The 144,179-nt window shown below is 40.0% G+C and overlaps 10 protein-coding genes, 1 long non-coding RNA gene and 1 pseudogene across 16 annotated transcripts; 5 read left to right on the top strand and 7 right to left on the bottom strand.

Annotated features, from left to right (window-relative positions):
* Positions 1 to 25,796: 25,796 nt before the first annotated feature.
* Positions 25,797 to 26,597, bottom strand: LOC121779097. Its single transcript, XM_042176439.1, has one exon. It carries the CDS (start codon positions 26,595 to 26,597, stop codon positions 25,797 to 25,799), a length of 801 nt encoding a protein of 266 aa, XP_042032373.1.
* Positions 26,598 to 33,956: 7,359 nt separating this feature from the next.
* On the top strand, positions 33,957 to 37,581 carry LOC121780385 (riboflavin biosynthesis protein PYRR, chloroplastic-like). Its single transcript, XM_042177978.1, has 9 exons — positions 33,957 to 34,472; positions 34,957 to 35,091; positions 35,242 to 35,341; positions 35,460 to 35,585; positions 35,668 to 35,981; positions 36,286 to 36,405; positions 36,487 to 36,732; positions 36,804 to 36,929; positions 37,090 to 37,581. The coding sequence occupies exons 1-9, from the start codon at positions 34,092 to 34,094 to the stop codon at positions 37,354 to 37,356; spliced, it is 1,815 nt and encodes a 604-aa protein (XP_042033912.1). The 5' UTR covers positions 33,957 to 34,091; the 3' UTR covers positions 37,357 to 37,581.
* Positions 37,582 to 38,417: 836 nt separating this feature from the next.
* Positions 38,418 to 42,375, top strand: LOC121778269 (probable protein phosphatase 2C 33). The gene is made up of 5 exons (XM_042175587.1): positions 38,418 to 39,571; positions 39,924 to 40,310; positions 40,384 to 40,501; positions 41,225 to 41,448; positions 41,528 to 42,375. The coding sequence occupies exons 1-5, from the start codon at positions 39,329 to 39,331 to the stop codon at positions 41,978 to 41,980; spliced, it is 1,425 nt and encodes a 474-aa protein (XP_042031521.1). The 5' UTR covers positions 38,418 to 39,328; the 3' UTR covers positions 41,981 to 42,375.
* Positions 42,376 to 42,640: 265 nt separating this feature from the next.
* Positions 42,641 to 46,260, bottom strand: LOC121778270 (basic leucine zipper and W2 domain-containing protein 2-like). Of its 3 annotated transcripts, none has more exons than XM_042175588.1 (8): positions 46,079 to 46,260; positions 45,634 to 45,687; positions 45,274 to 45,379; positions 44,991 to 45,059; positions 43,940 to 44,433; positions 43,469 to 43,730; positions 43,016 to 43,224; positions 42,641 to 42,904 (listed from the first exon to the last, which is right to left on the bottom strand). In XM_042175588.1, the coding sequence occupies exons 1-8, from the start codon at positions 46,081 to 46,083 to the stop codon at positions 42,838 to 42,840; spliced, it is 1,266 nt and encodes a 421-aa protein (XP_042031522.1). In that variant the 5' UTR covers positions 46,084 to 46,260; the 3' UTR covers positions 42,641 to 42,837. The 3 variants fall into 3 exon arrangements, with proteins under 3 accessions (XP_042031522.1, XP_042031523.1, XP_042031524.1); XM_042175589.1 differs by having other exon boundaries at positions 45,664 to 45,687; positions 46,079 to 46,258; XM_042175590.1 differs by lacking the exon at positions 45,634 to 45,687 and having other exon boundaries at positions 46,079 to 46,258.
* Positions 46,261 to 48,260: 2,000 nt separating this feature from the next.
* On the bottom strand, positions 48,261 to 60,340 carry LOC121779474 (peroxidase 5-like). The gene is made up of 3 exons (XM_042176804.1): positions 60,218 to 60,340; positions 49,314 to 49,382; positions 48,261 to 49,001 (listed from the first exon to the last, which is right to left on the bottom strand). The coding sequence occupies exons 1-3, from the start codon at positions 60,338 to 60,340 to the stop codon at positions 48,261 to 48,263; spliced, it is 933 nt and encodes a 310-aa protein (XP_042032738.1).
* Positions 60,341 to 61,157: 817 nt separating this feature from the next.
* LOC121779697 (coatomer subunit beta-1-like) lies at positions 61,158 to 66,687 on the bottom strand. Of its 2 annotated transcripts, none has more exons than XM_042177069.1 (6): positions 66,552 to 66,687; positions 63,936 to 65,997; positions 63,015 to 63,524; positions 62,490 to 62,575; positions 61,742 to 61,948; positions 61,158 to 61,490 (listed from the first exon to the last, which is right to left on the bottom strand). In XM_042177069.1, the coding sequence occupies exons 2-5, from the start codon at positions 65,979 to 65,981 to the stop codon at positions 61,744 to 61,746; spliced, it is 2,847 nt and encodes a 948-aa protein (XP_042033003.1). In that variant the 5' UTR covers positions 65,982 to 65,997; positions 66,552 to 66,687; the 3' UTR covers positions 61,158 to 61,490; positions 61,742 to 61,743. The 2 variants fall into 2 exon arrangements, with proteins under 2 accessions (XP_042033003.1, XP_042033002.1); XM_042177068.1 differs by having other exon boundaries at positions 63,936 to 65,993; positions 66,552 to 66,649.
* A 1,936-nt stretch (positions 66,688 to 68,623) lies between these two features.
* On the top strand, positions 68,624 to 69,956 carry LOC121779387 (seipin-1-like). The gene has a single exon (XM_042176727.1). It carries the CDS (start codon positions 68,830 to 68,832, stop codon positions 69,820 to 69,822), a length of 993 nt encoding a protein of 330 aa, XP_042032661.1. The 5' UTR covers positions 68,624 to 68,829; the 3' UTR covers positions 69,823 to 69,956.
* A 1,700-nt stretch (positions 69,957 to 71,656) lies between these two features.
* LOC121779388 (protein METHYLENE BLUE SENSITIVITY 1-like) lies at positions 71,657 to 72,284 on the bottom strand. The gene has a single exon (XM_042176728.1). The coding sequence runs from the start codon at positions 72,202 to 72,204 to the stop codon at positions 71,890 to 71,892; it is 315 nt and encodes a 104-aa protein (XP_042032662.1). The 5' UTR covers positions 72,205 to 72,284; the 3' UTR covers positions 71,657 to 71,889.
* Positions 72,285 to 81,934: 9,650 nt separating this feature from the next.
* On the top strand, positions 81,935 to 83,066 carry LOC121778272 (annotated as a pseudogene).
* A 123-nt stretch (positions 83,067 to 83,189) lies between these two features.
* On the bottom strand, positions 83,190 to 84,298 carry LOC121778271 (CRIB domain-containing protein RIC4-like). The gene is made up of 3 exons (XM_042175591.1): positions 84,139 to 84,298; positions 83,917 to 84,048; positions 83,190 to 83,650 (listed from the first exon to the last, which is right to left on the bottom strand). Exons 1-3 carry the CDS (start codon positions 84,296 to 84,298, stop codon positions 83,391 to 83,393), a joined length of 552 nt encoding a protein of 183 aa, XP_042031525.1. The 3' UTR covers positions 83,190 to 83,390.
* Positions 83,468 to 84,395, top strand: LOC121778273. Its single transcript, XR_006045647.1, has 2 exons — positions 83,468 to 83,602; positions 84,157 to 84,395. It is a non-coding gene; the product is annotated as an uncharacterized LOC121778273 (long non-coding RNA).
* A 1,161-nt stretch (positions 84,396 to 85,556) lies between these two features.
* Positions 85,557 to 88,487, bottom strand: LOC121779923 (GDT1-like protein 4). 3 transcript variants are annotated; one of them, XM_042177396.1, is made up of 9 exons: positions 88,154 to 88,487; positions 88,033 to 88,089; positions 87,826 to 87,957; positions 87,475 to 87,573; positions 87,294 to 87,366; positions 86,963 to 87,048; positions 86,393 to 86,476; positions 86,198 to 86,257; positions 85,557 to 85,907 (listed from the first exon to the last, which is right to left on the bottom strand). In XM_042177396.1, the coding sequence occupies exons 1-9, from the start codon at positions 88,250 to 88,252 to the stop codon at positions 85,719 to 85,721; spliced, it is 879 nt and encodes a 292-aa protein (XP_042033330.1). In that variant the 5' UTR covers positions 88,253 to 88,487; the 3' UTR covers positions 85,557 to 85,718. The 3 variants fall into 3 exon arrangements, with proteins under 3 accessions (XP_042033330.1, XP_042033331.1, XP_042033329.1); XM_042177397.1 differs by having other exon boundaries at positions 88,038 to 88,089; XM_042177395.1 differs by having other exon boundaries at positions 88,038 to 88,487.
* Positions 88,488 to 144,179: the final 55,692 nt, after the last annotated feature.

Here is a 144,179-nt window from a genome sequence, read left to right as displayed (position 1 = left end):
TTTATACTTCGATAGAACGAGTCACATAAGTTTTTCCCATGCGGCACAAGTATAGATTACTAACACTAAGGTTGTCAATCCTAGGTCCGTAACTCCCAAAAGCTCCTAAGATCCTTATAAAGTCCTCACTCTCAATTAACAAAGTCGTTTTAAGGGAAGCTAATTGTAGTGCCTACTAAGTGGATCTAACTCGCCAACCTCCTCTCACGATTATGTTGCAAGTTATATTAAATCATCACCGAATATGTTACTCAAACGTGATGTCTTATCGAACAACTTAGGGAAGAAACGAAGTAAAAACAAAACAGATATTAAATAGAAAACGGAATTGTATAACCAAAGTCGTTACTAACACATCCCTAGAATCCTATGAATTTAGTTACACATAATTAAATAAGCTAAAAATATAGATTGTAGGGAAAATAAAGTGAACATAAGAACTAAAGTAATAAAACCCAAAGATTGAATCCTTGTAGCCTTGATCTTCTCTTGATTCCTTCTTCAACCTCTTGCACAATGAAGAACTCTCAAATTTATGCTCTAGAATTAAATGGCAAAAAGATGATCCTTAATGAAGAGGTTTGAGGGGGGTATTTATAGTGGAAAAATTGAGCAGCAACAAATAAGGTAAAAGGTGGCTAAGTTTGGTAAATGGTGGGGAGAGAGTAGGTCAATTCTGTGCGCAGCGTTTTTCCAGCGGGCCGCTGCACCTTGGCCAGCGATCGCTGCATGTTGATCTGTAGCCTCTGCCTTTTGGACATTCTGAAACACCGACGAAAAAGCTCAGGCGTAAAACGAGGGTTTTTCGACAAAGTAATCATCTATCAGCCGCTGGTTAGCCCCGACATGGTCTCATCGGATAGTCCGCTGATGCTGGATCAGACGAGGGACCGCTGCCCGCTCCGCCTCGTCCTGTACTTCCTGCGCCATCTCTTCAACCATCGTGTCATACGCTGCATCCCATGCGCGTTGATACTCGTCGTCATCTATTTTCTGGGAGTGGATTTGATAAAAATTTGAGATTGGAGATTGGAATGGAAAGGAAAAAATGAATTGGGAATACGTTGTACTTATAGAAACAAATTAAGGAAAAAAATTCAGAAATATGTGGCCGCGGCCGAGCACAATAGGCTGCCGCTCCGCCACGTCCCCCGTCGCGTATCCAGCTGTTCCTCCATCGCCGCAGCAGTTTGCGCCGCGGCTCACCCACTATGGACACTCTTAAGCTTATTCTTTGTAAACCAAAATAATGGGAAAAATTCCTTGGGTTAGTATAGTATTTTCTTTTATTTTATGAAGAATTGGAGAGATAAGGGAGAAATAATGAAAAGTGAAAAAAGTAGTGTGCTTAAAATGTAAAAGTGCATGTTGTGAAATAGCGAATTTCAAAGTATGCTTGACCTAGAAAGGATGTCTATATATATATATATATATATATATATATATATATAGGATTGTATTCAATGTCGAACTAATTTTAAAGACCGAACTAGAGACTAAATCTCAGCCATCCAATTTGATAATCTTGTGGATATAATAAATCATCTAAATCTTGTTATTTTAATTCCAAAAATCATATGAAGGGTTGAATTGGAATACAAATACTGCAGCGGTTAGTTTTTATCCTTAAATCATGCGACACAAATTTGGAATTTATCTTCAGAATCAATCATCTTAACCATTGCTTCACACCATCGGTCACACCTTCAATTACATCTCCATCGCCAATTCACGCTGTAAATTACATCTCCATCACCAATTCACGCGTGCAAGTAGATGAACACGTTTCCATTCTGCGGCTGCAATTAACGCACACCATGTCTTTATTTCAGCGCTTGCAATTACATCTCCATCGACTGCAATTCAATATATGCAATTCAGTACCAGCAATTACATTCACCATCTGCAATTTAATCTCCACTGATTTCACGCCTGCAATTACATCTCCATCGTCAATTCATGCTCACGCTCAGTACGCCTGCAAGAAGATGTAATAGATGTGAACGTGATTCGAAATTCATTAAATTGTCTATGGAATTTGTTGAAGTAGTTGTTTTGTAATTTGAGTAACAGTGGATATTTGTAGTACGCCGCTTAAAAAATGAACTGAGTCTAATATTATTATGAACTGTTAGCAATGAATATTGTGGATTGATATGTGTTTGTTACGAATTTCGACCATGAATAGTAATTATTTTTGTTCCTACAATTTTTATTTGTAATGAACTGTTTTCTGGAAATAGATGAATTGTTTTCTGCAATTAGATGAATTGTTTTTTATATAAGTTCAACTTTATATGGTTGCGAGTTCTAATATTACTTGTTGTTATATCAGTGAAACTAGGGCTGGGAAAAAATATCAAAAAAATGATATATCGCTCGTATCGTATTGAAAAATATCGAGAAATTATCGAATTTTCGATATATCATAATTTTCGATACGATACGATACGATACTGTATCGTAAGTTTTTTATATGATAACGATATGAATTTCCTTATATCGCGATATATAATTTTATATCGAATATACGATATATATCGATATTTTCGATATATCGTTTTATATTGAATATACGATATATATCTTATATATCGAAACATATTGAAATTCAATACATAATAAAATTTAAAATTATAAAAATATATAAATCCATTTAATTGTACTTGGTTGTGTTGTATTTTGATTATGGAGATAAGAACACTATTAATTTTATTGTGTTGAAGTTTTATTAATTTTTGTGTGAATTTTAAGTTTTGAAATTATAATTTTCGATATACAGGTATTAGATACGATATCGATATTTCGATATATCGTACCGAAATTCGATATATCGATATATCGAATTTCAGTACGATATATCGAAATATCGATACGATAACGATATTGATATTATCCATATCGAAAATTCGATATATCGAAATTCGATATATCGAAACTTTCTATACGATAACGATATGAAATTCTTTTATATCCATATTTTCGATACGATATACGATACAACGTTTTCGATACGATATATCGTATCGACCCACCCCTAAGTGAAACACACCAAATTATTGTCTAATTTCATGCTAAAATATCCATAATATGATTATGGAAAATCAGATCTTCCAAATCATGAATCAAATTTGAAAAGATTTATTATTTCCTAATTTCATGCTAAAATATCTATATTACAAGTATGGAAAATCAAAACCTCAAATTGTGTCTCATTGTACAAATTTCACCTCGATTGTCTGAAATCCATCAAAGCTAAATTAATCATCTAAAAATCGACAAACATCAATGAAAATTTTTGTTTATTCTTGAAGAGTAACACATTTTTTCAAATGTGTAGTATATGAACTAAATAATGAACTCAATGAACATTAGAAATAAACTGAATGAATGGTAGTAATGAACCAGTAATAACCTTTTAAAGTATACAGTAATGATAGCAACAAGGTTAACTATCATTGTACCTATCATGAACTAAATAAACGATGGAATGAACTATATTCAAGAAACAATGAACTAAATATTAATATACTCCATATTGAAATACAATAGTAACAATATTTTCTAATATAATATAATAATGTACAACGTATATCATTATAATGAATCAAATACACATTTTCCGAAGAATAGTTTTAAAAAGTGCCTAAGTGGTTGGAAGGACCACGATAGGGGCGCAAATTCGGACCAAGTTGTATTGAAGATAACTGAACCGATTGGATCAGTTAGCAAATATCGTTGCCACTTGATCGATGCAAACTCGCTCTCGCTCGTTTCCTACCAAAGTAATTTGTAAACTCCCAATTTTGCACTACTTTAACAGTAAAGCGGCAAGTTTGGGGTCGATCCCACAGAGAAGTTAGTGTGTCGAGTGTGTGACTAGTGAACAGGGGGTTGGCTGCTGCCATGCTTTAACTTGGGAGTTTTTAACTACTGATTTTACTCTAGGCAGAATTAAACTTGTTGACTTGATCAAGGTAAATTTAACTACTGGGTCAAGTGAATTGCAGACAAAAACGTAACAGTAAATGCGAGGATGAAAACGAAATAACTTTGATTAAACTAAAACTGAGAACAGTACAGCGAGAAGTTTAAACTAAGCTAACACTTTGGGAAACTACGAAAGCAAGTAAAACCGAGAAGAATCTCGGCGGGAAACTTCAGAATACGCTGACAGATAACAAGTATTCTATAGCGTTTCTTCAATCGCCCTTTCTAACTAAGCAGCACTTTATCTAAGCTAGGCTAAGCTATCATAATCGCAAAAATCCAAATGGAAAGTAAAGGGTCGGATCTTTTTTTTGTGATGGCACATCCTCTATTTATAAGCTCTACTCGCCCTTCAGCTGGATAACGATCTTGACAGCTCTACTCGCCCTCCAGATGGCACATACGTGTTTTTCCTTCTAGAATGTCAACGCTTTTGAGTAACAGATTCATGACTCAGCTCCGTCCTTGCATCTCATATGCTAGCACGTGTCCCCTTCTAGAACGTTGTCCTTGATAACAGAATGGTGCGCCACATCCAGCTCATTTCCTCACGTTCCCTTCTTCTGGAAGCCAGTGGTCCCTGCCTAACTGCTTGATTACTCCCCTTGATCAACTCCTCTGATTTATTGGCCTTTTCCGCCGATTGTACTTGCTTGATCAGTTTGGCTTCGTTGACTTGGTCAAGCGGCATTTCTGCACAATTAACACTTTTTTTGCGTGATAAACGTAGTGCACATTTTGCCCATAAACCGATGCATGAAATAGGCCTTATCAAACTGCTCACACTTAAAACATACTTGTCCTCAAGTGTAAAGAAAAAGAAAAGATAAGATAAGGCAAATTTCAGGCATGGTTTGCTCATTTCAAAAAAAGAAAGAAGACAAAAAAGAAAAACAAGACTCAAAACCAAAAAACACATATTTACATGTATGCATTAGACCGAATAAATTTCCAAAAATCACACCCAAGGTCGAGGTCAATCCATTTGCCAGTAGCTTATGTTTCTTCTCTTTCGCGTTTGCTTGATCAAGGTGTCAGCTTGTCAAGATTGCTCAATTTAAACCACTGTTGGATTCACTCAGTCGCTCATTTCCCACCCGAGATGTTAGGACTGTTCACTCGGTATTGCCACAAATTTAATACCTTGAATCGGACTGCACAAGATAGTTCCTTAAGGTCTTTGTGTTGGGTCGTAACGGGGTTCAAGGGTAGTAACATATTAGGGTAGGGTTCTAGGGGTTCTAAGTTTAAGATAAAAATTTAACTGTAAAAAGAAAAAAGCATGAGTCATAAGACCAAAGATTTGACTAAACTTGCTGGATCAGAGTGGGATATTAATTCTTTTCTATTGGATACTTGGTCAAATTTCGACCTTTAGCCTTTAACCTTCGGCTTATTTCCTAACTTTTGATTTTCTGGGTCAGGTTACAACTTTTTCCTGCCCTTTCTTTTTCTCAACATTTTTTTTAACTTGATCAACCCGATTGTCTAACTTGATCAACCCGGCTACCTTTTATTCCGACTACTCTATTGCTATCCCTTTTTGTCCTTTTTTTTTGAAAAATTTCATCTCTTTGACCCCTTTCCTCATGTGATATGAAACTTGAATTTTGGTTTTAAGGTTTCAAAGAACGGGTAAGAGTGTATAGGCTCAAAGTGGTTAACTAAGGGGTGCCTTGATTAACGAGGCGGGTTCGTGGAATGAAGGAAGGGAAACGGCACAAATGGCTAAGACCTAGTGCCTTTAGTCCTTACTACTTGTGCAATTTTCATCTCAATATTAAAAGTCGGCCTCTCGTAAAATTTTCTTCTGTAAAAATAGTAGAAATTGTTCTACTTTTGGCTTATAATCACATATAGAGAGGCTTCACAGTTGGTTTAAAATTGAGCGTTTCCATCATACTTGCGTCGTTCAAACTGATCAAGTTTTTGCAATCAAGTTTTTACATGTAAGCATACTGAATCCTTTTTCTAACTCTTCCAAAAAGTAGTAACCCTAAACCCTTTCATGCATATTGCCTATTTATTACTACTAACTGTATTCTTTTGAAAATTTTTGTGCATGAATGATCCTACTGTAACTAACCCGTCCCCCCTCCCCACTGCATATGAACTCGTCCTCGAGGGGCTTGATGCAGTGGAAATAAGGGTTAGGCACAGGCAACGGCACAATAAGACCAGACACTGGGCTAAGTGTGAGACAGTGCCAACGATCAAAACATGCTGATTAAAACCAGAGAAACAATAACCAAACAGATAGGCAAAAACGGGCAATCATCTTCCATAAACTTCTCACACTTAGTCCATACACAGGGCTAAGTGTGAGAACGGAATCAGAAAAACAAAATTTACAAAAAGAAACTAAGTTAATGGTGATTAGGGGATGTTGCACGCCTTCTTTATTGCCTCCATTTCACAGGCCTTCCTTGTTGCCTGCAGGGCGGTTGCGTTCATCGGAGCTTCTCCTCCTTGGTATCATTTCCCTTATCCCCTTCGCGTGGAGGGGCATGTTGGGCAGCATTGGTAAGCCCCATACCTTGACTGATATGGTGGCCCTTATTAGGGGGAGGAAGGACACTTTCTTCCCCTTTCCTCTTGCTTCCTTCTTCTGCTCGTACCAAGCTGTCCTCCACAGCCTTGCTTGCTTCTACTCTTGCCCTGGTCCCTTGGGCCGCTTGCCTCTTCTCATCTACCTGGATAGGGTCCTCTTTTACTGGCGAAAAAAGGTTAAATTCTGCTTCCCTTCGCCGTAGTAGGAAATCACTGGGGAGAGGCAGAGAATCAATCCTTTCATCCCCATCATCAATATGTACAACCTTAACCGACTGTGGTAGCCCCTTGGGGGAGTATGTAAGGTTCCCGCTACCAGGTGGTGTCGGGGTGTCTTTAATGGGCGTAACCTCTATTGGTGGTGGCGAAAGGGGGTCTTTAGACTGAGACATTCCTAGGTGAGCTTTAAGGGAGATGTAAACCTCCGCGGGGTCAGTACTGGTGGGAAAACTTCTGAGTACGGAGTCCACACTCCTTATGTAAGCATAGTCCACATATTGGAGTGGACCGATGAATCTAGGAGACGATAATGGGGTTCTGGTGGTCGGTGGGGAAAGGTTAGGGTTTTCTGGGCTGGGTGGCGACAAAGATCTCCAACTACCACTGTTGCTACCGGCTTCTGAAGAAGAAAAGGAAATGTTGAGTTGAGTGCTGTGCATTGGTGTTGATTGCAGGTGATTCCTTGGAGGTATTTTGAACTTTGGAGAGAATTAGGTGAGGATAGCACAAATATTCTGAAGGCTGTTGATGAAAAGTGGGATCAGGGAGACCCTTTTTATACTGAAATCCCGACTGTTGAGATCCCTGACTGTTGAGATCTCTGCGACTCTTCACGCATAGGCGCGCCTTTTCAGAATGCCAGGTGGCAAAGCTTCTCCGATACGCTTCTTTTTTCTCTTCAAGACGTCTTTTCATTGCGAAAGTTAGCGCCGCCTGACATCTTTCTGCACACGTCATATCATCACCTGCTCTTATCAACTCAATCACTGTACCACCACTTAAATTCAAATTGCACTGACCAAGTGGACAATCAAATCCAGATGAAAATCTCATAATTCCACTTGATCAGCTTCCTTCCTCTACTTCTGACTTTTAATTTTCTAAGAAATAAATAAAAGAGAATACGAAAAACTATTTACACTAACAAGGACTTGACCGGGTCCCCTTGGAATGTCACTTGATCAGTCGAATAGATTTAAGATTTGTTATTTGATCACGTAGATTACCCATGGGTACCCAATCACTCCTTTTACCTGTTTACTGTTGCGAGTCGGGCATGAGTAGTGGAATGTCGTCCAATACAAATGCCTTCATTCTATCCTTTCCGGGCAACTCGCTTGCCACCAAGTAGTCGGCCATGTCTGCAAACCATGGCTCTTTACGCGTGTGTTGTCCTTCGCTTCCTTGCTCGGCTTGATCAATGTGCTCGGCTTGGTTGATCCACTGACGGTCAAATGTTAACTTGATCAGGTTTAGATGACCTTCAGGGAAGGAGTCTGGAATGGCTTCATCGTTATTTTCTTGCAAAATTTGGCTCAGGTGATTCGCCCCTCTGTTCTCACATCTTTTCTTATCCACTGCTTCCCACTCAAACTCCTGTAGACGGAGTACCCATCTGATCAAACGCAGGTTTGATTCCTTCTTAGCCAATAGGTACTTGATTGCATCATGGTCAGTATAGACCATCACTTTGGATCCAAGCAGGTATGGTCTGAACTTCTCAAATGCGAAGACTACCGATAGCATTTCTTTTTTGGTCACATTATAGTTCCTTTGCGTCTGATTCAATGGTTTTGACGCGTAGAGGACAACGTAACTCTTCCCTTGGATTTTTTGACTTAGTATTGTCCCCACAGCGTAGTGGCTAGCATCGCACGTCACCTCAAATGGGTGATTCCAATTGGGGGCGCGTATTATTGCAAAACTTATCAATCGGTCTTTTAGAAACGGGAACGCGGCCTTGTAGGCATCCGAGAATTTAAACTCCCCTTGATCAACTCCCCTGATTTATTGGCCTTTTCCGCCGATTGTACTTGCTTGATCAGTTTGGCTTCGTTGCCTTGGTCAAGCGGCATTTCTGCACAATTAAAACTTGTTTTGCGCGATGAACCGATCAAGTAGTACTCATTTTACCCATAAATCGATGCATGAAATAGGCCTTATCAGTGGTTCATTCAGTTTGAATGTTGAAAGCATCGTGCGTTGTTGATTCAATGCAGGTATCTCGTTAGTGGGAACTGATTTGTTTACATAAAGAACAGTTACGGCGTTAGTGCTGAACCAAATGCAAGAAATACTACGCAATGAAAGAAAGCAATGCATATTATAAAGTATTAACTTCATCGTATAATGTTATAACTTCATCATGTAACGTTGTAACTACATCCAAATAAATGAACCAAATTTGAACCCTCCAAAAAAAAGAACCAAATTTGGAATGACTCGAATTTGAAGGAAAGCATTACATCTTATATTGTAACAATTTCATCTATTATTTCTATTACTTCATCTTATAATGAAATAACTTCATATACAACATAGCAGCAGATACAATAGAAGCATTGTTGACTACAGATGTTCACAAATTCTGATAGAATCTGTTCAAAAATTCTGTTAAAGCACAATCATCTTTGACTCTTAAATGAAAATAAGAGTATCTAATCAACTTTTTTATTGTTGAAAACATCATACAAGTTAAGTTACAGCAGACCACAAACAGAATTAAGTTACAACAAACCACAAACAAACAGAATCCAAAGCATCATAGAGTCAAAAAAATACTTCAGCTAATGTTGAACATACTTCATCTTATAACTTGATAAATTCAGTGACATCAGTCGAAAATACTACATTCACTAAATTCACCCAAGATTGAATGAAAAACAAAAACTTTAATCAACTAAATCAAACAAAAAACTGTGTACAAAATTAAAATTCCAGAATTGGGGATAGCTCACCCGAACGATTTGGTTCCATCGGGTTTGAGGTGGACCTCGGTTTGGTTTTAGGAGGATGTCCCCATTCAATAAATTCACCCAAGATTTACACCAAAAACAATTTTACCCTATTTCACTCATATACAAAATGACTAAGCTACCCCTTGGCTGAACTAATTAATTCACAGGATGAAGTACAGAATTAAGATGTACAAGCTTTAATCTCATCCATTAAATTTCAATCAATTAGCCAATATTTAGTCTCTAGTTCTACACTAAGGAGGTGTTGTGCATATAAGGGGACCCTATATATATATATATATATATATATATATGGGAGCATTAATCTCCTATTCTTCCCTTAGATTTAAGTTTCTTCTTAATTTGGAGCGTTAGATTAGATGGATGGAGGGACAAGATGGAATCATTTTTTTAATCACGTGTTGCATTATAGGGAGGATTCTGTACATTATAAGGGTAAACAAGTAAAATAACCTAATTGAAAACCGCCCAAAACGGCAGGAGCGAAATTTAAGCGGGATATTGATACAACCTTCCATCTACTCACTCTCTCTCACTCCAAACGTCAATCCCTCTCTCCGCGCCTCTGCAATTCGTCTCCTCATATTCCACCAATCGTACCCTAGCTGCCACTGATTTTCGTCGGTTATCTCCAGAAACTAATCGTTTTCATCGGTTTCACTCTCCAACTCGCACTCCGGTAGCGCGCGAATATATTTCTGTACCCGTCGACAAGGTAGGGTTGCAAAAATGTTTTTTTAGTAATAGCACACGGTAGACGACGGTAGACACCGTGTACTAGTCGATTTCCGTATTTTTCATCCAAAAATCAATGTTTTTAACCTCGATTTGGTCGCGATTTTGTGTAATCACAAATGGGTTGGCGTTTTGGTTAGGGTTTTGTGTTATTCTGCATATGTAATGATTTACTCGTTTAAACTTGTGTATTCGGCGATTTGATTTGTTGTTCGTATGATAGAGTTTAAATGACGAAAAGAGGTCAACCGTCGAGATCTCAACCTACACAGGCTACAGGTAACCAATCAATCGAATTGAATGTAGAATTACTTAAGTAGTTGAACATCAATTAGGCTTCTGTTGTGCATTCATCGACAGATCTGGTAAATGGCTGGGTGGGTAATTGTAAAACTCGTTTGTTCATTATTTGATTGTTGTGGTACATGATTAAATCTCGGGTTACACATTATGTATCATGTATTATTACTTTTTTAAAGTGCTTGTGTACATGGGAGATTATCTCAGTAAAGTATTAATTTGCGCATTAGTTGATTGAAAATGTACATTATTTATGTACCGGTATACATTACTTGTCAAGTATTTGGTATTATTTGTTTGCTTGCTGAGTGATGTGGGTAAAATGCTGAATGGAATATGCATATGTGCATTATTTGTTTGAATTTGTAAATTATGTATCTAGTAGTTTTCATTATGTACCATGTATGAGGCATTATGGGAATCATTGTGTACATGGGTGAAATGGTGAATACCACAACTTACAAGTGTGTTTGTACATTATCTGAGTGAAACTGTACATTATTTATTCGGTAGTATACATTATTTGTCAATTATTATGCATTTTTGGTCTGCTTACTGAGTGATGTGGGTGAAATTATGAATGCAATATACCTATTCCTTTGTGCATTATTTGATTGCTTATGTACATAGGTGAATGGGTGAATGTCATATTCCTTTGTGCATTATTTGATTGCTTGTGTACATTATTTATCTATTTTTATACATTATTTATCAAGTATTATGCATTATTTGACTGCTTGTGTATATGAACCCAATGGGTGCAATGTAATATTCTGTTGTGCATTATCTGATTGCTTCTGTACATTATTTAGCAAGTATTATCCATTCATTGACTGCTTGTGTACATGGGTGAATGGTGCATTATCTAATGTAAATGCGACACAATATTGATAGCTTCCGTTATAATCATGTTCTGATGTTGTATGTTGGACAACAGCGAAGCAGCTTAGATTTGACATCGACGAAGCGGACGATGATGTAATTCCAGTTGCGATTGCCCAGAAATTTCGAGAGAGATTGGCCGAGACAAGTACAACTCAGGAAGAGGCTGAGCATGGGAAACCGAGGCTGATGATTGCACAATTATGGGCTGGAGTGATTGTTTGAACTCTCGGATTTTTTCGATAACTCATGTTGGAAGGGGAAATAGCCGACTTGTGGCTTGGTCTGTTTTGCACAATATGTAGTGTGCTTCTTGCAAACAGAAACATTTTTTGGTATTAGTGTATGATGACATTAACTCAAAACATGTAATTGATGTATAATACAGAATAATGAAATGTCACTCCCTAATAATGGAAAATAGGAAAAAAAATAGTGTAGAACAAGTTAACTGTATTTTAATAATAATGTACAACAAACTGCATATAATGGATATAATTAACCGAATAATGAATGTAATGTGCTTATTAATTAACTGTACTAGAATATTAACGTACAAACCATTAAGTGATTGTGAATAAAAATGTACAACTTCATGAATAATAATGTACATTAAAAATTTCGTAATGCAATGTGTACTGTGCAGAATGTGTCTAATAATGAACTGTACTCGAAACATTGTGTGCAGTAAGTTAAGTGCTTGTAACTAATAATGTACAACTTCAGTAATGATAATGTACGTTAACAGATTAATAATGCAATAATATTATGTATAAAATGTTGACAATGGTAATTCTAATAAGACTAAGACAACGATGTAAATCACAAGGCTAATCGAAAAACAAAACCAAAAATGTTGTGAGGTGCAAAATACAACAACTTTTCCTCTTACCCTTCCGCAGCTCATTCTCCATTGCCATCTCTTTAAGCATTGGACAATTTCTAGAGTCGTGATGGCCCATCTCATTGCACGCCTTACACCGTCTAAGAGGCCTAGTAGCCTCCTTTACAGCCTTTTCTCTCTTGGAAATCAGACGGCTCGCTGAGCTGCTAACGTGGCCCTTGGTCTTGACAACATCTGGAGGATGGACCTCAACTACTTCAGGCCTTACCATACCATAAAACTCTTCAATCATTCGCCTCTTTTCAGAGGCGGACATTGTAGGAGTTCCAACTTGAAGAGAATTACCAAGTATAACCACCACCACTGTATAAAATCGCAAAAAAAAACGGCTCAGCAAACATTTACATTACAAATCATAAATCGTTCATTACTGAAAATAAATAAAAAAAACCATTACAGAGTAATATATGTGCATTATGTGTATAAGTAAAAACTACTCCTTAGCCGAGATGATATCTAAACCCTAGGTGAATGACTGAAACTCGTGGACTTTGGCGACGGTTTTGTTACTTAATACATACTATACCCTAGCCCCAGGGATTGCTAAACCCTTGGGGAATACATGAAACGTGCGCCGAACAATCAAACACGGTCAATCTTAAACTAAACTGCTCAGCAAACATTTACATTACAACTCATAAATCGTCCATTACTGAAAATAAAAAAACCATTACAGAGTAATATATGTACATTATGTGTATCAGTAAAAACCACTACCTAGCCAATATTATGTCTAAACCCTAGATGAATGACTGAAGCTCGTGTACTTAGACTACGGTTTTAAGAATTAGTACATACTACACCCTAGCCCCAATGGTTGCTAAACCCTTTGGTTAAACAAGAACTGTGCGCCGAACAAGCAAACACGGCCAAACTTGAATTAAGCTGGTCAGTAAAAATGTACAATATAGATCACAAATCCTGCATTAGAGAACCTAAAACAACCATTATAAAATATAATATGTACATTATGTGTATCAGTTAAAAAATACTACCTAGTCGTCATGCTTACTAAACCCTCGTTGAATGACTGAAACTCGTAGACTTTGACGATGGTTAATTTGTACACAAAAAACCCTTCCCCCAATGATTGCTAAACCATTGAGGGAAACAAGTAAGGTGCGTCGAACAGTGAAACTCGACCAATAATATATTACTCATGACTTTGGATAACAAAACAAAACATCACATACGGTCGACTACTCCACCAAATCTGAATTTCGGTTCACAATTACAAGTACAAATACATGTAGACAAAAAAATAAGTACCTTCTTCCATTGTTCAGTAAAACAAAATCAACGACCGAGCCCTCCACCAAATCGGCATTGTTAGCAAAAAATAAAAAGCTGGAACGCGTCGACAAACAACAGACGCACGAGAATTTCAGACCTTAATGTGTTCTATGCAGTATAGACGCTTAACTTTTACGGAGAGAAGACAGATTGAACGAAAATAACATTGAGAATAACCGATGAGATTTTGGAAGAGAAAATCAAGGAAGTTACCGTAACAAACACATTTGTGTATACCAAATTTAGCCTTTTCAAATTTTTTAATGATTTAATTTAAATTCATGTGGCATTATTTTGGGCCATTAGATCTTGAAATTGAATGGACGAGAATAAAAAGAACAATAGAACAAAAGATGGAAAAAGGATATGAATACATCCCTATATATATATATATATATATATATTTATATATATATATATAGGGTTTTGATCCATGCAAAACCATTTTTAATACAAAAATGCAGAACCAAGCATACAAAAGTCATTTTTAGGTCATTGTAAGCTTATTTTTACGTCATTATAGTAAGGATGACATGAAATGATCTTAACATGACCTCAAACCTAAAGTTTATAATATGACATAAAACTGCTTTACAATGACCCTCCGTGTTTTTGTTTAATTATTGACCATTGGATTGTCAAATCTCATGGTCAGGATTTGGTCTGGATTTTGTATAGAGATCAAGTTTTGTATTGATCATTTTCCTATATATATATATATATATATATAGTTGCGTTAGTGTGCTAACTAATTTACAATAATAACTAATAACTTTCAATTCTGGGTATTAAAATTATCAACTCAAAGACATAATTATATCAATACAACATGTAAATTTAAATATCAATACAAAGACATAATTTATCAACACAAGAAAGATTGATAAATTTATGTCTTTGTGTTGATATTTTTAACATACAAAATTGATATGTAGCTATTAGTTATTACTGTAAAAATTTAGTATTTGATCACACACCTATATATATATATATATATATATATGGATGTATTCATTTCCTTTTTGTATCTTTTGTTCTATATTCTTTTTAATCTCAGCCCCACGATTTTGTCATCCGACGGTTAGATTGGTGCCATGTGTCATTTAATAATGCAGATTTTCATTTGAATAATGTACACCGACTAATAATGCACCATTATAGTGTAATAATGCAGATTTTCAGTTGAATAATGCACACCGACTAATAATGCACCATTATAGTGTAATAATGCAGATAATCTGGACCGTTGATGAATGAGATCTAACGGCCCATATTAAGAAGAATAAAGAATTTAAGGGATGAATAGGAGAATAACGCTCCCCTATATATATATATGTGTGTGTGTGTGTGTGTGGATGTATTCATATCCTTTTTCTAATTATTATTCTACCTTCTCCCTAAATCTCAGCCCCACGATTTTGTGATCTGATGGCTGAGATACATGCTCCTTTTATTAATAAAATTATTATTTTAATTCAAAAAGGGCAGATTTGGTATGAGAAATTAAGTTAGTTTCCTTCCATGATTTACGTTATATATTGTTCCTAAATTCAAGGCTTCCATGATTTGATTTCCTTAATTAATTATCTTAATCTAAACTACATCTTTCTACAATTAAATTTTTGTAGCATATTATAATTAAATAGCACCTAAATTGTTGAAATTGAAAGCGTAGCAAATAATAATTTTTGAGATATACTACATACTTTGTTTAATTTAGCAATCCATCATCAAAATTCGTTTTTGAATTTTTATAATTAAGTTTGCTGGTGAACAATTTAAGAATGATTTTATTATTATTATTATTATTATTATTGACAAATTAAGTTTGTCGGTGAACAATTTGAGAACGATATTATTAATACTATTAATAAAATTATTATTTTGATTAATAATAATAATAATATTACATTCGTATATGTCTTTTAATAAGTGCTGTAAATTTTTATTTGTTCACTAAGGGTCGGAAGCTAAACCCATTCTCCAAGAGTTTAGCAGTCCATGGGGTTAGGGTGTAATACCAACTCAGTAACACAACGTTCTCTAAGGGAAGGGAGTTAGAGCCATTCCTTAGGGTTAAATTATCCATTGGACTAGGGTATAGTACTCCCAACTTCTCGTATGGGACCCCAATTTCCCGAACTTAGTTCCAATCCCCTAGGGTTAAGCTATCCATGGGGCTAGGGCATAGTACCAACCCAAACATCAAAGTTTGTATTTGACTTAGTGTTCGCTGAATTCATACTGATTATAGTGTACAAATATAGAGATTTAATGTATATGTCTCTTACATTATTTTATGTGTTGTCTACATTATAATATTAACGCGTGATATTGTTAGGATTCTACATCAGTAACCTTATGAAGCCGGTAATGTAAGTAAAAAAGTGTATTAATGTAACACAATATTATATAACACACAATAATGTAGCACATCCGTAGCGAATAATGTAAAATTTTGAGTAAATAATGTACTGAAAAAATAATAAAAAAATGTAATCGATCATACCATAACACAAAATAATGTAGCACATCAGTATAAAGTAATGTAAATATTGGGTTAAATAATGTGCATATGCCGTTTGAAAGAAGATACGGATAGCCATATAGAACAGAAAATGTAACTCAAAAAATCTACAAATGTAACAGATCATACCATAACACAAAATAATGTAGTAACAAAACATTAGATTACCTATGTTTTGGCTCTTGGCTCTCATCACCATTTTTTAGCATTCCCCTCCTCTTTATTTTAGTACAGTAATGATGTATGAATTTGTAAATTGATTCTCAATTTCATAGAAACACACAACTATTCACAGCAAATGACCACATTAACTGTATCAAGATTCAATTTTGATAAAATTGGATTCAATTTTGACAAAATTGGATCTCAATAACAACCCATTCAATTAAAATCAAAACTAAATGGATTCATCAAAAAATTACTAAAACCTAAACCAAAATCAAAAAATTTCCCCACAACTAGCCAACAAAAATCAGTTTCCTCAATGTTGAATCGACTACAAGTTGACCAAAAATTAATTTATTACTGACCAAGGAGTAAGCGATTGTAAGATGATGTATGGTCGATTGTCAACACGCATTGAGATGAAGAAAATCAGTATGTGAACTACTGAGAGTCGTCATCGGGGATTGAATCAGCGTTGATTGGAGTTTTTTCGGAGGAGAAGCGAGGGTGAAGCGGAATAAGGAGAATGAGATTGATTTAATTTTCATATAATGGGGAAGGTGTATCATGGCTGAAATAAATCCCCCTAAAATCATGGACATGCAGTTTTAAAATTGATTGACATTTGTGTGTGATTCCAATTCTACCCCTACAATGTACCAAATCGACCTAGTAATGTAACACGGACTATCACATCTCCTACAAATCTAATCCGTCCAAAATCTTAATCTAATTGTTAATATTATGCTGGAACTTAACACTATACAGGCAATAGGAGCTTAATGCTCTCCCATATATATATATATATATATATATATATATATATATATATATATATATATATATATATATATATATATATATATATATATATATATATATATAGGGTCTTAATCTATCAAAAGAAGCCCTTAAGTATAGAAATACAGACCAATTATGGACCGTAAGATCTGGATTTGTCAACAATTTCTGTGGGTCATAATAGGATTGATCTATGTCATGAAAGGGTAATTTAGGTATAGAAAATATAAACAACCGCCCTTCCGTTAATTAAGACCGGATCAATTGGGATCATTACTCCACACGTTTTCTAAGTTGATTTTTCGGTTCCCGCGTCATTCAATGCATCTCTCTCACCAAAATCTCAACCCCATCCCCACAAACCCTAGAATCTAAACGACAAAACACCCAAATCTCAACCCCATCACCAAAATCTCTACCCAATCGCCCAAACCATACAAATCTGTAAACATTAGTCGTCTCCCCCACTATTTCAACCTCGTCTGCACGAAAAATCAAGTTTTCCATAAAAACCGATTCCTCTACCACAAAATCTTTGCTGAATTCAAAACTCGACGAAGAAGGATAACAAAAAAACTACTACAACCATGGTAAACACTAGAGCCTCTGGATCCGCACCTCATGACGGAAAAAGTTAGTACGATGTTGTAACCCATGACATAAAGTTGACAAAATCAGGCCGATTTGTAATTTAAATCTGTTGTTCAAGTAGTGTATGAGAGAATATCCGCGAAGACAAAGCTACAAAAGATCCCAAAGGCTCCAAGAGGTAATACGATACCAAAGGCTCCTTAGGGTTCAATTATCCATTGGACTAGGGTATAGTACTCCCAACTTCTCGTATGGGACCCCAATTTCCCGAACTTAGTTCCAATCCCCTAGGGTTAAGCTATCCATGGGGCTAGGGCATAGTACCAACTCAAACATCAAAGTTTGTATTTGACTTAGTGTTCGGTGAATTCATACTGATTATAATGTACAAATATAGAGATTTAATGTATATGTCTCTTACATTATTTTATGTGTTGTCTACATTATAATATTAACGCGTGATATTGTTAGGATTCTACATTACTGATTACTAAAGATTTACATTACTTTGAAGTATATTTACATTATCAAAATATTGGGGCACCAACATATGTATGTTCAATAATAATGTATATGATTTACATCAAGTAATGTAATGTTGGGATCCTCTCTGTCCATATTATTAGATCGTAAATGTACATTATTTGATAGATAAATGTTACACTATTTTAATGTAAAATGTACGTCACAACTCTTTTGCATCCCCAAAATCTAAGTTTAATAATTTCAAAAGCATTATTTGTTTTCTATCATATTACAACAAACCCAAACAAAGGAAATCTATTACAAGCGGATTCCTCACTGTCATCGAATTCGACTCGGGACCTCTTTGTACCAATTCATAAACAGATACATTGATTAGCCAAAATGTTACATTACTGGTTAATATAAATTAACATTACTACCAATAACAAATACTAATAATGTAACACATCAGTGCAAAATAATGTAAATATTTGATCAAACAATGTGTAAAGGCCTAATGTATGCATATTTACAGTAACCTTATGAAGCCGGTAATGTAAGTAAAAAAGTGTATTAATGTAACACAATATTATATAACACACAATAATGTAGCACATCCGTAGCGAATAATGTAAAATTTTGAGTAAATAATGTACTGAAAAAATAATTAAAAAATGTAATCGATCATACCATAACACAAAATAATGTAGCACATCAGTATAATTGGGTTAAATAATGTGCATATGCCGTTTGAAAGAAGATACGGATAGCCATATAGAGCAGAAAATGTAACTCAAAAAATCTACAAATGTAACAGATCATACCATAACACAAAATAATGTAGTAACAAAATATTAGATTACCTGTGTTTTGGCTCTTGGCTCTCATCACCATTTTTTAGCATTCCCTTCCTCTTTATTTTATTACAGTAATGATGTATGAATTTGTAAATTGATTCTCAATTTCATAGAAACACACAACTATTCACAGAAAATGACCACATTAACTGTATCAAGATTCAATTTTGATAAAATTGGATTCAATTTTGACAAAATTGGATCTCAATAACAACCCATTCAATTAAAATCAAAACTAAATGGATTCATCAAAAAATTACTAAAACCTAAACCAAAATCAAAAAATTTCCCCGCAACTAGCCAACAAAAATCAGTTTCCTCAATGTTGAATCGACTACAAGTTGACCAAAAATTAATTTATTACTGACCAAGGAGTAAGCGATTGTAAGATGATGTATGGTCGATCGTCAACACGCATTGAGATGAAGAAAATCAGTATGCGAACTACTGAGAGTCGTCATCGGGGATTGAATCAGCGTTGATTGGAGTTTTTTCGGAGGAGAAGCGAGGGTGAAGCGGAATAAGGAGAATGAGATTGATTTAATTTTCATATAATGGGGAAGGTGTATCATGGCTGAAATAATGTACCAAATCGACCTAGTAATGTAACACGGACTATCACAACTCCTACAAATCTAATCCGTCCAAAATCTTAATCTAATTGTTAATATTATGCTGGAACTTAACACTATATAGGTAATAGGAGCTTAATGCTCTCCCATATATATATATATATATATATATATATATATATATATATATATATATATATATATATATATATATATATATATATATATATATATATATATATATAGGGGAGCGTTATTCTCCTTTTCACATCTTAGATCATTTTTCCTTCTTAATATTACGCGTTAGATCTAAGGCATCAACGGATCAGATTGATTCTATAAAACTGGTTCCGTGTTGCATTATAGAAGGTGGTTGTATGCATTACAGGGTTATTATTGACATTTGACGGAAAAGTAACTGCCACATTTGGTATCTGCGAATAATGCACCACATGGTCACGAGTAATGCATATAATTGACTATATAATGCACAATATGTGAACTGCAATGCATACGAATAAGATGTACCATGTTATGATGTTTGGACACACGTTTCTTGTTTCCCCTAAGGGTTTAATAAGCTTAGGGGCTAGGGTATAGTACGTAGACACGTATGTAATCTTCACATGGTAACGAGTAATGGATATAATTGACTATATAATGCACAATTTGTGAACTGCAATGCATACGAACAAGATGTGTTGTGTTATGATGTTTGACACACGTTTCTTGTTTCCCCTAAGGGTTTAATAAGCTTAGGGGCTAGGGTATAGTACGTAAGCATTAATAACAAATTATAAAACAATACGAATAATTAACCAAATTGTCACGAGTAATGGATGTTATTAACTATATAATGCACAATATGTGAACTGCAATGCATACGAATAAGATGTACCATGTTATGATGTTTGACACACGTTCTTGTTTCCCCTAAGGGTTTAATAAGCTTAGGGGCTAGGGTATAGTACGTAGACATTACTAACAAATTGTTGTTATTGGAATATACGTATGTGCATTATTTGGTTTAGGTAGTGCATTATGTAGCTGTTAATTGTCATTATCTCAGTATATTATGCATTATTAGAGGTATTGTGTATATGGGTTAATCAACGGATTGAAGATTACATACGTACATTTAGTAATGTCTACGTACTATACCCTAGCCCCTAAGCTTATTAAACCCTTAGGGTAAACAAGAAACGTGTGTCAAACATCATAACATGGTACATCTTATTCGTATGCATTGCAGTTCACATATTGTGCATTATATAGTTAATAACATCCATTACTCGTGACAATTTGGTGAATTATTCGTATCGTTTTATAATTTGTTATTAATGCGTATGTACTATACCCTAGCCCCTAAGCTTATTAAACCCTTAGGGGAAACAAGAAACGTGTGTCAAACATCATAACACAGCACATCTTGTTCGTATGCATTGCAGTTCACAAATTGTGCATTATATAGTCAATTATATCCATTACTCGTTACCATGTGAAGATTACATACGTGTCTACGTACTATACCCTAGCCTCTAAGCTTATTAAACCCTTAGGGGAAACAAGAAACGTGTGTCCAAACATCATAACATGGTACATCTTATTCGTATGCATTGCAGTTCACATATTGTGCATTATATAGTCAATTTATATGCATTACTCGTGACCATGTGGTGCATTATTCGTAGCGGTTTCCAGCCATTATTAGATTACTATTGTACCCTCATAATGCACAAAATAGGACAAATAATGCAACACGTGATTAATTACCCAATGTTGATCTTGACCGTCCATTTCTCTAATCTAATGGCTGATATTAAGAAGGAAAAAGGAGGAAATATAGGAAAAGGAAATGAATACATCCCTATATATATATATATATAGGGTCTTAATCTATCAAAAGAAGCCCTTAAGTATAGAAATACAGACCAATTATGGACCGTAAGATCTGGAAATGAATGGCCACGATCTGGATTTGTCAACAATTTCTGTGGGTCATAATAGGATTGATCTATGTCATGAAAGGGTAATTTAGGTATAGAAAATATAAACAACCTCCCTTCCGTTAATTAAGACCGGATTAATTGGGATCATTACTCCACACGTTTCTAAGTTGATTTTTCGGTTCCCGCGCCATTCAATGCATCTCTCTCACCAAAATCTCAACCCCATCCCCACAAACCCTAGAATCTAAACGACAAAACACTCAAATATCAACCCCATCACCAAAATCTCTACCCAATCGCCCAAACCATACAAATCTGTAAACATTAGTTGTCTCCCCCACTATTTCAACCTCGTCTGCACGAAAAATCAAGTTTTCCATAAAAACCGATTCCTCTACCACAAAACCTTGGCAGAATTCAAAACTCGACGAAGAAGGATAACAAAAAAACTACTACAACCATGGTAAACACTAGAGCCTCTGGATCCGTACCTCATGACGGAAAAAGTTAGTACGATGTTGTAACCCATGACTTAAAGTTGACAAAATCAGGCCGATTTGTAATTTAAATCTGTTGTTCACGTAGTGTATGAGAGAACATCCACGAAGACAAAGCTACAAAAGATCCCAAAGGCTCCGAGAGGTAATACAATACCAAATTCTGGAATTTTGATGCATGTAATTTTGATTCTATTTTGGAATTTTGTATTTAATTGTGGATTTTTGTTTAATAAGCAAAAGTCCAAAATTCAACAGAAGCATCAGATGAAGCCACTCCTGATATCCATGACATAAATCCAAGTTAAAGTTATATATTTTTTTACCATATTGAATTTCTGCTATCCAGGTTAAAGTTATATATTTTTTACCATATTGAATCTCTGCTCTTTAATAATTGATAAATAAGTATGCCATATATGTGAAAAGAGTTATGGAAGAAAGGAATATTTATATGCTTTGTTTGTTGTAATGTCATTTACCCTCAAGTGTTTCAGTTATGGAACCACATAGCAAAAACATTCCACAAATTGAAAATTAATATGTAGGATAAGGAACTCGATGTGGAAGCCATTGTACAGTCTGCAGTGGAAGCGTACATGGAGTGTGATGAGGTTGACAAGGATTTTGTCACACCTTTCGCTAATAAGTCAGAACCAAAACTAGGCAAAGAATTGGTCGTCTATACAAACGAACAAGTAAGATTTGTTGTAATTATCTATTTAGTTGTACGTAGTAGAGCGTGTACTGCCTACACTAAACATAAAGTATATTTATACATCATATACAACTGACCTATACCGTCTACTTGTAGCTACATGACAACCATAAAAAATTGACGATGAACGTTCGCCCTAAAGCAGACCTGAGATGTTCTAATGCATTGCGTTCACCATTTCTTGAGAGAGCAATAAAAGTGTCATGCAAGCTTACTCCAGATGAACGAGTTATGTATTACTGGTTGATGACCACTTACCACGGAAATGAGTAAGTGTTATGATATCTACGAACAGGTTGTATCTTTGACCTAATAACAAAGTAATATTTGTTTAATATTTGTTTGAATGCCAGAGAACATATTATATACAATGACTGAGTTGTTGAAGTCATGCTTTTGGAATTCTGTTCTTTACTGTCGTATCATGAGGTTTCTAGTGGAATAATTAGCGCCTTCTGCTCTGTACTTAACCATATGAAAGCTTTGAAATCGGCCACTTCTCCAAAAAGGCTATTTTTCACAACCTACCCTGCAGTGAGTTAACCTAAACCATGATTTTGTAAGATGAATTTATGAACTAACTCTTGTGATGTTAACATGTGTAGCTTTACACTGTTGTGGAGACTAATGGAAAAGTTGATGATGAGGACAAACTAGATGAATTTGCCTCAAACATTGACAAAGAAGTCAGCGAAATACCACACTTCAAATGGGGGGACATAGATATGGTATGTTGCTGTTGCATCCATGATACAACTGTAATTTAATTTGAGAAAAACCTCCACTAATATTTTCAACATTATCATCCATACTATGAAAAATATAGGTTTTCTTTGCATTCTGCGTTTCAAAAAGGTACTACACTGTGTGCTTCTGTTTCCAACGAAAAGCAGTGGTGATTATAGATGCTTGTAAATATGGAGAAGACCAAGACTTGCAATTCACCTACGGCTGCATTCCAGAGGCATTGGTATGGATGACACATTATACGTCACAGTACTACTTAATTGTTGTTGATACTTACACATTGCATGTTTTACAGAGAACGTTCTTTTGTAAGTATTTAGCAATGATTGGTTGTCACAATCAATGCAAATCAGTGATTAACGTACCTATTCAAAGATTGAAGATGAGTTGGAGAACGGGTAAACAATGTTGATGACAACGGCGTTTATTTGCTTAGACACCTTGAAGTCTACATGGGTGAAAGAGAGGGTCAATGGAATTGTGGACTATCGACTAAAAACAAAGGTGTGCTTCAGTATTTACGAGCAAAATACAACCGTGTGTTGATGTTGGCAGGAAATAATCACAACGCGTTACTGAATAAAGAGGCGGCATCTAAACATTATGCAAAGGAGAACAAGAAAAAAAAAAGATCAACGTAGAAAATATGATAGCAAACTATGGATCTCTCCAAATGGTTATGTCGTAACTTAAATTAGTGGATCAAATTGTTCATTTTTTTCAAGATAGAATTTCTCTTGTTTTTGAGATGTCATTGGTACTACATACTGTTTCATCTCTAAGCAGAGAAAATTTTCCATTAAAATAACCATTAGATGATTTCCTATTGTTCATTGTAATATATACTAAACACATATGTGTGTCATAGAATTGTTAGGTAGATCTGTGTCATCATAGACGAACAGAAGAGGCATGGAATAAAACTACTAAATACCAGATTGCAAAAACACGATTATACTCTAGTTTTTAACATATTAGTAAAGCTAGTACAATTGAATCTTTCAAAAACAATTATTAAAAAAATAGATATGCTTTTGGGTCATACTAAACAATTATATATGTCATATCAGAATATGAGTATATTGGGTCCTATTAAGGCAACATTAGAGTTATCATATAAATCAAGTGTTTTATATACAAAAAACATAATCTACTATCTTGGGTCATAGTAGATGAATATAAGGGTCATGCAACGCTAATGGTAAATTGGGTAATAATTATCCTAATTTCAAGACATGACAAAAAACTATTGACAAACAGAATATAAAATACAATTACGAATGAACTCAGTAATTTCTAACAGCGTAACATTGTAAACAAATTGGTCTCCAAAAAAAACTTAAACTGACGTTAATTAAAAAATGGAATACATTGTATCAAACATCAGGATTTCTTCTCGACCGTATTTACGAGCAAAATACAACCGTGTGTTGATGTTGGCAGGAAATAATCACAGCGCGTTACTGAATAAAGAGGCTGCATCTAAACATTATGCAAAGGAGAACAAGAAAAAAAAAGATCGACGTAGAAAACATGATATCAAACTATGGATCTCGCCAAATGGTTATGTCGTAACTTAAATTAGTGGATCAAATTGTTCATTTCTTTCAAGATAGAATTTCTCTTGTTTTTTAATCATGTTTTATTCAGTGGCTGGATGTCATTGGTACTACGTACTGTTTCATCTCTAAGCAGAGAAAATTTTCCATTAAAATGACCATTAGATGATTTCCTATTGTTCATTGTAATATATATTAAACACATGTGTGTCATAGAATTGTTAGGTAGATCTGTGTCATCATAGACGAACAGAAGAGGCATGGCATAAAACTACTACATACCAGATTGCAAAAACACGATTATACTCAAGTTTTTAATATATTAATAAAGCTAGTACGATTGAATCATGCAAAATCAATTATTAAAAAAATAGATATGCTTTTGGGTCATACTAAACAATTATATATGTCATATCAGAATATGAGTATATTGGGGCCTATTAAGGCAACATTAGAGTCATCATATGAAACAAGTGTTTTATATACAAAAAACGTAATCTACTATCTTGGGTCATAGTAGATGAATATAAGGGTCATGCAACGCTAATGGTAAATTGGGTCATAATTATCCTAATTTGAAGACATGACAAAAAACTATTGACAAACAAAATGTAAAATACAATTACGAATGAACTCAGTAACACGTAACATTGTAAACAAATTGGTCTCCAAAAAAACTTAAACTGACGTTAATTAAAAAAACGGAATACATTGTATCAAACATCAGAATTTCTTCTAGACCGCATCTTTTCTTTCTCTTTGAATTTGTCGCAATTCCTTGAATCGTGGTGACCCCACTCCTGACATTTCTTACATTGACGCAAAGGCTTGATCTTAAGCTTCAAAGCCTTCTCCACTCTTGAGGGTAGTCTACTACCACCTCCCTTCGTGCTGACGACTTCAAGAGGTTGTACTTCTACTTCCTGGGGTGCCTCAGCACCATAAAATTCCTCCATTAGTTTCTTCTTCTGGGCTGTAGACGTTACTACGCCATCGGCAAAAATCTGTTGTCTTGCTTCACGAACTATAGATGTTAGCTCATGAACTTGATCAATATCGACAGAAACAGCCTGGTATAGACCCAACATCTCTCCCAACAAAATTGTTTGTGCCTTCTTCTTCTCATCAACATAAACATGTGTTGCTACATTTTGGCATTGGATGGCATGAACAGCCTTAAGCAGAGGAGATTTCAACCATCGACCTCCAATCAGATTCTCAGGAATCAAGCGCATCTTTTTGTTCTTCAACACAAGGAAGATGTGGCAGCATACAAGACCAGTCCTAGAAAACATCTTACAACCACATTGACACACAGAATCCTCCACGGAGAATGAGACAGACCATGTGTTTGATAAATGATCTAAAACCTTGTAAACCTCTGGACTTGAATCATTTGATATTGATACAAGGCTGCAATGGTTATAAGCCTCCAGTATCTGTTCTTGAATTTCCTTGAATGCACCATCTGTGAATATTGTAGATGCATGTTTCTCAAGAGACCACTCTGTTTTCATCTTTGCGGTAGTATTATAATCCATATAATCCAGCTTTGCGGAGTAGTTTCGTTGGGCATCAACAACATTATTGAAATTCATTAAAAACACAACAAGGTTAGCCCTGGACTGAGTATACCTCTTGAAAAAACTATTCTAAGATTCCGAAACAGAAGTCGTCTTTATCAATGGACTGTTAGGGAAGTCCCTAAAGTATGCAGGAACCCAAAACCTTTTTGATTCGAACATAGAAATGAACCAATCAGCGCCTTCAAGATCATATGTCTCCATCACAGTCTTCCACTTCTCTTCAAACTCTGTGGGTTCAATCAACTCAGACCAAACGCATGAATTCAAATCCTTTTTAAAATCAGGATTACCGAGAAGTGACTTCGGCACCTTTTCAGCTACTTTTGCCATGATGTGCCACATACACCATCTGTGACGTGTATTCACAAGAACTTTTTCAATAGCAACTTTCATGCCCAAGTCTTGATCAGTAATTATCAACTTGGGAGCTATGCCCATGCACTTGACAAACTGCTTGAACAGAAAGAGTATGTGCTCTCACTACAAAGCAAACCAGCTCCAAATGACACTGCGCGCCCATGGTTGTCCTTCCCAGAGAACGGAGCGAAAATCATTGAGTACCTTCAAAGAAACATACAAAAGGTTTACAACAATTACAAATGGATATTTATATATAAACTAATAGGTCATAATACACTCAAATGATAGCATAAAAGAAAAATGCACCAATTTTAAGTGGACAACATTTACCTATTAGTTGAGTACTTAATGTCAAATGAGACAATGTCACCAAATTGCATGAAATTCATCTTAGCAATAGGATCATACCAGAATAAATGCAGCAGTCGACTACGAGAATCAACTTCATACTCGTACGTGAAGGCGTCATAATTTTCTTTCTTCTTCTTCATCTCGTCTATTATCATTTGGGCGTCATATCCTTCAGCATATCTTCTGATGTCCCGTGTGTAGTTACGGATGTCCAACACAGTACACCCAACAGACTCATATCCGCCCATCAATTAAGTCAACAACTTAAAAGTGAGAGATGGACCAATATTAGCACCAGCAGAATCCGAAATAAATTTTTGATGAACAGGTTCAAGTTGACGATTTAATCTCATGAACTTCTGGTGTTGTATCTCAACCATGGGGTGGTTGTGTTCTTTGTTCAAATGTTGAATGACGTAACCACGATCAAAATCAAATTTGAATGCAACACCAGCATTACATCCACATTTTTTCGATTTACGTCGTCGTTTGGGTTGTTGATCGCTAAATTTCTATTCACCTTCTCTATTACACACCATGTAAAACCATATGGTGATATCATCAACCTTCTTTGAACCGTTCTTCCTTGTATCAAAACCAACACGTCGCCCATAGTTCTCGTAAAATTCAATTGCATTGTCCAATGTGGGGAAGCTACGACCAACGAATGGTTTAAGTTCTATAGGGCATTCTGGTGTATTTAAATCTGTAATAATTCAAAATCAGAAAACACCAAAAAAATAACTATTAATTAAATACAAGATTCAATCTACTGGAATTAGAATGATAATAGGTCATAATAGGATGCAATAGCGTCATACAACTCATACAACTATCCTATACGAAAATGGGTCATACTATACACAAATAGAAGCATAGCGGAAAAAAAGTTCATACTTAGTGCATATAAACTGTCGTACAATAACATATCATAGCAACACCACAACTAAGTCAAACTTACATCATTACTAATATTGATACAGAATCAAGAATAAAAATAATTGATTATAAAGATATGTCATCAAATGATGATTTAAATCATAACCTGTTTTCTCAACAATGTCATCGAAGGATGATTGATTATCTACATGCGAAGTAGATGGCGTTTCAGAATCCATTTCCAGAAATCTATATCATAACATAAACCAACAAATCATGATATCAAAACATTAAACACTATCAATGAAAGTTCAGATACTTAAATTCGTATATCTAAAAAAATGCCCACTGACAAGAAAAATGAGATGAATAACTGAAGTATATTGTATTAACTTACAGTAAATATTAGATCGAGAAACAAGAAACACAAAATCAAAAAAATGATGCAGGACGGAATGTTAAACTGAAATAGGTAGTTTCGAGATTGTGGAATGCAAACTCAAAGGTTGGCTGGGAATAATACTATACCGCCCCAACTAATCGATAAAGGCTTTTACCAAACCTTTAAATGTGAAAACTTAGTAGAAGGGAAAATGAATGGAATATCGTATGAATTTTCATGGAAGATATGAAGGAGATGATATCCCATGGATTGATAACATACATAACTTACGCTGATGATTAGTTACTAGAGAGATGAAGGAGCAAAATTATAGGAACTTCTATAACCAACGACATTATGCAATTGACATAATTAACCTTTTATGAATATTAGTGAATAAATTAATAATATCTAACAAATTAATCTAGCCGTTAGATAATCTAATCTTAAGATGAGATTGGCTAATCCTATGGACAAAAAACCGTCTGTATTTCTTGATTTAAGGCAATACTTGTTTTAATCAGAAACCTATATATATATATATATATATAGGGGAGCGTTATTCTCCTTTTCACATCTTAGATCCTTTTTCCTTCTTAATATTACGCATTAGATCTAAGGCATCAACGGATCAGATTGATTCTATAAAACTGGTTCCGTGTTGCATTATAGAAGGTGGTTGTATGCATTACAGGGTTATTATTGACATTTGACGGAAAAGTAACTGCCACATTTTGGTATCTGCGAATAATGCACCACATGGTCACGAGTAATGCATATAATTGACTATATAATGCACAATATGTGAACTGCAATGCATACGAATAAGATGTACCATGTTATGATGTTTGGACACACGTTTCTTGTTTCCCCTAAGGGTTTAATAAGCTTAGGGGCTAGGGAATAGTACGTAGACACGTATGTAATCTTCACATGGTAACGAGTAATGGATATAATTGACTATATAATGCACAATTTGTGAACTGCAATGCATACGAACAAGATGTGCTGTGTTATGATGTTTGACACACGTTTCTTGTTTCCCCTAAGGGTTTAATAAGCTTAGGGGCTAGGGTATAGTACGTACGCATTAATAACAAATTATAAAACGATACGAATAATTCACCAAATTGTCACGAGTAATGGATGTTATTAACTATATAATGCACAATATGTGAACTGCAATGCATACGAATAAGATGTACCATGTTATGATGTTTGACACACGTTTCTTGTTTCCCCTAAGGGTTTAATAAGCTTAGGGGCTAGGGTATAGTACGTAGACATTACTAACAAATTGTTGTTATTGGAATATACGTATGTGCATTATTTGGTTTAGGTAGTGCATTATGTAGCTGTTAATTGTCATTATCTCAGTATATTATGCATTATTAGAGGTATTGTGTATATGGGTTAATCAACGGATTGAAGATTACATACGTGCATTTAGTAATGTCTACGTACTATACCCTAGCCCCTAAGCTTATTAAACCCTTAGGGGAAACAAGAAACGTGTGTCAAACATCATAACATGGTATATCTTATTCGTATGCATTGCAGTTCACATATTGTGCATTATATAGTTAATAACATCCATTACTCGTGACAATTTGATGAATTATTCGTATCGTTTTATAATTTGTTATTAATGCGTACGTACTATACCCTAGCCCCTAAGCTTATTAAACCCTTAGGGGAAACAAGAAACGTGTGTCAAACATCATAACACAGCACATCTTGTTCGTATGCATTGCAGTTCACAAATTGTGCATTATATAGTCAAATATATCCATTACTCGTTACCATGTGAAGATTACGTACATGTCTACGTACTATACCCTAGCCCCTAAGCTTATTAAACCCTTAGGGGAAACAAGAAACGTGTGTCAAACATCATAACACAACACATCTTGTTCGTATGCATTGCAGTTCACATATTGTGCATTATATAGGCAACTATATGCATTACTCGTGACCATGTGGTGCATTATGCGTAGCGGTTTCCAGCCATTATTAGATTACTATTGTACCCTCATAATGCACAAAATAGGACAAATAATGCAACACGGGATTAATTACCCAATGTTGATCTTGACCGTCCATTTCTCTAATCTAATGGCTGATATTAAGAAGGAAAAAGGAGGAAATATAGGAAAAGGAAATGAATACATCCCTATATATATATATATATATATATAGGGATGTATTCATTTCATTTTTGTATCTTTTGTTCTATTGTTCTTAATCTCAGCCCCACGATTTTGTCATCCGACAGTTAGATTGATGCCTCGTGTCATTTAATAATGCAAATTTTCAGTTGAATAATGCACACCGACTAAAAGTATCATTATATGCATGCTGAAAAAATATCATTTTATAGTGTATAAATATCATTTTTAGTACAAATGATATTTTTGACCCATAAAATGATAGGTTATTAGGTTATCACCATAAATATGGTTATCATTTTAACGCACCTATATATATATATATGTGTGTGCGTGTGTGCGCGCGAGCGCGCGCGCGTGTGTGTGATCAAATACTAACTTTTTACAGTAATAACTAATAACTAAATATCAATTTTGTATGTTAAAAATATCAATACAAAGACATAAATTTATCAATCTTTCTTGTGTTGATAAATATGTCTTTGTATTGATATTTAAGTTTACATATTGTATTGATATAATTATGTCTTTGTGTTGATAATTTTAATACACAAAATTGAAAGTTATTAGCTATTACTGTAAATTAGTTAGTACAATAACACAACCGTATATATATATAGAGAGAGAGAGAGAGAGAGTTGTGATCAATGTCAAACTAATTTTAAGGACCGAACTAGAGACCAAATCTTGTCCATCCATTTTTATAATCTGATCTTGACTGATATAATCTTGTGGTCATAAATAATTTACCATAATTTCATTATTTTATTCACAAAATAGTTGTCGGGGGGTATTAATGGAAACTAGCATGCATGATCACTTATTTCCCCACACCTTAAACGTCCAATCCCGCTCAGTACCGCAAAAACCCATCACCACCACCTTCTCCACCTCCATCGCCGCCGCAGGGCACTTCACCGGCCTCCGATGCGCGTCTAGCACCACCAAGCATTCATGGAAGCAACTCTCCTCCTCCCTCCGCCAGATCCTAATCGTCATATCCTCAGATCCGCTGAATATCAGCTTCTCAAATGCCGCCAAATGCAGCACCGTGAATCTGTGCCCCTGCAGAAATCCACCAAGGTTGAATCGCCCAGAGGTCCTCTCCTTCTCTCAGAAATTGATCACGCCGTCGGAGCTGCCGGAGTAGAGGAACCACGATGTGTTCCTTCAATTCCTTTAATTCACGATCTACCTCAATCGCGTTCTGCCTCAATTTTGCAATCTGCTTCAATTTCGCAATATTCTCACTCTCATGGAGAATCTCGATGGATTAGGATCTACATCGACAAATTTTGCGATTGAAAATGGATCTACATCGACCAATGATGGATCGGTTATGAATGATCTTAGAAATTCAGATTGAAGATTCAGAGCCAGAATAAGAAAATAACGCAGTTGAAGGTTCATAACGCATTTACTTCATTCAACAAGTATACCACTTCATCACAATAGGATTTTACTTCATCACAAAGAATAAATACTTCATTTTGAAAACACTTCACACAGTCTATTCGCTTTAAATTTTGTAAAAAGGTTAAAAAATTCTCATTCAAAGTGGAATGAAGTAATAATCTACTGGAATGAAGTAATTAACTATTAGAATGAAGTAATAAATCTACTAGATGAAGTAATAAACTATAAATGTAATTTTACAAAAATACCCTCGGTTGAAGTAATTTGGCTACCTAATGAAGGCGAAAATTTTCACTACATTATCTCATCTCATTCATTAAAAACTAGATCTAAAGAGCCCTAATTTGGTCTCTAGTTCGGTCTTTAAGACTATATTTGTGAATAATGGGACTATATATATATATATATATATATATATAAAGAGAGAGAAAATAAAAAGAAGGGAAAAAAAGGAAGGTTGTATAGAAAAAGAAAGAAAATCAAAGGAATGATGGGAAAGTGAGTTGAAGTTACAAATTGTTAAAAGTGTCTTGGGTTTGAAAGAAAAGTGAAGTCTTTTTAGTCACTTTTTAGGCAAATACTCCTCACCTACCAAAGAGCCCACATTACAACAAAAAATAAAGACTTTTCGAATTTTTGATGCTTAATCACAACTAGTAGATGAGAGATTTGACTTGAGCAAGCCTATGGTAAACTTTACATGATGTATGATTTTAGTGCTTATATTCATCACCTTATACATTTCGGGAGTGAGACACAAACACACTTCTCATCTTTCGAAGTTTGCCCCCTTGTGAGTGCATGATTCCAAAGTGATATACGAGTTAGTAATGGAAGTACACTAATTAGTCTTGCATAATTTGATAGCATTATTTCATGCTTAATCTATCTTTCTTGCGTCTATTTAAGTTTGGGGCAGTAGATGCGCTCGGATTTTACACTATTTTAAGTGTAAGAGTTGCATTACATGTTTATACATTTTGGGGCAATAGATGTACTATTTTATTTGGTCCATTTTGAGTGTAAGAGTTGCATTACATGTCCATTATTTATACATTTTGTCTATTTTGTTATTTTGACGTGTTTTGTGAGAAATGTGCAAAATAGAGTCTAAAAAGATAGCAAAAGTCAAAGTATGAAGTCTGAAGCATTCTAGTCATCCAGCGGTCCGCTGGACCTTAGATGCTGGCGCCCATCGACTGCTGGAGCTACAACGGTCTATCTCGATAATCATGCCTGAAAAGAGGAACACATACAACGACCGTTGGACTGTTCACTGCGACTGCCGAAAGTTGCAACGAAGCGATCCACTGGAATTAGGTGTCACAGAATTTTACCTAATTTCTCTCCAAGACTCACCTAACTAACTGGGTTAGAAGATTTACCATATCATATTTTTTGCACGATTTGAAGGTTATAAATACCCTCAAAACATCATCAAATGAACCTTTTGTTGCATTCTACACCAGAGATAAAATATTTAGAGTTTTATAATTTTTGGCCATCAACTAAAATTAGATCAAGTTTAAATATAAAAAAAATTAACTAATTATACACCACTGATAATGTGGATCCCACAATCTGTTAACACAATACCTCACTACCTTTTTCCCTTATCTCTTTTATTTTTTCTTATATCTCTTTTACTTTATCCATTGCAAATTAAAATCCGTGTTTATTTAATTGGCGATTTTGTCATTTAATTTTTACTAAAGTTTTGAGATTTATCAAAGCAATTGTTTTCGGTCTCGGAAATCTCGTGTCGCATTTTGGTAGTGTTGTCCAAACCCAAATTCCCATTTTCTTGAAACTTCATTACTTTTCCGGCATCATAATTCCGGCAATTAGAAGCGCAAGCCTTCGCCGGCGATGATGGCATTCTCATTTGCACCCGTGAGAATCCCATCCCGTCTCACCTGCAGAGTAGCTCTCGCAACTTCATCCTCATCGCCGTCGCCGTCGCAGCTCGCCTTCGACGCCGCCTACATCAAACGCGCCGCCGATTTAGCCGACAAATCCGCTGGCTTCACGGCGCCGCACCCCAACTATGGCTGCGTCATTGCCACCAGCTCTGGTGATGGAGAAAAGGCTGTGGTCGGAGAAGGGTATTTCTATGCCCAGGGCACCTCCCCCGCAGAGCTCGAGGCGGTAGAGGCCGCCGGAGAACTCTGCCGTGGCGCCACCGCTTATCTCAACATGGAGCCCAATCATTGCCTCGGCGATCAAGCCGCTGTCTCAGCCCTGCTTCAGGTGCCTTAAATTTCATTATTGCATCTTCAAATTAGATGTTAATTTGTAGGGAAAGAATTTATTTTTAAGTTCAATGATGTCGTTTTTGGGTGTAATGCTAATGTACATTGTGCTGGTTTTTTATTTGAGTGATGAATTTGGATTTTTGATTGGAAAAAGTTTCATTCTTTGTCTCCTAAATATGACCAATTGCAGTTAATTGCTTAATGTGGCGATTGTAAAGCTATAACCCTTATCGTAGAAATATGATTTGGACAGTATTATCGCGATTTTTGAGGTAACCGAAGGGTTAATGGAGGCATCCGGAAGCTATAGTTGGTTCTCAAACAGTCAAAACACCCTATTTTCAATATGTATATGAGCTTCATACGTCTTCAGTGGCTGTAATTTTCTTGCTGTGGATAATAGTACCGAATGACTAAAAGTGATTACGTTGATACTTTCACATTGATTTCTCTCTTAAAGTTCCCTATTACGCATTTAGGCAGGAATTACTAGAGTTGTCATTGGAATCAGACATCCTTTGCAACATCTTCGGGGCAAGGCAATTCGTGCTTTAAGAAGTGAAGGAGTGCTGGTTGATGTTCTTGGTGAGGATCTCCAGTGTAAAGCAATGGAGGTAATGCGTCCAAAACATGCACTTTGTACGATCTCTTGCAGAAAGAAAACTTGTATTTGCACAAGTGATGTAGCTGTGATGATCTTAGCTCTGAGAACTTAATTAAAACTTCTTGATTTATCATCTCTATTGTATAAATTTTATTTGTAGGAAAGTTTGAAGTCATGTCTTCTTGTCAATGCTCCTCTACTGTATAGAGCTGCTTGTCAAGTTCCATTCTCTGTTCTCAAATATGCAATGACCCTTGATGGTCAGTACACGGTAGTTATTTTGGCTTTGTCTATTCATAATCTGACTAACTAGTGTACTCCGAAAAAAATGTGATTTGGTATTGATGCTGTTATTAAAATTTGTGCATATTTATATAGGAAAAATTGCTGCAAGTAGTGGGCATGCATCATGGATAAGCAGCAAAAAGTCAAGAACCCGAGTTTTTGAAATGCGGGGCAGGAGTGATGCTGTTATCGTTGGAGGAAACACTGTGCGCCGAGATAGTATGAGATGTTGATTTTTCATGGAGTAGACTAGATATATACACTAGTCTTATTCTATTCTAATTGCACGTTTGAAATGTAGATCCACAACTTACAGCAAGACATGGAGGTGGACATTTACCTCAACGGATTGTAATGTCGAAATCTCTTGATCTTCCTGAGGTGGCAAACTTGTGGGACGTTACTAAGGTTTCCACCATGGTTATGACACAGAGAGGTGCAAAACGAAGCTTCCAGAAATTCCTTGCGTCAAAAGGCATTGAAGTGGTTGAGTTTGAAATTTTGAACCCTAAAGTTGTAATGGATTACTTGTATGATCGTGGATGTCTTTCAGTTTTGTGGGAGTGTGGAGGTACATTAGCCGCATCTGCTATTTCTTCTGGTATCATACACAAGGTATATGTCTGTGTAGATCGTATATACAACCATTATTATTCTAATTTTCAACTTCACTGTGTGTTGTGTTTAGTAGATGTCCATTGTCCATTTATGCTTATTCATCTCTTGCTCTTGTTGGATTTGTTCACAGCAGTGTTTCTACTTCTTGTTTTTGAAACCTTAGCTTTTTTTTTCATTGCCATGGCTGATTGATATTTATAACATACAAAATGTCTAGTTTACGTTATTAGAATGTCTTAAAATCTAGTGTAATACATTTTTCTCTTCTCATTGTGAATCTGTACATCCTATGTTGCTTCAGGTACATGCATTTGTTGCCCCTAAAATTATTGGCGGGAAAAATGCACCGTCTCCTGTAGGGGAGCTTGGGATGGTGGAGATGTCTCAAGCTCTGGAATTAATTGATGTGAACTATGAGCAGGTTAAAAATAATGCTGCTATAGTAATTTTTGTAGCTTACTGAAAATCGACAATATATGACACTTATAGCATCGAAACGCAGGTTGGTCCTGATATGCTTGTGAGTGGATTTCTTCAGCCGGTTCCTGACTTGACACCGGTGATCCCATCAATTGACGAAACTTATGCAATTGATCCTACCGTCTCACCATATGAATCAAGCATCATTTTCTTTTACAAGACATGGGATCCTTATGGTGCATTTTCAAACTTCTCCATGCATCCAATTCGAATGCCTGACGAAACTGGGGAGTATTACAACTGGCCAAGTGTGGAGCACTATTACCAGGTTCTTTCATGCTCTGCCGCCCTAGATTTCGTTCAAGTATTTCTTTTACCCTAACTTCCTTCATCTTGTAGGCTAATAAGTTTGTAGGTATAGAAGACCCTGTTGCGAAAACGTGTTTGGAGGAGATAAAAACTGCAAGAAGCCCCGAGGAAGCAGCTCGTATAGGAAGGCGAACACAAAGGCAGCGTCCGGATTTGGTATCTCTTCTGGATTACTTCTACTCAACTCCGTTTGAATCCCCTTTTTTCTAGATGAGCAAGTGCCTTGAACTTCAAATATGCTGTTCTAATTCGTATTTTTTTTTCGTTTAGTAGAATGTGGAGCTATTTTTGAAATTGTTGTTTTGGTGAGGAGCAGGTTAGGGCAGATTGGGAGAGTGTGAAGATCGATGTAATGTATAAAGCGTTGAAGTGTAAGTTCACGACGTATCCTTATTTGAGGTCCATGCTGCTCTCAAGCGCTGGGTCTGTTCTCGTTGAAGCTTCACCGCACGATCTGTTCTGGGGGGGTGGACGGGACGGGGAAGGGCTGAACTATCTCGGGAGGCTGCTGATGCAGCTGAGATCCGAGTTGCTGGCTATGAATTCTGCAGACAACAGAAAAGAGGAAAACCAAGTTCAATGAAAACTGTCACTGCCACTATTGTAGAAAATAGTATAGTTTCCAATTATTAAGATTGCAATGAAATGAAAGCGTGAATCGCGTGGTGTTTTTTATTGGATAATATAACACGTCTACTACAAATATTACTAATATCTAAAGTGTGAACATGACAGGTGAACCATTGCTAGCTACAAAAAACAATTAGTTCGTGTATTAAATTAGATGAAATAAAATCATCTATGTTTAGATTCGAGCCTCACATAGTCACATGGGATTTACAGTGTTTATATTTTTCTTTGATGTTGACTTTCTGAACAAAAAAGAAGGTACTATAATAATCATGAAAAGTAAAAAGTTGAAAATAAAAATGTACTCCACATAAGGTGATTTCATGGAACCTAACTCCCACACGTTTATTTTATTATCTTCCTAAACTTATTGTTATGTTATGGTAATTAAGTTAATCAACTTATTGAAATATTTTATTGAAAAATCAACTAAAGACAACAATAAGTAAGAAAAGTATATACTCAAATCGGTTTTCTAATAATAGGAATTTTTAAAATGACATTAGTTTTAATACAAAATTGATAAAATAAAAAAAATAGACAGAAAAAAGTATTAATAGAAAATAAGTTTCATCGGAAAGAATTTTCAATGGAAAATTTTTATTTTTAGAAAATGGACTAAATAAAAAGAATTATTAAGAAATGGAATGAGTATAATAAAGATTTCAAAAGATATCGAAATAAAGGAATATAGGGCTTGAGGTGACATAAATGAGCGGAAATCAATTGATACATTATATGCATAGAGAAATAGAATTAGTGCATATCAAGAAATTTAGTTAAAAAAACAAACGTGAATAAAAATGACAGTTACCGTTCATCGTGATAATTGCTGCTCTTATTTTAATCATAACAATAATCAAATTATTTAATGATTAATGGGAAAACACTGTTACCTAATTTGAGATTTCTGGCATTTTCTGCAATCCACCACGGAAATCATTTATTTATAAAATATTCCAATAAATACAAATATATACATATAGACTGAAGAAAAATGTGTATATAGGATAGGAGTGTTTTCTACGACGGTAATGGTTTGAAAATTCCCACACACACACACACACTCACTCACCTCGAGCCCCATCTCTCTCTTCTCTCTGTGTGAGCGTGAGCTACAATAGTCTTGATACTTAAACTCGCTGCGTGCCTATTTTGCGATCCCTGTTTTTTCACCACCTCAGTTTGTTATCACGTCTCCCTCTCAAATTAAATTTCTCTCATTCTTTGTCCGTGTCAAAGGCCTCGCCTTTTGTTTCTTTATGTTGATTTCGACCTAGTTTTCTGGATAAAAAAACGCGATTGATGCGATCATGACAAACTTAGTTTGACCAATTTTGATCCTTTCTTCGTATTGTTTGCTTAATTTGATTTAGGTTTTTTTTGTACGCAATCAAGTCAAGTGTGTATCCTTTGTGAATTGTGGAAAAGGGCTTAGTTTTCTTAGATCTGCTCTTTTTCTCGGTGGTGTGTACCCTTTTGCTCATTGTTGTCACTACTATATAAAGGCATCTGTGCTGTGTGCTTTCTTGTTTCCGATTTTATTGTATCTAGAAAATTAGAGGGCCCCTGTTGAGGATAAGGGTAGTCGAAAGCTCGTTTTTTTAATATATTGGGATGCTTATTCTTATTTCACTTGTTTGAAGAGAAGAGAAGAGTGGATTTTCAAGTTAACTTTTGGATAGGATATCTCTTTGCTGGATTCAGAAGAGCTGTTGATATACCGTTTTAGGAAATTCAACTAATTTTTGTTGCTGGGGATTCCATACATTGTTGGAAAAGTGGATTCTAGGGAGTCTCAGAGGATTGGAAAATCTTCGAAGGATTTCTTGTCGGATTTCGTGACGGATCCAATTACGGAAAATAGGGGGTGTGACTGTGTTACTGGTCTGGAGTGCTTTCTAAATGTAATTAGGGCCCTGAGAATGGGTTCCTGCTTGTCTGGTGAGAGCGGGAACCCACAGTCCGATTCTCCAGTGCAGCTTACAATGAGGAGGAACTCAAAGCGGAGGTTTGGGTCTCGAAGTTCCTCCTTTGACTATAGGAGGGAAGCGCAGCTGCATAGGACCCCGGGCCGGATGTTCTTGAATGGTTCAAGTGACATTGCTTGTATTTTTAGCCAGCAGGGCAGGAAAGGGACCAATCAGGATGCCATGATTGTTTGGGAGGTTAGCTCCTTCTCTCCTTCCTGATGTAGTGATTTATCCAATTCGATAATCTAAAGGCAGAACTGTTTTATATGAATACAACTACTATGCATACTAGATGCATGATGTCTGTAATTTTTATCTGTTCATAACATATTATTATTTGTGTCATAATATTTCTGAAAATAACCTTCATTTGTTGTCTTCAATTGTAAAATATGCACAATACAAATATTTGATGCATCATCCAGCATTGTGTTCAGCTGAAAAGTTGGGCAGGCGATGCTAAAATTCCAGTAACCATAGGGCTAAACTAGTTTCCTTGCATGAACATAAGATCTTTTATTGATTCTTTACCCAATTGAATATTCAGAACTTTGGTCCAAGAGCAGACACAGTGTTCTGTGGGGTATTTGACGGCCATGGTCCTTATGGTCATTTGGTTGCAAAGAGAGTTAGAGACTCTCTACCTCAGAAGCTGAGTGCACACTGGGAGGTCAATATAAAGGGTGATGATGTTCTAAGGGAAGTCAGTTTAAATACAAGTAGTATGTGCTCAGAAGATACTTCCTTCTTGTCTGCTGAAGAGGAAAGTAGAACCTCCATTGACATCGAAGAAATTGGAAAGCAGCCAGAGATCTTCCAGACATTAAAGGAATGTTTCCTCAAGGCCTATAAGGTTATGGACAGGGAGTTGAGAATGCATACAAATATCGATTGCTTCTGCAGTGGAACAACAGCTGTAACCCTTGTGAAACAGGTAAGTTTAGTAAGTTACAAATCATGATTTGTGATATTCCCGATATATTTGAACATTTCTTGATCTTCTACAGGGTCAAGATCTTGTGATTGGAAATGTTGGGGACTCTAGAGCCATATTGGCTACTAGAGATGCAAATAACTCGCTTGCTGCAGTCCAGTTGACGGTGGATCTCAAACCTAATCTTCCAGGTACAGCTCTGCTCTTGCATACATAGCAGAAAGAACATGCATTATTAAAGTTTTATATTTTTACATATTGTTCCATGTCTGCTCACCTTGTTGCCATTTTGGTCATGAGCTAGTTTCCTGGTGATTTTCTTAAATCTTCTTTGCATATTTATACTGTCCTGGTGATATTGGACATATATAACTTTGCTACTTGTTGGGTTATCTGCATTTGGTGTTGATAATCATGCTAGTGGTCAATGTAATCAAATACTCCCTCCGTCGGTAATATGTGTCCCACTTTGACTCGGAACAAGTTTTAAGAAATGTGAAGGAAGTATCTTCCGAGCAAATACTATTCGTATTATGTAACTGTTTATGACTTTGTGTTTTAACTGTCGTTCTAAGATTTGAGATATTATGTTTTTATTGTTTTCCAAATTATTGAATTTTATATTTCATATTTTTTAAATATTTTTATTTATTTATCGACTGCCATATCCCACCATGTGTGCCATAACCCTTGTGGCAGTTTTTTCGGTCGACCGCGCATAACATTGCTAGTGGTTGGGCACTACTTAAGTAGGTTTTGGAAGTCGTTAGTGTGAGACGAGTACTTTTGTCTCAAATTATGCTTTGCACATGCTTTCCTTCATTCAAGTCTACATTACCTTGCTCTGAAGGAAACTCTTCATTTTTGTTTCTGTTATAATCCACTTTCTTAATCAACGTACACTTATCTTGCAGCTGAAGCAGCTAGGATTCGTAAATGTAGAGGACGTGTTTTCGCTCTTCAGGATGAACCCGAAGTCCCAAGGGTGTGGCTACCAAACAACAACTCTCCTGGCCTTGCTATGGCACGAGCATTTGGTGATTTCTGTCTCAAGGACTTCGGTCTTATTTCTGTTCCTGAGGTTTCTTATAGGCACATTACTGATAAGGATGAGTTCATTGTCCTCGCCACAGATGGGGTATGTGTCTTCCTTTGTTACTATTTCTGGTTTTTGTCAAACTCTTGCATAATATAGAAAATTTATATACACATGGCAGATTTGGGATGTACTCTCAAACAAGGAAGTGGTTGAAATAGTGAATTCCTGCTCCACACGTTCAACTGCTGCTCGAACCCTAGTGGAGACAGCAGTACGGTCTTGGAAATCCAAGTATCCGACTTCTAAAATAGACGATTGTGCTGTTGTTTGCCTTTTCCTCGACTCAAACGATTACTCTGCTTCATGTAAAGAGAACATCCCCACAGCTGAAGAGGAAGATGGTCCTAGTCCAACTGGGCTGAACCGGTCTGGCACAGTCATACACGTGATGGATGAAAATGGAGAAGACTCGGAAGCTAATGAGGACGAGGCAGATGAGGAACATGCAGTTGAGCACGATTGGTCTGCTCTGGAAGGAGTGTCGCGTGTGAACACACTCATAACGTTGCCAAGGTTCATACCAGGGGAAGATGACATCAAAGCTGCAGAGGAGAGGAAGGGTAGGAAATAAACGATATGGGGTTTGCATTTACTATACTCGTGGCTCTGATATTTCATTCTAAAAAACTGTTTTTGATTATTTTTGCGGGAAAGGGGGGTTGTTTTCGTTAGATGGTAGTGACGTTTGCGTTTGGTGGTGGATGGGAAGTCGGCCCAGCTAATATTAGAGCGGTCTGGGAGTCATCCTCGGGCTTTGAATGCCGCGGATGGGAATGGGACAGCATCCACCTTCCCTACATATTTGTTTCAATTCTTTTTCCAGTTTTTTTTTTGGTCCCTCGAGAAAATGTGACTTGTATCACCGTATGGTCATATAAGAATCTGGCATTTTCTTTGTTCTGTTCTATGTTTAAAGGCAATACTGTAGTTTATTGATTGAAGAATACATATTGTTGATCGCTTCAAGATTCTATAATGCAATTCAAAGAGCAAATATAGGAAGATGAATGAAAGAGTTGGACTGATTTATATTCTTCAAATTTATGATTTTGGCTCATTACTAATGTATTGCTCCTATTTGACATGCAAAAGATTTTTGACTAGTAATTGTGAAATTTGATGTTTAGGCTACAAACCAAGTGATGTATTGATTTAGCTTTCAATAGGTCATAAATTAAGTTTTCAACGTTGTACTATCTTCCATGAACTAAACAATAGCAAAATTCAAAAATAAAAAAGTAACAACATGCAATTAGATTATAACGAGTCTTCGAATCCAGAAACATTACGAAAAAACGCCACCAATATCAAATCTCACATTAACAGCTCTCTTCAGCCAGAACACAATACTAGCGTTCAAGGTAGCCGATAACAATAAAACATGAATACGAACAGCTACCATACAGATAGGATGACTGCGTCGCCAAGTTACTCTTCTTCCTCAGCTTCCTCTAGCCATTTCACAAATGGCTCCAATGACTTCACAAATGTTTGCCTATAACACACCAAGAAACAACAATATCGAATGAGAAAGTTCACGTTTCAAGCAAAATGCAGTAGAGCCATGGAGTTGGTTCCTTTACAAAACAATAAAAACACAGCCAACCTGCCCTTAGGGTTGGTTCCTTTGCGGAACCAGTGAAGAATGGTATCTTCTGCAAGAACATCCTGATCATAAAGCGATCTTATTATTTCAGGAAACAGCTTCATCAGTTTAGCATCTTCGTAGCACTGGACCTGAACTTTGTAGACAAGTTCAAGCTCAAGCTTTCCTGTGGTGCAGAAGGCATTCAGCAGAGCAGCCCATGTTTTCACCTGAAAACACAAGAAAAAAACATCCTTTATAATTAGTGATTTTGTTGGGCAGTCAACTAGATGAAGTATACATGCCTAAAAACAAGTGATCATAGGGATTAAAAGAGCCTTTGTGTAATTTGGCTCTGTAATATGACCAAGTGTTGCAAGTTACCACACTAAAATTGAAATGTACAAGGATTTTACAGAAAACATTATGCCTAAAACACAACAAACAACTGCATACAGGACATTCGGACCGTACCTGACGTAGAGCAGAATTAGCATTTTGCTGTTGGTTTTTCCCAGACCATTGCACTGCATCCATGAGGACATCCCAGAGAATCCGCACAACCTCAATGTCTGGAAATTTAGCATCTTTCACATGTTGTTTAACTGTTTCTATGACTTCAGCTACATCAGCAGCTTCACTTATCTGGTTTGTTATCGCAGTTTTCATTTCCTTAAGCTTCACCTCAAAAAGTTTCTTCTCATTGTACTCTACCAATAACAGAAGCCCTTCCTTGCTGAGATACGAAGAAATCAAAGATAAGTTAGAATCATTTAAGATAGCTGAAAATATCAAATCAATGTCCAAGAAATTTCTGTTTGATGTTTGATGGTATCATAGATTGATATCTGCATTTGTTATCAAACTGATGTTAATACAGTACATGTGGCCGCAATTCAGTAAAACCTTTCTTTTGTTAAGGAAGGGCAGAAGGAGGTAACTTACGTAAAATGTTCAGAGAGAGCTTCAGGTTTCCGCTTTGCAGATGGGAAAAAGTCAATAAGGCTGTCCTCAATCTTAGCCCGCTTGAGAATTGCAATGAGGTCATCAAGGCTATTGTCAACCAGATATTCCTTGAAGAAATCAGTGATGAATGAGAGAACTAGCCCTTTTTCAATGAGGTTATCCTTGAGCAACGGCTGGAAGACAGTCTCAGGGGGGAGACCAGATAACTTCTGGGAAAAAGCAAGTGCAGTGAAAATAGCGAGCTTCTTCCTCTCATCCTGCTCGAACAGTTCCAAAGATTGTAAGAACTTTTGCATGACATTTTCAAGACTCTTTATGAGGAAAGGCCTTCTCCTCAAAAGCTTTTGAATATATATCACAGATGGCAAAATCACTTCACGACTAGGTTCACAGTCAAATATAGAGTATGGATGACGCTCCCCCTCATCAAGCTTTATAGTGCCAGGTTGTGTACGGGTGCCCCTGAATACAACCTATATTCACAAAATAATTAGTGCACCCTTAAAACCAATAAACCAAAGAAATTGCAAACTCGTCAATTCCTCGTCCCACAACATTAGCCATCAATTTTAGTAAATTCAAAATAACCTCAGATTCAACAAGTTTGTAGTAAATGGTTTATGAAATTCAATTAGTAGGGAATGTGCCGATGAATGAGTGAAAAACACAAAACAATCTTATGTATTTAAAATAAAAAATTGAGCACTAACATACATCTGAAGGATGAATATAAAAATTGAAAACAGTTCCTTAAGCAAAAGAGAAGTTATGGCAAAATGATTTTAAAAACTGCATAATGTATATGATATTCCAAAAAATGACTAATCAACCACAGAAATTGGGTGTATCTACTATCTGGCCATAAGTTCTGAAAATTGAATTACTATTTGTTAACACGCATGACAAGATAATTTGCTTAACATTCACTGACACATTCTATTCAGAGGAAAAGGTGCATCATTATTCAATCCCTAAACCCTTAAAATTAGAAAAACAACGTATGAAGAAGACAAAAGCTTAAGAAATCAACCTCAAAAAAGGTGTCGCCGTATCTTGAGAAGTTAAGGTCTGAAGATTCAATGCACTTTGCAATAAGTTCCTGCACCCACAACAGACATTTCCATTGATTAACACTTAAAACGTCATGTGTCCAACCTGCTCAATTAGGACAATTGGTGATACATGCATCACAGAAAAGGCAATCAAGGATTCAGCTGTAAGAGAATAAACGACAGTAAAGATATATATATATATATATATATATATATATAAATTAGGGGTTATCATATGATCACAACCCTATATATATATACCAGATCACCAGCATTATCCAAATAAATCTGGACCACTGCATCCGAGAATGCTGCAGGGTCAAGTGGCGCAGCAATATTCCGTTTGCGGGTCTTAATCCGCGTGCCACTGTAATAAATAATTCAACACCACCACTCATCAAAACATAATATGCAGGCAAAGTTGTTCAGTAATGAGCTCAACTAAGAAAGAGGGTATAGTTTTGCAGAAAAGAGACGGCTAAAAGTCATTACAAAGTTAGAAAAAAAGCACAAAAAGCAAAGATTATCAGCTCCTTAAATGCTCAGAGGTAGAGACTTTGCCAGTATCCTTAAATATTTTGGAAAAAGAAATAACTGAAAAGTGAAAAGAATCTGCTTAACACGCAAAAAACTGGATGTTCAAAGACTTGCCCGAGAGTGGGTTTCTCCTTCGAGCTGTATGTCAAGAAAAAGACAAAAAGTTAGCAACTTTGGCATAATAGAATTGAAATTACGATGAGAAACTAAAAACCTAGAAAGATCTAACCATCCAGATCATTAATTAGCTCTACGATAAAGCTACTTAGAATTTTAAATATATAAAAAATTAAATTTTTTAAAGATCATAGGGAAACCCTACAGCTAAATAAATCCCCTAAGCCTAAATCGAAATATAAAAACTCCACAAAATTGAAGAACAGTCTACCACAAAACCCAATCGAACATAACAAACCCTAGCTACAACTAAAAATATTACCGATTACAAATCCCAAAAATGGCAGATCTGGAATAAAAGCACACAGCCACAAGAAGGTGATAAAATTAGGATCTTTGACAGAATCATTACCTCATAAACCGATCTTAAGAGAATCAAATAGAGGGCAGAGTCTGAAGAGACTCTCGCGAGGCAAAGAGAGATGGGAGGAGATAGATGCAAATCCCAAACGTTGAATGGGGAAGCGAAGCGGGCAAGATGAAAATAAATATATATACTGGAAAAGAAAATGAAAATGGTGGGAAAAGAAAGAAAAGTACAACATGTGAAGCACACGGCACAAGTGATGGAGTTTGATTCACTTTATGCTCACCTCTCGTGGGCTCCACATGGAAAAAGATTAAAAGAGCTCTTTGTGATTTGTGAGATATTTGTGATTTATCTATGAATTCTATCTTTCTGCATATAATTTCATCCGTTAGAAATTATATAGGGCTAGCCCATGAAGTTGTACTCGGTTTTGTTGGTTAATAAGATTAGTTAAAATCTTAAAACACTTGAAAAGTTCTAAGTTTAAGATGTAGAATCAGCAGTCGATCAATCTCCAGCATATGCTTAAAGTTCTAAGTTTAAGATGTAGAATCAATAGTCGATCGATCTCCAGCATATGCTTTGGTGTTTTGTAATTCTTGATAGGAGTATATAGGAGTCTTAGTATATTTATGATAAGTTCTCAATTAAGGTAGGTGGGAAATGGCATTGACTCTTTAATGTAAGCATCAATATATATAAAGCTCAAAGAAATTAATAGTAGTAAATGATTATTACAATTGTTTAAGGTGGGACGGTTTAGCTAAATTAAGAAGTCAAATGAGTCGGACCGGCCAAGCTTAGACTCAAGTTAGATCTCAATTTGACCAGATAGTTCGAGTACAATCACCCTAGATTGCACTTTTCTAAAAAATCTGACCCAACACAGGTCGATTTCATTCGATAAGTGGGTCAGGCTAAACCATGTTTGGTCTTAAATAACATCACCAGCAAGCTAATTTTGATTCTGAATAGCGCAACTTTCGAAAAATGAAGCTTCAATCCGTATCCCTCATGGGCATTGTTTCCGTTGACGACAGCACAAATATCCCATAACCATTACCATTAATTTGCCCCCCGCATTAAAAATCTAGTTTCGCCACTGGTTGTAGACGCATGGCACATGATAGTGAATCACATGAGCGTGCGTAAACACGGATGAATTTCATAATTTGGCAAATGACAATGTTGTCTTGGTGATCATTGTGATATATTGTGAAATAATGTAGATCAATCCAAGGGTGAATTTCATATTGGGCAGATGGTTTTGAGTTGACGAGCAAGATTGCAAAAACGTCGATCAAATCCAAACATGCATATTATATATACATACATCGTTATTAATCGTGTGGGAGACTTCTTATCAAATCATTAATGCTTTGTTAGAAAAGTCACATTTCTCATACTTAGCGCGGTGTGTTCAAAATATTATACCATTAATTATGCATCATTAGAATTTAGAAATGATATTCGCTTTACATATTTTCTAATCAATCTCTCATTTAGTCTCCTTCTAAGAAAAACAAAAAGGTCACTAAAATATCATCTCTATCTGTTTCCCTCTAAGTGATACATTTTTGTTTTTGGATTATCTCACTATAAATGACACATTTCTAAATATAGAAACATTTCTTTTTTCTTTTCTTCGGTTTGTTGTACTTTATTCTCTCTGTTTTACTTACAAAACAAAACTACATAAAATCTTGTGTCGAATAAGAAATATTTCACTTAGAGTGGGACGAAGGGAGTATAGTGTTAAGGAAAGTGATTATCCAAAGGAAAAAATGGATCTGCGTACTTAATTTCCAAATAGTAGCATATAATTAAACTTCATCCGTCCCTTAAAAATAGAAACTATTTCCTTCTTAGTTCGTCTCCTAAAAGTATAAACTTTCTATTTTAAAATTTTCTTTCTCCCTAGTGAGGTGGAACTCATTTTTCACTAACACGCTTTTCTTTCTATCTCTCTTACTTAATCAATTTTGCATTAAAACTCGTGTCATTTCAAAAGTTCCTATTTTCAGGGGCGGAAAAGTATATTTTGATGCATGGCAAAAGGCATGAATATTTGAATAAAGCATAACATCATAAGTAACACATGCAAAATACATCAATTTTAATCAGCAGATGTTCCACTGATCTTACATGAATACTCACAAATAACAAATGAAAAGAATTTCCCAAAAATGAAAAAACCAAACACAAAAAAAACGAAAACAATCAATCAGTTGACAAAACGGCATTTCTTCCTGATCTCACCCTTCTTCCCCGTGAGTACCTCAATCCCTCCCATCTTCACCATCGCCGCCGCAAACTTCTTCCCCCACGCCCCATTACTCCTCGCATTCTCCGCCACCAGCCCCGCCGTCAAGGGGCTGCTCTGCAGCACCTGATCCGTCGTCAAAACCCCCCTATTCGCCCTCAATCCGACGTAGAACTTGTTGTCCAAACAATCCGGCGTGATCGAATCGAGATTGACGGTGCGATCTACCGTGGAGTTTGCCGGGCACTTCCTCTTCAGTAGAGCCGCGAATTTGGGGTCGAGCGTGGGGTCGGTGGTCGGGTAGAGGCGGCTGGTGAAGGAGCTGCAGTGGGAGATTCCGATGGAGTGGGCGCCGGAGAGGGTCACCATCTCGTCGAGGGAGAGTCCCTTCGCGGCGAAGTTGTCCCGGAGGGAGGTGGCGTTGAAGAAGGGGGGCGGCAGGTTGAGGAGGGGCTCGGTTACGGAGGAGACTCGGCCGTCGCGGCGGCCAGAGGGGACGGGGTAGCTGATTTTGCCTAGCTTGGCGGCGCTGTCGCGGGCGGCGAAGGCGAGGACGTCGGCGCACGAGACGGTTCGAGGGCAGAGGCGCTCGAGCTCGGCTTTGGTGGCGTCGATCACTTCGAAGCCTCGGAGACTTCCCTTGTTTGGGATGCTTTCCTTCTCTGAGGCGTGCCCGTCCAACAACACTGATGCGTCGCATCCCTGTGTTGTTGGCAAATGAAAGAAAAAAATAAATATAACAAAATGAACAATATCCCAGTGGAAAAAGAACTGATATCATTATATAAGTGTAACAGGCCGCTCGTGATGGAGGGATGTAATCAAATGCCATCTCTATATATTGTACAAACTGACGTTCTGTTCATTTTCTATTGACGTTACTTATCATATGTTGACATTAAATGATCTTGATCATAGATTGGAGTTTGTAGGAAAGATGTAGTTTGCATTTCTATCAAATGTAATAATTTATCATAAGGAAATATAAATAAGAAAAAAATTTATGGCATGTACCCTAACGAAGCAGTCGTGGAAATGGAGGCGGATGAGGCAAGCTGCGAGGCCGGGGTTGCGGGAGACAAACTTGTTGACGTGTGATGAATCCGCGAATTATTGATGATGATGAATGCTCGTAAAAATAAATTACGACACGGTGAATTTACGTGGTTCGATTTACTGAAGTAAATCTACGTCCACGGGAAGAAGGGAGGGCAAGATTGTATTGCTTGATCTGGGATTACAGCTTACAACACAGACTTGCTATATGATTTTATCTCTAGAGAGCTTAACCCTTTTCTATCTGATCTAAGTTCTATTTATACATTGAACTAAGGTCGTGGTTTGCAGCCCCACTAACAAGATCGTGGGTGAGCAATAACTGCTCAATAACTGCTTCGTACCACTAAATAGATCGTGGGTATAGCGGAGGTCGTGGAGGCCTTTCATGAGTCCACTAACTCCTAGTTCGGTCGAATGCTGAGACCGAACTGCTGGACTTTACCGATCAGCTCTTGCCGATCTGAGAGGAGAGCTTGACTGGTCGGCTTTTACCGAGCTGTAGGCTGAGTCCGAACTCTTTGGTCGTGCCGAACTCTTTGGTGCCGAACAGATACTCTTTCTTGGGCTCTGGGCTGATGGGCCGTCACTGTTATTGGGCTTGCCATTAGGGTTTAGTTCGTACCCCATCACTACCCCCCCCGAAAAGCGAAGTGAATCACTTCGGCGAGGTGAGTCACTTCGGCATTCTGGATAATGGTAAGGGGGAGGCTGACGTCAGGGGACGTGCCTTGCGCGTGCCTGCATTAAATGCGACAGAAAAATCCGGCCGTTGAATCCTGAAAAGGTGGGATTCGAAACGGCGCAACGATCTCGAAATCTTTCCCGAATCTGATAAATATGCTCTTTCTTCCTCATTTGAACACTTTTGCTGTTGCGTCTTCTATACTCTCTCTTTTTCGAGAAATTTTCTTCCGCTTTCAAGAGCTTCTTCAGACTTTCTTCATCTTCAAAAAGTAAGAAAAATGTCTTCTTCTTCGGAGTCGGGTAGCGGTAGGAAAGGGGATAAGGGGTCTTCTAGCCGGAAAGAGTCCGGGGAGAAGACCGTAGAGTATTTCCATAGTATTTTGAGTAAGGATACTGTGATATCCCTACCCGAAAAATACTTTTTTCCTGGGGGGAAGGCGGTGGTACCTGACGGTGATCATAGGGCTGACTCCCCGCCGGAGGGGTACGCCACCGTGTATGAGGCCTGCTTAGAATGCGGGCTTCGTTTCCCCCTCCCTTCTGCCTTTATAGATTTACTAGATTTTTTTCAGCTTCCTTTAGGCCAAGTGACTCCGAACTCTTGGAGGCACTTGTCGGCCTTCGCTGCCGAACTCCGTAGGTTAGGAAGGGATTTGTCTTTGAAGGCGATCCTTAAATTCTTTCAATTTAAGAGGAAGGGGTCTTGGTTTTACTTGATCCCTTTACAGCCCTTTAGGGCCTTTTGTAAAACGAAGTGGCCGAAGTGGCAAAATCGCTTCTTCTACTATGATAGGACCGCGGCTCCTAGTTTTCCCTGGAGAGGGCCGGAGTCCGTTATCCGTCATCCTCGGCCTGAACCGTTGGACGAGCTCGATGGCGAGCTCAACAAGATTCCCATAGTTAGGAAACAATACACGGAGTCTGAGCTCGTCAAGGGCGACGTCGTGTTCGACATCTCGTCTTCGGACGAAGAGGCCGAGGGTGAGGATTTCTCTTTATCTTTATGCTCTACTGCTTTAACGAAGAAAATCTGACTTTGCTTTCTTGCTTTTTGGCAGTGTACATGCTGAGTAAGGCTAGCCGCAAATCTTCGGAGTCCAAGGAGCCGGAGAGGCCGAAAACCACCAGCTCGGCGTCTGATGCCGAGAGGACTCCGAAAAGGCAAAAAACCTCTTCGGATCCGAAGAAGCCGGAGTCGACTTCGGCAAAGGGGAGGGGGAAGGCCCAGAAGCCCCCGAGAGCGCCAGAGAAAGACGTGGTCTTGGCGCCTCCTTCGGAACATATCTGTGAGCCGTTTTTATGGCCCACGGACTTCGCCGAGGTGAATTCTCTTCTTGATTTTCTGGCCTTGCCTTTTTTCCTGTATTTTTTGTGGCCCCTTTGTTGACTTTTTTCTTTATCCATTTTCAGAGGAACGATATGCTCTCCAAGCTCGTCGCCGTCGAACTCTCCAAAGCGTCCAATGACTATGCTGAGATGCAGAGGAAGTTGGCGGCTGCTTGTCATCGGGCCGAACAGGCTGAGGCTAACTTTGAGAAAGCCAGAGCTGCTAGGATTTCGGCCCAGGATGAAGCTCAGTTTGCCAAAAACCAGCTCGTCATCCAGCGAGAGCAGACGAAACGGAGGGATGCTGCCGCCGTGGCTGCCCAGGGGGAGGCTCTCCGTGTTTACACGGAGAAACTCTTTTTGAGCAGCCAGTTCTCGGCCTTTGTCGGTAGTCTGGTAAGGCTAATTGCCGATAAGGGCGAGCAGGGGGCCGACGTCGTGCTGCCTCTGTACAGCCGAGAAATAGCAGCTCGGCTTCAGAATCTGCCGCTCCTTGAGGAGCTCGCTTCATCTTCGGTCCTGCTTTCTGCAGACCGAGTCCGGAGTTGCCGAGCTGATCGGGACGAGAACCTGGAGGCTATCTTTGCCTCCGTGGGACCCGTTTCACCCGCTTCGACTTACAACGGAGAGGGTGAGGCCGAGCCGCCGGAGCTGGAGGCCGAAGTCGAGCGGGCCGGGCATCCGGAGAAGGAGGCCGATCAGGAGGCGGAGGCGAGGCCGGCAGGAGGCGAGGCCGAGGCTGAGGTAGTTCGGGAGAAAGAAGCTGAACCAGACCAAGGAGCCGGAGACGAAGCTGGCGGAGTATGATTTCGTCTCCCTTCTCTTAGTCTAGTTTCTTCCTTGTAAAATGGCCTTGAAGCCCTCCTAGTGTAAAAAATTTTCCCTGTGAATGAAAAATTCTCTACACTTGTCTTCGTATAGCTTTTCGTACTCGCCTTTATTCCTGTTGTATTTTACTATCTGCTCGGTACAGCTGCCGAACTAATATAGCTGCTTTGTACTCAAGGAGATGGAGATACTTCACTGGAAACGGCTGTACTCTTCGGCTTTAGACGAAGCTGAGAAAAGAGCTATAGCCGATCAGACGAGGAATGACGAGCTTCTGGCTCGTTTAGTGAAGCTGGAGGCCGATAATAAGGACTTAGAGTCCGATAAGAAGGATCTGGAGGCCGAGCTGAATACGACCGTTGCTGAGAGGACTGCGTACGAGGATTACATCCGTGTGCGCGGGGGATTGACCATATCAGATGTTCAGAGTCGAGTTGACGAACTGTGGGAGGAATATCATGTACTCCGGAGGAACAATGCGCTGGAGAGCTCGGCTTGCCAACAAGTTGTGAAATCATTACGGCGCTGGGCTTCTCGGTACGACATTGTTCTTTCTCGGCGCCCCTCCATAGAAAGATTCCTTCGGCATGTCGTGCCAACAGATGCTCGCACTCCAGATCAAGCCTCTGGTTCCCTTGTTCAAAATCCTACTTCCAGTCAACAACGAACTCCGGAACAGCCGGAAACGTCAAGACGAGAACGGGCTCAGGAGCAACCGGAATCGTCAAGACAGGGACGGACTGAAATTCGCCGAGGAGTTGTGACTATGAGCGAGCAAGATCAGCAGATGATTATTGCAGAGACTCTTCATCGCCGAGGTGTTAGGACTTCTCGGGCTCGGGGAAGAGGCGTTGGGTCGAGGATAGCATCTCGTCGACCTGCCTATTCTTCATCTGCTCGGAACAACCGAACTCGGCTTCCAGAGGATTTTGCAGATAGGTGGCTTAACTTCAGCAACCCTGGACAGTAGAATAGTCCTTTGTAATAGCGTAACGCCATTTTGTAGGGTAGCTGAGTTGTATGCCGAACAAGATTTGAAAAATGAAATTTTGTTTTCGCTTCTAACACTGTATTTACAGCTTAGCGAAAAAATTTCATCGTACTTGTCCTCGGTCTTATGAAGTAAACTTCTTTGACCGGACTTGGTCCTTGGTCTTATGAAGTAAACTTCTTTGACCGGACTCGTCTTTGGTCTGATGAAATAAACATCTTTGACCGGACTCGTCTTTGGTCTGATGAAATAAACATCTTTGACCGGACTCGTCTTTGGTCTGATGAAATAAACATCTTTGACCGGACTCGTCTTTGGTCTGATGAAATAAACATCTTTGACCGGACTTGGTTTGTGTTCTAATTTGGCGATTTTTGTCGCCGGGATCGAACTTTCCCTTGTCCTAATTCGGCGAGTTTTATCGCGTGGATCGGACTTTCCCAGTTAACCGAAGTGGTCTTATGCAGTAAACCTCTTTGACCAGACATGGTCGTCCCCGGTCTTATGAGGTAAACTTCTTTGACCGAACTTGGTCGTCCTAATTCGGCGAGGTTTATCGCGTGGATCGGACTTTCCCTTATTGCAGTTCGTTTCAGACGAAGTGCTTGTTAAGCTGAATTGCGGTCTTGTATCCTCCTTGGAAGCTTGGACTCACAATCGTTGGCTTATTGCAGTTCGTTTCAGACGGACTGCTTGTTAAGCTGACTTGTGGTCTTATATCCTCCTTAGAAGCTTGGACTCACAATAGTCTTTAATAATCGATCTAAAAAGGGGATCAGTCTTTAAAGAACGATATACCTTGGTACCATTTGTAAGAGACGACAAGCACATAGAGACAAAACACATAGGGAAAAAATGAAAAAGACGAAAGAAAAAAACTTTAAACTTTTTATAAAACGACAAGTAAAAGGTACAAGTAAAAAACAAACAAATAAAAACATGTACCCCTATGACCGAACTAGACACAAGACAGACTGACCGGACCTTGTCTCTTACAAGTGGAACTTCTTGAGGTTGGAGACGTGCCATGTTCGGGGTACTTGTTCTCCTGACATGTGAGTCAATTTATAAGACCCTTTGCCGAGGACTTCTGACACCCGATACGGACCCTCCCATGTGGGTTCGAGTTTGCCCAGCTTTTCTGCTCGGCTTACTTCGTTGTTTCTCAAGACGAGATCTCCCACTTGAAATTGAAGCTTTTTCACCCTTTGGTTATAATACCGGGCTACTTGCTCCTTATACTTGGCTGCTTTTATGCACGCCAATTCTCTTCTTTCTTCGGCGAGATCTAGTTCTGCTCTCAGTCCGTCGTCATTCATTTCTGAGGAGAAATTTAGAGTTCGGGGACTGGGTACGCCGATCTCCACCGGAATTACGGCTTCAGTGCCGTACACCAGACTATACGGAGTTTCACCGTTGGAGGTTTTGGGTGTAGTTCGGTAGGACCATAGGACTTGAGGGAGATTTTCTACCCATTGTCCTTTGGCTTGTTCTAACCGAGCTTTTAACCCTTTCACCAGAATCCGGTTCGTTACTTCCGTTTGTCCATTTGCTTGGGGATGGGAGACCGAAGTGAACCGCTGTTGAATGTTCAGCTCTTGGCACCAATTCTTGAACGTCTTGTCGGTGAACTGAGTCCCATTATCCGAGATGAGGATGTGGGGTATGCCAAATCGGCACACTATGTTCTTCCAGACGAAGTCCAATGCCTTTGAGCTCGTTATCGTAGCTAATGGTTCAGCCTCCACCCACTTCGTGAAGTAGTCCACGGCAACGATAAGGAATTTCATTTGCCGAGGAGCTTGAGGAAGTGGTCCCACTATGTCTATGCCCCATTGCATGAAAGGCCAAGGGCTTTGCATAGTGTATAGATCGGTCTGCGGCATCCTTGGGACATTTGCATGAATTTGGCACTTCGTACACTTCTTGACGAGCTGCACTGCCTCTTGCACCATGGTTGGCCAATAATATCCCCATCTCAGAACTTTTTTAGCTAAAGCTCTGGCTCCGATGTGGCTACCGCACGATCCTTCATGAACTTCTCTGAGGATGTAGTCCGTCTCTTCTGGTCCTACGCACCGCAATAACGGCTGGAGGTAAGACTTTCTAAAGAGGACTCCTTCATGAAGTTCGTACCGAAGTGCTCGGCATGTGATCTTCCGAGCTTCTCTCTTATCCTCGGGCAATTGTCCTTGATCCAGATACTGCAAGATCGGCGTCATCCAGTTCGGCGAGCTGGATACTGAATGTACCTCGGCTTCATCAATGCTTCGATGCATTAATTCTTCCGCCTTTGAGTTCGGATCTGAGGCCAACTTACTTAAGGTATCTGCTCGGCTATTTTCCGCTCTGGGAATGCGGATTATCCGAAAATAGGAGAAACTTCGGCTGATGCTTTGCGCTTTGTCCAAATACTTCTTCATTCTCTCGTCACGAGCTTCACTTGTACCCAACATGTGATTTACTATGACTTGTGAATCACAATGGACTTTGAGAGATTTGACGAGCAGACTTTGCGCTAACTGGAGTCCGGCTAGGAGGGCTTCGTACTCGGCTTCATTATTAGTAGTGGGGAATAGGAACCGAAGTGAGTAGGTTACCTCGTGTCCGTCGGGAGCGACAAGTAAAATACCAGCTCCACTTCCCATCTTGTTTGAAGCTCCATCTACGAATCCGCTCCAGCAGTCCGGCGGCTCTACTTCGGATTCCAAGGGCTGTGCCAGTTCGGCACTGGCAGAATTCTTCTGTTCGGCAATAACAGGAATTGCTTGATCGAACTTTGCTTCTGCAAGAAAATCTGCCAAGGCTTGTCCCTTGATGGCTTTCCGAGGTAGATATTCAATTGTGTGCTCTCCCAACTCTATAGCCCACTTAGCGATTCTGCCTGATGCTTCTGGTTTGGTCAACACTTGCCGAAGTGGCAGATCAGTTAAGACGCATACCTTGTGAGCATAGAAGTATGGCCGCAGTCTCCTTGCTGCATTTACTAATGCCAGAGCAATCTTTTCCAGAGGTTGATACCTGGTTTCTGGACCTCTTAATGCTCGGCTTGTAAAGTAGATGGGAAGCTGCTTTAGGCCTTCTTCTCGTACAAGCACCGCGCTGATGGTTTGATCCGATGCCGCTAAGTATAAGAATATTACTTCGGCTTCGGTTGGAGCAGAGAGAGTAGGAAGCTCGGCTAGATAACTTTTGAGCTCGTCAAAGGCCTTTTTCTGCTCGGCTCCCCACTCGAACTTTGGTGCCTTTTTCAACACCTTGAAGAACGGCAGTTGCTTTTCGGCTGCTTGGGAAAGGAATCGATTCAGTGCGGCTAGACATCCGGTTAGCCTTTGCACGTCATGTATGGACTTCGGCATTGCCATGTTCTGAACGACTTGAACTTTTGAGGGGTTTGCCTTGAGTCCGTCCTTTGAAACCCAACAACCCAGAAACTTTCCCGAATCTACCAAAAAGGTACACTTTTGGGGATTAAGTTTGAGGTTGGCTTTCTTGAGCACGTCGAGAGTGGACTTGAGGTTGTGCTCGTACTCCGAAGTGCTTTTGCTTTTGACGACTATATCGTCAACATACACTTCGACCTCCTTTCCAATCAGGTGCCGAAAAAGCTTGTCTACCATCCTTTGATAAGTGGCTCCGGCATTCTTTAAACCGAATGGCATCTTTTTATAAGCGAAAATGCCGAAATCAGTAATGAAGGCCGTTTTTGAAGCGTCAATCTCATCCATTAAAACTTGATGGTATCCTTTGTACAGATCAAGAAAACAAAAAATTTCAAAGCCTATCAAAGCTTCTACTTTTTTATCTATGTTCGGAAGGGGATAGCAATCTTTGGGACAGTGCTTATTTAGATCGGTGAAATCTATGCACATCCGCCATCCTCCTTCCTTTTTCTTGATCATGACAGGATTGGCCACCCACGAAGGATACTTCACTTCGAATAACACATCCGCCTTCAATAATTGACGGACTTCGTCATGGATGACTTGACTTCGTTCTGCCGCAAAGAGCCTTTGCTTCTGTTTTATCGGCCGGACTGAAGGATCAATATTTAACCGATGAGTGATTACCTCGGGGGGCACTCCGGTCATGTCCAACGGAGACCATGCAAAGACGTCTTTATACTCCTTGAGGAGCTGGATGGTTTTTTCCCGAAGTAGGGGCGTTCCCGCGAAGCCGATCTTAACCGTTCTGGATGGATCGTCTTCGTACAGCTGAACTGTCATCGAGTTCGGCTCCGGTATGACTTCGGTCATCGCCTCTGACTCCGGCTGCTGTGATTGCTATGCTTGGTGGTGCCGATCTGACTGCTCGGCACTTCTAAGCGCAATTTGCAGACATTCCTTTGCTCTCTTTTGGTCACCTCGGATGACCGCTATCCCTCCTTTAGTAGGGATCTTGATGGTGAGGTGATAGGTGGAGCAAACGGCCCGAACTGTGTTGAGCCAGTCTCTTCCCAGGATGACGTTGTACGGGGACCGAGCTTTCACCACGAAAAACTCAATCATCGTACTGGAGCTAGTAGGCGCTTTCCCCACCGTGATCGGAAGGCTGATAATACCTTCAGGGCGGGTGTCCTCCTGGGTGAAGCTCTTCAGGGGAAGCGGAGCCGGACTGAGCCGAGCTGGGTCCACTTCTAGTTTGTCGAAGCACTCTTTAAAAAGAATGCTAACCGACGCTCCTGTATCCACAAACACCCTGTGGATCAGTTTGTTTGCCACTCCGGCTTGGATGACAATGGCGTCTTGGTGAGGAGAAATGGCCGGGACGGGATCAGCAGCCGAGAACGTAATCACTTCGTCCTGCTTCAGCCTTTTATGCGTTGGCTCCTCTCGATTGGAGCCTCTGCGTTCTGACTTTAGGGACGACTTGGTCTTCCCGGCAGGGAGCGCGTCAATAGTCTGGATTACTCCATCATATTGCGGCTCGTCATCGTCTTCGGGATCCGGCTGCCTTTTCGGATCCTGAGGAGCGCAGTTCGCACCACTCTGCTTTTTATTCTTCTTTGGCTGCTTACTTCGGTATTTTTTCAATGTCCCTGCCTTCACAAGAACATCGATACCTGCAGCCAAGTTTCTGCACTCCTCAGTATCGTGACCGTGGTCTTGATGGTAGGAGCAGTAGTTATCCTGTGGTCGGCGCGCGGCTGATTTCGTCATCCGCTTTGGCTTTTCGAATAGGTCAGAGTGCAGTTCGAAAATTTCCGCTCTCGGCTTGTTCAGCGGTACGAACTGAGCGGGCGGCTTCTCGGGATTGAGACGAGGTCCCAATCTGTCTTGCACCGGAGCCCTTTGAATTCTTTCAAATGGAGTCCGGCGAGGATGCCCCTGATCGCTATGATCGGGCTTCCTTCTGTCTCCTCGGGACGATGAGCTGTCTAACGACCGTTTGCGACGGTCTGCCTCATCGGCCCGGGAGTACTGGTCCGCAATGTCCCACATTTCCTGAGCTGTCTGCGGACCGCACTCAACGAGCTTCCTGTAGAGAGCTCCGGGCAGGATTCCATTTTGGAATGCCGAAATGACAAGCAGATCGTTGAGATCGTCTACTTGCAGGCATTCCTTGTGGAATCTTGTCATAAAGTCGCTGATTTTTTCGTCGCGACCTTGACGAATGGAAAGCAGCTGAGCCGAAGTGATTCGGGCTTCCGCTTTCTGAAAGAACCTCCTGTGGAAGGCATCCATTAGATCTCGGTAAGATCTGATGCTGCCCTGGGGGAGGCTATCGAACCACCTTCTCGCGTTCCCGATGAGCAGCTCGGGAAACAGCTTGCACATGTGGACCTCGTTGAGACCCTGGTTCGCCATGTTATATTGATAGCGCCCCAAGAAATCGTGAGGATCCACGAGCCCGTCGTAAGTCATCGACGGAGTTCGGTAGTTCTGTGGTAGGGGAGTTCGGGTGATGTCGTCCGAGAACGGAGTCTTCAGTGCTCCGTACACGGCGAATCCGATATCTCGTCGGTATGGAGGAGATTGAGTTCTCCTGTGATTCCGGTACCGAGGAGGAGCTGGACCATGTGGGGGACGGGGATTCTTTCTCCTGGGAGATGCGACACTACTGCGGTAGTGACTTTCTTGTGCTGAGGGAGACGGAGAATCCGCCGTTTTCGTCTCCGGCTGCTTTTGGCTTTTTCGCAGGAAGGTTAAGAATTCCTCCTGCTTCGCCTCCAAAAACTGCTTGACAGCCTCATTCAAATCGGGCTGCTGGGAAGACTCAGTGGGACGATTTTTGGAGCGGCTTGTTCCTTCGCCATGAGAACTGGTGGTGGATTTATCCCTAGGCTGTTTTCCAGACCTATGGGATGGATTGGCTTCCTCCTGGTTCTCACGGGCAGGAATACGGGTACTCTGTGATCTGGTATGCATTTTTTGGGTGGAAAAAATGGATCAAAAATTCGCTTTATCACAAATTTTGTTCTCTGTTTCCCACAGACGGCGCCAGTGATGAATCCGCGAATTATTGATGATGATGAATGCTCGTAAAAATAAATTACGACACGGTGAATTTACGTGGTTCGATTTACTGAAGTAAATCTACGTCCACGGGAAGAAGGGAGGGCAAGATTGTATTGCTTGATCTGGGATTACAGCTTACAACACAGACTTGCTATATGATTTTATCTCTAGAGAGCTTAACCCTTTTCTATCTGATCTAAGTTCTATTTATACATTGAACTAAGGTCGTGGTTTGCAGCCCCACTAACAAGATCGTGGGTGAGCAATAACTGCTCAATAACTGCTTCGTACCACTAAATAGATCGTGGGTATAGCGGAGGTCGTGGAGGCCTTTCATGAGTCCACTAACTCCTAGTTCGGTCGAATGCTGAGACCGAACTGCTGGACTTTACCGATCAGCTCTTGCCGATCTGAGAGGAGAGCTTGACTGGTCGGCTTTTACCGAGCTGTAGGCTGAGTCCGAACTCTTTGGTCGTGCCGAACTCTTTGGTGCCGAACAGATACTCTTTCTTGGGCTCTGGGCTGATGGGCCGTCACTGTTATTGGGCTTGCCATTAGGGTTTAGTTCGTACCCCATCAACGTGTTTCCGGACAATGGCTTCAGCGGGTGGGCAAGAGTATTTGTAGAAGCCCACGGAGAGTGGGGCTGATGAGGAAACGGTTGAGACAAAGATGAGGAAGCAAGTGAGCATCATCATCATGATGATTGAGGAACAACCCATTCTTGATGATTGTAGCTGTGGATTGAGTAGAAATGGTGGTGATGGAGGTGAGTTTATATAGCTACCACAAGGGGAATTGAATCAATCAAGTGATCAATGTTGTGTTGGGGTTCAAGATACGAACGTGTGTGCAACTATCCAACTTGCAATTCTTATATGCTTTTCGAGATAAGGGGATTAGTAAATGTCACCTCCTATGTGTATGTAGACAATTTTCTAATTGTATACTATGTAATTAAGATGGAGACTGGTTGTATCTATACTAAGAGTCACATTTGAGTTTGTCATGAGTTTTAAAAAATATAATGAAAAAGTAATAAGATAAATAAGTGGAATATGATGAATAGAACCGAGTTAGTGAAATATAGTGTTTATTTACTTATCAAAATGACAAATTAGATAGAGAGAGTATATCTTTTCAAGAGGACTTTCTATATGAAAATATACATGATATGAGATTAGTTGAATATGAAGAATGGGGTGCATCTTTCTTTTTCGAGTAAGTGGCGAGCATTACCATTTCATTTCCAAGATGCATATAAGGCAAGTGGGAATAATAACCGGTTTTTAATTTATCATCACTTCCTCTTTGTCTTTGATATTCTTCTCCCTATAAAATTAATAGGAGTTGCCAACATGAAGTCAAAACGCTCAGCTTTTATCGTTGGCAAAAGAAAAGGAGACTAAGTCCAAAATTTGACTTACCTTTTGTTTGATTAATAATGTGTTTAAAAGGGCAAGGGAAGCAATACTATTTATGTAAATATTCAAAAAAATGAGCAAGATGATGTTGAGCCCAACATACAACAATTTCATATTTATTTAAATGGTAGGAGTACTATATAATCAACAGTCGGCGATGGGAAGTAATACAAACACGGCTTTAAGATTCTCAATGTATTTTTGCAGACCGAAAATATATAGAACACTAAATCTGGTTTAAATGTAAAAGTGCATTACATATTACCAAAATCATTTCCCAATCTGCTCTACAAAAAGAATATAACTGAAATAAACTTCAATTGTCTCATATCGTGTAGCATCCCCACATATACTCTCTCTATCCTCTCAAGGTGTTTTTCCACAGGAGCATCGATGAGTCGGAAATACTTGAACACAAAACCTGAACATCGTATCACAAAATAACTTGAATCAAACAAAACAATCAATAAAAACAGAAACACGACAATGCTACAAGGAAGCCAGTTATAAACCATTCTTTATGAAGATTTTCATAGCGGGAAATTTATAAGGTGTGTAGCTGGAAATGGGTGTAGCAACAAGATAATCTTTACTGCTCTGTCTGTGTCTGAATCAGCTTAACATATGTTGCATAACAAAGTTACGCTTAAGTAAAAAGTCAATAGTATTTACCATCAGCTTCCTCCCTTCTGCTTGAGAGTGATCTTGTCACCCAAGCTGAGCGCAATTCCCTGAGTCTTGCTCCTTATCCTAATATATCCGTTCAGCTTCTCATCTGCCTGCTTCTCAACACTGACATTTACCAAAGCATCCTCCCCAAATACACTCTTTGCATACAAATTAGCAGCCAGGAATCCACAGTCACCTTCTAAAGCAGAACTGCAGATAACCATGCAAACACAATATAAGTACTCCATTACATTTTTACGATACTAAATAGAATGAAAAGTCATTGATGAGTGAAGACTGGATTATCTGAGTGGAGCATTCAATATTATTTTCTACTGGTCTTGTTTTGAAATTTAAGCAATAAAACAAAGACTGATCGTTCAATAAAAATAGCTGAATTTCATTATTCATCTTTGTTGCGCATGAAGTTGTATTGGACATGTGTTTCCTGCATCAGATGAAAGGACTACATTGTCTGGCAAGAATATAATCGTGATCACAAAATTCAATAAAGCCAACCTAATTCGTCAGCACCTCTCTAAGATAAAAGCTATCATAAACAATATAAAGATCATGCACATGTTTGACAGCGGAGTCACTTATTCAGCAGTGATAATTTGATATCAGATACAAATTAGTTGAATTGCCCTCTTAGCAATGCTAGGTTCCATTCAAAAACCAAAAACACCACAGAAGCTTTTCCCGGTATAGTAGCAGCAGAGAATAAACTAGAGCTCATAAAATTACTTACGGCGGCGTTAAGCATCTCATGTTGGTTGACTTGATAATATGATCAAGGAATTCTTTTTCATTTGCAATTGCTGTGTTTACAGCAACCTGCAAAAAACAAGAGAATGAAATTGGAAAGGGAAACAGCATTGAGCCAAAGAAAGTTGTATCACAAAAAAAAGAGGATGACTACAAAAAAGAAAAGGGAAGAAAGGTAGACAAAGTCGGGCTACGAGTTATATGGAATCAATAATAAAAAATGAAAGTATAAAATTGGTGTAGTCCAGAAATTATTTCAACGACCACAAGTCAGTTTCATTAAAAGTGAATGAAAGAATGCATATGCACTATGCAGTGTAAGTCTAAAGGACCGATAAACCGGTTCAAGTTCATTATACTTGTGCAGACTCATATAAGCTATCACTGCATTAGGAACCAGAGTAAGTGGCTAAACATAAAGTAAATATTCCATCAAAATCAGTAAATCACACACATTGAAACCCAATTAGGAAGATGATAATCCCTGATTGCAGAGTGTCAACAGTACCTTGTTTTCCCATTCAAATTCTGACCACATGGTCCTAAAAGCAGTATCGCTACAAACGGCAGGAGATATGTAGTCCATGATATCAATATGGATATCATTGAGGACAACAACAGTTCGCTCGAGCACATTTGATGTCTCATAGACAATATTTCCAAATATGACTCCAGTTTCAGTAGAGGAAACCTTAATGTTTGCTTTTATTTGCTTGCTTGATTCAGGAGCCAAAGTATAATTCTGTGGACGCTCAACAAGTTTGAGATCTCCCATTGTTGCTAGCTCTAAACACAAGTTCTGAAGGGTCTCTTTTGTTCTATTGATAATTGTGACATCCAGGACAATATCGTAATGATGAACTGTCACATAAGCTTCAGCATAAACTGGATCACTAAATCCTGTGAGTTGAATGATACGATTCAGCTTATTTGCATCATCTGCGTCCTTCACAAATTCCCCAGTAGCACGTTTTAAATCATCTTGGACCTCATCCTCTAGCTCTAGCTGGCTCATCCCCTGGAATTTCGACAATTATGATACACATAAAACGCTTATCTAAAATTCACCACAAAACGAATCACCATATTGCAGCAATGTTTTAGAGTGTTATAGTCCAGTGCCAGCATATTTTCATGATAATAAATTACATTAGACATATACTTAAAAGCATTCAGAAACTTGAGAACCAGTATGAAGACAATTATGACAGATAGAATGAGTTTTTTCTAAAATGAAGAACGAGAACTCATAGATGATGATGTCATAGCAGGCCAAATTTTAATTTTTGAAAGTTTAAAAGCATTTGATGGGCTTTTGCGAACAAATATTACTTGGAAAGAGGAAGCATGTGATGGAAGAAAACAAAGTGTGCATGAGGAACTATGGTACATAACAAACATATAGCACATGATAGATGCAGCTACTTACCTTTCTGCTCTTCAAATGGTAGAAATCAATAAGGTCATCAGGCTGTGAATGAGTAACCTGAGCCTTAGCTTTACTTTCTTCAGTTTCACGAAGCTGTTTATCAGAGAGCATTTTGACAAAACTCTCGCGGCAAGTCGTCAGCCAAATCATCCTTGCAGCATCCCCTGTGTTACACAGCAATCTTATACAAAGAAGAATCCTGTCATATGAATCATTATCAATTGGGTGCGGAAGAACCGAAGATTGCCCGAGCTGTAGCATAGAGACCATAATCAATAAAGCATTGCTTGAAGCTTTATTCACTTCAACCTTTGATGGTTGAACCTCCTCCAATCTTAGACAGAGCTTTGCTAGAGTGCAGGAAATAACTGCCCCAAGAAAAAAGTCACCAGTCAGAAGAAGGGATCTCAAGTTCCCAGTGGTCAAAGATCCTTGAACAACAGCTGGAGCAGAGAAAGCAGTCTCAGAGGCAGCACTTTGAGTTGCATAAGTACCATCGGCAAGGATAGCCGGTCTTCTAGATGAAACAGTGACTGAGGAAGCCTGCTGGGGTTTCTTTGAAGAATCAGCAGCGTCCTCATTTTCAGAGACCGAGAAAAAGGGCAAATCCCCAAGACACTGCTTTATTGTTGAAATAGCACTCTCAACTTCAGAAAGAGATAGGGAATACTCTCCAATAATCCAAAGAGCACAGGAGCAAACTCTAGCTGCTCTAATTTGATAAAATGTATCCAGAAGTCTGGTGACAATAGAAACCCTTAACTTAGGGTTGGTTTCAATGATCTCTCTAACAAAAATGACAACATCCATCGCTGAGGCAATATTGTTGTCTCCCAAGAAGTCCATCAACAAATGGACCACTGTACTTGCCACTTCAGGGAACTTTATAGCACAAGAATGGATAGCTTGAATGAGCATTTGTCTATACTCCCCGTTCTTCTCAAGCTCCCCACTTTGAGTTTTCATGACTTCCTTCTTCAGAGTAAGAACCACCTCAGAGACATTGCGAGGAGTAATCAGTTCCAGAATGATATCAAGTGTTTTCCTTCGAATATCAAGGTTTGGGCTAGACAGTGCCCTAAGGACATCCATTATCAAGTCAATCATAAGCTCACGGTGGGAAGACTTGAGTTCATTCAGGCGATCGAGCAGAATGAGCTTGACATTATTATCACTCTGTGAAAGAAGAAGCTGGCAATATGTGTTGGCTGCAGCTTTAATAGCAGTTGGAGCAGAAGACAAAGAGACAAGGGTTCCAGCACACTCATAGACAACGGCAGCTGAAGGAGCATTTAATAGAGATATAATTATCTTAATATATTTCCCCTTTTCAGCCTTGTTTGTCCTACAAACTTTCCGGATCAGCTCCAAAACAACCATCTGCATCAACTCACCCCAATCTGATACTCTGTCAACATTGGTCAATAGGTAGTTAATAGCACGATCCTGGGCACAGTTAAAAAGCATCAAAAATGCATTCCTCTTAGTTGATTGATCCTGCTCTGTCGAGAGAAACTTCTCAATAGTCTCTGGTGCATCAACCAAGAACTGCTCACCATTTGGGAGTTTGTAAATTGACGATATAGCAGAAATGGCATTTCTCCTGACATAAGGGTGTCTATGCTCCAAGTTTGCAAGGATGGAGGGTATCAATGGTTCGATGATATCCACTTCATTGAGCCGGCAAAGAAACCTCAGGGTGACACCTCGGATATATTCATTAGGATGGATAAGATTATTCCTAAGATTCTGGCAGATTAAAATCATTTCTGGTAATACGCGGCCCTTTCCATCAGTCTTATCAATAATTTCCAAATAAAGCAGAAGCAGTTTCTGAACGGTGTGGTCTTCAGAGGGCAACACATATCTCACTATAGTGATAAAAATCTGAGGCAGGGTTTCACCATTTAGCAAAAGCATGATGGCATTTTTCATGCCATCAATCTTAGCTGGAACATCATTCCCTTCAAGTGCTTCCTTGATCTCATTAGCAAGGGCTGGGGTACCCTTGTCAAAATGCACAAGCAACGAACATGTCTTTTCCATTAGGGACAGGGGCTATCTGGTAAAATCAAGCTCAATTATTCAATCAATCAATGACAATACTTTTAACAAGATTTCGGGCATGAAATATATTTTCAAAAGTCAAATGATTCTTCAGACTTGTGAATTGACTTAATGTAGGAAATGTGAAAAAGTATTTACAACCTAGAAAAGGGAGAAGCTAATGCATCACACAAGCAGTATCAGATGCACACACAAACCATAATCAGGAAACCAATGAATCAAAAAAATTGATTAACAGAAACTGCATAGATGCATAATCCATTAGCATATCAGAACATAGTAGCACACGCCCCCACCATTTTAACACCAAAATTATCTCCCACTAAAATCATCAACCTCGTCGAATAGATCCATTATTGTGTGTTCACGCATCAACAGCCATATACAAAGACAGTACACAAACACGAAAGACTGGATATTTAAGTACCAAACTAAGAAATCGTCGATGTACTTCAAAAATTCACAAATAAAAGGCGAAATGGCAGGCAATTCAGATCTAGAACAAACATGAATGAATAATTGGACGGAACAATATGAAAACCAAGTTACCGAGTGATAGACCGGAGACGGGCGATGGCGAATGGGTTCTGCGATCTCACGAATCACTGCTGAGTTCTCAGATCTGCATCTCTCTAATTCTCGTTTCTATTTTCTTTAGTCTGTCGTCGTGTTTAGTAATTTTAGCATTAAGTGTCTTATTTATTTTTTGGTCCCATTTACTTTTACACAATTCATTTTGGTCCTCCAAGATTGACATGGAGCACAAAATTAGTAATGACCCTTTCAATAAATGTAAAGTTTGGTCAATTCTAATTTTCAAGAATGGTTAATATAATAACTTGACATTTTTTTAATTAATTATCTTATTGATTTAAATTTGGGAGAAAATTAAAAGACAGTAATCTATACTGTTTTTGCAAATTTGTATATTACTAAAGTCATTAACTTTTAAAATGAAAGTTATAGAATATAAGATTAGCCTAAAGTATTTTGACTTCCGAATCATACATAATTTCTCCATAAATTCAAATCAATAAGACGATTAAGAAAAATGTTAAAGTTGTGATATAAGTAATTGATTCTTTTAAAATTTAAGGGATTGACCAAAATTTGACAAAGTAGATGATAATATTTTTAGTATTCTTCATTTGAGTGTGAATGTTAACCATATAAAACCACATTGGGAATTCATGGCCAATCACAAGACAACCCAATTGATTTTCACTATTTCCTTATATATTATAATTTTTAACTATGTGACTTGTGATGGTTACAATGCATATATATAGGTTGTCTAGTTTTAAAGGTAACATTGCATTTTTTTTTTTGGAATTTGATGGTTACACTACATAAAATCTTGTTATATATTAGTACTTTTTATGGTACAAATGACATGTATTTGAACGGATAAAGTTTGGAGTATAAATGAAGTCTTAATGATTATATTACTTGACTATATCACATTTGCATATACTCGTGTTACTAAATCTTTAAACATCATATATAAGGCATTGAGTGGAAGGGAGAAAAAGGAATTGATAAAGGCAAACAAGTCTCACATTTCATACGCACGTGTATGACATATTTTTGTGGTGCGCGCGCTATCGAATTGGCCGCACCCTCTAAGTTTAATGTCGTTTCGGCTCAAATGTACGACATGGGTGTGCTTGTTGTCTAGGTTGAGATCACCAATGGAGAATGAAAAGTGTAGTGGTGTGTGCATAAAACAAAGTTGTAGTGATTTGACCTAAACTTAAAAAAACTTACTACTTTATTTCTCTCACATCTTCAAAATGTTGAACACTTATATAGACTATAAAACTATGTGCTCCTATCTTGTATATTGTATTTATTTAGATATTTTTCTATAGATATTTTTACTACATAATTCTAGATATAAAATAAATTGTTTCCATATGACATGCCATCATTAGAATAACATTTCCAATAAATTTTATTGGTTCGTATTCTCTTTTAGGTATAATTATTTTTTGAGTATAGCAATATATTTATAATAAAATTTACATACCTCTCGTTTTAGATAATTTGAGTATAACTGCAGCAATTCACTATATTAGGCCGTATTCGATTTAACAGAAATACAATATAAGATAAACTTCAGATATATTTTATAACTACATTAATATTGGATTTTATGTTGTTTTTAATTGCCAAAATCCAAAATAATTTTTATAAGGGGTTTGATTAATAAAATTATTAACAAGACAAGTAAGTAGTTTAACTTTATTTATTTTAAACATTATGAATCAATTCTAATTAATTGATTAACCTGTTAGATAAATAAATTATAAAATAATTATTTGATCTAATCAAGTATTAATAAAAACTTATTAAATTATTTTAAAACATTAAATATTCAGGCAATACACTTTCGTTAAAACTCATTAAACAAGAACAATAAATAATTAATCACCAGAGGTCTAGCATATCGTATTTAATCAATTAGCAGTAAACTCCCATTATTGTCTCTATTGAAAATTCGCCTCAAAGATCCTCTCAAGAAACTAGAGTTTAATTAACTCTATTGAAAATTAAATATCGGTTAAGTTAAAATAAGATTTGTTTATAATGAAAGTAGTTTATTGAATGGAGGTGAGATTGATTAATTATGTAAAGACGAACCGAAATACGATATCACAGACTAAACTTTGAAGTAAAAAACCGAACAGAAGATAAGATTAGTTTACGAGGCGAACAGTCGGTTGAGTACAGGTGTCGGATCACTAATGTGCATGGTGTTGCAGTTGGTCTCACCCTCCCCCTTCATTACACCTGTTCTTGTCTTGCTCACTGCAACTCTGCTTTCATGGACACCTACAAGCTTCCCACCCCCTTCCTTTTTTGCACTAAGCTCCTCTCCTACTGCACACCGCCCTTCTTCCGGCGTACGGGCGGCGGCGGCGGCGGTACGCCCCTCCTAGGGAGGGTGGCTATGGGCGTGGCCGCGGCTGCCTACGTCTTGATGGTGCTGATCGCGGCCATGGTTGCGGCCGCGGTGGTAGGCGTCGGGCTGGTCAATTCGTGGGCGGAGCAGCCGATTTATGTGAAGGAGAGTGTGCAGTTCGATTACAGCGACGCTCATCCCACCGCCCTCTTGACCTTCGGGAACGGGCAGGCCGTGCCGCCCGGCCACACCGTCTTCGTCACCTTGTCTCTCCTGATGCCCGACTCCGATTACAACCGAGACGTCGGCATATTTCAGCTGAGCGCCGAGCTGATATCGGCGCAAGGAGGCGTGATCGCGAGGTCGAGCTATCCGAGCATGCTCCGTTTCCGGAGCTGGCCGATCAGGTACGCCCGCACGTTCCTGATGGGCGTCCCGCTGGTGTTTGGGATGACGAGCGAGACGCAGAGGGTGACCTTCCCGGCCCTGAGGCACAGGGAGGCGGCATATCCTCGCACAGAGGACATCCGCCTCACCTTGTTCCCGCGGGCGGGGACCACGGCCCTCCCGCAGTTCTATGATGCGGAGGTCGTGGTGCGGTCGAGGCCGCCTTGGCTCAAGGAGGTCGTGTATCGGTGGAGGCTGACCTTGTCGGTTTGGACGAGCTTGTACGTTTTTGTGATGCTCGTCATGTTCCTCGTCTTGTTTCTGAAGCCCGTGATTTTCCCGGCCACTCGCGGTGGGGGGAAGCATTACGAAGAGGTGGAGCCTCGAGAGGAGGAGAGGCAAGTGTCTGAGTCTCTAGAGAGATGGCAGACGAGGAGAAGTAAAAGGAAGGCTGCACTTCTTCAAGCGTCTAGCATCACCTGCAGCCTCCAAGAAGGCTCTGGTGATTCTGAATCTGTTTGCTCCTAATTTTTACTTCACACATCACTCATATACTAGTGTTATAGAATGAATGATTAGTCTTTGATTAACTGTGTTTGTAACAAATTTTCTGCTTTCTTTTTCAAATGACCAAATTAAATCTCTGCATCACAAATTCCTAATTTCTGTACAAACTTCCAAAAATGAAAAAGATACAGAAAGCCTCCATCTTAGAAAATTTTCCTGTGTCTCAATGCGAATTTATGGAGATAGATGAAAAATAAGATAAACATGAGCAACACAAAAAATATGACTCAATCGAATAGGTAGTCTAGGTATCCATCCAAATCAAAGAGACAATTTTACTATACAAGCAATTAGGATAAGAAAGGCAACAACAATTTTTCTTAATATCTTAGAAATGCAGGTGGAGATTATAACAAGTGGCATCTTACAATCACATGAAAAGACGGATTACCATGGTCTTTTTTCTATTGCTTCAAACCCATCTTCAATAATCATCTCCAGACCTTCATTCTTCACCAACATACACATTCCCCTTCAAGCACACAACTAGCCTCGAGCCTCCACAAGTCTCCACCTTTTCTTATACAAACTAGAACTAAATAGGAGTACCAAATTCATACAACCACCCCATAGTATACCTACCACCCTTAACTGCGCCAACAAGCAAAGATTCATATTAGGTACAAAAATGAGGCACAGGTCCCACGTGGACAATCTTTCAAGAACTGATATATGCAGTTCAAATGGAAATCAAGAAACTTCACAGCATAGCAATTATCAACACCCAATAACCCCACACTCTTCAACTCTGCATTAAACTGAAACATGCTACTATTGGAGCTCTCAATCATCCCTATAATTGGAAACCAGATCACTGTCTTCTATATTTTGTTACAACACATCTAGAGAATTCAACACCCAAGAAGCCCTATTTCCTTAAGGCAGGCAGGTGAGGGAAGTCCTGCTCCTGCATCACCCCTGAAACCATAATTACTTGACACTGAATAACTAGCTGATAACGATTACAAGATATTCCTGGTAACATTAGTTGCACTCAGCTACTCCACATAAATTACTATCTAGGAGTATTATGTAAGATCTACACTCTACAGAGCTTAGCAGGACTGAGCTACAGATAAGCTAAATGGAGGATGTAAACAAAGGAACCAATTCTCCTTGAGGTATCTCGTGTGTGTTTGTACTTTGTAGATGCATAAGAGACAACTAAACAAGCTACATGGCACTATTACACGTAAATTAAACAGCTGATAGCAAATAAAACACTATAAGAATCTAGGAAACTGACCAGCCATGGATTGAGGGACTCAACTCATGCAAGATTTTTTATGAAAGCTATCACAGGATGTAGTTTAGCAAAACACACACACCAAATTAAATGCTCCAAGATAACAATCCAAGTCAACTGATTCAACATTAACATCTAAGAAACTCCAACCACCACTCTCAGTGAGACATTATGATATGCTTCAACAATACACTACTCACATGAACATGCGGCACACTCTTCAAATGGAATTTGCTATAATAAAGATCAATATCTAATTAGTAGTCAACATAACTATTGGCACTTCCAGAGAATATATATATCCTGAATCCGGGACGAGGAAGAACGTAGACATGTATAAGGATGTAGTATATAATCCGACCAACACATCATGTAACCACACTTAAGAATTATCTCATTCTTATCTATCTTCATAAATGAAAACTCAAATCTAAAAAAAGCCATTGTTTTAACTTCAGTGCAACATAACCGCTACGCTCTACATTAGGTAAAACTTCGTTGCATCGATAAATATTGGCATAATTAGAGGCAAATTAAGAGCAATATCGATTAGCGGAAAAACACACAAGTAGAATGATGGATTTAAGAATCCAGCTAAGGCAGCTGCAAGTATGAATACACAAGTCAGAAACAAGCATGATAATAGAGCAATCGCCAATTATTGTATAACCACAGACAACAGGCAGCTGCAGCAGCTCCTTCTCCTTTCTCTCTCCCGATCTCCTGTTGAATTGCAAAAAGAGAGTAGAAGCAGGGGAAAAGGGAAATACTCCTATAAAAGTTCACTTCTTCAAGCTGCCGCGGACGCCGGGCTTAGGCTTGGAGGTCTCGGCAACGACGTTGGAGTGGAGATTATTGAGCTTGGAATCGTCGAAGGGGATCTTGGGATGGCGAGCATCGTGGTGGATCTGCATAGACTTGATGTCGGGGGCAGTGACCTTGCAGAGGGGGCACTCCAGCTTGGCGTGGCCGCCTTTCTCTTTGCCGGTGCGATCGGAGAGGCCGGCCTTGCCGCCGCCGCGGTTGGTGGTGGCTGCGTCAAGTTTGGCGGCAAGTTCCTTGGCGGTGTGCTTCTTCGGCTTGGCTTTTCCGGTCATGGCGAGCAGATTTTGATTTGGGGCCTAAACGGAATTCAACAATTCAAAGGAACTTTGCCCTACCTACTGTATAAACTCTCTTTGCCTATTTATAATTTTGTAACCATTTATAGTCTCATCCATTTAACACGGATTTTTAAAAAATAGGAGTATTTGATTTTACAAAAAAGAAATTGAAAATTTGTTTAACTTTATGAAAAAAAATGAGGAAATAAGTTAGTGTAATATTGACTCTATTTTTATAATAGTGTAATGAGTTAATTGAACGGTGTGGTTCATTTACTTAAAATGTAAAAAAAGTAAGTAAAACTTTAAATCGCAGGCATCCTAAAATACCAAAAGCCGAAGATTTTTTTCACGAATAGAAGAATACTACTACTCCTCCTCCTATTTACCCATAAGATTTCTTTTTAATTACTCCACATTTTGAATACTCGTAATACTCCTCGGTACATGAGTTTTTACACACAATTAATATAGTAAGAAATAGAATGTGTAATTAGAGAGAATGAGACTCACCTTTAAAAAATTATTTAAAATAAAAATAGATTATTTTTATACTCCCTATAAGAGCGTCTATTTTTAAGGAATGAATGGACAAATTGATTTTGCGGAAATAGTTTGAAATAGTAACATTTTTGGATAATATAAATAATAGCTGATCATAATTAAGAAAATCAGATCAGATGTAAATATATATATTATATTTAAATAAAGTTCAGTTAATTGGCCAACTACAAGGTAAAACCTTATTTGGATTATAGGCTAACTTCTAAAATATCAGAGATTTTGGGCTACTCCAATATGCTAATCAATCTCAAATTTAACAACGAAAATTAACATGTCTATCTCTTCAATGGGCGAATCACCTAATCTTGACGATAAAAATCATTATGTGATCCTGCGTTCGAGTGCATAATTGTAGAAGATAGTAACTCATATTATAGAATTCAAAATATTTTATTAGGACAATTCTGGAATGCATAATTAAACTAAAATAATACTAGGTATAAAATTTTTAAAAATATAATACTATATTGAATAAGAATTGCATTTGATAAATTTTAGGTTGTTAAATGAATTAACGTATAAAAAAACTATGAAATGATTAAAAAATTAATTTAAGAATTGTAAAATTTAAATGAAACATAAAAAATCCAAAATTTTTAAAATATGTTTAAAATGTACTATAATATTTCTTATTATGACTTAAGTTTTCCGATTTATTTATATATTATCTTAATAAAAAACTAATGAATATAAAATTTGGGTTTGATGTCATTTTTAGATCATTTTAGGTCATTCTTTATTAAAATGACCTAAAAAACTAACAATGACCTAAAAATGCCCTACGTATGATTTTGTTCGGCGTTTCTGTATTTAAATCTAATTTTGCATAGATCAAAACCCTATATATCTATCTATACATATATTAAAGGGGAGTTAATGGGGATAGTTATGAAACTGACATTTTAAATTAAAAATTATAATTTGTTTAAAACTGATTTTTGTTAGTGAATAAATTGAAAGATTTATTTTATTTTTGGTTAATTATCATGTTATCAAAATTATTATTAATCTCGAATCCACCACCAAACAAAACAAAATAATTGATACACATTGCGTGTGCAAGTTTGGTATGCATGGTATGAATCATACAATTCACACCATGCATGTCAACACATGAAGGCGGATGTCATCAACATTACATGAATTCAACCCGTTCATACCACGCATGTCAAACCTACATGATTTCTGACTCATCGCTATACACTCTACTTTTCCAAGCTTAGTTTGAATTTATACCATACATAATAAACACATTCGATATCTGGAAAATACAATATTGAAATAATATATGGTGAAGATGATCCAAAATCTCATTCCAAAGTGAAGAATAAATAAGGAGAAGAGAGTAGAACTTCTGTAACGCCCCACTTTTCGAACCCTAAGACGTTTGCTTTAATTACTTTGATTGCCGCAATTAAATGACGAATTGTTATGTATTTGCGTTGGTGACCTAATTTTGATTTGACCGAGTCAAATTCGTTGATTGATGATGTGGCCTTAATTAATTGATGCGGAATGAAATATATTGCCGTAAATTATATTTTATTTCGGGGAGTGAGATTTAAATAGAATCATCAATTTTCGTCTTGCCTTTTTATTTAGAATTTTCGACCACCATGAATTGTTGGAGAGGAATTCTATTTTTCCTGGATTTAATTAATTACTTGGGATAATTATCCAAATTAAATTCAAAGCCAATTATTCTTTATTTCCTCCATGGAAATTTCGACCCCTATGACTTGTTCATGGAGATTTTCGAAATCTCCTAATTTTTGGGAGAGGAGGAATTAATTATTATATAATTGATTCCTTACTTATTTCTTTCCATGAATAAATAATAAATATTCTAGCCAATCTTGCCTACTTTATTCCATTAGAGATTTGGAAAATTTTCCTTGTGGGAGGGGCTAAAATCACACGCCTATTTCCATATTGTGGGAGGATTTGTTATTAATTTTTCTGCTCCGTATTATTTTATTCTACTCCGTGAAATACTAAATAAAATCATAGGCTAATTAATTAGCCATGATTTTCGAAAATCTCACCTTACTCCTCCCCAAATTCACGTTAATTCCCTCCCCCAAATCTCCCCTAATCTCTTTCAAATATTCATGCAATTAATTCTCCAAATCTTCCTAATTATTTGAGAGCCTATTCTAATCCTATAAATAGGAAGGGAAGACTAAACCCAAAACCTAAACCTAGCCCCCAAAACTCACGTCTCTCTCGCCCTCCACACGCCCATCTCCCCTCTCCAATCCTCTCCACTTGTTCTTCTACTCAACTCTTCCATTCTTGCCAAGAGTTGTTGAAGAATCGGGATTTATATTTGTTCTACCGATCGTTTTAATCAAAGAAGGTACAATCAAACCTATATTCTTCATCCTCTCCATCCCAACTTTTCTTTTGTTTCCCTCATGCATCTAGTGAGTGTAGGGATTTCAAATCTAAGGGTTTAATCGATGGGGAAACTTGTGTTTGTATGTGTGTATGCATTTTGAATGCAATTTCGTGAAGTCTAAATAAATCATTGGTGAATGATGTGTGATTATATGCAACCATGAGTGTGAAGGCTCTTTTAAGCATATGTGTGTGTTAGAAGCATGAAAAGGTTGTGTTTGAATGAATGGGGATAGAACCCTAATTAAAATTTTGAAACATGAAAAACTGTGATTTTGGACAGTAGGTTCCGACGCATTTTTAACCGACCAAATGAACTCCTTTTTGTCCGATTCTTTTTTCTGAGTAAACTCCATGGTGTCTTCTGTGTTGTGTATGAATTTACACCTATTTGGACTAAAGATGAAGTTTTGGTGAATTTTTGAAGTTAACTGCGCAGTTCTGCCCGAAAATGTTTTCCCGACCAGTAGGTTTAATTCGACCGACCTAAAAAGGTTATTTTGACGTGATTTTTTAAACTGGAAGTTATTTGATGAGTCTACTGCAGTGTGGTAAAATTTTAGCCCCAACGGAAGTCGTGTGAATTTTTAATGTTTTTTACATAATGATGTCGCAGTGCTGTCAGATTTCTATCTTTACAAAAGCAACTATGTTGTTATGTGAAATGATATACATGATTTATATAAATGCTTAAGAACCACTCTATGATGAAGTGATGTGTTATTCAAGGATGTATGCTATGGTGTGTTTCCTTTTGTCGATGGGGATAAAGGAAAAACGTGGGGACATGCATAATTATGAGTAAATGTTTGTGACTGATTGGTGATACATGCTATTATCAAAGGTGATAACTCGTGCACGAAGCGTGATAACAAAGGGAAAGATGTACTTAAGGTCTAAACGGTCGAGGTGGGCTTTCTTTTAACTACGGACCATGTCCTAATTACTTTATCGATGGAAATCACTATGTTTATCATGTCGTGATTTGTTTTAACGTGCCTATCTGAGGCGGCTTTTGCCACTATTATTTAAATCGAATTCGGATCCTCGTAGCAAACCCTACTTGGATTAGTGTACACCTATGGTAGATCGTGTGCTAGCGTACGGGCTGGCCGGTCTAGTGACCTGGTTTGCTGCCGCATTCCTTGTCATGTATTGGCAGATATGGCTAACGTCTATGGGAAAATGACTGATCAGTCGACTTTTACAATGGGAAATGATTTTGAGTGCCTCGGGCCTTTCTAAAGCTAAACCCCGATGGTTACTTACGTATGGCATGATAAATAACAACTTTTTTTAAAAATATTTTCGGCATAAGTCCACTGAGTATTTTTATAAGTACTCAGCCCTGCATGTGTTCTTCTTATGTGCAGGTTGAGCGGCGACGAGCGGTTGGCGGTGTTGAGCAAACTAAACAAATTGATAGTATTGTCTTGAAACTCCGAGTGTCGTCGTGTCTTCACACATGACTTCACTCTTTATCTTGGTCGTTTCCGCTGCGATATTTCTTTTACTTATTAGCTATTGGGGTTGAACTTGAATTTGTTCGGTTATTGGATTTTTAAAGTCTTGTTGGATAATGTCAAACTCTTAATCTTTTCCTTGAATATTAATTTCCGGCCCAACTCATTATTTAAACCCGAGTCTTCATCTTGTTTTGTACTTAATTACTCATTTAATATGTTGGTCAAACCTTTTTGATGAAACCCTAGCCTATTTTCCTTGTTATATTTAAGTCTGTTTAAGTCGCGATCGCCACATTTATTATACCCTAGTAGGGCGGTCGTGACAACTTCAGTGGCGACTCTGAGGTTGCACTAGCAGGATAGTGGTGATAGAAAGATAAAAGAAATATGCTTGTCTAGATACTGACTTGAATCATTCACTAAATTTAGAAGTTTGTGTTCAAAATTTCTAACCTGATGAAAATGTAGTCCAATTAAGCTTGCAACCCATGTGTTTACCCTAGCGGTAACCAACACGTCAAGACTGATTGCATGCAAGTTTGTCATGAGTTGCCAAATTCATACCATCCATATCAAATTTGAATAGAAAACTCAATTTTATGGCAATTACAGAAAAATACTACAACGATAAAACCAGCTACAATAAACTAAAACTCACACGAACATTCACTATGTGCTCTATCTCTATTCTCTCAGTATGTATTTTATAATTATAATCAAATGCAACAAATAAACAAGCATATTAATATACGCAAGAAATAAATAGTGAATTTTATAAGAATATTATTTGATAATTTGAATTGTTGAACAATTTAAATAGTGACATGTTACTAAATTTTACTCCATAATTTAAAATTTGTAAACTACAATGAAACATAAACATAGACATGTTTTAGAACTGACAATAAGTATTATAATGAACTTGAAATTTTCGATTCTTTTACTAATTTAAACTAATGTATATAGGAGGATAGTATTATATTGCTAACTCAATACTTAATTACTAATTATAATTAAATAATAGTCATTAGATATTCAAATCAACAGCTTAGATCATCAGGTCCGGAATGTCAATACGATCAATAAAAACGTCAATAAGAGTATTAAGGTCAATTTACAACAAATTAGTTGTAACTAACTTTTGAAAAATATCTCTAAACTTTAAATGATTAGAGCACCCACAATGGCTTTCGCCCAGCAATAGCTCAGTCATAGCCCAACCACAAACTCCTCATGCCACATCATCAGCACTAAAAATCCTCATGCCACATCATCAGGACAAGCAAATAGCCCAGCAATAGCTTAGCCGCATCACTCAAAATTATATAAGCTGAATAATTGACAATCACACAAAATACAGAATTAAATTGACGACACAGATACGAGAAAATCCAATAATTTTATTTAGATTAAAAAAAATACATTTAAAAAAATTACATAATAATAAAAAACACTAACGCTGTGCAGTGCTCCGCGCCCACGACTCTTCAATTAAATCCTTTTGAAGTCGAATATGAGCATCCGTTTGGCGCATGTAGGCATGTGCTTGGAGGAGGCCGACTTCATCGTGCGGGACCCCACTTCGTACGTTGGGGGCGACCATGCCGTGGCTTGGACCGGCTTCATTATTGTCGTTGGCCCAACTAGTCAGTTGTACACCTTCATCTTCGACAATCATGTTGTGCATGATAATACAGGCGTGCATTATATCAGCAATGCAGTCGATATGCCACAAACGCGTTGGACTGGAGCACACCAAATGCGCGCTCTACGTCCTTGCGCGCCGACTTCTGCCGTTCCACAAAGTAGGCCTTCCTCTCATCTGATGCGCATCTGATCGTCTTCACAAAGACAGGCCACCTAGGGTATATCCCATCCACCAAGTAGTAGCCCATATCATGCCGGTTGCCGTTGGCGACAAAACTAATGGCCGGACCGACGCCCTGGCACTGCTCGTTGAAAAGGGGTGACGAGTTGAGGACGTTGAGGTCGTTGTTCGACCCGGCTATTCCAAAATACGCATGCCAAATCCACAGCCGGTAGTCAGCTACGACCTCGAGGATCATCGTGGGATTCTTTCCCTTGTAGCCGGTCATGTAGAACCCCTTCCTGACAGCGGGACAGTTCTTCCACTCCCAATGCATACAATCTATGCTGCCTAACATACCCGGGAACCCATGCTTCTCCCCCGTGCATCTGCATCAGATCCTGGCAGTCTTCGGGGGTAGGGGTTCGAAGGTACTGATCACGGAAAATTTCAATCATGCCCTGACAGAAATACTTCATACATTCAAGGGCAGTTGTCTCACCGATGTGGAGGTACTCGTCCCACATGTCTGCCGCGCCTCCGTAGGCCAACTGCCTGATTGCCGCAGTGCACTTTTGAATAGGTGTGTGGCCGGGTATGCCAATCGCATCGGGCCTGAAGCGGAAATACAGATATCGATGCTCCAAGGCGTTAACAATACGCATAAACAGGGCTCTGCTCATCCTAAAACGGCGCCTGAAAAGGTTGGCGTTGAACTGCGGCTCTTGTGCGAAGTAGTCTTCGTATAGGCGCTGATGTGCAGCTACGTGATCACGTTCAATCACTGTTCGGCGGTGGCCAACTGGTCGTGGTCGAGGTCGAGGTACCGCCGGCTGCAAGGCCCTCTGCATCAGCCGATCAATCTCACGGTTCGTATAGGCCTCTAATGCTTCGTTCATTCGACGTTCGTACTCCTCAGCATCCCCAACACTAGCACCACTACTACCACCAACGTTGCTCATTTCTCGTTATTGATCTTGTACAGAAATTAAGATAGAGAGAGTACTTGTTAAAACAAGTGGTGCGAATGAAAATGACGTGCAAAGCGCGCGTATATAGTGCTTCAAAAATTAAAAAAAAATAAAAATCGCCCGTCGATCGCTCGCCGGTCCAGAGCCTGCAATGGTGGCGAGTTGACCGACAAGCGCATCGCCCAGCGCTTGCGGATCGGCGTGCGCTCGCCGATTTTTCGCTGAAATGGCGCTCGCCGGTTACAATGGTTCGGCGAGCGCCAGAGATCGGCTAGCCGGTCCGCTCGCCGCCATTGTGGATGCTCTTATAACTATCTCAGTTTAAATTATTTTTTCACATAACATATATTAGAGTGTTATATTGCTAACTCAATACTTAATTGCTAACCATAATTAAATAATAGTCATTAGATATTCAAATCAAGGGTCTAGATCATCAGCCTCGGAATGTCAGTACAATCAACAAAAAATGTCAATAAGAGTATTAAGGTCAATTTACAACAAATTAGTTATAACTAATTTTTGAAAAATATCTCATAACTTTAAAACACAAATAACCTTTTCGATTTAAATTATGTTTTCGCACAACATATATCAAATTAAAGATAATTTCACAATGATTCTAACGAGATCTCACATGCATATGTTCCGATGTCAAAATTTAAAAAAAATTCAAAAACTTTCAATTTTTTCGTACAACAACAAATGCCAACATAGTATATAAAATATGTCAATATAATACATGTAAAATGTCAATATAAACATTGTGTTGACATTCTCAAAGCATTGTGTTGATATTTTTGAAACACTATATTGACATTTTCATCCAAAACCCTAATTTAGTAGTTTTTTTTTCTTTTTCGATTTAATTAATAAAAACGAAAATTACACGTGGCAAATTTTAGACCACAAGATTTCTAAAATTCTATGGTCTTAAATTAGTTGTAGTTAGCAATTAAATGATGAGTTAGCAACTGATCACTCCCCCAACATATATCAAATTAAAGATAATTTAATAAGGCTTCCAACGAGATCTCAATTGCATATGTTTCGAGATCAAAATCTGATTTTTTTTATGATTTTTCGTATTTTTTGTCAAGCAGATAATGTCAATATAACTAACAAAATATGTCAACTTAATACATGTAAAATGTCAATATGAAACTGTGTTGACATATTCAAAACATGGTGTTGATATATTCAATTCACTGTGTTGACATTTTGATATAAAACCCTAAATTTAGAGTTTTTAATATTAAAAAAATAAAAAATGAATTTACATGTGGCAATTTATAAGTCATTAGATCTTTTAAATCTTATGGTGTTAAATTAGTTGTAGTTAGCCATCAATGAGTGAGTTAGCAATTGATCACACCTAGTGGCGGATCCAGGTGGGGTCGAACGGGGTCGGCCGACCCCACTGCCGGCCAACCGAACTCCATTTAGTTCCGCCTTTTGAAGTCACCGTCGACCCCACGGTGCGCCGGAGCGGGAAAGAGAGTTGTCACTGTTCTTATATAGTAGGAAGTTTGAATAAATGAGAGGAAGAATTTGAAAAAACTGAAATGCAGAGAATGAAAATAGAGTTTCAGGCGAGAAGAGGGAAAGAAGAAGATGAAACCGAAAAGGAAAAAATGACTCATTGTGGGACCCACACATTTGGTTATTTGAATCACTTTTATATCTTTTGATTGCGTATTTTAATTTTCAATTTTAATAACTCATTTAATTAACTTTTGAGATCACTAATAAATGAGTACTTCTACTAATTAAAGTAATTAATTAACTGTAATGACTACTAATACTAAATTAATACCTATAAAATTTAATACTGTAAGTATTTTTTTCAAAAATAATGGATTGATAACTATATATACATATCTATCTTATTTTAATAAAAAGTAATTAAAATAGATAATTTCAAAATATAAAAAGTTGTGCTAAATAATTTCATAACTTTTTAATTAATTATTAGACCATCAGGAGTAGTATTTTTTTTATCTAATTTTAATTAAATGTCAAATATCTATTTTCAATAACGAAATATTTATCCATTTTATTGTTTTTTGTCTAAAAGACTTATTATTAAATTATGAAATTTGACAATTAAAATTTTTGTAAATGAAGTTAAAAAAAAGGATGAATATTGTTTAAGGCGAATTGTGATTTGTAGGCTACTTATTTAGACAACATATTCAAGCATGAAAATGTATTTACGACGACAATGATATTTACAACACGTTGTTTGATTACTTTAGTAGGGTTTATGAGGACGACGGCGAAGGCGAAGAAGGAAGCAACGAAAAGACACCATAAAATTGGAAATAATAAAATATTGTTTACTATGTCCGACCCCCCGAATTCCAGTTTCTGGATCCGCCATTGATCACACCCCCATAGGAGCATATTATAAAAATCGCAGAATTATTTTTTTAATCAAAACTACTGTATAATAAAAATAGTGAATCAATTGGTTAATAAGGTGGTGGAAAAATAGGCAATAGTTGCACTGAAGATCAACCCATTGGGTGAATCCATCATGTGTCCAGTATATTGCAAGCTAATTGAGTTGAGTGATTCGTTGGGTGAATCCATCATGTTCTAGATCAATCCTACTATATTGCAAGCTAATTTGGTGATGTTAATAGACCTGTAATTGTTAATCTTAACTCATCTAAAACCATCAATACAGAGCTTTATGATTTGAGAAGGAAGAGATATGAGGTGAAATTCCTTTTCCCAGTTTCAGTAAGATTAAATTGACACCTTAGAATGCCAAAATTTAGATTTTTAAGTATTTATTAAGTCCACGTGAATAATGTCCTAAGTTTAGTTGGGTATATTAGCAGTTACTACTATTATTTTCTTTTTATCAAAATTCAGCAATGGCGGGTGGAGGAGATGAGCTGATCTTCGTCTATGGCACTCTCAAGCGGGGCTTCTACAACCACTCGCTGCTCGAAGCCCTTATCCGAACGGGCGCCGCCGCCTACGTGGAAGCTTTTCCACTGGTCTGCGGGCCCCACGGCATCCCCTATTTAGTCAATCTGCCCGGGTCGGGTCTCCGGGTCCGGGGGAGCTCTACTCCGTGTCTTCGCTCCATGGGCTAGCCCGCCTCGATGAGCTTGAAGGCGTGGAGCGGGGCCATTACGAGAGACTACCGGTGGCTGTAGCTGTTGCTGAAGGAGAAGAATTGAAGGATGCGGAGGCGCGCATAGGGAATTTGGGGAAATGCTGTGGAAGAGGTGTGGAGAGGTTGGATTGAGTGAGTATGGTGTGGATTTGGGGAAAAAGTATGTGAGGAGGGAGGACCGGCCGATTCATCATTCCTTCATTGATGATATTCACAAATTCATTTTGGAGGGCATTTCATCTCCTTCTTCATGAATTAGGTTAATTAGCTGCTGTGACTTTCTGTGAATATATATATGGCTGAAATTGTTGATTTCTTGTTGTTTGTGCCTCTTTGCAATTGTTGGTTTGTGCTTTGAGGTAAATTTGTATTCTTCTGGTACAATTGTCCTCTGTTTTATGGCATTTTGCTCCTGCTTGGGGAAAAATTGGCTTGATCAAATGTTGGTAGAGAAAAACAATCCATCTCTTTCATTGGCTGAGAAATATAGCTCATGTTTTGCTGCTTGCCATTTATTGAATAGGTATCTGTTGGTTTTTGTTTACTTTCCTGAACTGTGTTCACCTCAAGTAGTGAGAGACTGTAGCCCGTGAGTTTCATTGCGACGTACAAAAAAGTCCCATGCAAAATCCAATGGATATCTCTCTATATGCTTTTGTATTAAAATCAAACATCAGTAGTTGTCTTACATTTTTTTCTGTATAACTCTCCTATGTATCTATTGAATAGCTTCACTCAACAAATCATAACTACAGCCAACAAGTAAAAAAATTGGTAGAAACTAAGATGCTGTTTTGCTGGTGCATACATTTAGATTTCAGTGTACCAGTGTAACACTCTCATTGGGCAATGGAATTATTATTAGAATGACATTTGGTTTCTAGCAAACTCGTTATCTTGGGTGTTTCAGCTTGCGCTTTGATGGCAAATTCGAGCTCTGACAGAGGGAAAGAATGGAGATCGATCAACTCCTGTTCAGCCCAGCCCATTGAAAAGATTGAATTCGTGCAGCCATCAAGGCCTATGTGACTCACATGCTTCACATCTGTCGGTAATCCAATTTCCATCCCCGTTTCTGCTTCCTGCTCATCTTTATACACTGAAAACAAATACATAGTATATATATTATGTCGGAGATGTGTATGTGTGCATAGAAAAGGCTCCAGAGCTAGAGAGGATTTAGAAAACATCTGGTTCGGTAATTTATATTTGACACTCTAGTCAATACTTGTCTCATCTAAAATCCTCATGATAAGTTCATTATATATTCAAGAAACCTCTTTAGTCAAGGTATCAAGGGACAAATTTGAATTCAGTAGTTATGCTGTTTATAGATTATATGAGAGTACTAGTCACGTAGCTTACCAAATAACTGAGACAAGTTCTTGAACGCCTTCTGGAATTTTGGGAGGGAGGTCTTCCAGTTTTGACCCGATAAACTTTTCTCATTGTCCAAACATCCCTCTTCCTTGTCTTTTTTTCCCTCTTCAACTTTTTCTTCATAGACATGGCAAAATGTTAGCTTCAAACATGGTAACACATAAAAAGACGATAGTTGTATGGAAGGAGAAAGAGCTGAATTGGTACCATGCTTTGATCTTTTAGATTGGTGCATCACAACTGGAATGCTGGATTCCGAGATGCAGCCTGCAGCAAAGGGCAGGAGTACGAATCTCTCCAATCGATCCTTCATGTTGAAACAAGTTATGAGTTCTGGACACATATTGTTAGAATATATATGCTGCATATTGGCTTTAGTTTTAAGTTATAATTATACTGAGGAATGGGAGTCAATATCTACTCAAGTGTATGACTCCAAGTACGAAAGGTGATTTGAGTTAATATGCTCACTGGCGATTGCTAGATTTTCAATTTACACATACAATTTTTTTTTCTCTCTCTGTTAGTTCCCAAATGGTGGGTTCCTGCTTTTACTCCCACACTCGTAAAGACGAAGCTAACAATGCGTTGTGCTCTTTCACCTTTATTTTGTGTGCTAAACACTGAGTAAGAGATTGGATTGTAGAAAGTGAGTGGTGAGATTTTCTTCAGGAATATGTGTCTCTTTCCTTTTTGTTCTCCTTTCTTTCTAAATGGATACGTAGCCTTTAAATTCCACCAGAAAGAAGTGATAAACAAGCAAACTTCTAAAATTCTCCTCTAGATTCTTAATTAGTTGAAAAGCAGAATTCATTCCTTAAAACTTTGTACACACATTAGTCCATACCTATATATAATCAAAATCAAGGCTCACGAGGTTGAAGCTTCTTTATATATACATAACTGCTAATAGAAAGTTGATCTAAGCTACACGAAAAAATTGGTTTTTATTTTAATAACACTATGGATCTTATATTGGTAAACTCTGAAGTTGGATATCAACGTCTACAAATCCAAAGTGGAAATTTGCTTCCCTTTTACTCATTTATGCTGCAATTGGCACATGATATTCAGCATGCACCAGCCAGAGCAGGAAGTTTCCTCACTTCCTCCACGCTTCGTTAGCTGAGACAGTATTAGAGGCAAGAAGATAAGGCTCGGGTTGGTGTGGATCTAGTTCAAGCAGTTTGTTGGACACCCAATTCGCCGTCTCAACATTCTTGTGAAGCAAGTAACACGATGGATATGCTTCCCAAACCTCTTTGAAAAGATTGATCATGTTCTCGTAAACAAAATTCTTCATCTCGTGCAAGTAATATATCCCCATCATCATCTAAAGATACTAGCTGCCGTCGTCTACCAAACCAGCATAGCGCCATAGACTTTAGAGCTGTTTCTTTGGATCGCAGATAGCCACCATTATATCATGGCATTGAATAGCAAGGGAATTTAGTTACAACATAGTCAGTGGCAGTTAATTGTGTTCAACAATATTTGAGTGGCAAGAATTTGAGAATTGGTGTCGAATCACAGGCTATGATCAATTGATGAGTTTTACAATCTGCAAAATTCAAATAGTTTGTTTTGAAATTTTTACTAGTTGGAAATGGAAACAAGAGAGATCATATGGACAACTTGTAACCTATTGTATTAATAATGAATTTGAAATTGGTGTCGAAGATGGGAAACATATACTTCCAATCTATACAAAACGAAGGCACACAAAGTTGGTTGAATAATGATGACTAGGCAGGCAGTATCAAGTTAATCTACAAAACTTGCGATCATTATAGAGGAGGGTAGAAGTACGAGGACAACGAAAAGCCCAGGAAAAGCAGGCCCCCAACTGTAGCAACGGTTCGCTGTGAAATCTTAGATGCCAGCATACTTCCACCAATCACTGCGACAGACGTGCAGATGGTGTGCCCTATGGTAGCTCCGGCAGCAACTCCCACAGCATTCTTATGTGTGGCTAGCTGTACCACAGGAAGAAGATAACTTTTCAAGTTAAGAAACAACTGTAACTAAACTTTGTTATGCAAACGTGCTCATGTTCACAAAGACTGAATTGTAAGTCTCAGCACCAGATACCAACATATAAATATCGGAAAAGACTGGTAGCATTTTTGTTGACTTACGAAAATGGACAACGTTGGCCTTTCAATAGATCATGTACCAACATATTTCAAAAAGATTATCATAGCCACTTTGGGAGCAGCAAATCTGACATTGGAAGTAAATTACAAAAAAAGGTAGAGAAACTTACAGCGATTGTTGCTATCTGGCTGCGATCGCCCCACTCTGCCAAGAATGTCAATATAAATGACTGCAAGAAAATCATAGGGGAGAGGAAAAAACATTAGTGTCTAGACTTGAATCTCCAGATAGTTTAATGTGAAACTAGAACAGTTTAAAGTGGCAGTAGTATAATGTAAAACTAGAACATAATATTAACCTATACCTCTAGATAGATTGGTGTACAAAATCTAGAAAAGAAACGTCGCCAAGTTGTCTTCCCCTGTCCAGCTTCAAGTTTCTCTTCTACCTGGACCAATTAGTCTTAGAACCAGCCCATAGAGTATCATACAAATAGAGTTGAGATGCAAACAAAAAAAACCTCCAGAAAGTTGATCTATGCATAAGAAATTTACGCAACCAGGTGTTTTGGGGAGAATTTCAGTAAAGAAACAATAGAAGTGCAGTGCAGGTACTAGAAGTAAAAAAGATTAACAAAACAGCAAGTGAATCATGCTATGACACATATCAGAGTAAATTGACTTAACCACCACATTCCACATTTCAAGAGAAAAAAAAGAAATAAACAGTTAAACACTTACCACCAGCATAAATACAATAAAACCAAAGCATAATAATTTAGTTTTACAGAAAAGGATAATAGATTAATAGGTACATGAGGAGACCATATATATCAAAATACTATAAAGTTCTAAATCTTGAAGACAGTAAAGAAAGGAGACAGGAAAGCAGAAATAAAAGGACTAATAGATCAAAATTGAAAACTTCAACATACTTCCTCAATTTCTTTCTTCTGGGAACCTTTCGGGTCAGATCTCCATGCAATGTAAAGTAGTCGGAGACCAAAAAAGGTATAAAGAACTGCAATAAGGGTTTCATGTCAGATTTATAAACGACCTGCGCATAAAGAAAACCACTCACAAATGAGCATGCTGTTCCTATGTAGGAAGCTAGCTACTAAAAAACATTCCTTTCAGCTAGATCCTTAATGAGTTTCAGTTTCAGAGAGTCTTTTGACACATTTGAGCATTTTTGTATTTACTCCCCTCCAAAGACAAATAAAACAAACCTTTAAGTCACATGTATGCAGATAAGCAGAAACAAACCTGTAGCTGCACTATTGGTATGCTTCCTCGATATCAGATTAGGAACAATTCTACCAAGACCAGTTGAAAGTATCTGGTAGAAGTATGATATCAACATAATTAGTGTCATCCATCAAATGTACCTTTATGAACCCATAACATTCAATCCCTGTAACAAAGCATAGAAGGAATACAGGCTTACCGTCATCACAAACAAGGCACTAAGTGCACCTGATAGAACAATCGACTTTGGGTGCCGCATAGCCATGAGAGCTGCAATGATGAACGTTTCATCTCCAATCTAGCATCAGAACCATCATCCCAAGAGAAGATCAGAAGAATGAAGTATAACAATATAAAACCAAGTGATCACAAGAACGGACAGTTATATAAAAAATAACAAGTTCTTCATTCACAGTTACAATCAGATATTCAACACCAAAGATGATAAAACCGGTAGAAAATACCAATCACAATCCACGCATAAGAGAAATTCAACAGTGCTAGTTAAGAAAATCTAGCAAGCTAATCCTGTGAAACCGAGTCCACTAACCTCACTGACAAGTATCATTGATAAACTAGCAAAGAAAGCATCAAAGATTCCAAGACCAGAGTCCACATCCACACCATAAGAATCAAGATCATTTTTTTCGTTGATACCGGTCTTTATTCTGTCCACAATTATCTGTCCAATGAGTTCAATAAATGCGTGTCAAACTCCATTCATAGAATATAAGCATTTGGAACAAATAGAACTCACTTTACCACGCCGGCCCAGATCCTTAATTGAAGTACTCGACTCGTCACTTCCATTCTCCTAAATTAATCCGAAGCATCATAATCAAATTATGCACACATAAAATCATAACAAAAACATGTACCTGAGCGGAAATTAGAGGAACGGAGAGGGATATGAATAGGAGAAATGCGGCGAGGAATGATATCCCTCGAAATTTATACGATGGCGACGAATTCCCCATGTTTTTGGATTCGATCTGGTGAACGAGTGAAACCAGTTTCGGTGCTCGCAGCTCAATTAGGGGAATCTCGACCGGAAATGGGAAATTGCAGATTGAGATCTACGCCAGCATTAGCGATAGAGAGAGAGATATTTTGATTTTGAAGTCTCTCCGAAAATCCGAATCATTAGTGAGTCTAAATTTATGGGTTTTTATATTCTGGATTTCGAAATTTTACATGGGTTTGACCTGCACCATTACCCACAAAAAACTAGGCGTTGAATTCATTCCACTCCTCTGCAACACTACTAAACTGGAGTAACACTTAGTCCACCTGCAACGCGTTACGTGGGTGGCTCAAATCCCGTCCCTCGGTGACGAAAAGGGTGCGGGACGCGTTGCAGCGTCCCGTCTCGTTCCCAGCCCGCCGAGACGCCCGGCGCGATGCGTGACGCCCACTCACCGGCCGGCGAGTGAGTTTCGTCACGCTGATGCAATAAATCATTTTTTTAAATGATTTATTTAATAAAAAAATTTAAAATTCGAAAACGGTAATATTACCGTTTTTCGACCGTTTTCCTAATTTTATTTTTATTTTTATTTTTATTTTTTTACTCTATAAATACTCCTATTTCATCCCCATTTTACATACAAACACACATCTATTCTTCTCAAATCATCTCTCTTTCCACTCCAATTTTCATCTCAAATCAACTCTTTTATTCTTCCCCCAAAGTTAATCGATCTAATGGATCCATATGAGCAAATGCGTCGAATAATGGAAAAATCACTTGAAGAAGATCGACGCCGGGAGGTGGAGGAAGTCGCGCCGCCCCAAAGACGCTCCCGGACTTACATCCATCGTAACCGGGAGGAAGCTGCCGCAAGGTTAGTACGCGACTACTTCTGCGATAACCCGGTTTGGGGAGATACATACTTTCGTCATCGTTTCCGCATGCGGAAACCGCTATTTCTCCACATCGCAAATACATTGGCTGCCCGGGAAGAGTTCTTCCAAGAAAGGTTCGACGCCGTCGGCCGTCCCAGCCACACGACGCTGCAGAAATGTACTGCAACAATCCGTCAGCTTGCGATTGGACAAACGGCGGATGTGTTCGACGAATACCTCCACATTGGAGAAAGCACTGGGAGAATGTGCTTGATCCAATTCTGCAAAGGCATCCGGCAGCCTTCACCGACGAATTTCTCCGGATGCCAAGTACGACAGATTGCCAGTTTCTGCTCCACCTTCACGAAGAAGTGCACGGATTCCCCGGGATGCTCGGCAGCGTCGATTGCATGCACTGGCAATGGAAGAATTGTCATGTGGCGTGGAGGGGGTCGTACACGAGCAGCCACAAAGGCACCCACCCCACCGTTATACTCGAGGCCGTTGCCGACTACCAGCTATGGATCTGGCATGCGTACTTCGGGGTCCCTGGATCGAACAACGACGTAAATGTGCTCCACCAATCCGACCTCTTCGCTGAAGTTTTGGATGGTAAAGCGTCGTCCATCAACTTCATCGCTAACAACCGGCGGTATAAAATGGGGTACTATCTTGCCGACGGCATCTACCCGAAGTGGCCAACCTTCGTGAAGACGTGCAGCAGGCCTGTGAACGCAAAGCAGGCTCTTTTTGCGCAGAAGCAGGAGGCTACTCGCAAGGATGTGGAAAAGGCATTCGGGGTTCTTCAAGCGCGCTTCAACATTATCAAAGCCCAGGCTCGTACGTGGTTTATAGAGAGTATGGTCGACATCATGTATACGTGCATAATCTTGCACAACATGATTGTCCAAGACGAAGGACCTAAGGCGGGAAACTGGTTCGACCCTAAAGCCCCGGAAGCTGTACCACAAGTAGTACCGCAAGTAGTCTATACAAGAACAGTTGTTTATTCGAGCAAGGACACATGACTCTACCGCCCAAGCCCAACTCCAAGATGATCTAATTGAGCATATTTGGGCAAAATTTGGCAACCGGTAGACGCACATAATCGCCGTTCTTCTGCTTCTTTGAGCTTTAAAGATTTTGAATTTAGTGAGAGTGAGCGGAAGAAATTAAATTATGTATTTTTCATTTTTTAGGATTTTTAATTATGTATTTTATTTTTTTAAGAATTTTATGTTGTAAATTTATTTCATTTAATGAAATGTGTTTTTATTAATTGAATTTGTTGGAAATAAAAATAAAAATAAAAAATGAAAATGAATGAATAGTAATTTAAGAGATGGTTAAGAGATGGATAAGAGATGGAGGGTTGCAGGTTCTGTCCCTTAGTTAAGAGATGGAGTAAAAAGTACATTGGGGCCCAAGAATAGTAATTTAAGAGACAGTTAAGGGACGGATAAGAGACAGCGTTGCAGATGGCCTTAGAGCATCCGCAATAGCGGACTAGAGCACGGACTAGCGATTAGAGTGTGGGGACGTCTACTATTGGAATCGGCTCACGGGTAATGGACGAGCGGTCGGGCGTCGGTGGGATGTGTTAGCCGATCGCTCGTCCGCTATTGTGGTGACGCGATCGGCTAACACATTTTTTCATTTTTTTTAAAACTCTATATATATGTCTCGTTGCACTTCATTTCATTCGCACCACTTGTGTTAAGGAGTTTCTCTTCCTTCTCTCTTCATTTCTCATTTGATCTGTAGATAAAAAATGGCTAGTGGTGGGGATGTTGACGACTCGCGGTGAATTAACGAAGAGTTGCGGGCCTATTTGTTCGCTGAGATAAATCAGTTGGTGCAAGAGCCCTTGCGACGCAGCAGCCGGTGGTCCCTCGCCCCATCCATCATCGAACTAAAGTCCCTCGCGTTCACCTCGGTGCCCACCAACACTTGATTGACAACTACTTCGCTGAGCAGCCGCGATTTGGGGAGACCTTTTTCTGGCGGCGTTTTAGGATGTACCGGCCGCTATTTATGAGTATCGTAAATGATTTAGAGCGTCGGTGCAAGTATTTCCGGTTCAGGGAGGATGCGAGTGGTAGACCCGGTCACTTGGCTATACAGAAGTGCACTGCCGCAATCAGGCAGTTGGCGTACGAAGGAGCGACCGAAATGTTCAATGAGTACCTTCACACAGGCGAGACGACTGCCCGCGAGTGTCAGCAGAATTTCTGTCGGGGCGTCATTCACATATTCGGGGATAGGTATCTTCGAAAGCCTACCCCCGAAGACTGTGAAGGTCTGATGGATATGCACGGGAGGGTGCACCATTTTCCCGGAATGTTGGGCAGCATAGATTGTATGCATTGGGGGTGGAAGAACTGTCCACCGCCTGGAAAGGGATGTACACGATCGACTTCAAAGGCAAGAATCCCACGATGATCCTTGAAGTCGTAGCTGGCTACCTGCTATGGATTTGGCATGCGTATTTTGGGGTAGCCGGGTCGAACAACGACGTCAATGTCCTCTAGTCGTCGCCCTTTTTCAACGAGCAATGCATGGGCGTTGGTCCGGCCATCAGTTTCGTCGCCAACGACAACCAGCACAATATAGGTTACTATTTGGCGAATGGGATATACCCTAGGTGGCCCGTCTTGGTTAGGACGGTTACTTTGCGCAACGACAGGAGGCGGCGCACAAGGATGTTGAGCTGGCATTTGGCGTGCTCCAGTTTTGATGGGCGGCGATGAAGGGTCTAACACTCTTGATGTCATGTACGCATGTATTATCATGTACGACTGCATTGCTGATGTCATGTTTGTGGTATGACGACATCATTGCCGATGTCATGTATGCATGTATTATCATGCACAACATGATCGTCGAAAATGACGGTCCAATGAAGATACTGCCGGTCCAAGCCACGGCGTGGCCACCGCCAATGTACGAACGGAGATACCTCGGGGGGAATGCCGAAAGGGTCCAAGCATTTGCTGATCTTCAACAACAAGAAGCCCATATTTGATTCCAACAAGATATAATTGAAGAGTTATGGGTGCGGAGGAATGCACGTTGATATCTATAACTTAATTTGTTTAAATCGTTGTTGTTTTTCGTCGAATTGTACTATGTTAATTTTTTTATTTAATGAAATTATTATTGCACTTTCTTCGTCCATATTCGTGTCGAATTTTTAATTCCGTATTTGTGAATTTGTTTTATTGGCTAGGGCTTCGGCTTGTCCTAGTGCTAGGCTATTATTGTGCCGTGGTTAGTCCTGATGATGTGGTAGACTATGGTTAGTTCTAGTGATGTGGCAGGAGGTATTTGTGGTTAGTCTGCCTTATTGTGGATGCTCTTAGAGTGTCCACAATAGAGTGGCACAACCACGATTCTGCCCAAGGCACAGCTACAAAAACTCTTCCACAAGCACAAAAACTTGTCCAGCCCAATAGTGGTCACGCCACAGCCATAAATCACGTTATTTTATCAATTGTTGGTATATTTTGATTGGATTAGAATAAAAATAATTGGATTAAAATAATTAGAAAAAACACATAATTTAATTTAAAAAATTAAAATTAAATCTTCGTTGTATTATAAAAATGGGAAAATTATACAATGAAAATTATCGACATGACACAAACAACATCGTCGTGCATATCACGATGTGCCCTCTCCCCTACGTGTCCCTGCGCATATCGGTGAACCATTGGAGCAAGTATTTATTACTACGTGGTGTATATCGGTTAGTCCTGATGATGTGGTAAACTAAATATTGATTTTGCACGAAATAGGATTTCTTCGGACTAACCGGATGCCGGATTGTCTTGACAAATAAGGGCCAACGAGGGTATATCCTATCTGCCAAATGGTAGGCCCTATTGTACTGCGTGCCGTTGGCCACGAATCTGACTTCCAGACCCTCATCCCGACACTCGTCATTGAAGAGATGCGAGATGTTGATGTCGTTGTTCGACCCTGCGACACCAAAATATGCATGCCAGATCCGCAAAGGCTTCCAGGATCATCGATGGGTGTTTGCTTTTGAATCCAATAGTGAACTGCCCTTTCCAACCCACCGGGTAGTTCCTCCACTCCCAATGTATGCAATCGATGCTACCCATCATCCCTGGAAAATCGTGCACCCTCCCGTGCATGTCTAGCAGTATCTGGCAGTCGTTGGTGGTTGGCTTTCGTCGATACTCTGGACCGAAGATGGCCTTGATGCCCCTACAAAACTGCTTTAAAACCTCTAGCCTAGTCGTCTCACCCATATGTAGGTATTCGTCGAACATGTCAGCCGGCCCGGCATAGGCAAGCTGCCTAATTGCAGCGGTGCACTTCTTAAATGTCGACAGACTGATCTTGCCGCTGGCGTCACGTCGGAGGGTGAAGCACCTGTACCGCCCCACCAATGACGTCGTTATATGGATGAAGAGCCGTTGCGACATTCTGAAACGCCGACAGAAAAGCTCTGGCGGATAACATGGGTTTTCGCCAAAGTAGTCATTGAAGTGACTGATTTGGGTGGGTGTGATATGCGTGTGTGCAGGTGCAGATCAAACAGGTCCAGAGGATTAACTTAGCCGCAAGTCCTAGCAAATTGTAAAACTATTTGAATGTGTCGTTGGGGATACTCTCAATCACTATCAAAACCTTAACCCATTTACTATTGGCCAGTATAGGGTAGTAAGGATCGATCCCATAGAGATGGAATGGATTAGCAGGTGTTCAGAGGATTTGGAAGGGGTGGCTGCTGCCACGCAACTCATGGGTTAAGACTTGTTTAACTACTAGACTCAGAGGAATTTAAAGATAACTAAACTATATACTAGACCTAGGAAACATGTAAAGGTACGTACGCATGCATCACTAAGAGAAACGGAGTTAACTAGAGGATTTAGATAACTAAACTACTGGGCCTGGTAAACGGGTTTCCGAAAACAGCTAAACAATACGTAAACATGCAGTGGGGACCATTTTCCCGATTTGACTACGATGACAGAAAAGCTGCAAAAAGTAAACAACGGCCAACAACAGAGCAGACACTAACTAACTTCATCTCCTTCAACGATCTAAGCAAACACAAACGAAAACAGAGCATCAAGCATGAGAAAACAGAGCAATCTCAGATCCGACTTTAAACACTACGATTAAACATAAAACTATCAGATCTAAACTACTAGGCCGAGCAGAATAAGTAAAGAACAGTAAACATCCATAACCATGCAAATCAAAACATCACGTCTCAGATCCACAACTCCGATCAACAATTCAACTCAGATCAACAAAAACCAACTCCGATACACTCAGATCCATACTCCTCAATTCAGATTCAATCGATTCAACAACAAATCAACTTCGATCAACCCGATCTCAACTCCGAATCAAACATCAATTGCGAAAAGCATCCAAAATAGTAAATACCAACAATCGAACATCATAATCAGCTAAACAGAAAACAGAAACTTGCATAACTACTAGAATTAATGTTCAATACGGAAATGGTAAACGCCGAGCTTCTAAAACGATGAAGTCTCGGCTCAAAACAACAAAAAATAAACAATTGTATCTTCGCCCTTCATAAGGACAGTGTTACACCACAGAATTTGAACTAGGGTACCACAAATTCCCAGAATTTACCCCATAAAGCTAAGTGCGAAGAGAAATATGTGTGTGAAGTGATGAGCTAAGAGCGAAAAGTGAATATGACGAATGATGATGCATCTCTTCATGTGTTGGGGCAGGCAATGGAAGCGTGCGTTCTAACGGATCACATAAAATTCTGATCTATTTAGCAGATTATTTAGACAAATTCTATTCGCGTAATTTTCACATGTATCATGCTCATAACTTGAATTCAAACATGCTTTAGCGCAATTAACACCTAAAACATGCTTGCTGCGGAGTTAGCCAATTTACCTCGTTGATTCTCCAAAGAATTGAAGATGGCTAGCGCCTTCTCCACATGAAGATCTTGAGTACTAAACCACAGATCTTCTAACTGGTTCCCGGACTGTAGCAATGGAAGTGTGCGTTCTAACGGATCACATAAAATTCTGATCTATTTAGCAGATTATTTAGACAAATTCTATTCGCGTAATTTTCACATGTATCATGCTCATAACTTAAATTCAAACATGCTTTAGCGCAATTAACACCTAAAACATGCTTGCTGCGGAGTTAGCCAATTTACCTCGTTGATTCTCCAAAGAATTGAAGATGGCTAGCGCCTTCTCCACGTGAAGATCTTGAGTACTAAACCACAGATCTTCTAACTGGTTCCCGGACTATAATATGATATCAGTGTGGCTGATCTCACCAGAATACTTGGGACTCAAATAAAGAAGACGGAAACTGCTCACGGAGAGAGCAAAAATCGTCCCCTATGATGGATAGGAGCTGGACGAAAATTTTGGAGAAAATAATGTGTATTTTATGTCTTCTTTATTCTCCTATTTATAATAAGTCACATATTGGGCCTAGTCAGGGATCTATGGAAGAATTTGGATATGGTCTCCCCCAATTAGCTTTTTACTAATTAAATTGAACTCACAATTTAATATAAGCTTATATTGGAATATTACGAACAACCACTACAGAAGTAATATTGCACTGCCCATCCAAATACGAAATTACAAGTATTCCTGGTTTCCATTTGTTTGTCATTTATTTCCCGTGCTTAAGATAGAAACATCCATTAATTAATTAATGCCTGCTATGGACTTAATTAATTAACATATTATTAACTCCAAGCGTGGACTTAGCAAGGAACACTTATTCATTATTCATAGAGTAATCAAACTCTAACTAGCTAGGTTCCGAATAATGAAACCTTATTTCTAGCTCCTCTTGTGGATGTTATTAAACTAGACTCACCTCGCGCACGATTCAATATAATAGCAATCCTACCACCGCTAGATATTAATCACCACTACCCAATATACCATGATTCTTGGGTTGCGAAAAACCCGCACCATTTGGTAAGTCAAAGTAGTGCATAATCAATACCGTATGCTCAATGCTAACGTACATTGATTAAGAAATTAATTATCAAGACCTCGTCTTTCAGTAGATAGCATAAAGACTCGTCTTAGATCCAATTCAGTGCTATACCACACCAATGTCATCTTATTTCAGTAAGGCTTAGAAATATGCGGACTGACATTGCAACCTTTCACGATAGGTAGTCTATATCTAGGTTGTGAAATTCTTATTTTTCTTTGTTCAGAACTGACCGTGTTACCTTAGAGTGGACGACGCCCACAACCGGTCTACTAAAACAAAGACTTAGACTTTGTTATGTTGCTTATACATTTAAATATGCAATAAACATCCATTAAATGTAAAACATAACAATATTATGACAAAAATAATCTATTTCATTCATTTGGAAACTATCATATAGAGTTTACAGTATTCAATCACTCGAAAGGTGATTTTTAGTATACAAACTCTAACATCATGTTATATCTCTATTTATAGCTGAGGCTCGGACTTCTAGGGTATCCCCTCTGCTGATTTGTCAACTTTGCCCTCCTAAAAAGTCCTTCAAAAGATGCTTTTCCACTCACAGCTGCTTCTTTAATCCCCTGGGTCAGGTTGCAAGCTTCTTTACTCCATTTTCCTTCGGTTTCCTCTGCCAGGTAGATTTCTTGTCCATTTCCTTAAAACATGTGTTAGTTCATAGAAATCACAGAGTTTAACACCATAACCGATGCATGAAATTGGCCTTATCACTGCTGCCACGCAAACTAGGTGGGTTAAGATTTGTCTCCTTGACTGATGCGGATTAAAAACAAGCTAATCTAACTGATCAATGAGACTCAACTTCGTGAAAACATGATCAACCTAATATTACTCCTAATTGATCAACTAGAGTGAAAAACGAAAACTACACTACTAAACACCAGAGAGAATGAAACATTAACGGCTGAGAATAACGACGTAAAGAGAATCATAATGAAACTTTCCCGAAATAGTTAAACAAAAGGTAAAACAAAGTGGGGACCAAATCCCTTAACGAACAAATTCTGCAAAAGCTGCCAAAAGTAAAAAGGTGGTGCAAAAAGATTGCAGATCTGGATTTTAACGACTACAACTTCATCTTCTTCATGTGATCGACGAGAAACAGAGCATAAACAAAATTCCTGACATCATTAAAACATAGCGCATTCCAGTTAACACATAAGCACACAATTTCAAGCTTAAAACTACATATATAATCTAACTAATCAAACAAAAATTACGTAAAGACAGATTCGACCTATAACCATGCAGATTCAAGACAGAGGACTCCAGATCTACTTAATATAACATGGATATACCAAAATCAAACACAATCAAACTCAGTTCTATGAAATAGAACGTAAATAAACTAGATCTAGACCTCCCTAAACTACCAATTGCGAAAAGCATCCAACAAAATAAATAGGCTCCATAAAATGAAATCCAACGAACACAACCGAAAGCATCCACGATTTAAAGTTCAAAAGACAGCAAAACCAAAGGCAACATTAAAATTTAGCAACAGCAATCACAAAGATGAACTACGAAAACATTCCAAATGTCAGCGACGTCTCAAAGCACTAAAATAAAACTAGACAACAATTAAAGATTGTTTCTTCGCCCTCGTAGGACGGTGGGACACAACAACAATAACCGAAACTACACCACCACAGCTATGGAAAAACCCCATCCCAAGTGTGTAGAAACTAAACTAAGGATATGGAGAGTAATTGTGAGCTTGGAGACTTGAGCTGAAAGAGAGCCCCCTTCTTCTTCAATTCCCTTCCCTTTATATAGGGAGGCTTTTTTTTTTAAATTAACTTCCTATATTTATATCATATATATGAAGGAGGAAATTACAAATCGACTCCTATAACAAGGAGGAAAGACAAATTACGCCACCTAGGGTTCGAACTCGAGACCTCCAGGATGGACGCGGTATCCAGCACCCTTTACCGCTAGGCCAAGGGGCTTAGATCCTTTATATAGGGAGGCTTGAGGCTCCGATCCCTAGGGCAACCCATCTTTGAACTGTCGATTGTGCCCTTGCAAAAGGATCCTTAAAATGTGCTCTTTCTACCCCTTTCTGCTCTTGATGCTTCCTTCTTGATTCTGCTTGATCAGTTTGGCAGCCTGTTGTAATTCACTCCATTTCTCCTTAATTCTGCGTCCGCCTGGTCACTCTAGATAATCTTCTGAACCTGGTAGATTTTCTACACACCTGACTCAAAATTACATGTTAGTTTCCCGAAAACACAGAATTTTACCCCAAAACAAATGCATGAACCGAGCCTTAACATCGAGCTTTTAGGGTTAGAATTGAACTTTCACAACCCGATTAGCCCGCACCCGATTGACCTACAACCCGAGTAGGGTTGGCCCAAAATCCACTGGACTGGCCCGATTGACATCCCTAAGTATGGTTAACCGGTTGGTTATCCATTATAAACTGACCTCACCCTGTATCTGCAACCCGATACTGTACCGATACATGTTTCGGGTGTTGGTACCGATAAGCATTTACACACCCCTAGCTTCAGTATACCATAATATGTTTCTTGAAAGCCTCTCGTCCGTCCTGGATAAGTTGACACGCTTGTTAGAGTTTGTATGTAGAAATCACCTTTTGAGTGATTGAATACTGTAAAAACTCTTATTTTATTTTCCAAGGAATAAAACAAATTATTTTTTTCATAATGTTGTTATGTTTTACATTTAATGAATGTTTATTGCATATTTAAATGTATAAGCAACTTAACAAAGTCTAAGTCTTTGTTTTAGTAGACCGGTTGTGGGCGGCGTCCACTTCAAGGTAACACAGTCAGTTCTAAACAAAGAAAAAGAAGAATTTCACAACCAAGATAGACATAGACAACCTATCGTGAAAGGTTGCAATGTCAGTTCGCATATTTCTAAGCCTTACTGAAATAAGATGACATTGGTGTGGTAGAGCACTGAACGAATCTAACACCGCGACAAGTCTTTATTCTATCTACTGAAAGACGAGTTCTTGATAAATGTTTATTTCTTAATCAATGTACGTTAGCATTGAACATACGGTATTGATTATACACTACTTTGACTTATCAAACCGTGTGGGTTTTTCGCAACCCAATAATCTTGATATATTGGGTAGTGGTGATTAATATCTAGCGGTGCTAGGATTACTATTATATTGAATCCTACGCGAGGTGAGTCTCGTTTGACAATGTCCTCAAGAGGAGCGTGAAACAAGGTTTTATTATTCGGAACCTAGCTAGTTGGAGTTTGATTACTCTATGAATAATAAATAAGCATTTCATGCTAAGTCCACTCTTGGAATTAATGAGATGTTAATTAATTAAGTCCATAACAGACATTAATTAATTAATGGACATTTATATCTTAAGCGCGGAAAATGAACAACACGAAAACCGGGATTACTTGTAATTTCAGATTTGGATGGGGAGTGCAATATTACTTCTGTAGGGGCTGCTCGTAATATTCTAATATAAGCTTATATTAAATCGGGGTTTAATTTAATTAGTAAAAATCTAATTGGAGGAGGCCATATCCAAAACCTTCCATAGATCTCTGTCTGGACCCAAAAGGAACTTAATATAAATAGAAGAACAAATGAGAAAGAAAATACACTTTATTTTCTACTAAAATTTTCGTCCCCCTCTCCATTCCATATAGAAGATGGCCATTTTTTTCCTTCAGCTCTCCTCCATGAGAATGATTTTTCTGTCTTCTTTATTTAAGTCCTAGTATCCCGGTGAGATCAACCCACACTGATATAGGAATACAGTTCGGGAACCAGCCAGAAGATCCGTGGTCTAGTACTCGACATCTTCACGAGGAGAAGTAGGGAGCTATCGTCGATTCTTTGGAGAATCATCAAGGTATTATTCCTACTTCGTAGAAAAGCATGTTTTAGGTTTCAATTATACTTAAAGCTTGTTTTATTGAAGTTATGAGCATGATACATGTGTAAATTACGCGAATAGATTTTTTCTAAATAATCTGCTAAATAGATTGCAATTATCTGATTTATTTGATGCACGCTTCCGCTGCCAACCCCTTCAATTGGTATCAGAGCCAGTCATTGGCTCTGATTATTTGGATTTAAATTTTGCAAAATCCATGTATGCATGTGTTATTTGATTTCGTAGCATGTTCTTGTTTTAGTTGTTATTTTATATGCATGATGAACCCAAGAACTATCACATCAAAGAACTTGAATAGTTTGAATATTCGAGACGTGCGATCCGTCGGTGCTTGCACCGAGACGGATCGCGCTGCGTATATTCAAGTTGGGGACGTCGAAATAGTGGGAGTAAAGGGATACGATCACACGACGACACGCAAACGAGCAAGGGCTCACGCGCGTCGCCGAAGAGACCGCGAAACCATAGCCCACTCCGGCGACTATGTCGCGACAGTGGGAGCATGAGGTATGCGATCATGAGGTGATGCGCAAACGAGCAAGGGTTCGTGTACGCCGCCGGTTGAGACCGCGACACCTCAGGCGGTTCCCGGAGTTGCGATCGACGGAGGGTTCGGTTGGCGACGCCACCAGAAAACCCTAGCCCTAGGCGAAACCCTAACCCTAATCACGTTCCATGTTGTACGACGTTCGGCCGAGAGCAGCACCACCACGTGTGGTTGCTGCTGGTCGACAGCAGTTCAAAGGTGGAGGAGCAGACCGCTCAGTAGCGGCGCAGCAGCTGCTGTGCGGCTGGTCAACGGGAATTTATGGTGCATTGCGACGATTTTTCATCGTGAGAGGGACCGAAGAGCAGCCGTGCATGGCACGAGATAACGATGAAAATATTATTTTTATGATATTTAATTCTTGACATTAAAAGAAATCATTAAAATATATTTTTGGCAAGATTTCCCTACATTTTAGGAATATTTTAATTATTGACTATATCTATGGAAATAAGTATCTTTTATTTATTCCTAGATGATATGGACAAGAATAATTTAATAGTTTCATAAATATTATATATCTAGAATCCTAATTAGGATAGATATGTAGGAATACATTAAATAATATACTTATTCTCTTCGTAATCTTGAACAAGGAATTAATTTAAAATTAATTTTTCATGTCCGTCTAAGATATAAAAATTCAATTTATTTTAGATACATCTTATAGAAGACATGAATAAGAATTAAATTTTAGTATGTTAATATTATTTCCTTAAATAAGATACTAAAGATTATAAAAGTTTTAATTATCCAGCGAAATAAATACAAACGAAATTTAATCAAGCATTTTCAGCCTTAAGGCTTAGGATAATTAATCAAAAATCATAACCAAAATATCTAAGCTATAATTACAAACTTTGTTTGTAAATGGTCTCCATCGATTGGTCTGTCAATTTATGAACCTAGTTTCTAATATTATCGCCACCCATTATGTGGGGACAATAATCCTATGAAATAGCGAGTTCATAAGGAAAGACTTCTCAAATATAAATAGTATGAACTAGAAAGTGGTTTCTAATATTAATCGTCACCCATTATGTGGGGACAATAATCCGAAGAAACTGCAAGATTCAGATGTTCAAATAGAATTTATGAGATATCTTAATTTTGTTATCAACACATGAGCATTGTTATGAGAGTGTGTTGTAGAAATGAAACTCTGTAATGCTAAATCTGGTGGTCTTGCTTAGAGCATCAGCAATAACGGATGTCCCGACGGACGTAGGACTGGCGTGCCGGTCGTCTATGCGGGACGTCCGCTATTGGATCGGGAGAGGCGGACGCGGACGTCTTATACGCTCAGATTTTGCACTATGTTAATGTCATTTTGTGGTCCGTTTTGAGTGTCAAAGTTGCATTACATGTCCATTATTTGCATATTTTATCTATTTTGGTATTTTGACGTGTTTTGTTAGAAATGTGCAAAATAGAGCTAAAAAGGGCATAAAACGTCAAAATTCGGAAGCTGGAGCAGAAGGCAACCCAGCGGACCGCTGAAAATCACTCCAGAACGTTCTGACTCTCTCCAGCGCCCGCTGGGCATGTTCGCGCACTACATCCTCTGTTCAAACTCAATTTTCCGGCGATTATGAAGTTCTCTAAGGGCGTGCTACATACCATTCTCTTCCTCTGTGAAAGAGCTTCGCGTGGTACCTTGATTTTCTCAATCGGAGTTCTTTGGAGAAAGTTATGGCCGTTATACCATAGTCGCGCAAAGCTGTCAAGTGCAAAATTTTATGCGGAAATTCAAGGAAGGAAAAAAGACATTACCTTGTGAAGTCAAATCTTTTCCTTAACCTATGGGGCACGAAAATTCCTTATTTAGAATTGCTTGGAGGAAACTTTTTACCAAATTTAAATCCTTTTCAAGCCTATATATACCCATTAACCTAATTCATAATATTCACCCTTCCATAGCCCCACAAAGGGGAGTCTCCAAGGCTTCTCCCTCTCCACTCCTTAACCTAATTCTTCCATCATTCTTGGAGATTGAAGCAAGGCAAGAGGAGCATGAAGACATCAAGATTCAACCTTGGTATTTGTTTTTTTATTTCATATCTCGTACTTTAAATATTGTTTTAGTTTATCTGTCTATGGATTACTAAACAATAGAATTTTGAGGTTTGATAGTAATTAATTTTTATGTAGTTCTTTTTATGTTTAATGTTCAGAACTCGTTCCACTTGATTTTTCTTGAACTTTTGTTCGACTAATTGGTCGTTACCTTGATTATTGTCAATCTTTGATCGGTGATAGCTTTGATTGGTTTATCTTATATGTTCATACAATAATTGTGACATGAGTATTGATGCATGATAGGGAGAAATCGTGGTAAAACTTGAGTGAACGTAGAACTAATTAGAATAACTAAAGAGTTAGTGAAATCATTATCCTTGAAATTATTCTATTTGCCTAATTCTATCTTCTTTGCTTTTATTGTTTTACTTTATTGATTTATCTCTAGTTTTATAATTTCAAATCCAAATTTATGTTTCTCTAGATAGTATTTGACGCTTAGTTCATGATAGCTAGTTGCAATTCTATTCCCTGTCTTCGATATCCCGGTACTGACATTTACCTATACTATTTCTGCCTTGTATACTTGCAAGTAGTTGTAGTGCTAAAAAAATAGTGCATTAAGTTTTTGGCGCCGTTGCCGGGAAATACATTCACCTCGTGATTGATATCTTCAAACGGAAGAATTTGCTAATTTGGATTTTAATTGCTTTCTGTTTTTAATTTTTAGTTTATTTTTGTTTTTGTCTTTTTCAGGTAGTGTATGCGAACGCGTTCTGGGAAGGACATCTTAGAGCCGCTTGATCTCGAACTTGAAAGGACACGTAGGAGAATAAGAAGTAATCGAAACACAATGTAGGACGAGACTAGAGTTGAGTTGGAAAGGCTGCAAGCCCAAGTAAAGCAGTTGAGGGACGAGAAGATTGCCTGAGAGGCCCAAGAAAAGAAAAACAGGGAGATAGTTCTTGTTATGCATATGTTTAATCACGGGAACATGATCACATTTCCCGAAGGCCCTCGTGTAGATGCTAATAATTTTGAGTTGCGAATACCCCTTATACAAAGGGTTGAGCAGCATCCTTTTACAGGTAGGGCTACAGAAGATGCAAGCCGCCACCTCTTGAAGTTTGTGGAGATTGCAAACATGCTGAAATTAAATGGTGTCGACGACGACGTCATTAGGGTAAGAGTCTTTCCCTTTTCATTAATTGATTCTGCTAAAGAGTGGTTTGAGTGTCTACCTACAGAGCAAGTCTCCACATGGAAGGATATAGTGGCAGCATTCCTCGATAAGTATTATCCACCGGGGACCATTATGAAGTTAAAGAGCGAGATTTTCCAGTTCATTCAAGGCCCCGACAAGCTTCTCTATGAGGCCGTTGCTCGTTTCAAAGGCCTCGTCCGCAAGTGCCCCGACCACGGTTTCACCGTGGACCATCGGGTAGGTATACGTTACAACGGTTTCACTGAACAAATCTGTGCTATGTTGGATTTAGGGGCTAACGAAGGATTTCTGCGGAAGAGTGGACCAGAAGCCATGGCGGTGATTGAAGAGTGGTCAAAGGAGAGACATAGCTCGCGAAGAGTGGCTGCCATCAATGAAACCGAGGATAGCTCTTTAGCTAAGGAATTGGCCGAGCTTAGGGTGCGGGTTGACCAAATGGACACATCTTGGAGAGAGGATCCGGTTCCACCGACCTCCGTCATAGCGGTCACCAAACCTGACGCTCCTCCCGCTCCTTCCGAGGATGTCAACTATGTGCAACAAGGAGGCGGTCCCAATAGGCCTTATAACAACAACAATTATAGCCCTGACCAGGGGGCGGTTATTTTAATAATTATAATGCGAACCGTCCTCATCCCAACCGTTCATATTCTAACAACAACTTCTTGCAACCCCCTGCAGGATTTAATATGAGCAAAGGTGGGGTAGTTGAGCTCGTGAAGAAGGAAGAGAAGTATGATCAAGGGAGCATGAAGATCTTGGAGGTGCTAGTGCAAGAAGAAAGACCAATGACACCAAGATTGGAGTCGTTGAAGCAAGGTTGAACAACCTCGAGGCCGGAATCAACACCATTGCTACCGTCGTCACCAACATCAAGAACCAAATAGACCAAGTCCAACAAAAGATAGAGGAGGACAAGGCAAAGGCAGCAACACGAGTGGCCGACATCAACAAAAAGTGGGCCGCAAAGTAGAAAACAGGCAAAGTCAGCAACCCCGGAACGAGTTCTGGGGACTGCCTGACGCCTAGCGGGCTGCTACCGATCCGGAAGAAGCACCCGCGAAAGACGGACTCATGCGGCACAGTGGGATCATACTCCCTTTCCAACCAAAGAGGAAGTTAAAGCATGAAGAGCAGTTCAAGCACTTTTTAAATATGTTTTCTAAGGTCCATACTAATATTCCTATTGTTGAATCGTTGCAGGAAATACCTAGGTATGCAAACCTACTAAGGGAGGCCGTGTTAAAGAAGAAGAAACCTACAAAAGCAGACCTTAAGTTGCCTCATCACTGCAGCAAAATCATACAAATGGAGAAGGCCGTGAAGCAAAGGGATCCTGGTCAATTCATCATTAGGTGCTCAATTGGGCAAGGAAAGATGGACAAGGCTCTCTGCGATCTTGGAGCGATCATAAACATCATGCCATTGAGGTACTATGAAAAGCTCAACATCGGACCACTCAAAACATCGGATGTGATCATAAGGTTGGCCGATAACTCTGCAATCAATGCGGTGGGCATGATCGAGGATGTGTTGGTAAAGGTAGATGATTTCATTTTCCATGCCGATTTCATTGTTCTTGATATGAAAGTAGATAAGAATGTACCTCTAATCCTAGACAGAGATTTTCTAGCCACAAGAAAAGCTCTTATTGATGTAGGTAGGGGGAGATAACGCTTAGTGATAATGTTAGCAAGTCCACCTACAAGATAGAGAGCGCGATGCTGAAGTATGAAGAGGCGCAAAGAGCAAAGATGGAGTATGAATTCAGGGTGGTTATGATGACCGACACAACAAAGCCTAAGGGACCACAAAAATGGGAAGATCTTTCTAACTCTTCTATTTTTGTTGTTAATGCTTTGCCTCAAGTTCCTAAAAAGGGAAAGCATAAGCTTCCTAAGGTTCCATCACAGGAAAAATCAAAGAAGAAGAAAAGGAGAACTCAACCTCAAGTCGACCTCAAAATCTACGTGATCAAGACCGCGAAAGTAAAATACAAATGGTGGAAAAAGTTGGGCACTAAATTGGTCCAATTCGTGGTTTTCAGCACTAGGGTCGTCGATCCGTCCACCTAGTTGGGTCGCTTCAAGTCGAGCCAACGACTTAAAACAAAGGCGATTGTTGGGAGGCAACCCAATTTGTTCTTTTCTTTCTTTTTCGTTATTTTAGTTTTTCTGCAATTTTCGTGCATTTTGTACATAAAAAAAATATAACTCGAAGCGGCCGCTGCACAATCCACAGTGGTCGCTACTCGTTTACACGTGTGCAGGTACAGGGCCGGGCCCTAGGGCGGGTCGCAGCGGTCGCTGTGCGGCCGCAGCGGCCCAGAGAGATGCGCTGTTTTTCAGAAGACCTGCAGCGGTTGCTGTGCGAGAGTCAGTGACGCGAAACTGCCTATAAATGTATGTTTTTCTCATTCCTTTCTTCATCTTTTCTCTCAGTTCTCTCTTGCGCACGACCCCAACTCGAATTCTTCATCAATTCCACACACCCACACTCTCATTCATCCATTGCATCTCAATTTTCAAGTTTTCATCGTCCAATTCACTCCAATACAGGTATGAATCCTAACTTTAATCTTTGAGTTTAGTTTCAATTCTTTTATGGATTTTGCTCTTTATTGTTGAAATTGATCGGATGAAAAACATCTTTTAGCATGGGGGATGATTGTGGTGATGTTTTTACTTGTTTTTCATGGTTAGATTTTTCCCTAAGTGGTGAGTTGTTGGTTTTTGTTGGTGAATTCCCTCTTGTTCTTATTGTTTATAAATTGCAATCATGTTCATAGTGTTGGGGTTTGGTGCCCCTTGCACAGCGGAAGTGATGCATACACAAATAAATCATACATATGGATCTATTTGACCGATTACGGGATTAAATATCTACATGTTAAACAATCAATTGCATACAAGAACGCATACAATTCATGTAAAAGGAATTAAAACCTAGTTCATGAATTTCCTACGGTTTAGAATTACCGATCTGATTCTCCAAAGAATCGACGATTGCTTGCGCCTTTTCCACATGAAGATCTTCGTACTCAACCACGAATCTTCTAATCTGTATCCCGAACTCAGAATCTGACCTTTGGGTGGGCAAAGCTTATCAGAATCGAAAAGGGCTTGATTAGAAAGAAGACAGAATATCAGTTTTCTCAAAAACTGATTTTTCGTCTACTCCCAAAGGGGAGCACGAAAATTATGAGGTTTTTCACCATAAATCTCCTTTCTAATCTCCTTTTATATTGAGTTATAATGGGTCAGATTAGGGATCCATGGAGGTTGGACTTGGGCCAAACCTGTTGGGCTTTTACTAATTAAATTGAGCCCCAATTTAATACAAGTCCGACAGAATATTATTATCAGCCACTACAGTAAAATAATATTGACTGCCCGTCCAATCCCAAATTACGAGTAATCCGGGCTTTACCTCTTTAATTTATTATTTCCCGTGTTTAAGATATAAATATCCATTAATTAATTTAAGCCTGCTATTGGCTTTAATTAATTAATATCTTTTTCCAAGAGTTGTCTAGTTCAAAATCTTTATTTATTATTCTGGAATAAATTCCAACCGGCCGGGTTTCTGAATAATAAAACCTTTTTCGAACACCTCTTGAGGATATTATCAAACTGGACTCACCCAGCACACGATTCATTGCAATAACAATACTAGCACCTGTAGACATTAATCACCACTACCCAAGATATCAGGATTCTTGGATTGCGAAAAATCCGCACCATTTGATAAATCAAAGTAGTGCATAATCAATATCGTATGCTCAATGTTATATCAACAATGATTAAGAAATAACAATCACCGAGACCTCGTCTTTCAGTAAATAGCAAGAAAGACTTATCTGAACTGTTAGATCCTTCAGTGCTATACCACACCAGTGTCGTTTATTTCCTAAGGTAAGGAAACATGCGTACTGACACTGCAACCTTTCACGATAGGTAGCCAAAGCCTATCTAGGTTGTGAAATTCTATTTCTCTTCTACAAAGGACCGACTGCATCACCTTCTGTGAACGTCGTTCACGACCAGTCTACTATGTAGAAGAATTAGACCTATTTGCTTCTTATACATTTAAATGTTTGAGAAACATCTTATAAATGCATAAGCAAACACTAATGCGATAAAATTAATTCTTCTCGCCTTGGGTTAAAAGTGGATTGTAGAATTTATTGTATACAAGCAATTCTATCCGTGCAACATGCTCGAAATATGCTTTTCAGTATACCAATCCTAACACATAGCATTGTGAGGCTATTATTACTTTAATGAATTACAATACTTTTGTAGATTATAGAGATTGTTGTTTTGTGATATTTATGTTGATAAGTCTCTGCATGGGGGATTAATTTACGTTGGGGGATGGATTGTTGTTGTTCTTTTGTGTTGGTATTGATTTACATGTTCACATGCTACACTTTAGAACACATGTTGATACAAATTTATACTTCTTTTTTGATACTTGATATATGTTCGGTTGAGTGCAAGTTTGAGGGAAACCCTTGTTTGTCTAGTTGTTTGGTGCTCTTCTAAGAGCTTGGTTTTCTTTGTAGGAAGATGACAACAAGAGGCAAGCCCGAAAATGCGAAGAGCTATGGGATTAGCCTTCCGTTGGATGACCACAAAGCAATGTGGAAGGTCTTGGCTAGAGACACGATGCCTTCTAGGTACCCTCACGAGCTTTCCCTCTCCACTTTGGGGATTATTGATGATTTTTGGGCATTGTGCAACGTCAGGGACAGGAATGGCTTGAGCCACATGTTCCAAGGGAGGTGGCCTTCCTATAGGAGACTCACCCTCGAGTTTCTTAGCACCCTCAAGGTGCACAAAAACTGCCGTTCCTGTATCCCCGACATGATAGACTTCCGCCTCGCTAACAACAACCATTCCTTCTCCACAGAGGCTCTATGCGAGGTGTTTCAATGCTACGACCTCAACCCCGATGAGGAAATGGAGTACGACTACTCCGATGTTTGGAGTGCCATGACTATCGAGGGGGAGGACTTCATCCCGGCTTATGCCAAGTCTTCCTCCATCCACAACCCCATCCTAAGGTACCTCAACCGGGCCATGACCTTATTGATGTTTGCTCGAACCGATGGCGGAAGCGTCTCCCAAACCGAATTGGACGTGATGTGGAGTCTGTTGGGATTGGAGCCCCTTGCACAGCGGAAGACTTGTACAAAACAAATAAATCAGACGTATGATCTATTTGACAGATTATGGGATTAATCTATTCACATGTTAACACAGAATTGCATGCTAGAACGCAAATAATTCATGCTTAAAGAATATAAATCCTAAAACATGAATTCTACGGTTTAGAGTTACCGATTTGATTCTCCAAAGAATCGCCAATTGCTCGCACCTTCTCCACGATGATCTTCAATACTAGACCACTGATCTTTTGACTGGTTCCCGAACTGTATTCCGATATCAGTGTGGGCTGATCTTATCGAAACACTAGGACTCGAATAAAGAAGACAGAGTTTTCTCACGGAGGAGGAGCTGAAAAACTCACGGAGGAGAGCTGATATTTTCGTCCCCTACTACAGAGATGAGAGAGACGAAATTTCCTCTCTCTCAATTAATTGTTATTTCTGTCTCCTTTATTCTCCTATTTATAATAGTTACATATTGAGCCCAGTTAGGGATCTATGGAAGGTTTTGGATATGGGCTCCCCCAATTAGCTTTTTACTAATTAAATTGAACCCACAATTTAATACAAGCTTATATTGAAATATTACGAGCAGCCACTACAGAAGTAATATTGGCCTCCCCATCCAAATCTGAAATTACAAGTAATCCGGGTTTCCATTATATTTATTATTTATTTACTGCGCTTAAGATATAAATGTCCAATAATTAATTAAAGTCTGCTATGGACTTAATTAATTAACATCTTATTAATTCCAAGAGTGGACTTAGCAAGAAACACTTATTTATTATTCATGGAATAATTAAATTCGAACTGGCTAGTTTCCGAATAATAAAACCTTGTTCAAGCTCCTCTTGAGGACATTATCAAACGAGACTCACCTCTCGCACGATTCAACATAATAGCAATCCTAGCACCGCTAGATATTAATCACCCTACCCAATATATCAGGATTATTGGGCTGCCAAAAACCTGCACCTTTTGATAAGTCATAGTAGTGCATAATCAATATCGTATGCTCAATGCTAACGTATGTAGATTAAGAAATAGTATTTTATCAAGACCTAGTCTTTCAGTAGATAGTATAAAGACACGTCTTGTAGTTAGATCCATTCAGTGCTATACCACACCAACGTCATCTTATTTCAATAAGGCTTAGAAATAATCGGACTGACATTGTAACCTTTCGCGATAGGTAGCCAAAGCCTATCTAGGTTGTGAAATTCTTCTTTTTCTTTTGCAAAGCATTGCATAGAACCGACTGTAGTTACCTTAAAGTGGACGACGCCCACAACTAGTCTACTAAGCAAAAGACTTAGGCTTTGTTTACTTCTTATGCATTTAAATCTTTATAAAACATCTTATAAACGCACAAGTAAACACAATGTAATAATATACTGATTCTATTCATGCAAACTGCTCGAATAATACTGAATCAGGTTAAAGTGGATTGTAGAGTTTTTCCGTATACAAGCAATATTTTATTCGCACGAACTTGCTCGAAACATGCTTTTCAGTATACTAAACCTAACAGAGTCTCCTCAACAAGAAGGGGATCAACTTTGGGATCCTCTTCACCATCTATGTCAACCGCATCTTAAAGAAGGACGGGAGCACTATTTGTTGGGGGGGGCTTGATCACGGCGATTGCCGAACACCTTAGCATCCCGACCACGGACTTCACTCTAGACATGGGTGAGATGTTCATCACCTATGAAGTACTTTTTGCTGTGGGGCTTTTGAAGACCTACTCAAATGGCCAAGCTTTCTTTCTCCTAGTGGAGCCGAATCACTTTCCCGTTCCAATCCCATATTTGACTAAGGTCGACACGTACGACAACAAGGACAATTGGAAGCTCGACACCGCTGTCCACCGGAGAGCCATTGAGGCTGACCCCATTCAAGGGGAATTTAAGAAGAGGAATATGCCGTTGTGCACCCCCATCTTCGACCCCGAAGAAGACTCCGCCTTAGATGCCATCGATCAATACCATGAGGGCGGAGAGCATTCACATTCTCAAGGAAGTGGGGTACCACCACAACAAGAAGAGGAAGAAAAAGAGGTGGAGGAAGTTGAGGGTCACCGCCGCCACAATAGGCGAAACCGCCAACGAGAGAGGTCAGATCCCGCCGAGGAGTTCCAAGCCGATACCTCCGCCCGACTAGGAGAGATGTTCTCCTACATGCAAAGCATGTCCAACACTTGGGACAACCGTTGGGCGGAGCAACAACAAGCCAATGCCTACAATCAACTTGGGACACCCAGCGACCGTTGCCCAAATGCAGTTTCCAACACGATTTTTCGAATTTTTTCAAATTTTCGCCCCGTCCAGCTACTACGCGAAAAATTTTCAAGGTACGTTTTCCTTTTTAGTAGTTTACTCACGTCCCTACCGACTCTACAAACTTATTTTACACTTTGTTGCAAATAAGTTTGGGGGGATGAAGTGGTGGACCGCGAGTCTAAGTTTTTAGTTTTTAGGGTTTTAGTTAAAGTTTTTGTTTTAAAATCCCAAAGGTGAATCAATGTCATTAATTTAACATGAAGATCTTAGAAAACGCATGCCTAGGGACACATTAGACCGAGTTGCCAATGATATGAAGTTCTTTTCATCTTTAATTAAGTATGAGTTGACGTTTTGATATGATGGTTTGGTGAAAAGGTGCATAATTAGTGAATTGCTTGTTCGCCTTAAATCATGCTTATATCTTGTGAGATTTGAGCCTAATTTCTTTCTTGTGTGATTTATCTACATTCATGTATATGTTTCTAGAACTTGCTCCTAGTCTGCCTAAGTTTACATAGTGTTTAAGTTGATTTAGGAGGATGTTAGACCATCTTTTGTTAGCTACTTTTATTCCTAGAAGAGTTATGCAAAATAGTCACTCTCTCTAAAACTCTCTCCCTACGACCCCTACGAATCTTCCCCGCCAGCGCTACTCCAACGCCCCTTCCCGCTCCTCACTTCACACCACACACCCACCACCGGCGTGCTCAACCTCAACGATAACCGCACTACCCCGGCCGCATCACCGCGCGCCAACTCTCCGTAGGTATCTCGGCCTTTTGCAGGACCTCGGCTCTTGTGCTTTGCTCGGTAACACATCCCTCACCCCGGCGCCCGCTCCACGGCTGGCCATGCCGGATCCCCCACCGGACACCGCACTAGGGGCCGAGGAAGCACGAGACTTCACGGACCAGCAAATGGTTTTCCGGTCCATTGTAGAAACCTCTCCAAAACAGCCGACCAAAGCTATGAAGTTGAAGGTCGCAAAGACTCGATGCAAAATATGGAAGAACACACCGGCACCAACCTCCAAGGGGAATGGCCGAAAACGCTTTGTCCCATCCCCTCTCCCGGAGGACAAACAGCTCCGCAAAAAGCTCTCGCTCGGCAACGACAACAGCCCCGGCCCTGAAACGCCATGATGCAAAGAGGTCATCTTCCTGGCGAGTCCCGGCCGTGAAAAGAAGTTTACCCCCCGGGAACGATGTCGCAACCCCCGTCCATGAGGAGGGGGAGGAAATGAGTATTTTGCCCATGGGGGCAGCGACGCAGTCGTTGAGGTACCGCCGGCCGGCCATGACTCCGACGATGACATGATGACCGTTGGAGAGGACAAATACAAATCCTCGTACGCATTCCCATCGGATCTGGTTGGGCCACGTGATGTTCAAACCCCCTTGGATGATGTGAGAGTCAACTTGCCCGAAATGGATAAAGGAACAAATCAACCTTTTGAAAGTACCTTTTTCCCTTACCAACTTGAGATGTCACGTGATGTACCATCTATTGTCCTACCAATGTAGCCAAAAAAGGATAATGTCTTGCAAATTGTCTCTTTGGATCGGCGGAGAGGCTTGACTCGTTGGCGGCGCAGCCCCTCCTCGCCGACATCCCAACGGAGGAAGCACACGTAACGACGAAACCTTCCCACATGCTCGGGGTGGGCAAAAAAGCTACCTCAACCATGCCTTTGGCAGCGATTGGCCCCTCCTTTGAAGACTTCCCGCCACTAAAGAGAGGTAGGACTTGGAAAATTCGAGCCACCTTCGAGCCCGACGCGAAGCATGAGGGCTCGGCCCCGACTTGGCAGAGAACTAAGCCGAGCGACAACACCCCCCGAGACATGCATACTCCCGCAGCCTCGGACATGGTTCCGTCTAGTTCCAAGTAGACCGAGGTAGCGATGGAGGTGCCACGAGGCTCCGATAAACCAATGGACGAAGGCGACACGCACGAAAGCTCCCAATGCGAGGCCAATCATGGAAACTAGACCAAAGTAGGGAATGGGCCTCAAAAGAACCCTATGAGTATCCCCCAAAGCGAGGTAGTGAGGCTGCCGAGAGAAATATCAACAAGTCAATATCCATGGCCGACATGGTCCAGGAAGCACCGAACCCTGATGGCCTGCAAGTCTTTGTCCCGGAGAACATCCACAGCATCGGATATGCAACTACCTCCAACGGTATCTTGGCTATCTACTTCTCTGGGGCGGAAATCCAAAAGTTGGCTACAAATCTTGGACATGCCATTGTAGGTAAGTTCTCCGATTCTATCCCGACCTCGCTTCAAATTCAAAAGGCTCTTGATAACGTTAAATTCTGCCGAGGTTTTACATGGAAATATATTAATGCTAAACGCATTCTTGTGCAATTCGAGGACATTGCGGATTATGCTCGGCTCCTCAGCGGCCCTAAAGGCACACCGGTCTGGTACATCGACCGACACTCGATGAGAGTCTTCAAATGGTGACCGAATTTTGATGCATATTGTGAATCCCCAATAGCGACAATATGGTGCAATCTAATTGGCCTTCCTACCCATCTTTTTGATCAGTCGGCCCTCTTTGCCATTGGAAAACTCCTTGGTACACCAATTCAAGTAGACCGAGCAACAACCAACAAGTCGAGACTCTCTTTCGCCCGGATTTGCATTGAGATTGACATTACAAAACCGCCACCCAACGAGATCATATTGGACATTTGTGGCCATGAAATGGTGCAACAAGTGAAGTGGGATAAGATTTCATCCTATTGTCGAGAATGTAAACATGTGGGCCACAAAAGTGACATTTGCTATGTGGCGGGTAAAGTGGAACGTTCTCCAAAACGGAAGTACAACATAGTCCTACCGAAACAGCCACAACATGGGGATCATGGTGCCAAGAGAGATAGTGAAGTGCCGAAGCAAAATGAGAGTAACATGGAATGGAAACAACATGGGAAGAATAAAGCAAAGGAAGATCAGTCACGTATGAGCTCGAAATCAAGAGAAAACAAAGGCCCGGAGTGGCTGGGTCCGGATATCATGGGAGGAATGAAAAATGAATGCGGCATGGATATGGTCCCCTACACCGAGGAGGATGGTCGAAGCGGGCGAAGAAGCCCCAAACAAACTAGGGACCCGACTACTAGAACCCCTCCGTATGGAGGTGGTCGTGAAGGCGCGTCGAGAGGAGTGATCACCGAACGGCGTGAAGTGTCTTCGGCCTAGGCTGGCCAAGGGAGATCGAGGGGATCAAACCGCCATTTCAATATAGAGAATCCCGAAACACAAGGGCCGAGAAGCCATATGAGTACCAATCGATACTTCTCCCTCATGGCTCGTGAAAACTTTGCGGAGAATGACTTTGGAGAAAATGATGATTGGGAAGCTGAAATGTCCCCCAACAAACAAAATGGATGGGCCAATCTCATCCTCATGGAGGCCGATTCATGTCAAGAAGGGAACGATCTCCAAATCATTGAATTCCAAGGGGGGCCTTCAAACCCGCCGGGTACGGACTTCTCTTGTTAATCATGTCAATTAATTTTTTGTTTTGGAACGTTAGGGGGATCGCGGATGCGCCAACCCAAAACGTTCTTAAAAGACTAATCAAATCTCTCAATATAAACTTTCTTGCAATAATGGAGCCGCTCACAACCCCAAACCCGGACAAACTCTCAAAAGCTTTGGAGCTGATCTTCAAGGGCTCGAACTCCAACGGGAAGATATGGGTCTTTGTGGAAGAGGGGGCTGACTTTGAGGCCGAGGATGATTCAGATCAGATGCTCCACGGGCGGTTCACATGCCCTCGGCTCCCAAGCCCTGCTATAGTCTCGGCCGTGTATGCTAAGTGCACAAGAGGGGAGCGACTCATACAATGGGACAAAATGAGAGATATTACACTAGCAACTGAAGGGCTGCCTTGGATCATTGGTGGGGACTTCAACACCATTCTCTCCATACAAGATTGTCCGGGTAGCGACACGAACCGGCCGGCGGAGATGATTGATTTTGCCGAAGCTATTGAAGATTGTAGATTACTTGATCTGGGCTTTGATGGGTCGGACTACACATGGGCCAAGAATGGCCTTTTAGAAATGTTGGACAGAGTTTTGGTGAGCGAACCACGGACCCGCGTCTTCGATGCGATAAGGGTAACAAACCTCCCTCGGGTAGCCTCGGATCATGGGCCGGTCCTCGTCAGGTGCAGATTGATGAACAACCTCGAGGGGGTAGGGAGTTCCGGTTCCAGAACATGTGGACCCGACATGAGGGCTTTGCCGAACTCGTGCATGAAGACTGGACATCCCCTAAGGAAGCAGAGGGATTACTTAATCTACAGATCAAATTATCAAGGATCAAAAAAACATTCAAACGGTGGAACAAAGATACCTTCGGGAATATCTATGCCAACCTCAGAAATAGTGAAGAGAGTATTGCCCTGGCCCAGGTCGAATTCGAAGCGTGCCCCTCGCCCCGGAACAGAACAGAAATCAACAAACAAATTGCTGAATACATCCTCCTTCTCAAGATGGAAGAGGATTTTTGGCGTCAGAAAGCGGCTCTTAGATGGCTTGAGGAGAGAGACAAGAACAATAAGGTTCTATCAAAGCTGGGTTAAGCAGAAGAGAATCTGGCTGCGAATACACAAGATCAATGTTAATGGGAGGGAACTCACAGAAGAATTAGAAATAAAAAACTCGGCGGTTGAGTTCTTCCAAAATCTCCTTGCGCCAAACCACACGGAGCTGGCAGACTTGGACCTCGGCATGTTGCAACAGCTCCCCATCTCGGAGCAATTGGAGGCCCTCCCCAATCCTCCGAATGCGGATGAAGTCAAACGAGCCGTTTTTGACATTTCGGGCAATAGCACCCCCGGACCGGATGGCTTCTCGGCCACCTTCTATCAAGCGTGTTGGGACACCGTGGACTGGATGTGGTGGCAGCGGTCAGGCAATTCTTTTGTGGGGCTTTCCTCCCTCGAAGCATCACGGCCACGAGTATTGTACTCATCCCCAAAAAGCCTTCGCCAGAAACATGGGGAGACTACCGCCCCATTAGCTTGTGCAATGTAATCAACAAGGTTATTACAAAAATCCTCACGAAGAGACTTACTCCTTTCCTCCCACGTGTCATCTCATCGAACCAAAGTGGATTTGTGAAAGGGAGGTTCCTAAATGATAACGTCCTCCTCGCCCAGGAAATGTTCCACGAGCTCCCAAGATGCACACCAGCCCCGAACGTTGCGATTAAGATTGATATGGCTAAAGCTTATGATCATGTGCATTGGCCCTTCCTCATCAAGGTACTTAAACAAATGGGATTTCCGGAGCCATGGATTGCGCTTATTGAGAAGTGCATTGGAACATGTTGGTTCTCGGTCCTTATTAACGGTGTTCCGGCGGGTTTCTTCAAATCCACCTGTGGGCTCAGGCAAGGAGTTCCCATCTCCCCTGCCCTATTTGTGATAGCTGCAGACTACCTCTCGAGAGCCCTGGACAAACTAAACCTCGGGAACAAAGAGATGATATTCAAAGCCACCCGTGGAAGTATGGAGATCAGCCACCTTGCCTATGCTGACGACATCATCATATTCACACAAGCGGCCACAACCTCTCTTCGAAGACTTAGAACATGTCTGGATCATTATGCAGAGGTGTCGGGCCAACAAATTAGTCTTGCCAAGAGCAACTTCTACATTGCCGAAGCACATGAAGGATGGACAAACTCAATCTAAAATGAAGGTGGCTTTTCCCGAGGTACTTTTCCATTTCTTTATTTAGGAGTCCTTCGGGAAAAGATTGCGGCTAGCATCTCAGGCTGGGCCCACCGACATCTCTCATTCGGGGGAAGCACGCTCATCAAGAGTAAACTCGAGGCGGTTCCAATACATATATTCCAAGCTATTGAGCCTACATGCGGCGCCCTCAAGCAACTAGATCAACAATTGGCCCGGTTCTTCTGGGGGTCGACAAGTGATAAGAAAAGGACACACTGGATTGGATGGGATCAGATCTGCTTCCCCACGGCCGAGGGTGGCCTCGGTATCCGTAAGTTTAAAGAGGTACTGCGAGCCTTCAATCTCAAGCTTTGGTGGAGATTCCGAGAACAAAACTCCTTATGGGCAAGTACATGATGGCCAAATATTGTCACAAGGCCTCCCCTCTCTCCACTAGAGCATCGGGTAGAAACAGTACAACATGGAAGAGACTCCTAAAGGCTCGAACGCAGGCACAGCCGCACATCCGATGGGTGGTGCGACAGGGGAAGCTACACTTCTGGGATGATTTGTGGCTCGGCAATTCCCCGCTTCGGGAACTTAGCCTCGACGAAAGGGGCGACCCCTTAACCTTTGTTGCAGACTTCATTGCGGATGGGACATGGAACGAGCCTAAACTCCAAATGCTCCATGCCCAGGCTGGACTTCCACAACAAGCCATCTCGAAGATACTTGACACGCCTATTATCTCGGGCGAACCAGACGTCCCGAGATGGAATTTGTCCCGAACAGGAGAGTTTTTACTAGCGACGACTTGGGAAACCATCCGCACACAAAGGCCTATCATCCAGGGGCTAGATGATGTATGGAAAGCGGGTCTCACTTCTTCTATCTCTATCTTCGTTTGGAGGCTCCTCTCCAACCGAATCCCTGTGGACACGAAGTTACAATAGAGGAAAATGGAATTGGCGTCCAAATGCCAGTGTTGCCCCCATAGGTCGGGCATTGAGTCACTCCAACACCTCTTCATCCAAGGGGTGAGGGCTAATAGTGTATGGAGGGAGTTCGACTCTTGGTTTGCGGGAACATCTCCACGGCTCCAGATTAATGACACAATCCCGAAAAGGCTCGACGTTTGGTCACATAGACTCCAACAACCAAACAGGAAACACCTTAGCCGAGTCATGCCATATCTTGTCTTATGGTTTCTATGGGCGGAGCGGAATAGAAACCGCCATCAATCAGTGCAATTTAAGCCGTTCAACGTGGTCTGGGAAGTGCAAATGTTCATCCGAAATGGCATGGCCATTGGAAAGTTTAAACCAAAACATTGGAAGATAGTGACGCTTAACATCAATGTCCCAAGCCAGGCCGAGCCTCGAAGACTAAGGCCCCTTGTGATGACGATCAAATGGAACCCCCCAGACGACCCCTGGATCAAACTTAACACATATGGTGCATTCATGGAAACAACGGGTAAAGCTGGGGGAGATGAATTGTTCGAGACCATATGGGGAATATGCTTGCGGCCTTCGCCACCCCATTAGAAGCGCACTCGGCCCTCGAAGCAGAGATACTAGCCATACAACATGGGTTGGTACTCGCCTCGGAACTCTTGCGGCCTATTTGGGTCGAATCGGATGCTTAACAAGTGGTCAAACTCCTCAACGGCTCAAGTTGGGTCCTGCACATACAAGCCGAGTTATGGCGCGTCTAGTCATTTACAAGCGCCAACACGTCATCCAAACCACCTTCATCCATCGGGAGGGGAACAAAGCAGCTGACCTCTTAGCCAAATTGGGCCTTGAAAGAACCGACTACCTCCACATGAATGCCCTTTTGGTTTTAAGACACCTTAAAGCAATCGTAAGGCTGGACGGAATGGGAGTTCCAAACATCCGGGTCCAACACGACGATGAAGACTAGACATGAGGAAAGAGAAGAAGGGAAAGAAGAATGGCACGCTTCTTCATTTTAATTGTAATTTTGGAGGGAGTAGGATGAGGTCCAGACCATGTGGGACCGGACCGTATACTATTGTAATTTGTGTAGGTACATCACTTTTGGGTGTGGCCTCGTTCTGTACATCATGCATTTTGAAATATAGGGACAAGGGACCCACGAACCCTCCACCGTGAAGGTGTTTGATAAAAAAAAGCTACTTTTATTCCCAAATTTTCGACCCTCTCAAAAATATTTCCATTTGGAGCCAATTTTGAGTCTTTAAGCCTATTCTTTGGAAGCCAAATAAATGTGGACAATCGTTGGGTTAGTTAGGTTTTTATTATCTTTTGTAAATGAATTGGAGAGATAAGGAGGAAAGTATAAAAAGTAGTGTGCTTAATATAAAAAAGTGCAAGTTGTGAAATAGTGAAAATCCAAAGTTTGTGCTTCGTCTTATAAAGGATGCTTTTAAAAAAAATAAAGAAAAAGAAAAGTTGTGAAATGTTGTGAGAAAAAAATCAAAGGGTTGGAAGTGAGTTGAAGGAGAAAAATTAGTGTTAAAAGTGTCTTGGGTTTTTAGAAAAGTGGAGTCATTTTAACTCTACTTGGTATATTTTTATTTTGAGTAACTTTTTAGCCAAATAATCCTCACCTACCAAAGAGCCTACATTACAACAAAAAATAAAGACCTTTCAGACTTTTGATGCCTAATCACATCTAGTAGATGAGGGATTAGACTTTGAGCAAGCCTATGGTAAACTTTGCATGATGCATGATTTAAGTGCTTATACACATTGCCATATACACTTTGATAGTGAGAGATAAATACACTTCCGGTCTTTGGAAGTTTGCCACATGTGAGTGCATGAATTCAAGGTGTTCCACGAGTTAGTAATGAAAGTGCACTAATAAGCCTTGCTTTATTTGATTGCGTTAATTCATGTTTAATCAATCTTTTCCATAATTTGAGGCAATTATGACGTCTAGTATTTATGCAATCCGTGTGTCTATTTATGTTTCTTTCTTGTTTTGTTTGAGGACAAACAAATATTCAAGTTTGGGGGTATGATACGCTCGGATTTTGCACTATTTTAAGATCATTTTGTGGTCCGTTTTGAGTGTCAAAGTTGCATTACCTGTCAATTATTTGCATATTTTATCTATTTTGGTATTTTGACGTGTTTTGTCAGAAATGTGCAAAATAGAGCTAAAAAAGGGCATAAAAACGTCAAAGTTCGGAAGCTGGAGCAGAAGGCAACCCAGCAGACTGCTGGCGCACACCATCGGTCGCTGAAAATCACTCCAGAACGTTCTGACTCTCTCCCGCGCCCGTTGGGCATGTTCGCCCACGACAGCCTCTGTTCAAACTCAATTTTCAGGCGATTCTGAACTCCTCTCAGGGCTTTCTACAAACCATTCTATTTATCTTTGAAAGAGCATCGCGTTGATACCTTGATCATATCAATCGGAGTTCTGTGCAGAAAGTTATGGCCATTCTCCCATAGTCGCACAAAGCTGTCAAGTGCAAAATTTTAGGCGGGAATTCAAGGAAAGAAGACATTACCTTGTGAAGTCAAATCTTTTCTTTAGCCCCTAAAAGGGGAGCCTCCAAGGCTCCTCCCTCTCGTCTCCTTAACCTAATTCTTCCGTCATTCTTGGAGATTGAAGCAAGGCAAGAGGAGCATGAAGACTTCAAGATTCAACATTGGGTTTTGTTTGTTTATTTCATGTCTCGTACTTTAATTATTGTTTTAGTTCATCTGTCTATGGATTACTAAACAATAGAATTTTGAGGTTTGATAGTAATTAATTTTTATGTAGTTCTTTTTATGTTTAATGTTAAGAACTCGTTCCACTTGATTTTTCTTGAACTTTTGTTCGACTAATTGGCCGTTACCTTGATTATTGTCAATCATTGATTGGTGATAGCTTTGATTAGTTTATCTTATATGTTCATAAAATAATTGTGACATGAGTATTGATGCATGCTAGGGAGAAATCGTGGTAAAACTTGAGTCGGATAAACGTAGAACTAATTAGAATAACTAAAGAGTTAGTGAAATCATTATCCTTGAACTTCTTCTATTTACCTAATTCTATCTTCTTTGTTTTTATTGTTTTACTTTATTGATGTATCTCTAGTTTTATAATTTCAAACCCATATCTATGTTTCTCTAGATAGTATTTGACGTTTAGTACATGATAGCCAGTTGCAATTCTATTTCCTGTGTTCAATATCCCGGTACTGACCTTTAGCTATATTATTTCTGTCTTGTATACTTGCAAGTAGTTGTAAAGCTAAAAAATAGTGCATCAACGTCCCCGGCGGATGTGAGGTATCCACGGCCGTCCGCCGACGTCCGTCATGACGTCCGCTATTGCGGTGCCACGACGGACGTCCGGGCGGAGATCTTGATTTTTATTTTTTTTTAAAAACTTTATATATACGCCTCGTTAAACTTCATTTCATTCGCACCACTTGTATTAAAAATTTTCTCTTCTCTCTCTACATTTCTATCGGTATATCCAAAATGGCTAGTGGTGGTGGTAGTGGTAGTGGTGTGGGTGGCAGTGGTTCGGGTGGTAGTGGTGGGGATGTTGCTAACACAAGGCGGCGAATTAATGAAGAGGTGCGGGCTTATACGTCCGCCGAGATAAATTGTTTGATACAAGAGCACTTGCAGCAGCAGCTGCGGCCGGTGGTAACTCGCCCCATCCATCGTCGAGCTGTAGTACCCCGGGACCACCTCAATGCACACCGTCGGTTGTTTGAGGACTACTTCGCTCCGGAGCCGCGGTTTGGGGATAACTTATTCCGGTGACGTTTTAGGATGCATCAGATACTATTTATGAGTATCGTGAGGGCTTTAGAGCGTCGATACGAGTATTTCAGGTTCAGGGAGGATGCGAGTGGTAGACCTGGTCACACGCCCATACAGAAGTGCACTGCCGCAATCAGGCAACTGGCATACAGAGGCGCGGCCAATATGTCAGACGAGTACCTCCACTTCAGCGAGACGACTGCCCGCGATTATCTGAAGTATTTTTGTGAGGGCTTTATTAAGATATTCGAGGATAGGTATGTTCGGAAGCCTACCCTCGAAGACCTCCAGACTCTGATTGATATACACGGGAATCAGCACGGGTTTTCGGGAATGTTGGCCAGCATATATTGTATGCATTGGGAGTGGAAGAACTGCCCCGCCGCCTGGAAAGAGCTATACACGACCGACTTCAAAGGCAAGAATCCCATGATGATCCTCGAAGTTGTACCTGACTACCGACTATGTATTTTGGAGTAGCCGAGTGGAACAACGACATCAACGTCCTTCAGTCATCGCTCCTTTTCAACGAGCAGTGCATGGGTGTTGGTACGGCCGTCAGTTTAATGAACGTAAATCTGAACTCAATACAACATCGAAAATTTCAAGGAAAAGGAAAGAACCTTCAAGTTCAATGAACGAAACGTACATATGGCACCTTAGACTTGGTCATGCCAACGAAAGAAGGATTCATTCTCTTGTGGACCAAGACCTTATTAGAGGTCTAGAGAAGGAGCCGTTCTCAATTTGCGAATCCAGCTTAGAAGGCAAGATGACTAAGAGACCTTTTAGGGCAAAAGGTAATAGGGCCAAGGAAGTACTTGAGCTCGTTCATACTGATGTGTGTGGACCAATGTCAACGGAGGCAAAAGGCAGTTTTCGATACTTCATCACCTTTATTGATGACTTTTCAAAAATTGGATACGTCTATTTGATGCGCTACAAGTCTGAATACTTTGACAAGTTCAAGGAGTTTAAGGCCTATGTAGAGACGTATGATAGCAAGAGTATCAAAAGCCTGCAATCTGATCGTGGAGACGAATACCTAAGTGCTGAGTTTTTGGACTATTTATTAGTAGCGGGAATAGAATCCCAATTGACTGCGCCGGGCACGCCCCAGCAGAATGGCGTAGCTGAAAGAAGGAATAAGACCTTGTTAAACATGGTCCGATTGATGATGAGTTATGTACGGTTACCAATTTCGTTTTAGGGACATGCCTTGCTTTGTGCGAGTCATATTTTAGACAATTTACCATCAAAATCTTTACCTACCACTCCCTATGAGTTGTGGACCGGGCGCAAGCCTAATCTAGAACATCTCAAGGTATGGGGGTGTCCGGCTCATGTATTGGAAAATGATCCAACTAAGTTGGGATCTAGGATAGAGGTACGTTTGTTTATAGGTTACCCTAGAGGATCGAAAGCTTATGAATTCTATAGTCTCCGAGATAAGAAAGTCATTGTAAGCACTCACGCGACATTCTTAGAGGAAGACTTTGTACTGAATCATATACCCAACAGTGAAGTGGCTCTTGACGAGCTAACTTATGTCACAAATTCCATTAACCAAGAACAAGTACCAAGTGTACAAACAATTCCCATAATTTCAACTTCTACTCCAAATATTATAGTGATGCGTCGTAGTGGGAGGGTTTCACATGAGCCCGATAGATACATTGGTCTGGGAGAATCTATGGATCACTCTTCAGACAGTAGTGTATTAAATCCCTGGAATTTTGCAGAGGCGCATGCGGATATCGATAATTGAGAATGGGTGAAAGCCCCTTCTCCCCTGTAGCCATGCTCAAATCGATCAGTATACTTCTGTCTATAGCAGCCTACATGGATTGGGATGTGTGGCAGATGGACGTTAAGACTGCGTTCTTGAACGTTAGTCTTGAGGAGACCATCTACATGGAACAACCCGAAGGATATGCCGTAAGGGCAAGGAACACATGGTTTGGAAGCTTAAGAAGACCATTTATGGTCTCAAGCAAGCATCTAGATCATGGAACAATAAGAAGGTTGATAAGGGAAATGTGGTGTTCTTAGTTTTATATGCATATGATATTCTTCTAATTGGAAACAATAAAAACATGTTGTCATCAGTACGAACATGGTTGTCAAACCAGTTCAAGATGAAAGATATGGAAGATGCGGGACACATTCTTGGTATCAAGGTTCTTCGCAACCGTGAAAAGAGAACGTTGTACTTATCCCAAGAACCTTACATCGACACTGTACTTAGTCGCTTTAGCATGCAAGATTCCAAGAAAAGTTTCTTACATTTAAGACATGACATCCATCTATCTCAAAAGATGTGTCCAAAGACACTGAGATAGAAGAGGCGAGAAGGATACCATATGCTTCGGCACTTGGTAGTCTCATGTATGCTATACTTTGTACAAGGCCTGATATTTGCTTTCCTGTTGGCATGGTGGAAAGATATTAGTCGAATTCGGGCCAAGGACATTGGACTGCCGTAAAGAACATACTCAAGTACCTGAAAATGACTAAGGACTACGTTCTAGTTTACAATGCAGCCGAGCTCTGTCCTTTGGGATATACTGATTCAGATTTTCAAGCTGATCAGGACTCGAGAAAATCTACTTCTGGATATGTGTTCACCTTAGGAGGTGGTGCCGTAATATGGATGAGTGTACAACAGAAATACATTGCGGACTCTACCATGGAAGCCGAATATGTGGCCACTTCGGAGGCTACAAACGAAGTTGTATGGCTACAAAACATCCTTTTGGACTTAGGTGTGGCCTAGACTACCTATCGTGAAAGGTTGCAATGTCAGTCCGCATATTTCTAAGCCTTACTGAAATAAGATGACATTGGTGTGGTAGAGCACTGAACGGATCTAACACCGAGATAAGTCTTTATGCTATCTACTGAAAGACGATGTCTTGATAAATGTTTATTTCGTAATCAATGTACGTTAGCATTGAGCATACGGTATTGATTATGCACTACTTTGACTTATCAAATAGTGCGGGTTTTTCGCAACCCAATAATCATGACATATTGGGTAGTGGTGATTAATATCTAGCGGTGCTAGGATTACGATTATGTTGAATCGTGCGCGAGGTGAGTCTCGTTTGATAATGTCCTCAAGAGGAGCGCGAAACAAGGTTTTATTATTCAGAACCTAGCTAGTTAGAGTTTGATTACTCTATGAATAATAAATAAGCGTTTCATGCTAAGTCCATTATTGGAATTAATAAGATGTTAATTAATTAAGTTCATAGCAGACATTAATTAATTAATGGACATTTATATCTTAAGCGCGGGAAATGAGAAACAACACGGAAACCCGGATTACTTGTAATTTCGGATTTGGATGGGCAGTGCAATATTAGTTCTGTAGTGGTTGCTCGTAATATTCTAATATAAGTTTATATTAAATTGAGGTTCAATTTAATTAGTAAAAAGCTAATTGGGGGAGACCATATATAAAATCTTCCATAAATCTCTGTCTGGGCCCAAAAGGAACTTAATATAAATAAAAGAATAAATGAGACAGAAAATACACTTTATTTTCTACTAAAATTTTCGACCCCCTCTCCATATAGAAGAGGACGATTTTTTTTCCTTCAGCTCTCCTTGAGATCAATTTTTCTGTCTTCTTTATTTAAGTCCTAGTATCCCGGTGAGATCAGCCCACACTGATATCGGAATACAGTTCAGGAACCAGCCAGAAGATCCATGGTCTAGTACTCGACATCTTCACGAGGAGAAGTAGCGAGCTATCGTCGATTCTTTGGAGAATCATCAAGGTATTATTCGTACTCCGTAGAAAAGCATGTTTTAGGTTTCAATTATACTTAAAGCATGTTTAATTGAAGTTATAAGCATGATACATGTGAATATTACGCGAATAGATTTGTCTAAATAATCTGCTAAATAGATCACAATTTTTATCTGATTTATTTGATGCGCGCTTCCGCTACCAACCCCTTCAACGCTTTCATTTTTGCAATAATTTTCTCTCTCCAATTAATGCTCTCTATCGTTTTTTCCCTTTCCAATTAAAATATTCCGCTTTCTTTCTCTTTCCATGTAATAGTTATACACCCACATTTTCTCTCTTCCATTAAATCTTAACCATTACTCCTAAAATCTCATTTCGGCCAAGAAATGTGTCATATTAGCCGGGACAGACGAAGTAGTAATTATCGACCTATTAAAAGAAATTCTTAAAATTATTTTTATATAAGAGTGAACATTTTTTTTCTTCAACTATGGATAGCATGATAGGTATCAAATTAGGTATTAAAACATTAAAAGTATGATAGGTATCAAATTAGGTATTAAAACATTAAAAGTATCACCAAAGGTCCTTCAATTTTAATTTAATATCGTTTAAACTATTTTTTTCATTTTCTTTGGGGCAAAACTATACTCAAGCTCCTAAGGCCATCTGCAATGCTGTCCCCACTGCTTAAATTACTATTCATGGGCTCCACTGTACTTTTTTACTCAATCTCTTAACTAAGGGACGGAACCTGCAACCCTCCATCTCTTATCCGTCCCTTAACCGTCTCTTAAATTACTATTCATTCAATTTCATTTTTTATTTTTATTTCCAACCAAATTCAATTAATAAAAACACACTTCATTAAATAAAATAAAATTACAACATAAAATAAAAATACAACTTAAAATTCAAAAAAATAAAAAAACACATAATTAAAATCCTAAAAAAATAAAAATTACATAATTTAAAATACAATTTTATAGAAAATAAAAAAAACTACTCCGCAGGCGAATCATCCCCCGAAGGCGGTGGAGGTGCACTGAAGCCACCTGGAGGCGGAATACCAAGTTGTCTTGCCATAAACTCAATTCCGGCAAGATAGGCTTGGTATTAGGGAGACGTCATGCGGGAAGTGTCCGCCATTGTGGTGGTCATGTACATGGACATTAGGGAGTTCGAGGGTGCCACCGAGCCCGAGCCCGCCTGGCTTGATTCGGTTTGACCCCTCCTCCCTCTAGCCGCCTTCGCCGCATTTCTCCCTTGCGGCCGACGGCGCCCACGGGAGTACCCCCGGCATCGTCTGCCTTGCCCTCAACCTCCTACGAGGCAAACTCTTGTGTGGCGCTGCCCGAACCGCCCTTACTAGAAGAGTATTGGCCACCGGCCGTGTGCTTTGTGCGCTTCGAGGTCGAGCCCGAGCTGGACCGGACACCGCCGGCCCACCTTTCCTCGTCTTTGACGACCTCCCAAACATCGACATGTTTGAATTGTTTGGCGGTGTCGTCGAAGTAGACTCGCAAGGCCGACCTCAGAATGTCGGCTCTCGTGGCTCCGCTTTGGTAATGAGCCGCTACACTCTTGTAGATGGCGCAGAAATTTTTGACCTCTCTGTCGACTCGGTCAAAGAGAGCGCAGAGCATCTTATATGTGCGGCGGCGGGACCCCTTCGACTTAATCTCGTGGTAGGCCTCGGTGACCTTTTCCCAGAAGCACTTCCGGGATTGTTGATTTCCGATGATGGGATCGTATGAGATGCTGATCCAGGTGTTGTACATTGACAGCGTTTCATTGGGGTTGTACGGATGCCGGCCTAGATCCTCCTCCTCGTCCGCCTCCGCCTCCGCCCTGGAGCTTCCACCGCCTCGGCCTTCTTCCGGAGTGGGTTCAACGGAATAATTCTCTCGAATCTGGGATAATCCCTGCGAATACCTCGGGGCGGAGGGACGGGCATATGCATCCACATCAAAATGGGGTGGTTGGTACCCCCCGGCGTCGACGAACCCTGGGTGCCCGACATCGACAAACCGGAACCACCACCCAGGACATTGTACATGCCCCCCAGTCGCCGAACGTGTTGATGTCGAACCCGCCGGAGCCGCCACCGCCACCGCCAGAGTTTCCGTCGCCGGACATTTTGTGATAAGAGGTTAGATGAAAATTGGAGAGGAAATAGTCATGATTTGGGAAGAATAGATGTGTATTTGTGTGTTAAATGAGGATGAAATAGGAGTATTTATAAAGTAAAAAAAACCGTAATATTAACGGTAATATTACCGTTTTTCATTTTTTGATTTTTTTTTAATTCGAAATTTTAAAAAAATGATTTATTGCGTCAGCGTGACGATGCCCACTCTTGGGCCGGCGAGTGGGCGTCGTGCTGGCGCTTGGCGAGACGTCTCACTATCCGTCTCGGCAGGCTGGGGACGAGACGGGGCGCTGCAACGCGTCACGCCGTCGTCTCGTCCTGGCGTGACGGATTACGGGCCACCCGCGTGACGCGTTGCGGGTGGCCTAAATGGCATTTTAGTCTGTAATGAGAGGGAGACAAGATTTGACACATTGTTTCATTTTTTAATCAGACTTTTTCGTCATATATCTCTTTCTCATTTCTTTCTACATTTCTTCTTTTACTTCTCCATTTCTTCCTTACTTTCTTTGTTTGTGGTGCATAATTGGGGTCACTGATGATAGGAGCGGCGACGGGAATCTCACCTATACACAATGAGCCATTGAGAGAAGACGAGAGAGACAAGGGAGAAGGAAATTCCATTAATTCATCATTCATGATCCAATACAATAGAATGAAACAGCTTATATAGCTGTACATATGAGCTAACAAACACGGTGTAACCGTCTAACTAACTCTACAATCTCATGCTTCGCGCTCACAGTGATTTGATCCTCTATTTCTCCACGTGTACATGCACCCATGCACACTTATTTAATTCCATGCTCTTATTGAGTTCCTTTTCATGCACCAAATCTCCCCTCCTTCAAATAATCTTGTCCTCAAGGTTTGGTATCTGAATATTTCCTACAACAAAAGGTTGAAACATTCCTTTGAAAACCTGAAAGACGCGCTCAGTACGATGCTTTGGTACTTCAATCTTATGCAGAGCTTGTTCGATTCCCCCATTCATACGAATCCCGAATTCGAGAACGACCTCCGAGAGCTTGAAGAATGGTCTTCTGTGGAGCAACTTTGAACAATCCGCCATTAATACCTCGAATGTTTCTTGTAGCATTGGCATCTCTTCATGAAGCTTGCTAACATAGAGCCTCGACTCTGCATCAAATGAAGCATCCAAAAACATTATTCTCTTCCCAAGGCATGAAACATACTCAGGATCAGTAGTGAAGAAGATCTTAGCTTCTGGCAGTTTGCACCAATAAATTCGTAGGAGACGTCTGTCTTTTTCCACTGGCCAAGTAAAAGTAAATTTGATTCCTATTTTTGTCACGACCGCACTTCCTAAGGATAGCAGGCACGGGAAATCGTGACTCGTGGGGGAAATAAGAAGCGGGGAAGAAGGGGGGGAATACAATTCAAGGCGTTGCAACTTAACAATCAACGATGAAATTTCATTTATTCAAACCAAAGGTCAAACCCGAAAGTACATAACGAAAATGACAGAGTTCAACAATTCAAGAAAAATAACAGAAATTCTTAAAACATTGCGTAGCGGAAACAATTGAGAGTTTAGCTACTACTATGTATGAAGACATAATAGTAACTGTAACAGTTATTGAATATAGATCTTGATTCGTCGCTCAACATTCTTCCGCCTCCCGACCTCGCTCAACCTGCACATAGGGAAAACATATGCAGGGGCTGAGTACTTGATGCACCCAGTGAACTCATGCCCGAAATACATTTATCGTTAAGATATGTCAAGCCATCATCGTGTGAATCCCGGGTTTTACTTTAAAAGAGACCGAGAAGCACAAAAATCATTCCTTTAAAAAGTGTCCGCGCGGACTAACATCATCCTCCATCATATACCATATCTGAACTATCATGTGAAACGAGAATGTGGCCACAATCTCGATCACTGGACCGGCCGACCTAGGGGACGGCTCACGATCCCTATCAGTGCACTAGCCTAAGTAGGGCGTAGACCCTAGTTAGACCCGAATTCGTTAACTATCAAAGTCTAGTAGAGTTTTATTCTAGTAGACAATCAGATAAGCACTTCAAAACATAAAAACGGCATGACATACTATTTTAAACCACCCTTATTTCACCATAAACATATCATTTCAAAATAAAAGAATTTAAGTAGTAAAGCCCACCTCAAACGCTTCGGATTTTCGTAAAACTTCTTCGTTCCGACTGTTAACGTGCGTGCGAACCACCTTTTCGGGAAAACACATAAAATTCATATCAAATCTCGGTAACGACGATAATTAGAATGCATGCACTCTAATTAAAATCTTTTAATTCTCTTTCTCGATTTTCGTGCATTTTCGGTTATTCGGCGGCCGCCCAAGGCGTCGCGTGCGATGCCGGTCGGCCGCTTACGCTCGTTCTTTCCTTCGTTGGCTCCTTGTATTTTCCATAACGTCAAAAATAATTTCTAAAAAATTATTTAAGCGCATACTTTAATTTCTGTAATTATTTACCGTTGAAAAAGTATTATTTCATACTTAGGTAAATTATTCACTCTTAAAACAAGAACTTACGGAACTATTTAAATATTTTCCCCCGATTAAATTTTAATTTCCGGCCCAAAAGATTTAATTCCTTAGCCACCTTATATCTCCAAATTAAATTAGTGAGCCCCAACAATTTAAAAGAAGAGCCCAAAATCAAATAAATTTTTCAATCACTTATGAGGCCCAACTAAAAGATTTAAAACAAGGCCCAACTTAAAAAAAAAACACATGGCCCAAAACTCTATCTCCTTCCCCACTTCTCTCTCTCCTCTTATCTTATTTCTCTCTCCCCGACTCCCTCTCTCTCGGCCATCTGCCCTACGACGAAGCCCCGCCGCCGTCGCCCTCTCTCCAGCTCGACGCCACCGTCGGGGTCGTCGCCACTGCACCGTCATCGAAGCTGCTGTGCCGTCGGAAAGTTGCTGTCCGTCGTGGAGTTACCGCCGCTGCTGCCTCGCCGTGACACCGCTGCTGCCGCAACGCCGCTGCTGGGTCGCCACGACGCTGCCGCTGCTGCCACGGGGAAGAGGAGCTGCCGCCGCCGCCGTCGCCACCGGGAACCAGCGGCGTCTCTGCCGTCCACCAAAAGCCGCTGCCGGCCGCCGCTTTCCCCGATTTACTCTGAACAAACCCGAAACCACCCCGAAACAACCCGCATGGTACGTTTTCATTACAAAGTTACGTTCTTTGAGTCTTTCGATTTCATACGGCGATCGTTTGGTTGTTTCTTAGTTGGTTTCTTACTTGAAGTGGTTATGGAAGAAATATGGTACAAAGACATATATTATGCATGCAAAGCTAATAAACAACTCATGCTTTAAGATAGAAATGGATTATACCTCCAAAATGGGTGAAAATGGTAGAGGAAAAACAAAGGATGGTGGCCCAAAACTTCCTCACTTCTTCCCGTCGACTTCCTCTCGGCTCTCTCTCACTTTTTTTTTTTTTTTTTTTTGCTAAGTGTGAATGATGAGAGGAGTTAGAGGTGGAGTTATGGAAGGTAGTGGTGACTCTTGGGGTGGTGGAAGTAATGGTGGAAGATGGAAGGGGTGAGAAGTGGAGAGTCTCCTCCTTGGGTTGAAGGCCGTCGGCCATGAAGGAAAAAAAAGGAGAAGAAGAAAGAAAGAAAAAGAAAAAGAAACTTGGGCTTGGTCCACTAAATTAAAAACCATACTTGGGCTTCCATGATTTAATTTCAATTGGGCTCAATAAATAAAGAAGTTACAAGCCCAAGTTAAAAAAAACTACTACTTGATGGATTTAAAGAGTAATTAAAATTCAAGTTATTTTATATTTAATTGGACTTCAAATTTATTTTGGAAAGTCCAAAATAAATTCATACATTTTTATATTTTTCGTATTTTCCTTCGTTAATTAAAATTCACGGGTCTTTATTTTATTTTGTTATCGCGTTCTTCATAACCAAACATCAAAGTACGTTTAACGGCATCATTTTATATTTGGTATTATCCCAAATATAATATCCCTTTGACCATTCCTCGATTTATGCGCGTCGTTATCCATAAAAACATATATTCCTTCCCACTTATATTTTTTTCGTCTTGCTATAAATCAACAATTTCATTGTCTATCTTTCAACGAGACCTTAAACGTGTCTCCAACGTTCATAATTAAATATAAACATGCACGCTTCTTTTCATATTAACCACAATAACCATAATTCTCCTAGAGCACATTTATCGAGAAGCATCATAATTCGAAATAATTTTATTAATTATTTCGTGATATACATTAAATTAGTACTTTAAAAAGTACGGGCGTTACATTCTACCCACCTTAACAGAAATTTCGTCCCGAAATTTACTCATTTCTAACGAAAAGCTCTGGGTATTTCTCTTTCATTTTATCCTCGAGTTCCCAAGTAGCCTCCTCATGGCCATGGTGTTTCCAAAGTACTTTCACGGACACGATCGATTTATTCCTCAACTCTTGCACTTTCCTGTCCAGAATAGCTTCGGGTTTCTCCTCATAACTCAAGTCGGGATTCAATATCATTTCCTCTTGATGAACCACGTGTTTGGGATCGAACACGTACTTCCGTAATTGTGACACATGGAAAACGTTATGCACAGTCCCAAAACTCGGTGGTAATGCCAACCTATACGCTACGGGTCCCACCTTCTCAAGAATTTCATAAGGCCCTACGTATCGTGGCTTCAACTTCCCATTTACACCGAACCTCGTTATTCCCTTCGACGGAGATACTTTCAAAAACACCTTATCTCCCGTATTGAACTGTAATTCCGTACGCCGGACATCAGCATACGACTTCTGTCGGTCTTGAGCTTCTTTTATCCTTTGTCGAATTTGTCGCACGATCTCTATCATCTCTTCGACCGAATCTGGCCCGAGTATTCTTCTTTCACCCACCTCATCCCAGTAGAGTGGTGATCTACACTTCCTCCCATACAATGCTTCATATGGGGACATATTTATTGTCGCCTGGAAACTGTTATTGTAGGCGAACTCAATCAACGGTAGCACAACTTCCCAATTCTCTCCTCTGTCAAGGACCACGGCTCCAACATGTCCTCGAGAGTTTGAATCGTTCTCTCGGACTGTCCATCGGTTTGTGGATGGAAAGCAGTACTAAAATTCAGTCGCGTACCAAGCTCTCGTTGCAAACTTATCCAAAACCTTGAAGTAAATCGGGTGTCTCTGTCTGACGTGATTGTCACTGGCACCCCATGTAGTCGAATGATTTCCTTCACATAAATCCGGGCTAGTTTGTCGGATCCATGAGTTATAGGGATAGGTATAAAATGCGCACTCTTGGTGAGGCGATCTATGATTACCCAAATGGTTGTATTCCCTTTTCGGGTCTTTGGTAAACCTGTCACAAAATCCATAGCGATATGTTCCCATTTCCACTCCGGAATCTCCAACGGTTGCAACTTCCCATAGGGTCGTTGATGTAAAGCTTTTACTTGTTGACATGCCAAACATCTTTCCACAAACAAAGCTATGTCCCTCTTCATTCCATCCCACCAGAATGATCCCTTCAAGTCCTGGTACATCTTTGTACTTCCAGGATGAGCGGTGTATGGGGTCTCGTGTGCCTCGGTCAGAATTTCATTTCGAAGTCCTTCGTCGCTCGGCACGCATAGTCTCCCCTCGTAGGTAAGAGCATTATCAGCCTCCTCTCTAAACTTCTCTTGCTCGCCCTTCCTCACCTTCAGTCGGATTTTCTCCAAGTTTTCATTATTTCGTTGCCCTTCTATTATCCTTGTCCGCAGATCAGATACAATTACCAATGTGGCAATCTTTCCCCTCACGGTCTCCGGAGCTCTCACTACCTCCAATCGCATCTTGCTAAATTCACGAATCAATTCTGCTTCCTGAGTGAGAAAGGTAGCCAACTGCGGTTGGGCTTTCCGGCTCAAAGCATCTGCAACTACATTTGCTTTGCCCGGATGATAGTTAATGCCACAGTCATAATCCTTGACTAGCTCGAGCCATCTGCGTTGCCTCATGTTCAAGTCTTTCTGTTCAAAGAAGTATTTCAGACTCTTGTGGTCGGTAAAAATCTCACACCGAACTCCATAGAGATGGTGCCTCCAAAACTTCAACGCGTGCACAACGGCCGCTAGTTCTAAGTCATGAGTAGGGTAGTTCAACTCGTGTGGTCTCAACTGCCGCGAAGCATAGGCAATCACCTTACCATTCTGCATCAAAACACATCCCAGTCCAACCTTCGACGCATCAATGTAAACCACATAGTCTACTCCCGGTTCCGGCACGACTAGAATAGGTGCGGTGGTCAACTTTTCCTTCAACAATTGGAAGCTAGCCTCACACTCCGGTGTCCAATTGACCTTGGTCCCCTTCTTCAGTTGTTGAGTCATTGGCCTTGCGATTTTAGAAAATCCTTCAATAAATCTCCGGTAGTATCCTGCTAGTCCAAGGAAACTCCGAATCTCGTTTGGGGTCTTTGGCGCCTTCCACTGTTGTACGGCCTCCACCTTTGCAGGGTCGACTCGAATCCCTTCGGCCGTCACAATATGCCCCAGAAAATTTACTTCCTTTAGCCAGAAGTCACACTTACTGAACTTGGCGTACAACTTCTCCGTTCGTAGTGTTTCCAACGTGATCCTTAGGTGCTCCTCATGTTCTTTTTCATCCTTCGAGTAAACCAGCACATCATCTATGAATACCAGAACGAACTTGTCCAAGTACGGATGGAATACTCGATTCATTAAATCCATAAATACTGCCGGTGCATTTGTCAGTCCAAACGGCATTACTACAAGCTCATAATGCCCATACCTTGTTTGGAATGCCGTCTTAGGTATGTCTTCCCTCCGTACCCTCAACTGGTGATATCCTGACCTTAAATCCATTTTCGAAAATACTCCTGCTCCCTTGAGTTGATCGAACAGGTCATCTATTCTCGGCAGCGGGTACTTATTCTTGAGAGTCAACTTGTTCAATTCCCGATAGTCTATGCACATTCTCAGTGTCCCGTCTTTCTTCTTCACAAACAGCACAGGTGCTCCCCATGGCGATACGCTCGGTCGGATAAAACCCAAGTCCAGTAGTTCTTGTAGCTGGATTTTGAGTTCTTCCAACTCCTTCGGTGCCATCCTATAGGGTGCTTTCGACACTGGTGCGGCTCCTGGTTCCAGATCGATAGTAAACTCCAACTGTCGGTCAGGCGGAGGGCCTGGCAAAGCATCGGGAAATACGTCGGGAAACTCACGTACCACTTCCACATCTTCCACTTTCCTTTCTTTCTTGTCATGTCCTTGTAGGTAAACGAGATAGGCAGGACGCCCCTTTCTAATCATCGTAGTTGCTTGAAGTGCCGATATCACACAAGTTCGCTGGTTCATCGAAATTCCATGGAAGGTAGAGGGCTCCTGCCCCGGGGTTTGTAATGAAATTTGCCTCTCTTGGCATCGGATAGTGGCATAGTTTTCAGCTAGCCAGTCCATCCCCAGAATAATGTCGACGTTATCCATCGGCATAACATGCAAGTTGTGAGCCGTTAAACTAAGTTCCCCCACCATGAATTCTATGTTCGAGCAAGATTGTGAAAGGTCTATATGGCCTCCTACCGGTGAGTTCACATTCATCTTATGTTCAACTTCAACAACAGGCAGTCTTAAAGCAGTCACGCAGGAGTGCGATATAAAGGAGTGCGACGCACCCGTATCAAACAAAACAGCAACAGGCATGTCAAATAATGTTCCCATACCTGCCAGATTATCTTGTTTTGGCTCTCCCTGTGGGGCTTTTGCTTGATTGCGTCCCAAGGCATAGGCCCTAGCTTGAGTCGGGTATGGTTGGCGATGCTGCTGCTGATGCTGGGGTGGTGTAGGATTCCCTCGAGGTCCGTTCGGCATTCCCCCACCTCCAGTATTGTTGTTGCTCGGGCACTCTTTGGCGATGTGTCCGACCCCACCACACTTGCAACACACGTTGGTCCCAACTCTGCATTCCCCCATGTGGTTCCTCTGACATTTGGTACAAAGGGGTGCTCTCTGGCGGAAATCTCCACTTTGGAATGGAGCGGCTTGCTTTCCTTTTCCCCGAGAAGAGTTTGGGGTACCCTGGAACCTCTTGTTGTCAAAGGGTTCGCGGTCCCCGTCCCACTTTCTCTTGTCTCGGAAATTCTGCTGTGGGGTCGGCGGTGTTGGAGTAGTAGGTGTAACTGTCCTTTCCCGTGGCATTGCTTCCTCCACGTCCAATGCACGAGACAATGACTCGGCATACGAGAGCCTTCCACGGCACGCCAAAGCCATCCTGATTTCGTGCCTCAGACCGGCACAAAACTTTTCCGCCATCTTCTCGTCAGTATTTACCTGCTCCGGTGCATATCGAGACATGTCACATAGGGCACGGTCATATTTTGTCACAGTCATCCGCCCCTGTTTTAAGTTGTAGAACTCGGCCTCCTTTGCCTTACGGTAGCTCCTTGGAATGTATTTGTCATACAGTTCCTCCTTAAAGTCTTCCCACGTCAGGGTGTCTAATTGCTCTTGCATCATTGTCCGCTGCTTAGTCTCCCACCAAAATTCTGCGGACCCGGTGAGCTGGTAAGTCACGCATGATAGGCGCTCCTGGTCGGTGCACCTTAAGAACTTAAAGATGCGTTCTATGGCCCGAATCCAGGTCTCAGCTTTGGTTGGATCTCCCATTCCATCGAACACGGGAGGACGTTCCTTTCGGAACTCCTTCTCGATGTTACGTTCCGGCTGTGGCAGTGGTGGTGGTGGTGGTGGTTGTCCTTCAGGACCCACACTGCTTTGGGTCTCGTTGCTTGCCTCATTCTCGTGGTGAACGGCTGCACGTCGGGAAGGCATTCTGTTCAACATATGCGTTAGTATCAAAGTCCAAATTTTTACCATCACCACATCATACCACACACCTTTCCAAAATGATAACACAACTTTCCATACAAAACGTGGTAAAACGAACACAACGATAAAACAACGGGAAACTTTATTAACTTAGAGCAAAACGGTACGTGTTTCCACAAGGTCTTTAAAACAAGGAAGGAAAAACAAACGTCAAAAGAAACTATTACATAGTTCGTCAAAACAAATCATTCAAAAGCTAACAAACATCAAACGAAACACTACTCCTCGGGAGCTCTCTCATAATTCGCCCCTTCCTCGCTGTCAACCTCAACCTCTCTCGCAAGGGGCTCTTCTTCGGGGTCTTCCTCATCTTCCATGGGATCCTCCTCGTCTTCAAGAGGTTCCTCTTCATCTTCAAGAGGATCTTCCTCCTCTTCCTCATCGTTCTCCCGAACATAAGTAGCCACGTCGATATGCTTATCGACTACAAGAACTTCCGTCGCGGGAGGTGCGGAGGTGCGCATCCCAAGTCTTCTCCTCTTGGGGAAGTTTGGTTGCGGAGTCAGCTGCGACTCGATGAGGATGCCTCCTTCCTAGGAGGAGCATAGGGTGGCGGTCCATCACGAGCATCAACCAGTGCTTCCAAGAGAACCTTCACAAAACCATGCATGTCCCCTTGCATGCTGTAGTTGGGAAGCTTATGCCAGACGTATGACCGTGAAGCCTCGTCGGCCCACCTATTCCAAGGTGCCGGTAGTCCATCAATCAATCTCTTGATTCCCTCATAGTGCCTCACTCCACAGCCATGAGCATCCCGCCATAAAGTCAAGTAATCGGTGACATAAGATATCAAAGGGGCCCTCTCGTCCCTCTCGAACTCGCGATACATCTCCACCGCCCGCAATCCATTCTTGACGTACCTTCCCCTTAGCGGTGCGTGGATCATGATCGCCATCTACATAAAAGTGAGTCCCCTTAGCAACCAGTCGTAGAAAAGAGTAAAGCAAGGTAGAGAAAGATAAAACGCGTAAAGAACGTCATGCGTACTACCGTGCATATACCTGTCGATTTCCGTAAGGAAAAGTTGTAACAATTCTTTTCTTTTTAGATTATTATCATCTAAGGATAGATGTTCCGTATTTTATAAACGTGGTACTTTTGCAACTTCGTCTATCCTTCAATCTTTCACAATCGCATTTCACAAGGTTATCCTTGCCGCGTCACCTCTTCATTCTTTGGAAATCGCGCCCTTCTGCGCCCCATTCGTTCTATCACTTCTAATATACTTCGTTTCAACTTTTGCCTTCTTTCGCGTTGAGCGCGGTGAGACGAAGTGTTGAGCTTTAAACGGATAGTCTTTTAGTCTAGCGAAACGAGTCTAGACTAGATTAAATAAATGACTCTCGGTCCAGAGCGGAAGGTAAAATTGCTCTGATACCATTCTGTCACGACCGCACTTCCTAAGGATAGGAGGCACGGGAAATCGTGACTCGTGGGGGAAATAAGAAGCGGGGAAGAAGGGGGGGAATACAATTCAAGGCGTTGCAACTTAACAATCAACGATGAAATTCCATTTATTTAAACCAAAGGTCAAACCCGAAAGTACATAACGAAAATGACAGAGTTCAACAATTCAAGAAAAATAACAGAAATTCTTAAAACATTGAGTAGCGGAAACAATTGAGAGTTTAGCTACTACTATGTATGAAGACATAATAGTAACTGGAACAGTTATTGAATATAGATCTTGATTCGTCGCTCAACATTCCTCCGCCTCCCGACCTCGCTCAACCTGCACATAGGGAAAACATATGCAGGGGCTGAGTACTTGATGCACCCAGTGAACTCATGCCCGAAATACATTTATCGTTAAGATATGTCAAGCCATCATCATGTGAATTCCGGGTTTTACTTTAAAAGAGACCGAGAAGCACAAAAATCATTCCTTTAAAAAGTGTCCGCGCGGACTAACATCATCCTCCATCATATACCATATCTGAACTATCATGTGAAACGAGAATGTGACCACAATCTCGATCACTGGACCGGCCGACCTAGGGGACGGCTCACGATCCCTATCAGTGCACTAGCCTAAGTAGGGCGTAGACCCTAGTTAGACCCGAATTCGTTAACTATCAAAGTCTAGTAGAGTTTTATTCTAGTAGACAATCAGATAAGCACTTCAAAACATAAAAACGGCATGACATACTATTTTAAACCACCCTTATTTCACCATAAACATATCATTTCAAAATAAAAGAATTTAAGTAGTAAAGCCCACCTCAAACGCTTCGGATTTCCGTAAAACTTCTTCGTTCCGACTGTTAACGTGCGTTCGAACCACCTTTTCGGGAAAACACATAAAATTCATATCAAATCTCTGTAACGACGATAATTAGAATGCATGCACTCTAATTAAAATCTTTTAATTCTCTTTCTCGATTTTCGTGCATTTTCGGTTATTCGGCGGCCGCCCAAGGCGTCGCGTGCTACGCCGGTCGGCCGCTTACGCTCGTTCTTTCCTTCGTTGGCTCCTTGTATTTTCCATAACATCGAAAATAATTTCTAAAAAATTATTTAAGCGCATACTTTAATTTCTGTAATTATTTACCGTTGAAAAAGTATTATTTCATACTTAGGTAAATTATTCACTCTTAAAACAAGAACTTACGGAACTATTTAAATATTTTCCCCCGATTAAATTTTAATTTCCAGCCCAAAAGATTTAATTCCTTAGCCACCTTATATCTCCAAATTAAATTAGTGAGCCCCAACAATTTAAAAGAAGAGCCCAAAATCAAATAAATTTTTCAATCACTTATTAGGCCCAACTAAAAGATTTAAAACAAGGCCCAACTTAAAAAAAAACACATGGCCCAAAACTCTATCTCCTTCCCCACTTCTCTCTCTCCTCTTATCTTATTTCTCTCTCCCCGACTCCCTCTCTCTCGGTCATCTGCCCTACGACGAAGCCCCGCCGCCGTCGCCCTCTCTCCGGCTCGACGCCACCGTCGGGGTCGTCGCCACTGCACCGTCATCGAAGCTGCTGTGCCGTCGGAAAGTTGCTGTCCGTCGTGGAGTTACCGCCGCTGCTGCCTCGCCGTGACACCGCTGCTGCCGCGACGCCGCTGCTGGGTCGCCACGACGCTGCCGCTGCTGCCACGGGGAAGAGGAGCTGCCGCCGTCGCCACCGGGAACCAGCGGCGTCTCTGCCGTCCACCAAAAGCCGCTGCCGGCCGCCACTTTCCCCGATTTACTCCGAACAAACCCGAAACCACCCCGAAACAACCCGCATGGTACGTTTTCATTACAAAGTTACGTTCTTTGAGTCTTTCGATTTCATACGGCGATCGTTTGGTTGTTTCTTAGTTGGTTTCTTACTTGAAGTGGTTATGGAAGAAATATGGTAAAAAGACATATATTATGCATGCAAAGCTAATAAACAACTCATGCTTTAAGATAGAAATGGATTATACCTCCAAAATGGGTGAAAATGGTAGAGGAAAAACAAAGGATGGTGGCCCAAAACTTCCTCACTTCTTCCCGTCGACTTCCTCTCGGCTCTCTCTCACTTTCTTTTTTTTTTTTTTTTTTTGCTAAGTGTGAATGATGAGAGGAGTTAGAGGTGGAGTTATGGAAGGTAGTGGTGACTCTTGGGGTGGTGGAAGTAATGGTGGAAGATGGAAGGGGTGAGAAGTGGAGAGTCTCCTCCTTGGGTTGAAGGCCGTCGGCCATGAAGGAAAAAAAAGGAGAAGAAGAAAGAAAGAAAAAGAAAAAGAAACTTGGGCTTGGTCCACTAAATTAAAAACCATACTTGGGCTTCCATGATTTAATTTCAATTGGGCTCAATAAATAAAGAAGTTACAAGCCCAAGTTAAAAAAAACTACTACTTGATGGATTTAAAGAGTAATTAAAATTCAAGTTATTTTATATTTAATTGGACTTCAAATTTATTTTGGAAAGTCCAAAATAAATTCATACATTTTTATATTTTTCGTATTTTCCTTCGTTAATTAAAATTCACGGGTCTTTATTTTATTTTGTTATCGCGTTCTTCATAACCAAACATCAAAGTACGTTTAACGGCATCATTTTATATTTGGTATTATCCCAAATATAATATCCCTTTGACCATTCCTCGATTTATGCGCGTCGTTATCCATAAAAACATATATTCCTTCCCACTTATATTTTTTTGGTCTTGCTATAAATCAACAATTTCATTGTCGATCTTTCAACGAGACCTTAAACGTGTCTCCAACGTTCATAATTAAATATAAACATGCACGCTTCTTTTCATATTAACCACAATAACCATAATTCTCCTAGAGCACATTTATCGAGAAGCATCATAATTCGAAATAATTTTATTAATTATTTCGTGATATACATTAAATTAGTACTTTAAAAAGTACGGGCGTTACATTCTACCCACCTTAACAGAAATTTCGTCCCGAAATTTACTCATTTCTAACGAAAAGCTCTGGGTATTTCTCTTTCATTTTATCCTCGAGTTCCCAAGTAGCCTCCTCATGGCTACTTTCACGGACACGATCGATTTATTCCTCAACTCTTGCACTTTCCTGTCCAGAATAGCTTCGGGTTTCTCCTCATAACTCATGTCGGGATTCAATATCATTTCCTCTTGATGAACCACGTGTTTGGGATCGAACACGTACTTCCGTAATTGTGACACATGGAAAACGTTATGCACAGTCCCAAAACTCGGTGGTAATGCCAACCTATGCGCTACGGGTCCCACCTTCTCAAGAATTTCATAAGGCCCTACGTATCGTGGCTTCAACTTCCCCTTTACACCGAACCTCGTTATTCCCTTCGACGGAGATACTTTCAAAAACACCTTATCTCCCGTATTGAACTGTAATTCCGTACGCCGGACATCAACATACGACTTATGTCGGTCTTGAGCTTCTTTTATCCTTTGTCGAATTTGTCGCACGATCTCTATCATCTCTTCGACCGAATCTGGCCCGAGTATTCTTCTTTCACCCACCTCATCCCAGTAGAGTGGTGATCTACACTTCCTCCCATACAATGCTTCATATGGGGCCATATTTATTGTCGCCTGGAAACTGTTATTGTAGGCGAACTCAATCAACGGTAGCACAACTTCCCAATTCTCTCCTCTGTCAAGGACCACGGCTCTAACATGTCCTCGAGAGTTTGAATCGTTCTCTCGGACTGTCCATCGGTTTGTGGATGGAAAGCAGTACTAAAATTTAGTCGCGTACCAAGCTCTCGTTGCAAACTTATCCAAAACCTTGAAGTAAATCGGGTGTCTCTGTCTGACGTGATTGTCACTGGCACCCCATGTAGTCGAATGATTTCCTTCACATAAATCCGGGCTAGTTTGTCGGATCCATGAGTTATAGGGATAGGTATAAAATGCGCACTCTTGGTGAGGCGATCTATGGTTACCCAAATGGTTGTATTCCCTTTTCTGGTCTTTGGTAAACCTGTCACAAAATCCATAGCGATATGTTCCCATTTCCACTCCGGAATCTCCAACGGTTGCAACTTCCCATAGGGTCGTTGATATAAAGCTTTTACTTGTTGACATGCCAAACATCTTTCCACAAACAAAGCTATGTCCCTCTTCATTCCATCCCACCAGAATGATCCCTTCAAGTCCTGGTACATCTTTGTACTTCCAGGATGAGCGGTGTATGGGGTCTCGTGTGCCTCGGTCAGAATTTCATTTCGAAGTCCTTCGTCGCTCGGCACGCATAGTCTCCCCTCGTAGGTGAGAGCATTATCAGCCTCCTCTCTAAACTTCTCTTGCTCGCCCTTCCTCACCTTCAGTCGGATTTTCTCCAAGTTTTCATTATTTCGTTGCCCTTCTATTATCCTTGTCCGCAGATCAGATACAATTACCAATGTGGCAATCTTTCCCCTCACGGTCTCCGGAGCTCTCACTACCTCCAATCGCATCTTGCTAAATTCACGAATCAATTCTGCTTCCTGAGTGAGAAAGGTAGCCAACTGCGGTTGGGCTTTCCGGCTCAAAGCATCTGCAACTACGTTTGCTTTGCCCGGATGATAGTTAATGCCACAGTCATAATCCTTGACTAGCTCGAGCCATCTGCGTTGCCTCATGTTCAAGTCTTTCTGTTCAAAGAAGTATTTCAGACTCTTGTGGTCGGTAAAAATCTCACACCGAACTCCATAGAGATGGTGCCTCCAAAACTTCAACGCGTGCACAACGGCCGCTAGTTCTAAGTCATGAGTAGGGTAGTTCAACTCGTGTGGTCTCAACTGCCGCGAAGCATAGGCAATCACCTTACCATTCTGCATCAAAACACATCCCAGTCCAACCTTCGACACATCAATGTAAACCACATAGTCTACTCCCGGTTCCGGCACGACTAGAATAGGTGCGGTGGTCAACTTTTCCTTCAACAATTGGAAGCTAGCCTCACACTCCGGTGTCCAATTGACCTTGGTCCCCTTCTTCAGTTGTTGAGTCATTGGCCTTGCGATTTTAGAAAATCCTTCAATAAATCTCCGGTAGTATCCTGCTAGTCCAAGGAAACTCCGAATCTCGTTTGGGGTCTTTGGCGCCTTCCACTGTTGTACGGCCTCCACCTTTGCAGGGTCGACTCGAATCCCTTCGGCCGTCACAATATGCCCCAGAAAATTTACTTCCTTTAGCCAGAAGTCACACTTACTGAACTTGGCGTACAACTTCTCCGTTCGTAGTGTTTCCAACGTGATCCTTAGGTGCTCCTCATGTTCTTTTTCATCCTTCGAGTAAACCAGCACATCATCTATGAATACCAGAACGAACTTGTCCAAGTACGGATGGAATACTCGATTCATTAAATCCATAAATACTGCCGGTGCATTTGTCAGTCCAAACGGCATTACTACAAGCTCATAATGCCCATACCTTGTTCGGAATGCCGTCTTAGGTATGTCTTCCCTTCGTACCCTCAACTGGTGATATCATGACCTTAAATCCATTTTCGAAAATACTCCTGTTCCCTTGAGTTGATCGAACAGGTCATCTATTCTCGGCAGCGGGTACTTATTCTTGAGAGTCAACTTGTTCAATTCCCGATAGTCTATGCACATTCTCAGTGTCCCGTCTTTCTTCTTCACAAACAGCACAGGTGCTCCCCATGGCGATACGCTCGGTCGGATAAAACCCAAGTCCAGTAGTTCTTGTAGCTGGATTTTGAGTTCTTCCAACTCCTTCGGTGCCATCCTATATGGTGCTTTTCGACACTGGTGCGGCTCCTGGTTCCAGATCGATAGTAAACTCCAACTGTCGGTCAGGCGGAGGGCCTGGCAAAGCATCGGGAAATACGTCGGGAAACTCACGTACCACTTCCACATCTTCCACTTTCCTTCTTTCTTGTCATGTCCTTGTAGGTAAACGAGATAGGCAGGACGCCCCTTTCTAATCATCGTAGTTGCTTGAAGTGCCGATATCACACAAGTTCGCTGGTTCATCGAAATTCCATGGAAGGTAGAGGGCTCCTGCCCCGGGGTTTGTAATGAAATTTGCCTCTCTTGGCATCGGATAGTGGCATAGTTTTTCAGCTAGCCAGTCCATCCCCAGAATAATGTCGACGTTATCCATCGGCATAACATGCAAGTTGTGAGCCGTTAAACTAAGTTCCCCCACCAT

Source organism: Salvia splendens, chromosome 19 (assembly GCF_004379255.2).
Source record: "Salvia splendens isolate huo1 chromosome 19, SspV2, whole genome shotgun sequence".
NCBI classification, from domain to species: domain Eukaryota; kingdom Viridiplantae; phylum Streptophyta; class Magnoliopsida; order Lamiales; family Lamiaceae; genus Salvia; species Salvia splendens.
Note: the sequence above shows the minus strand (reverse complement) of the source record. Positions and strands in the feature narration are given on the sequence as shown.

Coding starts and splice junctions, on each gene's coding strand:
- LOC121778270 (XM_042175588.1), bottom strand. Junction 45,380..45,633: donor GAACATCCAGTTTTTTGCGT/GTTAAGCAGATT, acceptor TATTTATTACAG/TGGCACGCGGATTAAGACCC. Junction 43,225..43,468: donor CTAATTCTGCTCTACGTCAG/GTACGGTCCGAA, acceptor TTGTGTTTTCAG/GTGAAAACATGGGCTGCTCT.
- LOC121779388 (XM_042176728.1), bottom strand. CDS start 72,204: ATGACCGGAAAAGCCAAGCCGAAGAAGCACACCGCCAAGGAACTTGCC.
- LOC121779474 (XM_042176804.1), bottom strand. CDS start 60,340: ATGATGCTCACTTGCTTCCTCATCTTTGTCTCAACCGTTTCCTCATCA. Junction 49,383..60,217: donor TCCGGAAACACGTTGATGGG/GTACGAACTAAA, acceptor CACGTCAACAAG/TTTGTCTCCCGCAACCCCGG. Junction 49,002..49,313: donor TCCACGACTGCTTCGTTAGG/GTACATGCCATA, acceptor CCAACAACACAG/GGATGCGACGCATCAGTGTT.
- LOC121778269 (XM_042175587.1), top strand. CDS start 39,329: ATGGGTTCCTGCTTGTCTGGTGAGAGCGGGAACCCACAGTCCGATTCT. Junction 39,572..39,923: donor ATGCCATGATTGTTTGGGAG/GTTAGCTCCTTC, acceptor TTGAATATTCAG/AACTTTGGTCCAAGAGCAGA. Junction 40,502..41,224: donor TCTCAAACCTAATCTTCCAG/GTACAGCTCTGC, acceptor CTTATCTTGCAG/CTGAAGCAGCTAGGATTCGT.
- LOC121779097 (XM_042176439.1), bottom strand. CDS start 26,597: ATGAAAACAGAGTGGTCTCTTGAGAAACATGCATCTACAATATTCACA.
- LOC121779697 (XM_042177069.1), bottom strand. CDS start 65,981: ATGGAAAAGACATGTTCGTTGCTTGTGCATTTTGACAAGGGTACCCCA. Junction 63,525..63,935: donor ACCATTTGAAGAGCAGAAAG/GTAAGTAGCTGC, acceptor TCGAAATTCCAG/GGGATGAGCCAGCTAGAGCT. Junction 61,949..62,489: donor ATGAGATGCTTAACGCCGCC/GTAAGTAATTTT, acceptor GGTTATCTGCAG/TTCTGCTTTAGAAGGTGACT.
- LOC121779923 (XM_042177396.1), bottom strand. CDS start 88,252: ATGGGGAATTCGTCGCCATCGTATAAATTTCGAGGGATATCATTCCTC. Junction 87,049..87,293: donor TACCAATAGTGCAGCTACAG/GTTTGTTTCTGC, acceptor CCCTTATTGCAG/TTCTTTATACCTTTTTTGGT. Junction 86,477..86,962: donor AGAAGAAAGAAATTGAGGAA/GTATGTTGAAGT, acceptor TAATTGGTCCAG/GTAGAAGAGAAACTTGAAGC.
- LOC121780385 (XM_042177978.1), top strand. CDS start 34,092: ATGATGGCATTCTCATTTGCACCCGTGAGAATCCCATCCCGTCTCACC. Junction 35,092..35,241: donor TCCAGTGTAAAGCAATGGAG/GTAATGCGTCCA, acceptor TTTTATTTGTAG/GAAAGTTTGAAGTCATGTCT. Junction 36,733..36,803: donor GTGTGGAGCACTATTACCAG/GTTCTTTCATGC, acceptor TTCATCTTGTAG/GCTAATAAGTTTGTAGGTAT.
- LOC121778271 (XM_042175591.1), bottom strand. CDS start 84,298: ATGCAGCATATATATTCTAACAATATGTGTCCAGAACTCATAACTTGT. Junction 84,049..84,138: donor ATCTAAAAGATCAAAGCATG/GTACCAATTCAG, acceptor ATGTCTATGAAG/AAAAAGTTGAAGAGGGAAAA. Junction 83,651..83,916: donor GAACTTGTCTCAGTTATTTG/GTAAGCTACGTG, acceptor ATTTGTTTTCAG/TGTATAAAGATGAGCAGGAA.
- LOC121779387 (XM_042176727.1), top strand. CDS start 68,830: ATGGACACCTACAAGCTTCCCACCCCCTTCCTTTTTTGCACTAAGCTC.